General features: G+C 40.5%; 1 protein-coding gene across 1 annotated transcript; it reads right to left on the reverse strand.

Moving 5' to 3' along the window:
- Positions 1 to 42091: 42091 nt before the first annotated feature.
- On the reverse strand, positions 42092 to 111141 carry JPH2 (junctophilin 2). Its single transcript, XM_060689636.2, has 6 exons — positions 109775 to 111141; positions 100720 to 101503; positions 61333 to 61451; positions 50829 to 51688; positions 48529 to 48626; positions 42092 to 45853 (listed from the first exon to the last, which is right to left on the reverse strand). The coding sequence occupies exons 1-5, from the start codon at positions 110151 to 110153 to the stop codon at positions 48546 to 48548; spliced, it is 2223 nt and encodes a 740-aa protein (XP_060545619.2). The 5' UTR covers positions 110154 to 111141; the 3' UTR covers positions 42092 to 45853; positions 48529 to 48545.
- Positions 111142 to 115037: the final 3896 nt, after the last annotated feature.

The raw sequence follows: 115037 nt of genomic DNA on the forward strand, positions 1-115037 counted from the left end.
AAAGCTTTCACACTAATCAGTATCTATTATTTACAACAGAGTATTATAAAGTTTATTTACAATAACAATCTGTTTTACAGTCTTTTTTTTTTTAGTAGAATCCATCCTCTTCCATCCGCAAGTCCTACTTCTGTTCTTCAAGGGGTCCTTCCTTACCACGAAAAGTGATGGCGACTCTTTCTCCTAGAGAAACTCACCTAGTGAGACTTCTCATTTCTCTCCAGCTGATGCTGTTTTTGCTTGTGTTATGATTTGCAGGTGGAATCCTTTCACATGTTCCCAAGAAAGAACATAATTTGGCTTCCTTCTCATTGCTTGTGACATGGCTCCTGCTGCTTTCTTCTCCACCAGCAGTTTTCTAGTAGTGGATAAAGGCCATTGCCCTGACCTTCATTCTGTAAATAGCTTACAGTAGTGGCCAAAATTGTGGAAACATTTTGGGAAAAGTATATTTTCTAAAACTAGCTAATAACACCACTTTTTTTTGGAGTAGTACCATAAAATTATATATCAATGGAAAGATAATTTAATCAAGAATGTAATGCAATAACTTTTATGAAGGATTTTCTATTAGAATAGCAGTTACAGTATAAAGAAGAAAAGTGAAACACATAGAAAAAATGAGATATACAAAAATTATCACCATAGAAAAAATGAGATATACAAAAATTATCACCATAGAAAAAATGAGATATACAAAAATTATCAAGTCAGTTAATACTTAGTTGGGTAACCTTTAGCATGAATTATGGCCTTTCAAAGTCTTCCCATGGAATGAATCAAGTCTTTTAGTTCTGCAGCTGTTATAATGTGAAACCAAGATTGAATGATTGTTTCTAATAACTGGGTTTTATTGTTGGGTTGCTTCTGACTAACAAGTTTCTTTAGTCGGCTCCATAGATTTTTAATTGAGTTAAGGTTTGGGCTATTCCCAGCAGTGGAATATGATTATCTTGAAACTCCAAAAAAAAAAAAGTGGTGTTATTAGCCAATAAACCTCAAAAATACACTTTTCCCAAAAGGTTTCCACAATTTTGGCCACTTCTGTATATAGAGTAGCAATCTTGGCATGCTGGAGTAAGAGGTAGGCAGGCTGAGCAGTGTTTACTCCTTATTTTACTGATTTCAACTAATGTGAACCTTTACAAATCTGCATACTGGATCAGCGAAATGGGCTTCACCCATTCATCATATTTCATGGTTTGGGAGTCCAGAATATTCAGGAAATAAAGGTGGTACTTCAGCTTGATGCTTTACAATATGCCAGCTCCCCATTTCTTTCATGTAAAACAGCCAGATGGAGCTAAGGGAACAATCTGGAAGCACATTGACACTGTGGACACAATCTTGAGAATCCAAGTCTAGTTCTGAAGTTTTCTAGAGTTCTGTGGTGTGTATTGAGAAGCAAGGAAAATAAAAAAAAGCAATTGCCTGCAATTCTTTTTATATGTACAGCCATCTGGGATTTTGAGCTGATTTGCACATTTGTGCCCATTTATGGATAGTTCTTGCACTCTGTTGACAAGTTGAAGAAAAGAAAGAAAGTCACATGGAGAGGAAGTAAGTCTTTAAGCCAAGCTGCACTAAATTATAAGTCATTCAGCCCCCTCCCCCACAAAAGTAGAAATTCACTATGTAACAGAGCACCTAGAAAATATTAGATAGTCTTTGTTTTTAAGAACTCCACAGTAAGTAAGATTTGATCATTGATTTTTTAAAAATCTGCTACTCCAGATTTTTTAAAAAATCAATGGGAATTAAATCAGAGATGACTAAATCAACCAGATTTCAGTTGGGATACTCACAGAAAAATCAATTGTGTTTGTCTGCATCTGCTTATTATAAGAACTAATTTACTCCAACAACTAAGGCAGTAGACTAGAAACCAAGACACTGAGTTCTAGTCCTGCTTTAGGCTTGAAAGTCAACTGGGTGACTTTGAGCCAATCGTTGTCTTGCTACCCAACTTACTTTACAGGTTGTGGGGTTGTGTTTTGTGGAAAATGGGAGGAGGACGGAGTATTTGTTATGCTTGCTGTTTTGAATTATTTATAAAAAATAAAGATGGAATATAAATAAACGAGTCTTTTTGAAAAGGAGACTAATGGAGACTTCCAGTTATTTTGATTGACAATATCATACCTGGATATGCTGATTCAGCTGAAGGTGACTAGAAACCCTTTTCCTGTTTTGAGGCATTCTCGCACTTTCACGTTGAATAGTGTAAATATGGCTTCCATCTGGAAATTCTTACCTAACCATTGTGCATGTTTGAAATGTAATGTTCTGTATGATTTTTATTGGCTGAGCACCTATGTAATTTATATCACTAAGACAAACAAAATTACAGGTTGTGTGTTTTGCTCATGCTGATTCTTCTTTCTTGTTCTACAAGTTTTTTCCAGGATTTAAACCATTATTAAAATATTCTGGTTGTCAGTGTTAATAAGAGGGGATAATAGGAGCAAAATATTATCTAGAGGAACTGAATCTGATTTCTAGGCTGGGATGGGACTTTGTTACTACAGGAGATATAATGTGGAATAGGTTGAATTCTGGCTAAATGGATTATCAATTAAAGAAAGAAGGAAGGAAGGAAGGAAGGAAGGAAGGAAGGAAGGAAGGAAGGAAGGAAGGCAGAAAAGAGAGAGAGAGAGAGAAGAAAGAAAAAGAAAGAAGGAAGGAAAGAAGGAAGGAAGGAAGGAAAGAAAAAAAGAAAGAAGGAAGGAAAGAAAGAAAGAAAAGAAAGAAAGAAAGAAAGAGAAAGCAGGCTCCTGTTTTTTTTCTCAGCACTTAGAATAATAAATCAGAGAAGATAAATTGGGTTAGAAAAGTGCAGGGGCTGGTTGCTACCCTACAAGGCAGGTGCAGAGGGCCAAAAGGGCAGGGATAGGAGAGAAATAGGTAGGTGGGTGGAGTTGGCGCATCCCTTACCTTACTAAGGCTTGGGACTGGGAGGAACCAAGCCTGAAATAGCTTGGATTGGGGTTGGTCTTTGGCTAACTAATGTCAGGTGTGAAGAATCAGGACCACACATTAAGTTCCAGTTAAGAAGATTTATTGCTCATGCTTATACCCAAGAATCTACTCAACTAAGGATCAGCACTAAACTGGACCTAGATAACAGTCAACAGAATTCAAAGGGGTGGGACAGGGCTTGTGGCAATGTACTGACTCCAGACTGATTCCTCTCTTGACTCCTCCCCCAAACTCTGTCTCTTTCTTACATGACCAGAATAATTTGCTTAGGGAACGGAGATTGTTGGGACTGTAATTGCTAAGCAATGCAGTCACATGACTCCTTGCTTAGCAAGCAAAATTCATAAATCATGGACTACCTGTATAAATTCACAGAAATGAGGGTGAGAAGTCTTTCACTCAATTTCCCAGATTTTTTTAAAAATAAAAAACAAGATGCAATGGCAAAATAGTTGTTGCAGTTTTAGAAACCAAATAGCATTATGCAAGGAAATCCATGAAGGGGGGGGGCAGTGAAAAATGCCAAGATACTTGCCACAACCACAGAATGGAAGCCACTATCTTAACTTTTTAAAATTCCCCATCTTCTTAGCTGCAGATGTCTCTGACTTTACTGACTGCAAGGAAAAAGCTCGTATTAACTTTACTGCATTCATTACTGCTTTAATTTAAAGCCATGGGAATGCTAATTTCTGGAATAGTTTTATTTCCTTAGAGAAGCTGGAATAGACCAATTATATTCAAACATTATTTATGCATAGCTCTGTTAATGTGAACTGAACATCCACCTGATGGGATGCTAAATCCACTTTGAACATCAAATTTATAATAGGTATGCCATGGTCATGCTGGAAATCTGCCAAATAGATCTAAGGGTGATAAATGCACAACATTACTTTTTTGAGAAAAGATAAGGAAAAACAGCTATTTAAATGTAAATAGGCAAAGGGTACTAGAAGCTTGGAGCTAATACAATTTTAAATTTTGGAGATCCATACTCTGATGCTGGAAGCTAGTGACCATCCTTGGTTACAAAGATTTAAATATTTGGACAGCTGGTTTATTTGAGATACGGGGTGGTTTCAGAATAGTTAACATCAGCAGGAAAAAAAAAAGAAAAGATGTTGGCTCCAAACGCAACTTCCTAAAACCAATTTGTTCAGCTGCTATTAACAATATCAGCATAGGAGAGTTTCCAGTGTTTGCTTTTAATGAGCTTTTGAGAGCAACCTTCTTTTAAATGAAAGCATAAAATATAATTAAATGAATTAAACAAAATACCATTTGAAATAGCTAGAGCGCTTGATAATTAATTAATTATGTCTGTTATGATTCATTATTGCCTAGAGGACTTTTTAAAAAGTAAATAGTTGCTGTAATATTTAAAAAAAGCTGTTTTAAAGTTAATATTGATCTTTTTTTTGTTAATCTTAAAAATATTATTGAATATAAGTGCTCGGAAGAAGTGACTAATGTCATAATGTAAACACCAAGGGAAGGTCTTTGATGTCCAGTCATCTTAATATTCTTGAGGCTACAAAATTCTGTGTTCTGATTGGCTTTGGAGCAATGGTGAAATCTAAAATTTGTTACTACCGGTTCTGTGGGCGCGGTTCGGCGAAGAGGTTGTAAAAAAATGCTTTCAAAAGGCTCTGACGATCCCAGTTGAGTTACCTGATCGTCAGAGGCTTTTTTTCTTTTAAAAGCCTCTGACAATCAGGCAACTCAGCTTGGATCATCAGAGCCATTTAAAAGAAAAAAAACCTCTGCCGATCAGGCAACTCAGCTTGGATTGTTAGAAGCATTTAAAAGAAAAAAAAGCTTCTGCCGATCAGGCAACTCAGCTGGGATCATCAGCTGACGATCCCTTTGACGATCCCAGCTGAGCTGCATGATCATCAGAGGCCTTTTTTTTTTTACTTTTAAAAGCATTTTTTCGGCTGAAGAGGTTGTAGAAAAAATGCTTTTAAAAATTAAAAGAAAAAGCCTCTGATGATTGTGCGACTTAGCTGGGCATGGGAGGGGGGGCAGGGATTTTTGCTAGCGGTTCTCCGAACCACCCGCCTCCATCGCTACCAGATCGGGCGATCCAGTCCGAACCAGGAGCATTTCACCCCTGCTTTGGAGACTGATATGTAAAGTGAACAAGGGGAAAATGACAAAGCAGTCCTTCAGGATGTTTTCCTTGGAAGCAGTTTTTGCATAATGACATATTTTGTTTCCTTTCTTTTTTTGGAAATAATAAGCACATGATGGAGGCAACACAAAAATGCCAGCGCAGAAATAATCTTCGACACTGGCCAGGACAAGTGGATTGTCAGGGTTCCAACTGATGCCCTAATTAAATCATGAGTCTCGAGTCAAGCTTTAAAAGAAATCCAATTATTTATTAGGAGCTTTATGTCCGCACATTCCCAAATGAAGCCAGTTCTGAACCTACGTAATTTACGCTCCAATTATGACCCTGTTTCCCCCCTCCCCCCCAGGGTGTGTCATCAATCACATTAGCCAATGGAGCAATTTCAAGGGTTGTAGAGGTCACTCCCCTTGCTGCTGTAAGTAACCCTGGGATACAGCCTTGAGAGAGATAAGCATGGAATGTGCATCTGTTTTTGGCTGCTGTGCAGTTTCGCCAGTTTCCCATCTCCCCTGGCCTATGGCAACTCGAGAGCAGGCCAGGGATGTTTTGCGAGTTGACATGGATCAGTAAAGAATGATTGCTTCAAAGGAAGGTGGAGAGAAATGAAACAGAACTATGTAAATCACCAAGATGCCAATTGGCAGAGCAGAGCCCTTCTGCCCTACAGATGAATCTCTCTGATTTAGTTGACAGCTTCAACTTAGATGGAAGAAGATATTAATAAGAACCTTAGCAGGTTATTTTAGAGGTGATGCAGTATGATATAAGGTTAGAAGCTTTGTTGTAAAGCTAAGGTCTTTCATGGTAAGTCTCAGTACTTTGAAGTAGGTTCAGAAGGAAGATAAATGCGTTCTCATTAAAAAAAAACTAGCAGTTATTCTAAATTATTCAAATGGTTTTCAGAGAGATAGTACTACATAAGTCTTAAGGGAAGATTATCAAAACAGTGTCTCCAGATTCACCCCATCTTAATTTGAAATATAATGGAATTATGGAACCAGAATTGGTTAACATTTAACTGTCTCTGGAGTTATTTGGATTACCATATCTGGATTGCAAAAATCTGGATGACTTCTAGATGACATCATAGAAGTCTAATTCTGTCATTATCTAATGATTTGTTGGTTTCTTGATAGGAGAGGTATGATAGCTTCACATTAATTATCCATTCGATTCATACCTGCCACAACTGTATCACTTGAAGTGGTTAACAATACAACCTTATGATAAACAATTCAATAAAATGTTTATAGTACAAAATTAAAAATAGGTAAATAATAAAAATCAATGGCATTAATAGAAAAAAGTCATGCACAGAACAAAATTCAGTGCCATCAAATAATTTTCCACAGGTATTCTAGAACAATTCAAATTTAGAGAAAAGCAACAGCATGGAGTCCAATCTATTTTCTTAGGAAGTGTGTGTTCATAACATATGCTCACCCACTGAGAAGCAGAACCATGACTTCAGCCCGTTTTACTTTGCAAAAATGGGGAACCAGTAGGAATTTCTCCTAGGACGTATAAACCTGGCAGATCAATTCCTGTGGAAAAAGACAGTTTTGCAAATACCTCAGTGCCAAGCCATAGAGAACTTTCTAGTTTTCAGTTTTTCAGTGCTTTCAATTGTGTCTGTAAGATAATAGGAAATTACTATAGGATAATGACAAATCTAGACAGCTTACTAAAAAACAGAGACTTTACCCTGCCAACAAAAGTGCATATAGTCAAGGCTATGGTTTTCCCAGTTGCAATGTATGGCTGTGAAAGTTGGACCAGAAAGAAAGGCTGAGCGCCAAAGAATTGAGGCCTTTGAACTATGGTGCTGGAGAAGACTCCTGTGGGTCCCTTGGACTGCAAGGTGAACAAACAAATCAGTCCTAGAGGAGATCAATCCTGACTGCTCCTTAGAAGGTCAGATCCTGAAGATGAAACTGAAATACTTTGGCCACTTAATGAGAAGGAAGGACTCACTGGAGAAGAGCCTAATGCTGGGAATGATTGAGGGCAAAAGAAGAAGGGGACGGTAGAAAATGAGGTGGCTGAATGGAGTCACTGAAGCAGTAAGCGTGAGCTTAAGTGGACTCCAGAGGATGGTAGAAGACAGGAAGGCCTGGAGGAATGTTGTCCATGAAGTCGCAATGGGTTGGACACAACTTCGCAACTAACAACACAACATAGGATAATAGGAAATTACCATTTATTTGTTTGTTTGTTTATTTAATTAATAGGCTGCCCAACTTCTATATAATAGCAATAGCACTTATATACAGCTTCACAGTGCTTTACAGCCCCCTCTAAGTGGTTTACAGAGTCAGCATATTTTCCCCAACGATCTGGGCCCTCATTTTACCGACCTCAGAAGGATAGAAGGCTGAGTCAACCTTGAGCCTGGTGAGATTTGAACTGCAGATTGCAGGCAGCCGGCAGGCAGCAGAAGTAGCCTGCAGTACTGAACTCTAACCACTGCACCACCATGGGTCATAATTAATTCTTTAAAAACCTAACAAGGAGGCTCCAAATCATTCAAATAATCATATGAGCCGCTGTGGCAAATTGTTTAGAATGCAGTATTGTAGGCTAACCCTGCCCAAAGGAGAAGAGAAATCTGCTCCCTAAAAGTAGCTGATACCACCTCATGGACTCAAACGCAGGTCACCTCCCTGCAGATGATCTTATGGCTGGCTGATGTAACATACAGCTGCCTCTGGTCTATTTTCAACCATTGTCTCTAGAACACATGTAGGAGACATGAGCAATGACCTTCCTGGTTTTTGTACTAGTCTTACAGAACGGCTTCCCCCAAAGATGTGTATGGTCCAACAATATTGGCCTTCAAGAAAGTGGTGGTCTGTCTTTTGTGCCACTGGGGCTAGAATTCACCTTGGGATCAGCCTTCTGTTTGACCTTATGACTGAAGAGGGTGTTTTCTTTTTAAAAAATCTGGAGCCTCATCCTTTTCTTGTATTATTATTTTCTTCCTTTACATTGATTTTATTTGATACTTGTAGTATCTTTATATCCTTATTCACCATCCAGAGTTCCTCTAGTACAGGGGTGTCAAACTCGATTTCATTGAGGGTTGCATCAGGGTTGTGTTTGATCTCGGGGGGCTGGAGTGGGCATGGCCAGGGTGGGTGTGGCCAGCATGGTGTCACTTATGTTGGGGGCCCCTGTGGTGGCCTAAGTGCTCTGCCAGCAAAAGCAGGCTTCCGAGCTCCTTTTTTGGCCATGACGGCTTTCTGCAACCCTCTGCCAGAGAAAATGGAGCTGGGGGGGGGCACCTGTGGGCCTTGCAAGCTCTGTTTTGGGCTGTAACAGCCTCCTGCAACCCTCTGCCAGTGAAAATGGCACTTGGAGGGGGCACATGCTGGCCTCGCCAGCTAATTTTTGCTGGCAGAGGCATCGTGGGCCAGTCCTTTGCTATTTCCAGGGCGGCCCTGCAAGCCAGATCCAAACATCTCGCAGGCTGGATCTGGCTCCCGGGCCTTGAGTTTGACACCCCTGGTCTAGTAGATGGGCATCCATATAAATTTGATAGAGAAAGGAAAAGAGGGAAAGAGCTTTTAATGTCTGTCTCTCTCCAGTAAATTTGCAGGGATTTCTGACTTTAATCAAATTGCTTTTTTTCTACCTATAAAAATACTGATAATATAAGTGGGATTTTTCTTGGAAGAATAAATGCCTCTCAGCTATGCTACAAAATCCAGATCTCTGTGTCTATTCAGAACTGCTACAATGCACAACTCAATGACAGCAATTTCATTGTCTAAAGTTTAAGAACTATCTAAACATTAAATCCTCCCAATGCTTGATCTCATTGTATTATTGGATGTCAGGACTACACAGTGCAGTAAATATGTTCTTGATTTCAGTTTTGTATGCAGTAATCTTTTGTGACTTATAAACCATGGTTTATACATTAGCATTATGTACAAACTGGTCCACAATGATGTAACATAGTTCATTGATTAAAACCAACCATTGCTTGATGAGAGATACTATATATCAGTGATGGCAAACCTTTTCGGCACCAAGTGCCGAAAAGGTTGGGCAGAAACGTTGTGCGCGTGTACACACGCTCATCGGGGCGGCACTCCGGAAAAGCCCAAATTCTGGGTTCTAGCGTGCATGCGCATCTGATGATCAGCTGGCCGATGCGCATGCACATACCAGTTTTCGGCACTGACGCATGCATGAAGGACAGCTGATCGTCGCATGCACATGCATGCCAGAAACCCGGAACACAAACAGGCAAGGCCGTGCATGCCGGGTGACATGGCTTCATGTGCCACTTTGGGCACGCATGCCATTGGTTCGCCATCATGGTTATATATGAATCCAGCCATTGAATTGCCATTCATGAATCTCTTTACTACATATTTGCAGTTTTTCCTATATGCTTCATGGAGTATCTGTTGCAAAATAACAGATAAGATCAAGTGAATCTCTTCTGCTGTAACTCTTGTGAGAGCCACACTTATCCTCCTTTGAATGTGCATCCCTTCCCTCCAAACAAACGAAGTACCCCACAACAAATATCACTTATTTTATAGCTCATATAGCAATTAATTCTTAGTACTATATATCAAGTACAAGGCTGGCTCTTAGATCAGCATCCATCAGGGACTTCCGCATAGGAACACTCCTCTACTTTGTAGAGCTGCTGATACAGCTTTCTACACATCCCAGTCTGCTCACCCAGCAAAAATATAGATAGGGATTGTATTAGATTTAAAGATGGACTGCTCCGTTACAGGCCTCCTTCCTCCCGAAATATATAGAAGGCACTATGAACAAATACTTAATATTGTAAATTAGATTGCTAGGCCCAGGCATCTCACATCCAAGCAGTAGGTTTCAAGCATGTTCGAGTGTTCAGCTGCTATGACAAAAGGTCTTTACATAAGCATGTACACTACAGCATATATCAGTGGTGGGTAGTAAAACCAGTGGGAAGTTTCACCCACTGACCCTGACATGATCAGAACGCTTCTGCTTGGCCCCATTGGGAACCGGTAGTAAAGGTAAATAGAACCCACCCCTAGTATATATGCAGGTTAAGCACTTTCTAAGAGATTCCATCAGATCTGAAATGGAAACTATCGTCTCAATGGATATGCTAGAGAGAGCAAATCACCCTCTATACCTCCATTTAGATTGAGTTTCCTCACAGACTGCCTTTCTGCTGCACACCTGTCTCTTGCCAATCTCCTCTCCTCGATTAATAGGAAAAGAAAGATGAATCATCTGATCTGCTCATCACCAGCCCTCCCAACTCCTATTGAAAACACACTTCCAAAATCAATGGCCATCAATGCTCCTTTGTCATCTATTGAAGAGTCTCTGCTGTTAGTTTCACTCCTGAAAAAACAGCATGAAAATAGGCTAAGTCAAAACCAATTATGTGAAATTATCTTGATCAACCTCAAACTTATAACTTTGTTTACAAGCCTACAAAAGCCAATCTTTGTATATAATGCAAGTGACATCATGTCTTAGCCTAAAATAAAGAAAAAGTAGAAATGCTCAGAATGAAAGTGAAGAAAAACCTGGGTTAATCACTCAGTCAGGTATATACTGCACAAGGCCAACAAATGCAATACAAGGAAAAGGCAATTGTAAGGATACCCTCCATGGTTAGTGAACATAGCATTTCTGGCAAAGCCTTGATAGTACAGTGGTCTACGCACCCTGTTATTAACACAGATGCCTGCAATTTACTGCTGGTTCGAATCTTTCCAAGGCTCAAGGTTGACTCAGCCTTCCATCCTTTCTAAGGTAGGTGAAATGAGGACCCAGTTTGTGGGGGCAATAAGCTGACTTTGTATAAATATACAAAAGGATGAAGGCTATTGCTTAACGCATTGTAAGCCACCCTGAGTCTCCGGAGAAGGGCGGCATATAAATCAAATTTAAAAAAAAAAAAAAAAAAGCAATGATGGTGGAATTATATTATTTTTCTTAAGCTCCTCTCAAGTGGAGATGAATATAGAGAAGGAATGTCCAGTTTAAACAGGAACATGAAAGAGAAGAATATCTCAGTGATTGCAAAGATCAGAATAATAAAAGGAAAGGTCTTTCCAGTGGTAACTAAAAACAGTTGCTAAAGAGCAACAAAATAAAAACTGAACCAAACAATGAAAAAAAAAAGACTCTACAAAAACTTCTAAAGACCCAAACAAAACGTAATGAATTGCAATTCTAAACATCTGAAATATATATTTGACCTATAGATGTCACTGGTTTATAAAATATACATTATAATAACTATATTGTTATCAAATATATGATATTATTGGAAAATACAAAATCTATACCAAAGAACATACTGCGTTACCATTTGTGACCTTCCCAGCTGCCTTCTGACAAGCAAAGTCATTGGGGGAGGAGAGCCAGATTTGCTTAACAATTGCATGATTCACTTAACAGAATTCACTGCAGCAGTGATGGGTTTCACTTACCTTTGCTACTGGTCTACTCGTGTGGTTCACCACTTCTGCGCATCTGCAGAGCGTATTTGATGATGTCCGGGTGGATGGGCGGAGCCTCCCACCACCGCTACTACCGTTTCGCCTGAACCGGGGCGAACTGGTAGCAACCCACCACTGAACTGCAGTGATTTGTTTGTAAAGTCATAAAATCTGGTGTGACTCATGTAAGATCTACCTTGCTTAGCAATGGAAAGTCTGGTCTTGATTGTAGTCACAAGTCAAGGATGGAAACTAATCAAGCAGAAAACCAACCTAGAACTAAGGAGGAATTTCCTGACAGTTAGAACAATTAATCAGGGAATGACTTGCTTCACATAATTGCAGGTGCTCCAACTCTGTAGGTTTTTAAGAAGAAATTGAACAATTATTTGTCTGAAATGGCATCTGTCTGAAATGGATTTGTCAGGTTTCCTGCCTGAGCACGGGGTGGATTAGAAGATCTCCAAGACCCCTTCCAACTCTGTTATTCTGTTACTTGTATAGGGGTTTTGGGCTCAGAACCATTACTCCATGTTCAGCACCTGGTTATTGGATGATAAGATCTTTAATACCACTGGAAGCCACTAGAAGGTTCTTGTTATATTTCCACACCAAAGCAATATTTCTCGATTATTACAAGGCGTTCTCTTGTTCTCTCTCTCTCTCTCTCTCTCTCTCCCTCCCTCTCTTTTTCTGTCTCTGTCTCTCTCTGCCTCTGTTCACTGCTTGGATATGCTTTATTCATGCCCGATTCTTCCCCCCTCCCCCAATCTTTCCTCTAATCAAGTCAACTAGGTACCAAGATATAATACATGAGGACCAAGACAGCATATATTATAGTTAATTGAAAGATTCTAGTTTACCTGAGCAGGTGCTCAATTATTTCAGGCTTCATAGAAAAAATGAAATTGTTAATTAAACCTGCGAAGGTTGAACATGATTCCTTAATTTCTATAATAAACATCCTTGGATTTAGCAACTACTAAAACTGCAATAAGCATAAGTTTTGAGATTCAGAGATGTTGGAAAATTCCTGTGGGTAATTTCCAGTTTAGTTTGCATGGAGCATACTTCCTGTCAGCTCTTATGTTTAACATCAAAACAGTTAGCTGAGAAAATAGGATAAAGGGCAGGGAGAGAGAAAACCAGGAACAGGTAAGAATTTATTTGTTTCTCTCTCTAGCAAAAAGAGACAGAACTTTCCAGAACCTTTGGAAACAATATTGTGGATAATTAACATGAACAATCCCAAAGTAGGGGGCCTTCAGTTATTTCAGCTTTAAGCCTGGTACATATGCAGCAGAGGCTGAAAAAAGTATCAGAAACAAAGCTTCAGAAAAGAAGTCCCCAAAAAGAGCTTCAGAGGCTTTTTTTCTGAAGCTCTGTTTCGGAGGTTTTCAGAGGCAGGAAAAAAAAGTTTTTTTCTGAAATGAAGTTTCAGCAATTTCAGAGGCAGAAAAAAAAGCAAAAAAAAGCAAGACACAGAGCTCACAACCAAGGAACCTGTTGCTAAAATTCACCTCTGGGAACAGCTGATTGGGGATATTCCTGGAGGCAGATCCACCTGCCAATCAGCTTTTTTCTTATTTTCCTCCCCAAAAACTAAAATGCGTCTTATACTCCATTGCGTCTTATACTGCGAAAAATACGGTAGTATCAATCTTGGAAACTCTTAAGTTTCCTCTTTCCTCTTTCTGCTATGTATTCAAAATGGACAGTGATTAATATTTATTTGTTTGTTTGTTTGTCGATAAGTACAAGGAAACAAGTAACAGTAAAGACATAGACATGGACACATGAAAAAAAATTGGCACAAATAAAAGGATATAAATAAGCAAAACATAGCTATAAACATATAAAATGAGTACATGTAAATGGGGACAGTAGGACAGGGACGGTAGGCACGCTGGTGCGCTTATGTATGCCCCCTTAGGGACCTCTTAAGAAACGTGAAAGGGCCACGGTAGACAGTTTAAGATAAAAGGTATGGGGATTAGAGAGACTAACAACAGGATCAGGTAGAGTGTTCCAGACATTTACTACTCTATTGCAGAAGTCATATTTCCTACAATCAAGATTAGAGCGAATTACATTGAGTTTGAATCTATTGTGTTATTACGGTTGAAGTTAAAGTACTCACTAACAGGTAGGACATTATGGTAAATAATCTTGCCTACTAAGCTTAGGTTGGAACATAGACTGTGTAGTTCAAGGTTATCCAGGCCTAAAATTTCAAGCCTGGTGGTATAGGGAATTTTATATATATAGATGTATGTAGACACGTGTGTGTGTGCACATGCGCGCGCGCATATGTGTATGTGTATACATATGTAGATACATAGATAAGATAAGTTTAGAATAACAATTAGAAGAGATCTTGGGGTCTTCTAGTCCAACCCCTTGCTCAGACAGGAAACCCTATGCTGGTATATCAGACAAATGGTTGTCCAATCTCTTTTTAAAAAACTTCCAGTGTTGCAGCATCCACAACTTCTGGAGGCAAGTCGTTCCACTGATTAATTGTTCTAGGCTAGGGTATGCTTGCTTTTTTAAAAAAAATATTTAAGAAGATTTAAGAAATCATAGTTGAAAAAGATTAAGAGCACTTAGGAGAATCGAAATTTTGCACAAAGAACAAAATTCCAATATAAGATCTAGAAAAATAGTCCCTTGATGATTAGGATAATCATTATCATGGGATAGCGTTGCTTAGGAAAAAAATATACTTGGTGAGAATCAAATGCTAGACTAAAAAAACCAGAAGGATATCATAATACATAATACTGGTTTATTTATGTACTTATTTGGGCTTCCATGTCATTAATTATGATTGGCTCAAAGTGGCTTACAGAATGCAGAACATAGAGTTCAACATTTTGAATCACTAATGAACATCTAATGACTGCATCATTGCTAGATGTAAACTGAACTACCACAATCTCTGAAGAGGGAAGGCCTTTATATGGTCTTTTGAAAGTCCAATTTGGTGAGGGGGAGGGGCTGGATATCTGGGAGTAAGCTGTTCTATAGAAGTGGGTCATTACCCAACGAAAGGCTCACTTTCCGACTTCTGGAGGTGGTATTTTTTCAGGAAGAGGATCCTCAGCAACGTGATTCTTTTTGATTTAGGAATGGTGGATCTAGGACAGAGGTGTCAAACTCAAGGCCCACAGGCTGGATCTTAAATCTGGCCCATGGGGCCAGCCTGGAAATAGCAAATGACTGGTCCACTCTGACAGCCAAAATGGGGCATGGGGGGGTGCGCATGGCTCCCGCATGACCCATTTTCGGCATGGATGGCCTCCTGCAGCATTTTGCCAGCCAAAATGGGGTATGGGCCCTGTTTTGGCTGGCAAAGTGCTGCAGGACATAGTCCAGGCCGAAAACAGGCCATGCAGTGGTTGCACGTGGCCCCACCTGCCCCCCCCCCATTTTGACCAGCAGGGTGCTGCAGGAGGTGTCCGTCCCATATTTCCAGAGTCACTAGGCTTTCAAAGCTTCAACTATTCCCACCTTGCCACCTCTGGATCAGGACTTCTATGGCAACACCTGTTTTGGCCAGAGGAGATTGAAGCATAGGGATATTTTATTTTATTTTATTTTATTTTTGAACTGCTAGAATTGGGTGACATCCAAGTTGTATTAAAATAATAATGAAATAAAATAAAACTTCTGAAAATTGTATTGCTAGTTCCTATTGTCTTTTCAAAACTGTGACTGTGGATAAAATAAACCTGGAGGATTCCTTTGTTTGCATTTGAAGAAAGATATAGAGCAGGGGTCCCCAACCTTGGCAACTTTAAGACTTGCGGACTTCAAATCCCAGTTGAATTCTGGGAGTTGAAGTCCACAAGTCTTAAAGTTGCCAAGGTTGGAGACCTCTGATATAGAGCATTGTCAGGTGGACTACAGCAAAGTGCAACTCAGCAGACTTTTGAAGCTTTTCTAACCAACAGACTTGAAGAATTATTAAGACCAACAATGATTCCTGTCAGCTTGAGAAGCAATCAAGAGAGTACTGTAGCTGGAAATCTGTGTGCAAGCAAAATTCTGACCCCTTGTGGTTAAATATTTAAATGTTTATTTTTAGAAAATTACAAAATATTTTTTTAAAATATTCCATATTTGAATACAAAGTTTGAGAAAAAATAATTAAATTTAAAATGGATGATCAAAAATGTGCTTTAATAACAGTGCTAAATTTCACAACAATATTATAATGTTAATTCTAAAAATGCTGGAAGAGCTTCAGATAAAGGTATCTAATTTGCCCAAATACTGCTTTATTATAATGAAAACGGAGTTGCTTGGATTTGTAACAAAATAGGGTATTTTTTCTTCAAACAGCTGATTACTCCTCCCCCTCACCTCTAGTAGTGGCCAATGGTGAATTCAATAACTCTTTTCAGTCAAAATTGCACATAATGACTGTTATTAAGAGAACACTGTAATTCAAGCACACCTCTCAACGTTACATACAGTACCATCTTTTAGGGAATACAAGCATCATAAAAAAACCAAGCTGTATTTCTCTATAAAATATATGTTTTAAAAGCAGTCTCTGTAAAATATACTTCCAGCAAAATCTAAGGTGCACCTTCTCAGAGTTATCATAAAGTTTATGTTAAATGTATCACAATGAGCTTCTCCCTGGACAGATGAATAAACAAATTACAGAATGAAGAGATTAAGCAGTTTAGAATTGTGAAAGGTTATAGATAAGACCAACAAGGATCTTTTCCCCTTTTACTACATCTCTTTAATTAGTTCCAAGTGGCAATCACTGAGAAAAATAAATTGAATTTGGGAAAGAGACAACAAATGGAGATATGGTGTTGTGATAGTGAGCTCCACTCTCATTCCAGTCTGCCTCTACTATATTACCATAATTAATCAAAAGTTTGTTTGTTTGTGTGTGTGTTTAAATTGCAGTTTTTAGGTTGACAGAATTCCCAGAGTTTCTTAATCAGCAGACATTTCTTGGCATATTTATATTCCAACTTCAGCAATTGAGATAGCCAATCAGCTTTAATCAAGAACCTCTACTTCATAAATTATATTTAAAAAGTATGCTTTATGAAGCCAGTTTCTCTGTAGTAAAAATGTGCTGAAGGAAAAAAAAACCTGGGATTGGATATATAGACCTAGGCTGTGGCCTCAGAGAACTACTAAAGGCATCAAGAACAAACCCTAGAAGCCTTCAAAACTTGTGAGCAATTTGTTATTTTTTGATATTGATGGGAAAAGGAAAAACTATGTTTTTAATTTTTAATGATATGTAAATAAAATAAAACTATTTTTTCATATTCACCATTGTTTTTAGTTCTACCCATTATTTTCTAAATTATATTTACCAGCATGTTTGTGTGTCCCCATTATGGGCTATGATGAGAGCCAGCTTGGTGTCGCAGTTAGAGGCACCAGGCTAGACTTGAAGCCAACTGGGTAAATTTGGGTTGGTCACTCTCTCAGCTCTAGGAAGGAAGCAATGACAAATCCAAACTCTTGCCACCAAAAGTGCAGAGATCTCTCCGATTAGTTATCAGGAATCGATACCAAAATATCAATACCAAAAAGGTCACACCCAAAACAATCATTCACTCAATCTTAGGCTATAATAAGTGCCATCAGTTCCACTGGAGTTCTCTAAATCAGAGGTAGGCAACTATAGCCCTTTTATGACTTGTGGACTTCAATTCCCAGAATTCCTGAGCTAACATGGCTGGTTCAGGAATTCTGGGTGTTGAAGTCCACAAGTCATAAAAGGACCATAGTTGCCCACCCCTGCTCTAAATGGTTTAAGATACACTCCCGGTGATTGATATGATGCTAACAGAATCAATTTCCTTATGAAGTCAATTTCCTTATAAAGAGACAAAGAACAGGAATTTGGTGGGAAAATGCATAAGTCTTACATACTTAGAAGTATAAAAGAAGAGAGAAGGCCCAAAGAGGCAGCCATTCATACCTCAGTGTGCCAGCAATCTGGCTAGGATACTCAAGCTGGCCACCTAGTTCTACTCTAACTTCTATCTCTCAAACTTCACAATTTTCTACCCCATCTTAGTGCAATATAACATAACCACAATATAACATGAAACAACATTTTCCCGCCATTTTTCCATCCTCGGTTCCCCCATAGTACCTGCCCTTCAACCCCAATCACCAATCCACCAATTTCCTCCACTCCTTTCCCAACTCAGTGATCTGCTGCTATAATCTGGGATATTGATCAACCTCTGTTCCACCCCCCCTCCTCATATTCACTCTGCTCTTCCTCAGCATCCCTCAACTATAACTAATGTCTCTTACACCCATGAAAAAACTCGAACAGCTCAAGAACATTATGCCAGCCTGGTGCATTTTTTTAAAAGAAAATTTTCCCATTTTGCCAAATCTGTCCCAATCTGTTGTTTGAGTTTATTATAGTTGTTCTCTTTAAGTGTGCTACATCTTGCTGTCAAATATATCCCCAAATATTTAACCTTGTTTACGACCTGTATCTTTGATATTTCCGCCAATTCCTCTTTTTGTTTTATTAACATATTTTTTGTCAAGATCTTCATTTTATCTTTATTAATTTTCAAACCTGCTACTTTCCCAAATTCTCCTATTTTATCTATCAATACAATTATTGAGTCTAAAGGAACTTCAAGAATAAAAACCAGGTCATCTGCAAATGCTTGCAATTTATATTCTTCCTTTTGAATTTTCATTCCTTTTATCTCTTTTTCTTCTCTAATATTTCTATTTAGCACTTCTAGTGAAAAAACAGTACATGAATGAAGAATAACAATATAGCTATGCATATCATTTTAGAAATATCTATTTTAAAACAAAATCATGACATTTCATTACCTGCATCAAAATTGTGTCTCTGAAAGAGTACAGGTAGTCCTCAACTTACAACCACAATTGGAACCAGAATTTCCATTGCTAAGCAAGGTGTTTTTTAAGTGAGTTGCACCCTGTTGTAAATACATGCCAATTGCTAAGCATCCACATTTTGATCATATGACCATGGGGGGTGCTGCAACAGTCACAAATGCAAAGACCAGTCCGAAGTCATCTTTTTCAATGCCACTGTAACTTCAAATAGTCGCTAAATGAATGCATCTAAATCGAGAACTACCTGTAATATATGGCACAAATGAGTCTTTTGCAGCCCTGTGGCCACTTGTAATCTTCAAGTCTTTTAGATTTTTCATTCATTTCATTCATTTTATTAAATTTGTATACCGCTCTACTCCCGAAGGACTCAGGGCGGTGAACAGGCACGAAATAAAACACATAAATACGAAAGTTAAAACATGATTAAAACCTAATTAAATAATTTTTGCCCGAGACAATTTAAAACTCCCAATAATTTAAAACAAATTAAAATTTGAGTTTAAAAATTTAAAAGAAGGGGAAAAATTAGACCAGGCCGGCCTGCTGGAATAGGAGTGTCTTCAAAGCACAGCGGAAAGTGCGCAGATCCGGGATCCTCCGTATCTCCGGGGGGAGCTCGTTCCAGATAGTAGGTGCTCCCACAGAGAAGGTCCTCCCCCTAGGGGCCGCCAGTCGACATTGTTTGGCTGACGGCACCTGGAGGAGCCCCTCTCTATGAGAGCGTACCCGCCGGTGGGAGGCTGTTTGTGGTAGTAGGCGGTCCCGTAAGTAGCCAGGTCCTAAGCCATGGAGCGCTCTAAAGGTGGTAACCAAAACCTTGAAGCGCACCCGGAAGACCACCGGGAGCCAGTGCAGCTCGCGCAGGAGAGGTGTCACACAGGAGCGCCATGTTGCTCCCATAACCACCCACGCGGCTGCACTCTGCGCCAGTTGGAGCCTCCGGGTGCTCCTCAAGGGGAGCTCCATGTAGAGAGTGTTACAATAGTCCAGGCGGGAGGTAACGAGGGCATGAGTGACTGTGTGTAGGGAGTCCCGATCCAGAAAGGGACACAACTGGCGGATCAGGCGAACCTGATGAAAGATCCTCCCGGTCACGGCTGTCAAGTGCTCTTCTAAAGACAGCCGTGAGTCCAGGAGGACGCCCAAGTTGCGAGCCCTCTCCGTGGGGGCCAGCGATTCGCCCCTAATAGTCAGCGATGGCATCAACTGACTATATTGGGATGTCGGAAACCACAGCCACTCAGTCTTGGATGGGTTGAGCCTGAGCCTGTTCCTCCCCATCCAGATCCGCACGGCCTCCAGACACCGAGACATCACTTCAAGGGCATCGTTGGGGTGGTCCGGGGTGGAGATGTACAGCTGGGTGTCATCAGCGTACTGGTGGTACTTCACCCCGAAACCACGGATGATCTCACCCAGCGGCTTTACATAAATGTTGAACAAAAGGGGCGAGAGGACCGACCCTTGTGGCACCCCACATATGAGGGGCCTCGGGGTCGACCTCTGCCCCCCTGCCAACACAGACTGCAACTGGCCAAAGAGAAAGGAGGAGAACCACCGTAGTACAGTGCCTCCCACCCCTAACTCTTCCAACCGGTGCAGCATGATACCATGGTGGATGGTATCAAAAGCCGCTGAGAGGTCTAACAGGACCAGGACAGAGGAGCACCCCCTGTCCTGAGCCCTCCAGAGATCATCAACCAACGCGACCAATGCCGTTTCTGTGCTATACTCAGGTCTGAAACCCAACTGGAATGGATCCAGATACGTCGTCTCATCCAGGTGCTGGGGAAGCTGTTGCGCAACCACACTCTCGACAACCTTTGCCACAAAACGAAGGTTGGAGACCGGACAATAATTAACCAACATTGCCGGGTCCAGGGAAGGCTTCTTGAGGAGAGGCCTCACCACCGCCTCTTTCAAGGCAGCGGGGAAGACACCCTCACCCAGTGAAGCATTTATAATCCCTTGGAGCCAACCTCGCGTCACCTCCCGGGAAGCCAGCACTAACCAGGAAGGACACGGGTCCAATAAACAAGTGGTCACGTTCAGTCTGCCCAGAATCCTGTCCATGTCCTCAGGGGTCACAGGATCAAACTCATCCCAGATAACATTCTCAAGACCTGCCCCAGTCCCTCCCCCTGAGACTACCCAGTCGGAGTCCAGATCTTCCCGAATCTGAGTGATTTTGTCATACAGATACTGAACAAAATCCTCGGCTCTACCCTCCAAGGGGTCCTCCCACGCTTCCTGGTGGAGCAGGGAGCGGGTCACCCTAAACAGGGTGGCCGGGTGGTTATCTGATGATGCAATAAGAGCAGCAAAATAACTACATTTCACTGCTTTTATCGCCACTAGGTACTTCCTAATATGGGATCTTACCAGTGTCCGGTCCGATTCAGAAAGACTGGCCCTCCAACTACTCTCTAGGCGTCTTTTCTGGCACTTCAACTCCCTCAGCTCCTCAGTGAACCAAGGAGCCAAATGAGATCGGCACCGGGTCAGAGCCCGCAAAGGCACGACCCGATCCAGAGCTCCAGTGGCCGCCCTGTCCCAGGCGGCCACTAGGTCTCCAATCGAGGCATGTGCCAGAGCCTCAGGAAATGGCCCAAGCTCCATCTGGAACCTATCAGTTTCCATCAGGCACCTGGGGTGGAACCATCTGACCGGCTCCGCCTCCCTGCGGTGGGGTGCAGCGGTTCGAAGGTCGAGACAAAGGAGAGAGTGATCTGACCATGACAAGGGCTCGGTGACTATATCCCCTATCTCAAGATCATTCAGCCACTGTCCAGAGACAAAAACCAGATCCAGCGTGTTTCCCCCCATGTGGGTAGGGCCATGAATTAACTGGGTCAGGTCCATGGCTGTCATAGAAGCCATGAACTCCCAAGCCACCTCAGACGCCTCACCCACGGACAGCAGGTTGAAATCCCCCATGACCATAAGCCTGGGGGTATCAACTGCCACCGCGGCGATGACGTTGAGTAGCTCGGGCAGGGCTGTTGCCACGTGGAGCCAGGTACGTGATCAGCAAACCCATCTGAACCCCATGACCCCACTTCACGAGGAGGGACTCACAGCCAGCCGTCTGAGGAACAGTGGACTCCCTCGGTCTCAGATCTTCTTTAATAATAACCGCTACTCCCCTGCCCCTGCCCTGTAACCTCGGCCGATGGAATGTGAGGAAATCTGGTGGGCACATCTTGACGAGGGGGACCCCCCCTCCTGGCCCAACCAGGTCTCCGTAACACCCACCAGGTCTGCTCCCCCCTCACAAATAAGATCACAAATGAGGGGGGCTTTATTTACTACGGACCTGGCATTGCACAGCATCAGCCGAAGGGTCGGGTCCTGAGGGTCTGTGCAACCTGGGGAACGGGTGGAGCCTTGGGGGCCGGAGCATGTCACCGCTTGTAAACAGCGGGTACGTGCTCCCTTGACTCGATATGGCCCCCTGCTCCCGCCATACCTACCCCTCCCACTCACGGTAATGATATTCAGATTGGCCCTCAGATATATTTTTAACCATGATTTCTGAAAAATGATGGCATTGTTTCTCATTACTCAGAAGTAGAAATCCCAAGACAACTGTAGAGGAAGTCCTAAAATTGACCTCAGCTCCTTTGCGACTTTCAGATACCTAAAATTTTTTCATGTGGTCTTGACCAGATTGAAATACAATTATCTCTAAAAGGCATAAGAAAAGTCAAATGACAACAGATGCTACAATACCAAATATCAAGTATGGTGCTTGACTTTTGATTCAGTTCAATAAGACTGAAGGTGTAAGACCCTTTCTGCAAGGAAAGTGATAACAGATTCAGCTCTTTAAACGAACTACTGTAAGTAGCCCACAGGGATTATTACACTTCTCAGTCTCAGAAATAGAACAACTTCCAAGGACAGCTGCTCATAACATTATACTCCCCTTACCAGATGACTTTGCCTACATTCCAGCTTGCAGAAAGGACATGGCTCTTTTAGAGGAATTGATTTGTCAGCTCTAGACATTTGCTATGGGGCTTTACTTTATGCCTAAAACTTATTTGCATTTGTGCATGTCAGCTGAACAGGGCACAGTTATAACTGTAAATAGCAGCTAGGAAGAGCCTAGCTCTTTTAGTAACTGTTTTTATATTTATCTTTTTATCATTTGTAAGTCTCCCAGACTCAGTTCAGCAGTGAGATGGCTGGCATATACACTTAATAAATAAATAAAAATACACAAAGCCTTCTTCTACTTGCTCGTTCTTGTTCACCATTATAAAAACTGGGAAAAGCCAACAGGGAAAGCTGGAATGACACCGTGACTTTTTAAATATAAATTTATTTCAAAAATTTATAGAACATAAAGATAAAAACTAAGAAATAGTCAGAAAGAACAGACAGAAAGAATAATGAGAAAGATAAAAGCTCAGGTGTGCAGAAAACAAAAACTACAGAAAAAGCAAATGTATAAAAAGAAAGTGACTTCCAATTTCTTTTACAAAAATATGAATAAAGCTTAAAGTCAATCCTTTTCAGAGTTATAGCATAGTATCCATCTTTCAAACGTCAATCGTTTTTACCAATCATCAAATCCATATGTCATAATTTGGCCTTTGTCTATTTCTTGCAAAATGTCCACAAAAGGCTTCCATTTAGAATTACATTTTGCCAATGTCTTTTCTGTAATGAGAACCATTAATTTTGCCATCTCTACCAATTCCATCATTTTTAGTAACCACTCTTCTTCTGCCTTTATACAGCATGTATTAGAATCCTTCCCAATGTTGAGCATATAGGAATCTTGCTGTGACTACCAAATGTAAGATAAGATTAAAATTCCAAAAATTGAGTTTTATCCATCAACCCCAATAAGAAAATGTCTGGTCTAAATTATATTTTAAGTTTCAATATGTTTTGAATTAATGTATGGATTTAGTCCAATGTTGTTTAGCTATTTTGCAAGTCCACCAAAAATGATAGAATGTTCCTCTCTGCTTTTTACAATTCCAGTGAAGATTTGAAGTCCCTTTATGAATTTTCAACAATTTATTTGGTGAAAAGTATCATATGTAGAGTGACTCTGTAACTTCTGATCATTAGCATATTTTCTACGTGCCTTGAAATTCTGGCTTCTTTCACAGGAGAGCACCTGCTTCTTCTAATTTGCATGGATACCTATCACATGTGTTTCTTAAGAGCGCCTCTTCTATTCTGTCTTCCTGCCCTCCGGGATCAAATATTCTTTAAGACAGAATTTCTTAGTAAAACTATTAAGGGAAAAGGTTTTTCAGATGTCAGGATCAAGGGAGGTTCAATACAACAACAAATAGGATATGATGCAGTTCATCTGCATATATTCTCCCACGCTCGGTTCAACCTCACAAAAGTTCATTTTTCTCAAGTTGCTTTCCATCATCCAGGGAGTATAAAGGCTCCAGAGCTATTTTAAGTCATTACTAAAGCTGTTCCTATCTTCAAATGATAGGGAAGGGAGCAGAGCAGTGGTGAAATCCAATTTTTTTTTTTACTACCGGTTCTGTGGGAGTGGCTTGATGGGCATGGTGTGGCTTGGTGGGCATGGTGTGGCTTGGTGGGCATGGCAGGGAAAGGATACTGCAAAATCGCCATTCTCATCCCACTCCAGGGGAAGGATACTGCAAAATCCCCACTCCTAGGGGAAGGATATTGCAAAATCTCCATTCCCACCCCACTCTGGGGCCAGCCAGAGGTGGTATTTGCCAGTTCTCCGAACTACACAAAATTTCCACTACCAGTTCTCTGAACTGCTCAAAATTTCCGCTACCAGTTCTCCAGAACCTGCTGGATTTCACCCCTGGAGCAGAGGTGCTCTGATGGCCCTGGCATTTGATATATCTCTGCTGCCACAGATTCATCATCCAGCCTTCCATACATTGGTGGTTAAAACTCTAGAATGGAAAATTTTCAACCCTTCTGAACCAGAGAAGAGGTGTAAGTGCAGCAATCTTTTTACCTCTAATACAGTGTTTCTCAACCTCAGCAGTTTGAAGGTAGGTGGACTTCAACTCCCAGAATCTCCCAACCAGCAAGGCATGCTGTCTGAGGTATTCTTGGAAGTTGAAGTCCACCTACCTTCAAGCTGCTAAGGTTGAGAATTAGAGGTGGCTCTAATACATACAGGTTAGTAGACCTGATGACTTGAATGGAGTTGAGGTAGTAAATCTACATAGTGTATCCTTGCTTTCCCTGTGGGGAAAATTTGTGTGAAACTTCAGATACCTTTAATGGTCTAATCTCTGTTCCTTCTCATTCATTCTCTGTGACATAAGACACTCTTTGTCCTGTTTTAAGGACATGGAATCTGGGTGAGAAGAAGAGGCTAGAAATAGACTGCCCAGGGAGCCTCCCTCTCACAGGTGACCAGAACTCATTTCAAGCAGCAAAGGAGGAAAACTAGGTGGGATCTATGCTGTACTCTGTGACTGTGGGAGGAGAGAGATAACACTCAGGAGTCTTTAGAGTTGTAGTACAATTCTTTTCCCCTTTCCCTTTCTTTTACCTACTATCACTCACCATTATCCATACTGGCTAAGATTGCTGAGAATTGTCTGTTCAGTTCAGTTCAATACAATTCCATACTAGGACCAGTAGCGGGTTGCTACCGGTTCTCCCCGGTTTGGGAGAGCCAGTAGTGGAAATCTTCATAGGAGAGCAAACCGGTTTGTTCTGAATGTCATTTGGGCCCACCCACCCCGCTCCCGCGCTATACTACCTTTATTTCTTTTGTTTTTTGGTCAGCTGTAAGGCACGGCAGAGTGGATTGCCATGCCTCAGCTGTTTTTTTACTCAATGCGCTTATGCGAAGTGCAAGTTCGGCACACGTGCGAGCGAAGCGAGCATTTGCACGGCAATCACACGCAAAGCACGTGCGCGATGCGAACCGGTGGTAAAACTGATTAGAACCCACCACTGACTAGGACCATTTAGCCCTTTGACTGAGTAATTCAGGCTGATGGTTATTATTGTGTCACTCTGTTGAAGCAACTCCATGGAGCAAAGTGTACCCCTCATTCTACTTTTATAATGTATTGTGCAACTTATACATGGTAGTCTCTTCCACTGATTTAAAGTGCTAGTTTATCCTTAAGACTAGCTACAGTGACCATTTCCTTCATTATAAAGGATAATTCTGTATTTCAGAAAGCTGTCCTTTATTTCTTGGATTTGCTCTTGAATTTTCCTTTCTAAAATAGTTATAAACATAAGCAATTACTTTTTTTAAATCTTTATGAATCTATTTCAGATTTGTCCCTTCTTCACATCTATCCTTTATTTTTTCCAAGCAAATATCATCATTGTAAGCATAGCCCATTATATATGCACTTTCAGGGAAATTGTAAATATGCTTGTATGTCTATTTGTCACCCTCCTTTAGACCTGCAAGCACATAATCTACTGGATTGCTATACTTGAGGAATGGGTCTCATAGTTTTACCAATCCTTTTTCCACATAGTATTATTTATTGATTCATTTATATAATTTATAATAATATTTACTTATATGATTAAAAGGCTGCTTAACTCCAAATGACTATAGCCAGTTTACAATTAAAAAGTTAAAAAAAAATCTCATAAAACAAAAGTAATAACTTTAACCTTACAGAATAAATTGTATAGCAGTCTTTTCACAGTTATCTCTCAGTTAAAAGAACAGTCAGTCTCCCAAATAATTTCAAATTCACAGCCCTGAAGATGTCCCAACTCTGTTGTGGATCCTGTAATCAAAATGTCTTTGCCTCCAGCTGTAATAAGGTGTCCCAAACTGTTGCCCGCTCCCTTAAAGAAAATTGATAGAACCATTAGTTTTAAATTGTGGATCAAATGCTCTGTGCAGGTAGATCTCCCAATGTTCCCCCAGAATATGCAATCAACAACAAAGATGGATCAATGCTCTATGATTGCAACCATGGTGTCAACACTGAGGCTGACCTGGCTGTGGCCGTTTTCTTTTCTGTAGCTTTTTCTATAGGCATTTTTCTTCACATGGCTTCAGGCTTAACACAGCCCAGAGTTGAGGGGTGTGTGTGTAGAGATAACTGGAGTTTTGTAGCCAAAACAAAATAGTTCTCTTATGAGCCGAGAATGTTCTAACTGCTGGCTGGCCAGAGGAGGAGGAGAAAAGTAACCAGGCAACTAGCCAGTCTCCAGATTGGACAATGTGACTTATTGTTTGGGAAGGAACTTTCACTTTTTAATGAGGTGGAAACACAGGAACTCTAAGAGTTGGTTTTCCACCAGTCTGTGCCAAGATGATATCTCCAAATAAAACTGTCCTTTGAGGAATCAACCTGCCTCGGAGTTCTGTTTGCGATGGGTGTATTACTTGGAACGCTGACATATGGTTTATTTCAGAGGTGGTATTCAGCAGGTTCTGACCAGTTCTGGAGAACTGGTAGCGGAAATTTTGAGTAGTTCAGAGAACCGGTAAATACCACCTCTGACTGGCTCTGCCCCCATCTTTTCTCTGCCTCCTGAACCCCAGCTGATCGGGAGGAAATGGGGATTTTGCAGTAACCTTCCCCTGGAGTGGAGTGGGAATGGAGATTTTACAGTATCCTTCTCCTGCCATGCCCACCAAGCCACATCATGCCCACCAAGCCACACTCACAGAACCGGTAGTAAAAAATTTTGAATCCCACCACTGGTTTATTTGTATTTCAAAATAAAGTAATGCTGCTAAAAGTCTCCTGCACTAGATAGGAAAATGGGCCATCTTTCAGAATAAACAATAGTCGTAAAAATAATGACTATTGGGCTATCCAAGTGAGGTACCTAAGAGAAGAACTCCATACCCAAAAGAAATGTGCTGCAATTACACTAAAAGCTAAATTAATTTCATGGCTTCATTAAACAGAGGAAAAAATAAACTATGGTGGTGGAGAGAATAGATGAATATATATAGCTTAAAATTAATATATTCTGTAATGGAATGGAATACCAGAGTGGACTTACTGTTCTATTTGTCGTTCAGAAAAGTTAGTATTCCAACAAAACTTACCTCTTCCCTAAGCAGTTGCTATGATTGCTAGCTTTGCACAATTATGTTGGGTAATCAAAATCTTTGCATCTTTAATTTATCTCTACCTGGGGATTTTTGCCCTCTGGCTGGATGGCAGAACTCTTTGCTTTCCACAAAGGCTGATTCAGCATGATTATGAGAACTCTGAACAGTTATTCAATGAAAACAAGATGTGCTCAGCATCTGAAAAAGAATCCTGCATGTCTTGCAAACTAAATCCCAGTTCCTTTATGAGAGAATTTGCAATTTAACTTTTATGACCAGTATTATATTGAACCAATTTAAGATGGAGTAATACTATGAAAGATTGGCTGAGAAGGGAGGGAGGGAGGGAGGGAGGGAGGGAGGAAAGAAGGAAGGAAGGAAGGAAGGAAGGAAGGAAGGAAGGAAGGAAGGAAGGGCCTCGAAATAAAGAGAAATCTGTCAATTCTTTCCAGCTGGTCAATTGAGGTCAGCAATATCAGATATCAAGTAAGAAATGAAACACTATTCCTTGTCAACTAGTGATTAACTTCTTGGGAATATTTATGGTTTGTGTGTCCATAAGACAGATGAATAGATAGTGAAGTTTGTCAGTGATGGCATCTGCAGCCAAAGCTGGAGAAATATACTTTCAGAAATATACAATTAATAGTATCTCAATTATTACAATTCCCTAGTTAAATAGAGCTTTTTTTCTTTTGTGTTTTAAAATCTTGAACTCTCCTCTTTTTCCCTAAATTTCCCATTGTTTGCACCTACCTTTTTTGGTGAGGAAAAAGAAAAGAAATCTGCCTGCCTAATTTTCAAACGTTGCAGCAACAGCAAAGCAGTTTCAGTTTCATTTTTCAGGATAGCTAGGGGAAAAAAAATCTGCTTCAGGACTCTTTGCAAGGAAGCAGCAGAGCCCTGAGCAAAACAGCTGAGACAAATCAGCTGAGAGTCGGGAACCGATCTAATCAAGGGCTAATTAGCCTATGCTGAAGCTCCGCGGGCCAATAAAATTACAAAAAAACACCGAACCATTTGTTAAATTGCTGGCTCGCCTGCCCCTCGCCCACCATTATTTATTGGAAATAAATAGTGGTGCGGAGGGGCGGGGCAAGCCAGCAATTTAACAAGCGGTTGGGCTGCACCACTGGCTATAGGGCGGCCCTTTGAAGCCCCGCAGCAAGAATTTAAAGAGTTTTTTTTCCTCTAGCCATCAGCTGGGACTCCGGAGGCAGCAATAGATTGGGAGTGGGCGGGGTAAGCGAACGGCTGGTGATCCAACAGAGCAGAGAGTGAGGGTGAGTGAAGGCATGGGGGGGCGAGAGAGGGCTTTGGTGACCCCTGTGAAATGGCCGTTCGACCCCCAAAGGGGTCACGACCCCCAGGTTGAGAACCGCTGTTCTAACGTAAATCGATCAGCATGCAGTTCTGTTGATAGTGTCAACAACTGTGTCTACAATCGTTGGTCCATTAAAAAGAACATGTTTCTCCGAAGCATAATAACAATCTCCATTCTTAAATAGTTAGGATTGATCTACTACATCAAATCCCAGCCTGGTGGCGCAGCAGACTAAAGCACTGTTATTAACATCAAGCTGTCTGCAATTACTGTAAGTTCATATCTCACCAGGCTCAAGGTTGACTCAGCCTTCCATCCTTTCTAAGGTAGGTAAAATGAGAACCCAGATTGTGGGGGCAATAAGCTGACTTTGTATAAATATACAAAAGTATGAAGACTATTGCTTAATGCATTGTAAGCCACCCTGAGTCTCCGGAGAAGGGCGGCATATAAATCAATTTTTTTTAAAAAAAGCTTAATATTTGCAACAAAGAATGTTGGAATGCCAGTTTGAAGTATTCTGTCAAATCTACACCGTGTCCTGCCATTCTATTGTAAAGGGGGGAGGGGGGAGAATGGTTTGCTGGCATTTCTTCCATACTTTTGCTTTTTCTGTAACTGCTTGGGAATTAGAGAGGAGGTTGTCTTTGGAGATGGAGCACACTCCCTTCCAACCAGTTCCAGCCTGGTTTCAAGGCCATCGAGCCCTGAGAGGGAACCATTATCTGCCTAGCACTTCAGAGTTCCCAAAACAACCTTGCAGCATCACATTGGTTGCCGGTCAGGGGGTTTGGGTTTGGGGATGAAAGAATTGCTTTGTACTTTGTATGGGCTTTTTCAGATTTTGCCTGACTTTACTGCAATCACACTCTCAGTAAAAGTTCTTTTGATTCAGCTCAAAGGAGTAGAGTCTTGCTTTCCTGAGGGACCAGCTAGGGCAGGTCCTTCCATTGCAACTCTCTTTTAGAAGTCTTTCATCTACTCTTCCAGAAATATAGTTCTTGGAATTCATTGAGAAAGAGAGAAATAACCACTACACAACCAAATCTCAGGGAAGTTGAGGTTCACACATCTTAAACATAATTAAGGTTGAGAAACATTGGCATAAATAACTCCTGAGAATTTACCATTTACACACAGGATTAAGAACGTTTTCAGAACCTCAAAACACCAGCAGAATGGATGGTGATGATAAGTTTTGGTCTGATATGTGTGTGAAGAAGCTTAAATTCAAGGCATCTGTTTACTCATTAAAAGATTTCTTCCCAAACTCCGTTAATTTTTTTCATAATTTTTTAGATGATCTCAGTGGGAAATGATGATCTCTACTAACCACAGTTGCAGCCTAAGAGCTGAATGTTCCGTTTGCCCTTCCCTCCCCAGCAGAAACTGATAAATAAATGGAAAAATGGATGCTAAGGAAGCTTTTTAAAGTGTTGGCCCTAACAACTAGAAAACATCATCTGGGTTTCTGTTTAGGCACCCAAATATTTTGGACTAATGTTCTGGAAGGGAATGTGTGTGCGTGTGCGTGTGCGTGCGTGCGTGTGTGTGTGTGTGTGTGTGTGTGTGTGTGTGCGTGCGTATGTATGTATGTATGTATGTATGTATGTATGTATGTATGTATCTGGTGGCAGCTGTGCACAATTACACTCAAAGGGGGTGAAAAAAATTTGGCAGTCTGAATTGGGTTATTCATCATTGTTGTTGAAAAACCAACAACATCATTATAGTCGAAGTAGCAAATATTGAAAGAAAAATGAGTTGCCCAAACAGTAAACATCTTTCACAGTCATTCTATGGAAGTCATGGGAGGTAGGGGGGAGAAAATATTGACGGAACATTCACTTTCTACTACCCTGACTAAGAAGAGTAGAAAGTAGCAAAATATATGGGTTTCTTCCCTTTTTTATTTCATTTTTTTTCTTCCAACCAATTCCATTGTGAGTGAAATAACTTTTCTTCAGGACTGACTCACTCCTTATTGACTTTAAGGTAAAAGTTCCCCTGCACATGTGTGCTAATTGTTTCCAGCTCTAGGGGCGGTGGTCATTTCCGTTTCTAAGCCGAAGAGCCAGCACTGTACGAAGACATCTCCGTGGTTATGTGGCTGGCATGACTAAATGCCGAAGGTGCATGGAGCGCTGTTACCTTCCCACCGAAGTGGTCCCTATTTTTCTACTTGCATTTTTTATGTGCTTTTGAACTGCTAGATTGGCAGAAGCTGGGACAAGTAACAGGAGCTCACCCCATTACGTGGCACTAGGGATTCGAACAGCTGAACTGCCGACCTTCTAAGCAACAAGCTCAGCATCTTAGCCACTGAGCCACCACATCCCTTCGTATTGACTTTACTCACTCCTTATTGTAAGGGCATATTCCCCAATCTGTGCCAAGGTACCCCATTTTTACCTTTTTACTGATACTGGAACTTTGCTGGTAGTTCCAGTCCCAGCATCAACATATTCTGCTAGTGGTTATGAGAAGACCTCTCCCTGTCTAGCTTTATAAGGAGAAGCCTACAACATCTCAAGCTCCATAACTGCCTTCTGAAGTACCAAAGCATCATACCTTCGATATGGACATGAGATTTCAATCAATACAGTATTTGAGAATGTCACATGGCTTTCAAATCCTAGAATCTATAACTAACAATCATGTTTGCCTTTTATTTATTTATAATGAAAATGGTTTTTTTAAAAGAAGACTACTTCAAAGAGTGCTCTGATACAGTTCTTTACTATGCATGAAATTTCTATCTTTATCCCTTTGCAGTCCTCCTATTATATTTCCAAGACTTTCCTTAATTTATACAAAATAAATTATTCCTGCCTCATGTTTTTTTGCTCCTCAATCCCCTGCTGTGCTGTTGCCTTTTGGAGAACTGGAGATTAAAACTACAAAGCAAACCTTGCACACTCTCATAGATATGTTGCCCTAGCAACATTTTATAAAACAATATTCTTTCATATAGCTTCAACACCAGCGTGACACACTGGTTATGGAAATGCTAGATGAATCCTTCCCTCAATACTGTACCTTTTAGGAGACTACTCTATGATATGAAGTAAAAGCATAACACAAATAAGTGCACTTCATAACCAATTGTAGAAATCATTCAAGGTGTATGAGTTTTCAATGAATGCTTAAAAGAGTACATGAAAATTTAACTCAAGTTTTTTCATGCATTTTTATCAGAATCCACTATATTCTTTGAATCTTTTCACAGTAACACTGGACTAACTTCCATTATTATCTTTTATGTCCTATTTTGTTCATTTTTGTTATAATGCTGTACGATAGTATTACCAAGCTGCAAGATGTGAATAAATAAATATGTTTACCTCTGTATGAATTACAATCTCTGTTATAGCTATATTATTTCTCTTTTTCCGTCCTCCTGGATTTTCCTCTTTTTAAAATTGGCCTTTATTAAAGATGATCCTCTTCATTAAATTTAAGTTTCCCTTTGGGTCTGTATAATATTAAGAATATTTTTTTAAAAATCCTGATAGTTTATCTGATGTGCAGTTATTTGAATGGTGCAGTAATTGGAATACTACTAATTGGGGGTTAGAGATTTTACTTAAAATTAAAAGGCTCCTCCCCCCCCCCCATAATTTGGGGTGGGAAGGGCTTTTTAATGCAATTCAAGTATGGTATAGAGGGATATAGTACATTCCTTTGTTCCCTGTTTTTAATATTATTAAACAGTTGTGTTCCTTGTAATATAGCATGTTAAAGAATTGGGTCTCTTGCCAACTTAGTTAAGTTTTAAAAGATGGAGACTAAAACTAATTTTGTGCAAGATCTATATAGATTTATATTCATCAAGATAAACAGGTTTGATTTTTAAAAAGTAAGTGGGAATTTTACTTAAGTAAATTTACACAAGTGTGCAAGAGGTGTTGCTGTTTTAATTAGTAGTTTTTCTAAGCTGATGGTTGAAAAAGAAGTGTAACATACAGATTGCAGCTAGAATTTCTTTGGATGCCAAAAAAGCTTTTGATATGGATTCCTGGCAGTTTTTGAAATTATTTTAGGGTTCCTTATAGTTCTGTATTTTGGACTGATATAATTTATTCAATTCCTAAATCATGATTGGTTATTAATAGCATTTTGACCTATTTTCCCATGAAAAACTTATACTATGAAATAATCATATTTTATAAATAACTTAGAAATATGGTTTGGGAATAGCAATATTATTCTTACAATATTATTCATTTGGAACAACTCATATTTTAGGAATACATCTGGTTTCTTCTTGTCCTGTTATTGCAATGGTTCTGATTAACATCAACAAAAGTATTAACATGAGTCTGGATTGATATATATGATAAAATGTGCAAAACTGTTTAAATATGAACATCCCAGCCCAAGCTTGAAACAGCGTTCAAATTTGAATGGAATGTTTTGAAATGAAGATTATTCAAATTGGAAACAATTTGCACAGCTTCATGAGGGGCTTACATCCATTGTGGCATCTGTTTTTGAAACTGGGTGTATTATAACCATGTATAACTGTAAATAAAAAAATATAATGAAAAAGTCTAAATCTTATCTTCATGCATACAGTACACTAATGAGTTTGAATTTATTTATTTATAAAATTTATAGGCTGCCCATTTTACCTCAGATTAACACTCTGCAGTTTACAATCATAAAAAATAAAACTATATAAATTAAAAACATAAATACATTGATACAAAATCCAAAACACAATGGCCCAATTAAAAGACGGGGATGGTGGGAGCAGCATGAGGGGCAGAGGTGGGATCCATTGTTAATCGATCAACCACTCCACTGTGATAATCCCCCATTGGAACCCCAAGCTAATTAGCAGAGTCCAGGCCTTTAAAGTCTTGCAGAAGATCAGGAGGGTCAGAATCAGTGGTGGGTTGTCCCCGGTTCAGACCGGTTCAAAAGAACCGGTAGTAAAACCGACGGGAGGCTCTGCCCACCGACCCCGGCATCATCAGGACGCTTCTGCGCATGCACAGAAGTGTGCGCACAAGAGCGGAGCGTGGCCCCATTGCGAATTGGTAGTAAAGGTAAGTAGAACCCACCACTGGTCAGAAAACTAAGAACAGCTTATGCTGGGATATTCAACAGCAATTTTGATCAGAAGTATAGTGACTGTGAAAAATGAACACTGTTATTTTCCATAATTAAAGAATAAATAAAATAATTTCAATGCATAACTCAGTTTTCTACCCAGAGGCCAGTCACATTTACAGGCATACACTGAAATGCTTATTTTTTATCCTGATGCATATATTTCAAACATTGTTCATGCAATGCAACATTGCCTCAGAAATTTAAATATACATGTATGATATATGTAGTGGTGTAAGCTTAATATATGTGATTCAGTTTCATTAAAAAAATGCATTGCCGAAAACATGAACATTTCGCTAAAGCAATTTAAAAGGCCAAATCTGAAACTTCATCATAGCATTGAAATTCTACAACTTCAGATATCCCAAATCACCCATTATATGCTCTGTATTTTTTTAAAAAAAAATTTCACCTTTGGAGAAAATTCATTACATGATTATAACTTTTTACAACTGGCCATATTTTATAAATGAGGTTTAGAACAGCAGAAACAACCCATAAATAATAAACTAAATTATGCAACATTGAGACTGCCAAAGTTCATTTTGACTATCTATTAAACCACGGGTGTCAAACTTGATCATGTCACATGATGTATTGTGACTTTTTTGCCTTTGCGGAGCTGGGGTTGGTGTGGTATGTGAGTGATGCATCTGGCCCATGGGCTACCAGTCTGACACTCCTGTATTAGACCATGAATAATTGAATTCCAGGTAATTAATTCTATTACGTTCAACTTAAACCTGGAATAATTTCAATCAAATTAAGAGTTTTTCAAGTAATAGGCAACACTGGACCCATAGTGGGCATATGGGAACAGACAGACAATTTATTTCTAAGTATTGATCATAATAAAATTGGTGGCACAGTGGTTAGAATGCAGTACTGCAGGCTAACTCATTGTTCATGATGAACGTATCTTTTCTTTTTGGTACACTGAGAGCATATGCACCAAGACAAATTCCTTGTGTGTCCAATCACACTTGGCCAATAAAAAACTCTATTCTATTCTATTCTATTCTATTCTATTCTATTCTATTCTATTCTATTCTATTCTATTCTATTCTATTCTATTATCTCATTGTTCACTCACTCTGAGTGGCTTAAGGTTGAGTCAGCCTTTCATCTTTCTGAGTAGAGGTGGGATTCAGCTGGTTCTGTCTGGTTTGGGAAAACCGGCAGTGGTGGCTGCAGGAGGCTCTGCCCACTGCCCAGATGGAGCAAAGACCATGCACAGAAGGCCATGCGCATGCGCACAGGACCCACGTGTGCTCACATTTGCGAACTGGTAGGGAAGACAAGTGAATCCCACCTCTGCTTCCGAGGTCAGTAAAATGAGGACCCATATTGTTGGGGCAAAATGCTGACTCTATAAACCGTCTTGTGCTTTCCAGGATTTTTCTTTGATTTATTGAGTGCCGCAGGAGGCTCGAAAGCGGAGCCTAGGGCAGTGGTGATGGTCTCGATTGCCTTTTGCAACTCGAGATCGGTAGGTGTCTTTTTCTGAGTGATTGTGGTTTCTTCGTGGTCGCTTTCAGAGTCAGGCTCTTTGTAGTCGCTTTCTGAGTCCCCCTCGTCTGTTTCGGGGTTCGGGCATTTTCGCGCCAAGGGATTCAAATCCTGGCTTCCCATTGGCTGGTGCTCATCCCAAGATGGCCGCCAGGAAGGGGGCGCGAAAATGGATTCTGCCAGCTCAGGATCATCGGGTTGGGGTGGCTTACCCTTTTTTGCTGGCTTTTCTTTCTCGGTGGTCTTTGGGGCCTCGATCGCTGCTTCTTGTTGCTCAAAGAGGCTTTGAAGGTCCGCGATGAGGTTTTCTTTGTCGCTGCTTGCCTCCATCAGTTTCAGGATGGAGAGTTTGAATTTATTCATTTTCTGTGCTGTTTCTTCTTCCGGGGCGGTGATCTCCTTGGATGGCCCCTCTTCATCTGATTGTGAGTCCAGGCTGGAGTTCTGCTCGCTTCCAGCTTCTGTCTCCTCCATGGTTGTGGCTTTGGTTGCAAGTTTCTCAGCCATCTTCTTGGTAAGAGCTCTGGTCTGTGCTCTGTTTGCTTCTTCAGGGTAGGTGTTGGGTTCAGTCATTGTCTGGAGTTATGGGCAACCGACCTCTGCTACCATTTTGTTAAAAGCTGGATCTAGCCCAATAACTCAGAGACAGACTCCAATTCTTTTCTGTAGCTTTATTATAGATCTGATGGTACTGGAGGTCACTGACCTTGTACCTTTCTCTTTCAGGTATACATCTGGAATAATCTGTGGACCATGTGGTTGGACCTTTTGTACCCAGGAGGAGGGGCAAAGAGGTAAGGAGTGGTTACAGGGATTATGGGATATGTGGTCAGTTAACCCTTGCAGGTCCGGGTGATCAGGGAGATATAGTAGTTAGGCATTTATCATGACACAAACATACCTCAAAGATATCTCCAGGAGGAGGAGGTTTCTTCCTCCTCCTCCTAGAACCGCTGCTGCTCTTCTTCCTTTTCTTCCCGGCAGTAGACACCCAACCTCTGAAGATCCAGTATTTTCACCTCATCCAAAAGGCTGGCTGGGGGCAGAAGGATGGAAGGGGTGGTGAGGGCTTTGTGGGGACCCCCTGATGGGGGATGGCTTGAAGTAGACAAAGGGCTTGGCTTAGCATATGAGAGCCGGCGCTGGGCTCGACCTGCCAGCTGGAGGGGAGCTGCTGTGGGGGACTGATGGGGGGGGCACTTGGGGCTTGGAGTGCTTGAGGCTCGGAACACTTGGGGCTCAGAGCAGTAAACCGTGTCCAGGAAGCACTACAGCAGAGAGAAGCAGCCGGAGTCAACCCTGGCTTTGCTGTCCATTGCAGTCGCTAAATCGGCCCCCTGCAAACTCTCGTGTCTCGAGGAGCCCGGCCAAAATTTCCTGTGCCGCTTCAGCGAGCGTTCCTCGAGAGACAAGAGTTTGCAGGGGGCTGATCTAGTGTCTGCAATGGACAGCAAAGCCAGGGTTGACTCTGGCTGCTTCTCTCTGCTAACAAGTGGCCAAGCTAACTACCTGAAGGACCCCATCCTGTCTCTGGGAGTCAAAGCATGAAGCGCGAGTGGCACAGGAAACCTTTGCTGGGCTCCTCGAGAGAAATGCAATGATTTCTCTGTGGACTATCAAAAAATTTTCGCGGACCACCAGTGGTCCGTGGACCACCAGTTGGTGACCACTGGACTAGAAGACCTCCAAGTATGCTCTGTCCCATATTTGGGTAGACCAGGTTGCCCAGATAGACTGGTCTCAACAGAAAAAACACTTAATTTTAACACTTAAAAACACCCCTGATATAGCCAACAAAGCGAGGAGAGCCCATGGCTTAGAGGTTGATACCTAATATGCAAGAAGCCTGGGTTCGAATCCCAGAAGGGTATGGCTAGCTGATGAGAGCTAAATAGCTTAGATCTACCCTAGTCTCCCTTTATTTCTTTGTCGGTAAAATATAAATTCAACTCCAAGATCCCTTCCAACTCTGTTGTTCTGTTATTCTGTAGATATTTTAGGCACATATGTTTAACTTCTAAAATCGTAATTGCACAATCTAGTATTGGGCTGCAGCATCACCTGCTTTTTCTAAGCATTTTCCATTTCCACCCAAACCTAGTAACCTACCTTATATCCCTATTTCTGATAACCATTTTTGTTGGAATTCAGGTTTATAGGCACCAGCTTTGGACTGCTAGGGACAATAGCTGTAAGAATAGTTAGCAGGACTCCTTGCATGTCTATGTAAGATGCCTTCTATTGGGTAGAGAAATATTACGGTCTTCATCTCGTTTTTCCTCTTATTCATTTGTGTTATTTATTCAGACTATGACTATGTGACACAGGGAGCTCTGCTCACCCCTTCTTCATAATGGAGGAGAACACACTATGGGCTCTTGTCGTTAAAAGACTTACATAACACAAGTCACCCCATTAACATGCCATTTTTAAACAAAAGTTTATTGTTCTTTTATTTCATGCCACCTTTAACAATACTTTCTTATAAAACTTATACTTTTCACTTTAGCTTTCTCTCTCTGATTCTTTCTGCTGTGCAATCTTCTATCCAACTGTTTATCAAAAGGAAAATAGGTATCCCAAGGATGTATACAGTATTTTTTTTTTAATGCATTGTTATTAAGAAGAAAAATGGTATGCAAGCTGGAGGAAAACAAATCACTTTGTTAAACCTCAATATGTGCTTTTGAGATGCATGTCATAAAGAATTTCTTGTGTTGTAAATTATACTGACAAGGTCCAAAGTTTATTTTCAATAAAGCATCTAAGCCACATTACATAATCTCTGCATCCAATTCTTAACCAACTTAATGAAACTGTAGTTGCGATCTTGAGGTCTCTACACCTATCTTCCATTTTACAATATATCTCTAAAATCCTAAACTCAGTTAGCCCCAAAGGAAATTTTAACAGGGCTTGGACTAGAGTAAAGAGAATGTTTGTCCTAAGGTAAAGTTAAAGGTTCCCTCACACATGTGCTAGTCATTCCCGACTCTAGAGGAAGGTGCTCATCTCCATTTCAAAGCCGAAGAGCCAGCGCTGTCCAAAGACGTCTCCAGGCTCATGTGGCCAGCATGACTAAATGCCAAAGGCACAGAACGTTGTTACCTTCCCACCAAAGGTGGTCCCTATTTTTCTACTTGCATTTTTATGTGCTTTCAAACTGCTAGTTGGCAGAAGCTGGAACAAGTAACGGGAGCTCACCAAATTACATGACACTAGGGATTCGAACCGCTGAACTGCCAACCTTTTGACCACGTCCCTCGTTTGTCCTAAGAAGCAGAATTTAAATAATCAATTTTCATGCAAAGTGTGAAAAAAGGGATTTATAAAGAAAGAAAGGAGGTTCTACAGCCAACTGGATAATGTATGGGAAAAGAACACTTCATTACAGCTACAGAACAAGGTGCAGTTTGTAATGCATCTGGTTCTGAAATGGGGAAAAAATTGGGGTAGTTAATTTCTGGATTGGTTTTGTCCTTCTTCCCCCTGAGAAGAGAAAGAGTTCCAAAGCCAAGCATCCTGAGATGAAAGGTTCAAGCCAGCAGGAAGAAAGAATGATACATGTTACCATATGATCTGTCCCCGTCCACACACACACACAAACACAGCCAGCCGAGCGTTAAGGAAGCACTTGGAACACACCCAGGTCTTTATCTCCAACTTGGTAGCAATATACACACCATCTGCCAAGTGCTTTTATTTCCACAGAAAACAGAAAGATAATATACTCAGCGTACAAGAGTCCAACAGAAATTAATATTCCTCTCAGCAGTTTCGGACGAGGCTTTAGTGACTATCCAAGGTTTACTTTTGTTCGTCACAGGGATCACTGGCCACCACCCTCTATTATATAGTCTCTGGGGTGTGGTCCAGTGACTCAGTTCTAATCCCTAGCACGCCTCCTGAGCTGCTGCAATCGTTTATCACGCCTTCGGAGGCGTGCGTCCAGGAATGATGTCTCTCCTTCACTCTCATCCGAGACACCTGTCTCCCTGCTAATCTCCTCTCCCTCGGCCGACACCTGAGACAGTGCCAGAGGGGAGGGGCCTGGAGAGGGAGGCCTGGCTGACTCCTCTTCCTCATGCTCGGAGCTTTCTTCCTCCGATGGGACAGGCTCAGAGGGCGGGGCCACAACACCATAGCTTAGAGCAGTGTCCCCCAACTTTTGGGGCACCAGGGACCGGTTCTGTGGAGAGAGGTTTTTCCATGGACTGGGGAGGTGGTGGTTTTGCGTGCTGCTGGCATCCTGCGGATGAGGCCTCGCTTGTTTGCATTGACCAGTTGCTGGCATGCCGTGGACCAGTGACAGTCTGTGGATTGGGGATTGGGGACTCCTGGCTTAGAGGTCTTTATCAGGCAAAAACTGAATGTACACTTTTCTTGTTCTCTGAGATTTACCACAGTCAATATTATATATAGTTAATAATAGGGTAGGGCTTTTCCATAAAACAGGTTTTTAATTCAGGATTGGAGATGGAGTCAGTATCCATCCTGCTACTATCCTCTGATATCAGTGGTCTTACAGATTTCATTCTCAGAATTTGACTGATTGGATGCCATTCATCAATGTACTAGTTAAAACATTTCAGTAAATTAAGAGTTTAGAAGCGAAAATCCTCAGTTGTTGCTTCCTTTGTCTCCTTGCTGTCTTGAGCTTGTGACTTGCAACCTTCCCCCCTTTCCCCAGCATCTACATGAATTTTTTTTAATGGTTGGGAACTGTCTGACATCCTGTGTAGGCAGAAATTTCAAACTATGTGCATTTATATTTATATTGACTGTTTCCTAATATGATTTGATTGCTTATTTGTACCATATGACTATCATTAAGTGTTGTACCTTATGATTCTTGGCGAACGCATCTTTTCTTTTATATACAGAGAGCATATGCACCAAGACAAATTCCTTGTTTGTCCAATCACACTTGGCCAATAAAATTCTATTCTATTCATTTTTTTTATGGAAAAGAAAAAAAAATCAACAGGATTCCCCTTTAATGCTGACAGTAGGATCCCTACTGAAAAACTCCCTTGAAAACACTTCCGTTGTGATATTTTTTGGTAAAGATTGTGATGGCAGGAATCAAACGTCCTTTCTATTGTGATTTGATCAATGATTGGATTTGGGTTTCAGGATATGAGGAGTGCTGGAATGTAAATCAATTCCTTCTGCAAGTGAAGGCAAAAGCCCCCCCCCCCCTTTTTTTTTTTTTGGTCTAACAGAATTCACATAGTGAAAGTTGCAGTAGTAGCACTTGTGTTTTTTCCCCTACGAGCTACAACAGTAATTGGAACTGGTGGGTCAAAAAGTGACTCTTTTCATCATGGCTTTCTATTTCCAGCAGAGGGTTTCACAGCACAAATAATTAGAGAGCTAAGAAAAGTGAAAGCTGTTTGCAGAGCCATTCACCTTCTCACAGGAGTTATTTTATAAGCCACACCACATTCCTTGGCAACTGGTATTTCTGGACTGGAATTTTTCTAAGGAATTAAGTATGGAATCTTATCTTTGCTGTATCATCTCACAGCGATCAGACATGTCGGTAGATGTTCCTCCATTAGCTTTGAAATGTAATATGAAATGGCTACATTATACTCTTTCCAACGATTAAGCAGCCCAGAGTCATTTGCTACGAGATAGGTGGCAAATAAATTCAATAAATAAATAATCTTTGCAATAAATCTTCTTGGAAGTTACCGTCTCACCACTGCTGAGCTGCTTGTCAAGCTTGTTTAGCAAATATTGAAAAAAGGAATTGTGTAATTACTTATTTTAACACCCAATTTTCCTTCCAGTGTCATGATATATAATATAGCAGCTGTATTACATAGGTGTGCCATTGTTTACCCATTACTGCTGCATTCTGGACCATCTAAAGCTTCCAAATGCTCTTGAAAGACAGCCCCATATAGAGCACATTGCAATAGTCTACTATTGAGCTAAGGCATGACTGAACATAAGCAGTGCCTCCTAATCTAGGAATGGGTGCAATTGGTACATAAGATGCATTTGTTTAAAAGTTCTTCTGGTCATGATTTCTACCTGTTCTTCAGTCAGGAGTCAAGAATCCAGAAGACCCCAAATAGTATTGCAGTTTTATCTGGTGGAATACTAACCCATCCAGAACTGAAAGTGGAAAATATGCAGATTCAAGGGGCCTTAAGTCCTGTACCCAGTCAGTCTTGCTAAAGTTAAACCATAGCCTATTCTTTTGCATTTAGGTCCCCGAAAAATATTGGGAAAGGACCTTGATCCTATTGTTTGCTTGGCCTGAAATAGGGATGTTTAATTAAGTATCATCAGTATACTTCATCCCCTGCTGCAAGAAGACTTCTTAAGTCACAGTCTAGGTCAGCCATTTTTTATTATTAATTGTGTAACAATCTGACATACCCAACAATATCAAAACTTCTTGGGGATGATCCAAAAGATGTTTTAAAGACTGATATGGGTGAACTTTTAACACATACTTAATGCATGCCCCATTTAAAGCCCTTGTTGCTTAAAACAGTTTAGCTTTGGCTGGACTTTGTAGTTGAACATTTGATACACCGCTGGTTTGCTAAACATGTCAGATATGAAAATTTCCCATGCTTTCATCTAAAATAAACCAGAGCTGGTAATGTGAACAAAAGAACCTTTTATTATTGCACATAATCCAGAAGAACAGCAAATAAAAGGTCCCGGATAGCATTGCACAAATTGTCTTTTTTTTTTTTAATTTTTATTTTTAAAACGTGTGATTTCAAAAGGTATGTTTCTGGTGATGATACATCTGTCATTTTGAAAGCCCTGAACATTTTAAGAATATCAAACTATGTTTGAAGGCATGCAAATTGAGGTAAACCCGCTCCTGCTCACCCGAGGAAGCAAAGCTCCACAGGGCTTGTGCACACATTAGTCCCAATCCAGAAGCCCTTTGGGAGAGGTAAGAAGTAGGAGGCAGATCTCTTTCCTGTAGGACATTTCCATTCATCTTAAAAGAGGCCTCTTGTGCACGAATGGAAAAACTCACACCTGCAGGGACTTCCATACGAGGCTCTGGATTTTTTTTGTGTCATCTTGTTCAAGCTGGTATTTGGAACAAGGAATAAAGAAGATCCTTTGAACAATCTTAAAAGTCAAGGTTCTCAGGACTGTAGGAAGAACTGGCACTGTTTGAGAGCCAAAAGGCCATATATAATTCATTCCCCCTCTATTAAATTACTTACATTTATTTCTTTGGTGAAGGCTTGTCCTTTTAATGTAAACAAAGCAGCTGCTAGCGAATCAGGGGATACCAATGTATGCACAAGCACCAAGAAGCTCATTCTCTTTAAGGATATGTATATATAAACATACATGGCAAGGACAATCAAAAATGTTTTGCACTCCAAGTGAGAGCATTTCGCGCTGTAGTCATCAGCCATATTACACTTGAAAAGGACAAATTTCAAAATCAGTTTTGCAATTTGGCATGGAGATCCAGCTGTCTAAAGTAAAATAATTTAAAAAACAACAGCCTCTGGATGGATAGTCTGTGGACCTATATATGCCACAGATGGCAAATGTATTTACTTTATCCTTGTCATTACATTTGCAGAGAACAAAGCATAACGAAGAAAATAACCACACAGTACTTCTGCAAAAGAGAATTCAGAGGTGGATGGGAATAACCCTAACCTTTTTCAAAAAGACTCAATTTTGCACTTCGTGATAAATAAAGGACATTGACATCTTTCAAAGAAAATCACTTTCCTTGTTGTAAAGCTGCTGGCATACTAAAACTGTACACCTAGAAAGCCAGGAAAGAGGCTGTCAGGTTTCAAAAGCAAGTAACAGCCTGGTTATGTTTAAGGGAATATATTTAGATGAAAAGGAAATGTAACAATAAAAGCCTCAAACTGCCTATATTGCTATTATTTCATGTTTGAAGGACAAGATAATCTTGCACAATATTCTGAGCGGTGTTGCCATACCTCATTCGTTGTTAGAAATCTTGTTTTTTTCCTCCTTCAAAGCAGAGTATTTATTAAACAAGCTGTCAGGAACAGCACTCCTGTCTTCCAAGTTCATTTTCAGCAATTCATGTGTTGTAAGTCATCTGCTTTGAACCCATGGTTTACCTGCTGCACTTAAAATCCTGTCACCTTTTGGCACCTACAATTACAGTCTCTTATAGAGTAACCTATTAATTTTCCTCTCTATTTTACTTGTGCACATTTAACCCACAGCTGCAATTCCAAGGACTGTCACTATATATATAACAAATCATTGTCAGTTTTAAAGAAGGCACTTTTTAAAAATCTTTTTGGAAACAAAAATCCTTGTTCTCTCCCCCTCAAAGAAAGTTGGGAAAGAAAACATCCACACACTTTAAAGACAGATTCACATACTGAAATTTCAATGACAAGCTATGTGTGCATCTGAATAATACAGAAAAGAACAGAGTGTAAAATGGATCTTGCCACAGGTCTAATTTTAGGGTGGGAAGGGGATAAACAAAGCTAGCAACAAAAATACTCAAGGCACTGTATAGTTATTAAATGAGCACAGATTTCATCTATCAACATTTATAGCAAGTCACATTAAAATGCAGCCTATAGTTTAGTAAGCTAAAGAAGTTTCATGGTGTTTAATTGCTGCTAATCAGCATCGCAAAAAGAATTGCTTACAGTAAGACCAGATTTCAGCATCCTTGTGCTGAAATCCATAAAAGAAGATAGGATTTATTTTCATTTTTTTTAAAATTGTGACTTTACTTATATCCTAGAATGGGATCTGCTATTCAGGAAAAAAGCTTCTCTCATTTTAGAAGATAGACTTCTTAAATAGAATTAGGAGCAGGTGAAACCACCAATTTTTCCTAACACTGTATTCATTTTGGTTTGTATGGGGAAACTATATCCAGAATTAATTAGGGAACATGTTGCCAATTGGTTGTCAAGAAGATTGCTTGCCCATATTTCACTCTTGTCCCAGCTCTCCATCCACTCCCTTCTGGATCCTTGGCTTTGCTGGCTGATGCTCCATTTGTGCTGCTAGCTCTATGATGCGTGCTGTTTATTCTGGAAGCTTTGTGATACTTGTAGTTCGGAGAGTCTTCTTCTTTGGTTAATTTCTTTCAAGCTTTTGCTTTGAGAAGACATTAAATAGGACTAATCTCCAAAGAAAATAGCTCCAGTAAGTAAATACTCCAGTAAGTATGACTGACAAAAACAACCGTTTAGGCTTATTACACAATATAGACAAGTTGGTATACCAACTCCTCGGAGTCTCTCAACTGCTACTGACCCAGGACAAATGCTAAGGACATCTAAATGGAAACTTTTAGAAGCAAATAACAAGCTACTAGCCTGGCCCTCTCCCGCCACTGTCAGCTAGCCAAATTAAAGCAAAGCTGTGTAATCGATGAAGAAATATGGGGAACGACACACCAAAGAGATAAAGGAAGCTGCAAAAGCCCGCACATAGCCTGCTAGACATTTAGATATCTAAATTAGTTCCAACTGAGCCAGTTGATCATTATACGATGCTTTGTTCCACTTCTATATTAGCTACAAAAGTGGCTGACAAATTCTTCATATCCAAATCCTAAACTCAATTTGAGGTTGAAAAAGTTTGAGAAAGAAATTAATGTGTTGCTTTGCTAGTGGAGAGAAGCATCAAATTGGACAGTGGGGGAAAGGGAAAAATTGAATGCCCAAACACCTTGCCTCTCCTAATAGAGCTAAAAGAAAAAAAGAACAAAAAGCTACAGCTTCTAGAATGCAGAATATAGGATTGGGAGGGAGGGAAGTGTCCCTTACAAGACAGGAAGAAGTTTTAAACCCTAGTTTCTAAACTTTTTCCTATTAATTCTATCTTTTTTGACTAAGACCATATTAGTGATTTTAGCAAACTGTTTTTCAGGGACTTGGATAATTGCTCAAAATACAACAAGGGGCATGCATGACTGCCCCCCACCCCCAGCCACCTTCAGCACATTCTTGGAGTTAATCATGATTCAGAGCTGCAGCACAATTTAGAAATACGGGGATTGGAAGGTTTGTACCACTAAGTCTGATGCTTTCACAGTGAAATTCAAAGAAAAGACTCTTTAGTTTGTGTTTTCATTCCACAATTAAGATGAATCCTTGTTTCTTCAACAAGTGACAGTGTAGTTCATCAAAATTATCTTCAAAGCAACGCAGACTCAAAACAAAAGGAAGAATAAAAGAAGTTGTAAAATTTGAGATCTCTTCCTGCTATGGTTGGAGCAAAAGAGTTTGCCAGAAGCATTGCGTAATTGTTCATGACCACAGTACACTCACTGGGTGCTTCTATGCTTCTTCCTTTTAACATAGCTCTGAATGGTTGATGTTATCTCTGATCAGGATGGTTGTTTGGACCAGCATAAACTTCTGTGAAGATATAAAATTTAAAAAATTAGGAAGGTAACAGAATTCATAATTTTAAAAAAATGTTTAACATTTGCGATACTACCCTAGGGAAAGGTGAACTGGAGAAAGTTCCATAAATAAGATAGGCTTTCCATAAGAATTAAAAACTAATAGCCAATATTCGGGTTTATTACCTGTGTTTTTAAACAATCCCTATCCCTGGAAAATAAACAATATCATTCCTATTCCATTCCCCATGCTTGTCTTTTATTTCCCACATTCTTACTTATTTTTGCCTGGTTAATAATTTGATGGTATCAGCAGCCATCCTGTGGCAGAAAATAGAATAGATCATGCAAAAACAGAAGACTGTATCAGTCGTTACTCTGCAGTTTCAATAAAATGCAATGTTTGTATGACTCTCATACTAATCCACAGAATAAATTTGCCTGAATAACACACACTGAATAGGAATTGTTCGGGAGAAGCTCTCAGCAAGGGGGAATGACAATACCAATATGTGACTTGGCTTTGATTTTTTAAACCTTTCTCTCTTCTCTCATTCATTTTTATTTCTATTTAACCTATTTTTTTAAAAAACATGATGGCCTGAGGACAATTCCATCACGTTCAGTTAAGATAAAGGTTCCCCCGCACATGTGTGCTAGTCGTTTCCAGCTCTAGAGCCAGTGCATCTCCATTTCTAAGCCGAAGAGCCAGCACTGTCCGAAGACGTCTCCGTGGTCATGTGGCCAGCATGACTAAATGCCAAAGGTGCACGGAGCGCTGTTATCTTCCCACCAAAGTGGTCCCTATTTTTTATGTGCTTTCGAACTGCTAGGTTGGCAGAAGCTGGGACACGTAACAAGAGTTCACTCTGTTATGTGGCGCTAGGGATTCGAACCACTGAACTGCCAACCTTCGGATTGACCAGCTCAACGTCTTAGCCACTGAATATTGTTAAAAACAAACACCCCACATTTCCTGTCTGACTGAAGTCAAATGATACAAACTGTGGCCGACTTTTCTTTTTGACTTTTTCTATAAATTCTGGAATGCTGATTGTACTAGTCTCCACAGACAGACACAATGAGCATAGGAGTCAGGTACGCAGAGGAAGGATCAGTCAGTGATGGAGGCCAGGAGCACAAGGAGGTAGCCTGATGGATGAGTAGAAGTATAGAGAATTGAGGAGGTGATGAAGGGGAAAGATTAAAAAAAAAGAGGACATGCGAAACAAAAGTGAAAGAAGGAACAGAGAATAGAAAAGAAGAAAAATATGAAGGTGAAGGAGAATTTAAAAAGGAAAGTTATTAGGGGAGGACAGAAATGTAAAACAGTATAACGAATGATAGAGAGGTAATATTCAGAGAAGTTAAAATGGATGAACAGGACTCAAATGGAGTACCGTATTTTTTGGACTATAAGACGCACTGGAGTATAAGACGCACCAAGATTTCGAAGAGATAAAGAAGAAGAAAAAAGTTTTTGCCCTCCCTGGCCCCCAGGAGTACTCTGCAGGCCTCCCAAACCCCATGATTCCCGTTTTTGGGGAAAACGGGCCTGTTTTTTGCAAAAATGGGAGGCGTGGAGCGGGGTTTTGGGAGGCCAAAAATGGCTGTATTCAATATACAAGATGCACCAACATTTCCACCCTCTTTTAGGGGGGAAAAAGTGTGTCTTATACTCTGAAAAGTATGGTAATTAATAGACCTTGGAGAATCGAGTTGAGATAATTATTTCTCCTTTAATTTGCTGGTATGTTCTATTTTAACAACATATTTATTTTAATTTTTAATATTGTTGTTATGTATGGCTTTTTTATGCTTTAAAATTACTTATTGTGAAGCAACTAGAATTACTATGGCCTCTGATTTTTTGCCTCATACAAACAAATACTCTACATTTATAGAAAATGCATAAAACAGAGCTCTGTGCATTTAAGAATTATTCTAAGCCCCCAGCCATTGCTTTGACACATAATGAGATGATCCAGGTTTTGAGTTTAAAAAATGACTGGTGTCAGTGAATATGTGGATGACATTCTTATTGGAAACTATCCTCACTGAACTGAATGGAAGTTGAGGTGGAATAAACATGAAGATAATTGTACTGTATAGGCTAATAAATTCTTTTCTTTGCAATGCTTTTAATAACAATCAACATAACAATTAAAAATAAGCCACCCAGAATCGCTTGACAGTGAGATGGGTGGCATATAAATTTAATAAATAAGTAAACAAACAGATAAATAACAAAAAAATAAATTAAATAAGAAATGAGAGTTCTGCCCAGAATAAGTAACTAAATAGCAATGGTATTCATATATAAAAGACCGCATTAGCTATACCAGCCATAGGAAGGGAGGGCAATAAAAAATACTACACTTTAAATCACAGCAAGAGTTTTGTATTTATTTAAAACATTTAAAGAGCCACCCATCATATAAACAACCTTGGGCGGGTCTCAATAAATGTTGCCATTCTTCTTTATTTATTACACAAATTTAAGTCTCAATAAATGTTGCCATTCTTCTTTATTTATTACACAAATTTATATGACTGCTCAATTCATATGTGGTTATTCCGGGCAGTTTACAACACTAAAAATCCATGAAACTCCTAACCACCATTACCACTGCCATCCCAGTAATCCCCTAAAACCTCTAACCCCCACCCCACCCAAGGTACTCTTACCTTGTTTCAGTATCTCATCATGTCAGAAAATGTACAAATAAGATAGACAGGCCAATGTTCAATAAAATGACCATGCAGATGATTATTGTGTTAGGTCCCTAAGAGGGAAAAATTCAAGAACATTATATTAAATATCTATAATGGTTTAAAACAAAGACTTGGACTGAAGATATCCTCAAAATATGAAACAATCATAATTTAAAAAATAGATTAGCCATCTATATGCACAATGATTCTGCTGAATTATAACCCCCAAGCCTAGGAAGTATGTCCAGTTGTGACAGGTGCTGGGAGTTACAGTTCACCAACATTTAGAGCAACACCCATTGCAACACCCACCCCACATACAGTAGAATTATAAGAATAAGAACCTTGGGCGTACATAATACCCTTCCTCTATAGCTGCAAGGATTACTTTTAATTTCAATTTTATATTAACTGTAACTTTTAATGATAATTCAACCAGAGATTATGAAGATTTCTGCTTTTAACTAACTATTAAATTTACGAACTGCACACCATATTGTATGTTCATTTTTTTGCACATCTAAAATAAAAGTAGAAGCATTAGATCATGCAATTCTAGAATAAAGGGAAAGATGGGAAATTTCTCCAGAGATATAAGCCAGAGTATGAAGCAGGAAGAGAAGCAGTTTGGTATAATGATTGGCACCAAGCTAGAATCTGGGAGTCCTAAAGCCAACTGGAAGTCTGGGGACCAGTCCGTCTCTTTTAGCTCTATGGAGCAGGCAATGGCAAACCACTTCCAAAATTTTGGCAAAAAAACCCTGCAGGGACTTGCAAGTCCAGGGACTTGCCAGGAATCAAGATGGACTTGAAGGACACCCCTCTCTCCCCAAAAAAGGAATTAGGAAAGGATATCTCTAAAGAAGGAAATGGCAAATAACTTCCAAGAACACTCCATGGGCAGGTCTAAGAAACTGACTGGAATTTAATTTGACTCAAAGGAAATATTATACTGCTCCCAGCCACGCAGAAAAGAATAGCACATTTATTAGACTATTTTAAACTGCTACCTACCACTTCTAACTCCTCTCTGGTGGACTTGTTAATACATGTACTGAACCGGAACATATTTAATTTAGTCTAAGTAGCCTGGGGAGTGTTTTTCCCATGTTGCTTACCTGGCTTTTAGGGGGAAAATTTGGTGTAATCTATGCTTAAGTTATTGGAAGTAAGTTGCTACATAAACTTATTGCTATATAAACTTATGAACTTGATCAATACCTCCTAGCCCAAGTGCTCCTACATGATGGGATATAATTGGAAGAGGGAATATTATAAGCTGCTGAAGGATTATAAACTCCTGAACAGCAGGATTCAAATATAAAAAAAACATCGTCCTCCTCAGGGGTGGGTTATAAATTTTTTTACTACTGGTTCTGTGGGCGTGGCTTATTTTGTGGGTGTGGATTGGAGGTCATGTGACTAGGTGGGCGTGGCTAGCTGGTCAGAATTATTTCTGGAAGGTCCTCGCACTTATGACCAGTCCTTGCACTTACGACCTGACTCATTTGTTTGCTTTTAACACTGATCAGCTGTAGGACAGCCCTTTGAAGCCCAGCGGCAAGAGTTTAAACAGTTTTTTTCCCTCTAGTCATCAGCTGGGACTCAGGAGGCAGCAACAGATTGGGGGTGGGACCAAATAAAAGGTAAGAATAACGTGGGTGGCTGGGGGGGGAGGGCGGGGGGGGAGGAGAACCGGTTCGGTGACCTCATATCATCACCGCTACCGCTCGGCCGAACCAGACCGAACCGGGAGGAACCCACCACTGGTCCTCCTCTTCATTGACCTTGGCTCCTTGGAAACACCACAACTAAATCTGAACCTGCAAAGATTTTCATAGGTAAATTTTCCAGGAAATCATAAATATAGTACTTTGAATACTTTTTCCTAGAAATCAGATGTTGTGCAGGAATTTGTTGTGGTGCAAACTGTTGTTAAACCCCATTCTCAGTTGCACTAGTTTTATGAAACTCAAATCACACTGAAATATTGGACTTTCGAAACAATTTTTTTACCAAGATCAATTTATCGATTTACCAAGATCAACGTATCAATTTACCTAGGCAAGATGGGCAGCATACAGTTAATAAATAAATAAAGTGCAATTTTCCAAAGAAGTACAAAATGTTCATGCACTGATGTATTTTCACAGAAATATTAACAGCAAGTGGAAAATTTAGAAAATGGCTATCATATTATTATTGCTTCTCTCTTCCTAATCAAACTTGCTAAATGAACAACTATCCCTGCTATGAAGACAAAACCAATTTACCTCTTCTTTCTCTACCACCTCTTTTGTGGCTGCTTCTGGTGGAGAAACTTTTTTCACCACAGTCTTGGGCTCAGTTTTAGCTACCATCTTGGCTTCAGGCTTGGTTTCACTCAGGGCTTCTACTTTCTCTTCTACTTTAGGCTCAGGTGGATGTTGTTTGGGCTCAAGCTTAGATTCTGTCTTGATTATTTTTTTCTCTTTGTGACCTGGTTCGTGTTGGGTGACAGGTGTACTTTCCCTTTTTTCTAATTTGTGATCCACTGCTTTCACATCAGATTCTGGCTCTGGGGACCTTGACTTGGTAGGAAATGTGAAGTCTGAGAATGGCTCTTCTTCATTATCCATTGGGGGAGTAACTGGAGAGGTCCGAACAGCATAACTGTGATACCCCTCAAATAATTTAACTTCACCTTCTTTCTGTATCCTTTCAAGAGGTTTGATCTCCATCCTATCAGTAGCAATCTTCATATGGCTAGGACGGCTGGGGCTCTGAGAAGCCGGTCTGCTGTTACTTCCTGACTTCTCCACTGGTGCCAGTAGAGCACTAGAAGATGTGTTGGGCCTACTTCCTGTATAATTCCCATTCTTGGTATGATCTCCATTCCAGTTCCCAGGGCTGAGAAAACCATCTTTCTGAGAACTCTGCTTAGCACGCTTGGACTCAGGTGGTGTGCCAGATGGTGATGGAGTTGGAGCTGGACTCTCCTTAGGTTTCATAAACTCCTGTTCATCACCTTGGGGACTTTCTGGAGATGTTGCTAGAGATGTCTCTTCAACAGGGGGTGTTTCTTCTATATGCTCCACATTCTCCTCATTTTCCATGAGTTCCTGGAGTAGCCGCCTCTTCTGATATTCAGGGCCTAATAAGGAAAAGAAATTCTAAACGTTATCAAAAGATCATTTAATTTCTCTCTAGATCTATGCCACCTCTAGATCTATGAATGGGAAACCTCATCCCACCATGAAGTGGGTTACTTAAAGGAAGGCTGACTTGATCATTTTGTAATGCTGTGCCAAAGAGAAATGGGTAGATTAAGTCAACCTGCTGTCGTTCAATGAGACATTATTTAAATTATTTTTATATCATTAATTTCATATAACCTGCTGGACACCAACAAACAATATAAAAAAGCCATACAATCACAGGAAACAATGCCATCTCTAGAGAAAAAGCTTGGTATTGAAAATGACTTTTATATTTTACTTAGTATCGATCATGATCCAAGCTTCCTGTAACCCTGTCTAAACAAACAAACAAACATTTTCAATAATCTATGGAATAATCTCTTCTATGGAAGAGCTCAATCTTTATTGCTCTCAGCCCCAAACGTCCTCTCCCCCCCAGCAAAAGAAAACAAATTTTAAAACAAAAAGCCCATAGCACAGTAGGAGAGCACTGTGCTGGAGAGAGGGAAAAGACAAGTTTTTTAAAAAAGATGAAATCAATTAAAAAGTAAGACTCTGTTCTCTAATTTCTACTCAGCAAGCAATTGGTATGCCCAAATCTTACAATCAAGTCTCTATTAGATTTATTAATTGTTACAATGACTGCTTGGTAGTGGAGTGCTATCCTTTATCACAGGGATGTCAAACTCAAGGTGCGGGGGCTAGATCCAGCTTGTGGGGTGCTTAGATCTGGCCTGCGGGGCCGCCCTGGAAATAATGAAGGACCAGCCCGCCGTGCCTCTGCCAAGGAAAACGGAGCTTGCGAGGGCTGCGTGCAGCCCTCCGGAGCTCCGTTTTTTCTGGCAGAGGGTTGCAGGAGGCCGTCACAGCCGAAAACAGACCTCAGGAGCCTGTTTTCGCTGGCAGAGTGTTCGGGCCACCACAGGTGCCCCCCGACACAAGTGATATCATGCTGGCCATGCTCCCATACCCATGCCTCCGGCCTCCCTGAGGTCCAACACAACCCTGATGTGGCCCTCAATGAAATTGAGTTTGACACCCTTGCTTTATTAGAACCCTTTTCATTCCATTTCCTTGTAGCAAATACTAGAATAGTAGAAGCCTAACGCTGCGGCCATCTAGTGATCATCCAGAGTTTTCAGCCCAGATGTGGTAGCCCTACTAATAAATAATCTCTGCCTAGCTGTTTATCTGCACATAGAGATATATCGCTTTTATATCTTCTCAGGGATATAACTTCTATATAAAGATTGGATGGGAAAAAGAATCAGTAGAGATTTGTCCTTAATGTAAAGTGAGCTGTCAGATGGTTGCATTGCTTACTAATAAGATCACCCACCTGTGACATCAAGATCTCGTTGGAAGCACTGGAGAAGTTGACCTGACTTAGTTAAAGAAGGTGACTTCTGGGTTCAGGTTGCACTCTGTCTTCATCTCACTGCATTCTATAGTATCTGCCTGCACCATTGCCATGGGTTACATTATTATTTATAGGCGAGGCAAAATCAGCCTGGTTTTCTCCACTGCTCCTATGTCCTTCCTCCACAACTTTGAACATGCTTTTAATGTGAACCAAGTAATTAGTTTTAATCAGCAAGATACGATTTATGAGTATAGCTAAGATGGCAGGAAGTTTCTTGTCTTGTTGTTAAGCCAAGGTCAGAAAAATCTTCACACATAACTTTTAAATCAGTCTGCATTACAAATGTAAATTCTACACCAGTTCAATCATCTTTTGTGTGTGCATTTCTTCCAACATTCAGTCACCATTAAGTCACATTTATAACTGACAGAGTTAAAGTATCAGAGATTGAATAATAATTTTACATCTATTTTACAATTTACATCTAAATTGCTTTCAGTTTTATAAATTACAGTTGAATATGAATTATGATTCAGAAAAGCTTTCTATCCTAGTTCTCAATGACACAGATTATATAAAATCCCTGCATGAACTGGTATAAATAATAGAAAATGTAGCTTTTGTTTGGGTACAATATCTTCCCCTGAAATGCCACTTCAATTGCAACAGTATATATTTTATTTATGTCAATAAATAAGTACTATCAATTGAAAACTTTAGAACGGAATATTTGCATTTGGAGAACTTTATCTCATCTAAGTAAACCAAGATATAAACAATCCAATATATTAAAACTTAAAACAATGATTTAAATACACTATATAGTTATATTGGAACATTTAGACATAGCTAGATAAAACCCAAATATATGTTTAATAAATTACATTTTTATTTTTCAATTCATACGAAGAAAGAAGTAAAGTACCTACAACCTATTTCGTTGCCTTAACAAGTTGATATATGACTGCCTGAACATGGCCAAACCTGTAATTTTGCTTATTTGTATGAAGATAATTTATCTATCAATCTGGCCCATTGAAAATAGCAAACACTATTGTTATATTAATGTTGCACTATTATACCCCTTTTAAAAACTAAAACAAAAAAGAATGTAAGTCCAAAAAAATCAAAAGACAAAAAGATAAAAAATAATATATTAGAACTGCATCTCCCACCCCTCCCCAAAGTTTGCAGTAATGGCTAAAGCACCTACATTCCTATGTTCTTTCCCACTACTTGAAAAAAACCAGTGTTAATTATTATTCCCTGTCTACTATTAAGGGTAACACCCAGGGGTGAAATTCACTTACCTTCCCTACAGGTTCGCAAATGTCTGCGCGCCGCCCGCGAGCGCACACCATTATCTGCGCATGCGCAAAGCCTTCTGTGAATGCACAGAGGCTTAAAATGTCGCAAAAAAAGCAACATCATGAGGTCTGCGCGGGTAGGCAGAGTCTCCTGCAGCTGCCGCTACCAGTTCGCCCGAGCCAGATAGAACCAGCTGAATTTCACTGCTGGTAACACCTTTAGATTGTACTCCAATTAAAAATATGAAGGGAGGGAGGGAGGAAGAAAAGTTTCTTTCATGCAATGTTGTTCTACTATTTGCTAAATCTTTTCTACTTTTCTACTATTGTTTGAGAGAAAATGATATATTCTTCTTCTCCAATAGAAGAGCTGATAGGTTTTTTCCAAAAGGAATAATGACTAGACCCATGATGGCGAACCTATGGCACGCGTGCCAGAGGTGGCACGCAGCGCCCTCTCTGTGGGCACACGAGCTCTTGCCGCAATTCAGCTCCGCCACACATGCGAACCCGTCTCCCGCTGGCAAGCTGGACTTCGGGCCTCTGCTGTGCATGGGGGTGCGTGCGCATGCACAGGGGAAGGGTGCATGTGTGGGGGTGGGGCCCATGCACAAGGGCTGCATACGCATTGCATTTTGGGGGTTTGGATGCATGCACATACATTCGTACACATGCTTTGGGCACTCGTTCCAGAAAAGGTTAGCCATTACTGGACTAGACACTGTCATAAGTTTAAATTATTATTATTTATTTAAGTTTGTTATGGCTGCCTATTCAAGTAGAGTCTGGTAGTCTTACACAATCCAAAGTAGTAGATTTTTAACTGTAAAAACAGTTAAAAACATAAACAACCCAGACAAAAACCATAATGATAACAATAAACCCTGACAGGGGCCCATCAACACACCTAAACCAGAGCCAGGTTTAAGGATTTTATGGAGCCCAAGGAAAGTGGTTGCTATTCATACCATGTTTCCCTGAAAATAAGCCCTCCCCTGAAAATAAGCCCCCCCAAAAGCCCTCCCCCCAAAAATAAGCCCTCCCTGAAAATATTTAAACACAGAGCTGGAAATCAGGTAAGGCGGCAAGAGGAATCCCATCTTGCTCCACGCGCCCCAAAATAATAAGACTTCTCCGAAAATAAGGCCAACACTTATTTCAGGGTTCAAAAAAATATAAGACGGGGTCTTATTTTTGGGGAAACATGGTATCTCTGAGGAGATTTTGTTTGAGAGGGTGGGGACTGACTTCCTTGGTCACACAAATGGCAGCATTTAATAGAGGGGACCTGGAGCATATCCACTCTGCCAAAATGCACCAGGTAGGCAGAAGAACTTTATGATAGGCAAATGTTAACAAGGCTACTATTTTCTTATGTATGGTGGAAATATTCACACTACACAATGTCTACAGCAGCACAGCACTAGCATTCAAAATAGATTCTGTTAGCGAGCAGATATTGTTGCAGTCTGTTCTATATGTGTACATGTATAAAATATTAGGTATGTATAGTAACCATGGTAAGATGCTTCTGCTACTTTAATCAAGAAAATGAGTTTGAGAAATGATGAAGAATTTGCCTTCCGGATTTACTAGAAATGAAAACGGGTTGCCTTCATCAAGTAGTTTAATGAGTGTGCATCAGGATCCTGTGACAGCAATCACTGCTTATCATTCTGAAAAATTCTGCTGAAGCAAAAGGAGCATTTTCTGGAAGTCAAGATCTGTCTAGCTTAGCCTATATTGTGACAAGAAAGGTCATTGAGATTAATTGATGCAATTAGGGAAATCAGATTGTAGAAGTTCTCTGGAATATATCTGAGCCTGAATCCAGGAAATTGCATATCAGAACCTTCCCTTATGGAGCTGAATGATTCCCTATGCATATCAAGCTAACATCTAGGGAAAATTAAACATACAGCAGCCTTCTTTTTAATATGTCAGAGCGAAAATAGGCATAATAATGAAGATTCTAAAATGCAGGTCTGCCTCTGTCTTTGTGTAAAGTAAGCCAGTAGTGGGTTCCTTTTACCTTTGCTACAGGTTCGCAACCGGGAATGCACTTGTGTGTGCACTCGCTTTGCTTCTGTGCATGCACAGAATGTTCTGTGCATGCACAGAGCGTCCATGATGACGTCTGGGCGGGTGGGCGGAACCTCCTGCTGCCGCTACTACCGGTTTGCCCGAACCAGGGCGAACCGGTAGAAACCCACCACTGAAGTAAGCTGAGCTAAATATCATGCTTTAAAATGTCAGCAATGAAAAGATCATTGAAGTAGTTCCCCAAATATTTTCTTTATTTTTATTTTGCAATAGCACTTTCTGTAGCAACTATTCCTCCAATGCCTCACTGCCCCAAACCCAGTCTTTAAATTCTCCATGAAAAATGTTGGCTCTGCAGGCAACAATTCATTTTCTCCACCGTCTTCCTTGGAATAACACTATGTTTCAGTTTAACATTGAAATGAAAAGTGGTGGAAATTAAGTACCGCAAATTGGCAGATAGAAGCAGGTGAAAAGACAGCAGCTGTCGCCAGCATTAGTGAGTTTCTAAATAAGGTAGCTAGGACCAGACCTAAAAGCCCATGTCCAGAGACATAAGACAGCAGGGTACCCAAATCATTAGATGGCACAACATCAACTTCAGCTTCATCAGAACCTTCATACGAAATGTTCAGTGCACCTCTGAAGTTTTGTGGCTTCTTGATTACAATTTCCTATGCATTTTTTTATTCTTTTAACATGTAGGTCTTTTGCTTTCAGAAGAGATGTGAATCTGGATTTAAAGGAGACAATTTAACATCTGGCAAGCACTCAGGAAAGCATAGTCGGGCATTATGTGGGCAGATACTTCTGTAAGAAGTCAGGAGTCTGGTCTTTCCCGTAACCTAAGCCAAAATAGCCATGGGGACCAGTGCTCAGTCAGTGAAGAGGCAGAAGCTTAAAGAGGCTGATAAAAATTGGACAGAACCCAGTCATAATTAACATCGTACTGTAGATCAGGGATGTCAAACTCGATTTCATTGAGGGCTGCATCAGGTTTGTATTGGGGGGACATGGCCAGGGTGGGCGTGGTCAGCTCGACATCACTCGTGTTAGGGGCGCCTGTGGTGGCTCCAGTGCTCTGCCAGCAGAAACGGGCTCTCAATCTCCATTTTCGGCTGGGACAGTCTCCTGCAACCCTCTGCCAGCAAAAACAGAGCAGCCCTCCTGAATTCCATTTTCACTGGCAAAGGCACCACGGGCTGATCCTTTGCTGTTTCCAAGGTGGCCCTGCAGGCCACATCTAAGCATCCCATGGGCCAAATTTAGCCCACAGGCCTTCCGTTTGTTGTAGGTGAATCCTCATAGCAAATAGCAAATGCTGTTTTAAGGGAAGTCAGAAAACATTAACTTTAAACTGGAGCAGCTAAAGGCCAATGTAAATTATCCCTGATGCGGGCTGGGGATGGAACAAAGTCAGCATCATGAGGGCATGTCCTTCTAGAATGAACTATAATCCTCGACTTATGACTGCAATTGGGACCACAATTTCTGTTGCTAAGCAAGGCAGTTAAATGAGCTGCATCCAATTACACAACCATTTTTGGCACAGTTTTTAAGCTGCAGTTGTTAAGTGAATCATGAGCTTATTAAGCGGATCCAGCTTCCCCCATTGACTTTGTTTGATGGACATCAGCCAGGAAGGTCAAAAATTGTGATCACGTGACCCCAGGATGCTGCAAACATTCAGTCGCCAAGTGCCTGAATTTTGATCATGTGATCATGGAGCTGCTATGACAGTTGTAAGTTCAAGGATTGGTCAGAAGTCTTTTTTCAGTGTGTTGTAACTTCAAGCAGTCACTAAACAAGTTGAGGACTACCTGTAATTACATTCCAGAATTTGCTCTTGCAACTGATGGACACTAGATCCTTGTAATAAAAATTTATAGTTTGGTATCAATGGTTAGTAATCATGAAGGGTACTATTGGGTTACTCCAATATCAGGGGCAAGCAACTATGGATAAGTTCCCACCAGACTCATTCAACATGGTCAGTGACAACCTATGGGAGACGTACTCCAAAACACGAGAAGGATATTGGGTGGTTTGCTCTTATTCTGTTATATCTTTTGAAGAAAAAATATTTCTGAGGAGATATTGTTGGATTCAGGCAAGGAAGTAAAGGCAAGTAAGTAAATCTGGTTACTCAGTTGTGGGATCTAGAAGAACTAGAACATTACAAAATCTGTGCAATATGCTTAGCACAAGTTCTTGTGCACTTTTATTGGGAGTATGACCATTTGATGCTACAGCAACTAATTCCTAAATAAACTTGCACCATATCACGCAACAAATTTATGCATTCTGGAAAGTTTGATTTTCATACTGCTGGCTGTTTGTACTAAAGCGGGGCAGGAAGAAGAGACACCTGAGAGCTTTATTTTAGCCAGCTTGCTTGGCCTACAGGCACCTGTCAGTCATAAAAAGACCCATTCAGGGCTATTTATTTCTGGATTCAAGCAGACTGTTTGGAAGCTATTTTACCAGTTGCTCAGAGTTCTCAAAATAGCCTTCAGCAGACTAACCATCTGTGGTCTTTGCAATGAAGGCTGCAACATTTTCCAGCTCTGAATGAATGACAAAAATGCACACAAATCATAGCTTTCCCCTTTGATTAATCAATTAAAACAGAGTCCCCAACCTCTGGACCGCAGCCCACTAGTAGGTCATGACCTATTTGCAACTGGGCCACGGAAATGACAGGCAAGCGTCCCCACTTGCCCATGCAGCAGGCGAGCGTGTGCATGTGCACATCATTTGCATAAGTGTAGGTGTGCAAGCACACTGCTTGTGCAAATGGAGCTGCACACACGCATGCGCGCACTTGTTGGCCACTCACGCAGAACCATCCTCTCCACCATCCCCACCAGTCCACAAAGCTGGAAAGATTGGGGAATTCTGAATTAAAGCATAGACCCGTGATGGTGAACCTATGGCACGCATGCCAGAGGTGGCATGCAGCGGCCTCTCTGATGGCATGCAAGCCGTTGCCCCAGTTCAGCTCTACTGCGCATATGAGTGCGCCTCCTGTTGGCCAGCTGGTCTTCGGGTCTCTGCTGCACATGCGCGTGTGGGTGTGGCGTGTGCAGAGGCTGTGCATGCATGCATGCGGGGGGGGTAGGGGGGCACGCACATGCACAGGGATGTGGAGGGTGCACGCATGTGCAGGGGGTGGGGCACATGCAGGGGCGCATTGGCACAGGGATCATGCGTGTATTGCATTTGGGGGGGGGCGTTGTGCAGTGCCCTTTGGGCACTCGGTCCGGAAGAAGTTAGCCATCACTGACATAGACCATTCATTTGCTGATTAAATCCCAAAGGTTTCCTTATGTATGTGCACATACATACTGGTTGGACATGGAATATATATCAATTTGTAAATGCAATTCATACTGTATATTTAAAACTATTTCAGAGAAAAGGTTAAGCTAAAGCCTTAATGTTTGAAAATACAAAAACTAGAACAAGCAGGATATCGGAGTCAATATCTATTTTCTTTCACTGCAAAGTAAAGTTGCTGTGTTATTTTGTGGGTATTGTTTTTCTGATAAAACTGTGTGGTGGCAATTTTCTAATAAAAGATATGCTTCTTCTGTCTTACAAAAGACATTAGCCCTATTCATATAGAATAGTCACTCTCTGAGTTGGCAGGGAGTGTGCTCAGAGATCACTATCCGCTACTTGACTCCTCCTTTAGCACAGCAGATAAAATAGTAGATTAAGAGTACACGCTTGCTGTTGATTATTCAAAAGTAAACTTGGCTTTGTTCAGTAACCTTATTCCCAGACAAGTGCAAATGAGACTGCAGCTTCACAGACCATTGGCAATCAATTTTGGAAAGAATGCTAAGGTCCTGGATGAGCACAATACATGCTAGAAAAAAAATGAATGCAAATAAATAGCATGAATATTGAAAAATATAAATCTAATAAAATGGATCTAGACTAAAGCAACCAAAGATGTAAACACATTAGGAAATGGTCATCTATTTCAGTTTACTTATAGAAAAGAATCATGGAAACGAAACTACCCAAAATGAACTAACATTGCATGATAAAAATATAAGAAAATAGTAGCAAAATGTTGCTATGCCCTTTCCACCCCAATATTATGAGTAGCAAAATCTCCGGGGCTGTGGATATTTATCCAGGGTTTGATTGAATGAAAGTCTGAATGATTGAATAAAATTGTTTTTCACATGCACAAAATGAGCATTCAATAGGGGCTCACACCACTATTAAATTGATTTCTCTTTTTTCCATTAGACATTCTGTGTCTTCAAAACTCCAAGCTGTGACTTTTCTTCTGACTTAGTGATGCAGCTGGTTAATTTTAGACCTCATTTGGACATTACGTTTATTGCTTGGGAATACATGGATAATAATATATAAAGAAATAGATGTGTATAGTAATATAAATAAATATTACAATGGAGTTTGGACTGGACAATAAGGGAAAATAGGGAAAAATAGGGAAAAATCCTTCAAGCTGACAATATCGAGCACATTGAAGTCAAGAAGGTTAGCAGTGAATACATCATGAGTGTGAAAAAGATCTTAAAGTCCAAATTCAGTGGAGGAAATACCATCAAGGCAATTAACATCTGGGCAATTCCAGTCAGAAGATACACTGCTGAAATAATGGTCTGGACTCAAGCAGAACTAAAAGCCCTGGAATGGTAGACCAGAAAAATAATGACAATGACCCATGCTTTTTCTCAGAAGCTTCACTAAAGATTATAGAGATGGCTGCTTTTTGTAAAATCTTCACATTCCATATTGCCACATACGGCAAATGTTAACTTGTTTGTTGGTTTTACACAGCTCACCAACCAATGTGTAGATTAAAGTCAGTAATTAAAAACTAGGATGATTCATTTCTTACCTGGCTGATAGAAGTCTGGAGACAATTCTCTGGCCATCGACCTGGCTAACATGGATTCACTGTTAGCTGCTATAGCTGCTTGTTCTGCACCTTCTGACTTGGCTTTGGCATGGGCAGTCCTGTGAACAGAACACCATTGTAGTATTTAGTATAGAGAGATGCTATAGAATGTACCTACTATTCCTTCTGAAGTGGTCATTCTTACATCAACAGGGACTATTCCAGTGGTGAGTTGCTACCGGTTTGCCCCAGATCGGGTGAACCAGTAGCGGCAGCGATGGGAGGCTCCGCCCACCTGCCCGGATGTCTCTGCATAGAAGCATTGCGCGCATGCGTGAGCGCACACACATCCACGAGCGAACAGGTAGCAACGGGATTTGAAACTCACTACTGGACTAATCCATGGCTTCAAGAAATGCATGGATGGTCAATTACTTTTTCTAGATTGTCTCATTTATTAACTATAAATCTAAAATAATTGCTCCCAATACTTGTATTTTTTTTTATCTCCAAAGACCTTTGCTATATGCTGTCCATCTTTACCTATTCTTGAATCAAAAACAAACTATCCTCTTTTCTGTCAATATTCTATACATATTGGAGGATGTTATCTTTGTTTTCTTAATATTCACTTTCCAATTTTACTTTCCCAATGTACTCTTTTAAATCTTCTTTACTTTCAGATAACAAAATATGTTGTTTATATACCTGATTTTTTTAATCTTCAATTTTTATTCCAGCTGTTATTTTTTTCCTCTCCTGCCATTCTTACAATGACTGCTTTGCAAATAACTTTAATAAACAGAATAAGAATGACGGAATAAGAGAGTATGAAGGGACCTTGGAGGCCTTCTAGTCCAACCTCCTGCTCAGGTAAATAAGTAAACAAGGACATTTTATAAACTTACAAACAAGCAAACAATTAAGAGCAATCCATAGTTATCCTCACTACAAAGTATATCTCAAGAGTTATAAAATATATGAAACATAATGCAAGAAGAGTCTTAATAGAGCTGATAGTGGCCAAAAAAAATCTAGCATTGGGTCTGTACTGGCTAAATTGATGCACCTGAGAAGTTCACAAGTAGGATTTGAGGCAATGACCCTTGCACTCTGTTGCTTGAAGATCTATTCAAAACCATTATGGTTTTGACCTGGATATAATATTTAGCCACCACAGCAAAGAAAAAACAAGAAAGCCCAGTTGCCTCCTGAAAATGCACCTTTGGGACACAGCTAATTATCTTTTAAGGCCATCTGAATGGCTTTCATCACTTCTTGTGACAGTGAATTCCACAAGTCAACTTTACATTACATGATAAAGTAAGGTGACCAGATTTTAACATTGGTAAAGAGGGACATTGTGGGCGTGGCTTATTTTGTGGGCGTGGCTAGCTGGTCATGTGACTGGGTGGGCATGGCTAGCTGGTCATGTGACTGGGTGGGCGTGGCTAGCTGGTCATGTGACCGGGTGGCCATGGCTATGTGTATAGGGTAAGGTGAACAGATTTTAACATTGGTAAGAAGGACACCATTGTGGGCGTGACTTATTGTGTGGGTGTGGCTTGGAGGCCATGTGACTGGGTGGGCGTGGCTAGCTGGTCATGTGACCGGGTGGCCATGGCTATGTGTATAGGGACTACTCAGAGGGCTGAAAAGTCATTTCTGACAGGTCCTCGCACTTTTGACTGGTCCTCACACTTATGACCATCCTCACATTTATGCCCATGCAGTATTCTTAACAACCATGTCACTCATTTCACAACTGCTTCTCTTCACCATGGTGACAAGATAGGGCAAAAACGTAAAATGTGAGGACAGTCGTAAGTTCGAGGACTGGTCAAAAGTGTGAGGACCAGTCAAAAATAACTTTTTCAGCCCTCTGAGTAGTCCATATGCACAAAAGGACTAACCAGAGGGCTGAAAAAAGTCATTTCTGACAGGTCCTCGCACTTTTGACTGGTCCTCACACTTATGACCATCCTCACATTTATGCCCATGCAGCATTCTTAACAACCATGTCACTCATTTCACAACTGCTTCTCTTCACCATGATGACAAGATAGGGCAAAAATGTAAAATGTGAGGACAGTCATAAGTTCGAGGACTGGTCAAAAGTGTGAGGACCAGTCAAAAATAACTTTTTCAGCCCTCTGAGTAGTCCATATGCATTAAAGGATACAGCAATAGAGAGGGATGAAGGAATGGAAATTAGAGTAGGAGTGAGGGTAAGAGAGGGAGGAAGAGAGGAGGAGAAGGAGAAAGGAAGAGGAAGTAGGGAGGAGAAAAAGAGGGTGGGGGAAAGAGAAAGTAAGAAGGAAAGAAAAGAGAGTGGTGGTAGGTTTGAGGAGAAAGATTGCTGTACAATAAAAAAGATGAAAGGGAAGAAAGCCAACCCCAAGCAAATATAAAGATATTAAGAATGAATTGTTAAACTTTAAAGAATAAAAGAGAACAAATATGAATAAATAGCAATAATTAGAAACACACATACAAACATACAATGTATTTTCTTTGAACAGAATATTTGGCTGGTTCACAAATTTAAACAGCGTTTAGTCATTTCAATTAAATTTACAATTTCTATATTTCCTTTTTGCCATATTTATTCCTCATCTATTTTTTTAAAAAAACAATATTACCCTTCATCCTCATGAATCTTAATCAAATTCTAACCTTAATCAAATTCAATTTTTCCCTTCTATTCTATATTATACCCCTTCCCATTGTCATCTATTTTTATATCCATCCTCACATGGTTAATTATGTAATTATGTAATACAGTTGTTTAATACAAATTCAACATTTTAATATAAATCAATTAGTTATATAACTATCTTTTTTGTATATTAATCAATATGAACATGAATATTCCAATTATTTCCATGCAATCCAATTTCTTACAAATCAATTAATTATATTTACCAATAATAATAAACCAAATAATTTCCCCCATATATTCCTCCAAACCACAACTTAACCATTTCTGCTTTCAACACAATATACAATTATTAATAGTATCTCAATTATTACAATTCCCTAGTTAAATAGAGCTTTTTTTCTTTTGTGTTTTAAAATCTTGAACTCTCCTCTTTTGCCCAAAATTTCCCATTGTTTGCAGTTTTGTACCTACCTTTTTTGGTGAGGAAAAAGAAAAAGAAAAAGAAAGAAATCTCTCTCTGCCTCATTTTGTCAGGTTGCAGCTTTACTTTCGCTTTCGCCTTTGTTTTCAGCATAGGTAGGGGGAAAAAAATCTGCTCCAGGAACTTTTTGCAGCTTTTTGCAGCTAATTAACCTAGCGGAAGCTGTTAACAGGGGCTGTTTTTTCTACTCATTTTTTTTTAACACTGATCAGCTGTAGGTCGGCCCTTTGAAGCCCCGCGGCAAGAGTTTAAACAGTTTTTTTTCCCTCTAGCCATCAGCGGGGATTCAGGAGGCAGCCAGGACTCAAGAGGCAGAATGAAAAATCGGGACTTTTTTAAAACGCCGCGGGACGCGGGACAAATTGCTCAAAAGCGGGACTGTCCCACCAAAAGCGGGACGTCTGGTCACCTTATGATAAAGTAAAACCTTAAAAAACATTTCTATGCTTACACTCCAATTAAAGTTTTTTTTAAAAAAAAAATAATAATAACGTAAAATTGTATACCAATGGCACCCCATATCAAAAAGGCTCCTTGATAACCAGAATGATAAGTTTTTTTTTGTGAGGCACAAATGCCAACATGTAACATGCAGTGTTTTTGAACTGAAACAATTAGCTTTTTGGTTAACCCACTCAGAAATGCATAATATCCTTTGAAGGCAACCCTATGTGGAAATATTTCCAGCATCCTGGTGTCTTGTTCAAAGCACTCTGTCTCCTTAAGTATTTGGAGACAACTTAGCTGATGAGGTAGAAATTGGCAATTTTAAGCCTTGACAGTTCACAGAAGGCCTCCAAGAAGTTGTAAGTAGACAGAGCATCTCCTTTTTTGGAAGTGTATAATCAGTGTGATTAATTCTACTGTAGGCTGTGGGAGGCCTGGTGACATATTTATGTCTTTTTTGTGCTTAAAAAACTAGTGTTGGATGTAAAGTGCCCAGAATATGCAGCACAAGATTAAAAAAAAAATTCTTGTATTGCCTTTTATTTCTTCAAAGGAAAACAGTAGAATAGAGCACAGCATGGCAAAATCAGCTAGAGTTGTCACTATCCTAGAAACAACTGGGCAAAAGCATATAGAATTTTAAACTTCTAAATACAAGTTCCGGTAAATTCTGATTGCAGGCTAAGTATACTTAGGTGGTTAAGAGCCAGGAATGCAATTTTCTTTTTCTTTTTCTTATAGTATGCTTTTTTGCTGAGAATATAGGAAGCTCTTCAACCATTGCTCTGTTCAGATCCAGATCAGAATTGTCTTTACAGTTTATTTTGACAGTAGTTGTCTACCATATCACAATGTTTTTCCCAGCCCTCCTCAGAAATGCTAAGAACCAAATTTTTACATGCAGAGCTGCAGAGCTGCAGACCTGTTCCCATTTCAAAGGTAGACTGCTAATTGTACATTTCCAAATATGCAAGAAAAATACTCCATGCTACAACTTTACTGCAACTAATTTCTCAATATCATATACTGCCTTCATTAAAAATGATCCCAGTGAGAATGCTGTGCCATGACTGTATGAATTCTGGAACAAATCTGTAGAACTTCTCTATTCCTTTTACTCTCTTAAAGTAGCTATCATTATCATACTGGAATACAAAGTGGGTTGCGTAGCAATGAAATAAATTCATACTAGTTTGAAATGTCTTTGGACACCTAGATGGTACAGAGATACTGTGGATGAGGAAATCAATACATCTGGGTAAAAGTGTTTAGGACACACTAATCCATTTATAACAGGGGTATCAAATCCAAGGCCCGGGGGCCGAATCTGGACCGCAGGGTGCTTAGATCTGGCCTGTGGGGACGCCCTAGAAGCAGCAAAGGAGTGGCCCGCAGTGCCTCTGCCAGCAAAAACGGAGCTTCGGAGGGCCACTTGAGGCCCTCCCAAATTCCATTTTCACTGGCAGAGGGTTACAGGAGCCCGTCACAGCCGAAAACTGAGCTAAGGATCCCATTTTCACTGGCAGAGCGCTCGGGCCACCACAGGCACCCCCGACATGAGTGACATCGATCTGGCCACGCCCACCCTGGCCACACCCACCCCAGAAGTCAAACACAACCGTGATAGGCCCTTAATGAAATTGAGTTTGACACCCCTGATTTATAATATTCAGAGGTTGGGATCCTCAAATCTTATCTTAAAGGCTATTGCCTTTGGTATCTGGGAATGGCCTACTAGCTATGATTCTATAGGAGTGACATAGTGTCTTAGCTACTTATACTGGGGTTCTGTTCAGGCTATAGACTGAAATTCATTTGAGATAGGCCTCTTTGTAATGATGGTTCAAAAGCTTCAGTTGGTACAGAATACAGATGCTTATAATACAGGAGAATGCTTGCAGCTCAGGGTTGAAATGAAGGGTCCTTGTTGTTCTCTGAGCTTGCTTGTTTTTTTGCAGATGTTTCATTACCCAAACTAGGTAACATCATCAGTGCTAGTGAAGCTTAGACATTTATCACTGGATATTTGTTATTCATTTGGGAACCAGCCACAGAGGTTGTTAAAAAAAATGCTTTTAAAAGCCTCTGACAATCCCAGCCGAGTTGCCTGATCGGCAGAGGCTTTTTTTTCTTTTAAAAGCTTCTGACGATTCCAGCTAAGCCACGCGATCATCAGAGGCTTTTTTTTTTACTTTTAAAAGCATTTTTTCAGCCGAAGAGGTTGTAGAAAAAATGCTTAAAAAAAAAAAAAGCCTCTGATGATTGCACTGCTCAGCTGGGCACGGTGGGGGGGGGCAGGGATGTTTGCTACCGATTCTCCGAACCACCCGCCACCATCGCTACCGGATCAGGTGATCCGGTCCGAACTGGGAGCATTTCACCCCTGCCTATGACTATCAATAAGTGTTGTACCTTATGATTCTTGGTGAACGTATCTTTTCTTTTATGTACATTGAGAGCATATGCACCAAGACAAATTCCTTGTGTGTCCAATCACACTTGGCCAATAAAAAAAATTCTATTATCCAAGATCAAATGGCAAGCAAAGTAAGAGCAAACAGCAGGACAAGCTGTAGAAGTAGGTCTACAGCCAGATATATTACATTTAGAATGGGGAAAAAAGGACAATGGTGTTGGGAACAGGGACAGTTTAACCTCATATATTTGGGTGGACAGATGAGGGATATAGATACAGTTTTTGGACTTCCATACAATGCTGGTCTTCCCAGACATCTAGAATAGACTTTATTGGCAGAACACTTTCTCTTGAATGAAAGCAAAGGTGAGCTTCACCCATGATTTGTGTTAGATGAAATCAGTGTCTAACCAATACTAAAAGTAACATGCAGTATTCTACAGTCTAGTCTCTGAATAAATATAATCATGAGCTTCTGAATCTATTTCTGTTTTAGGGATCAAAATAGTCTTTTGAATATTATTTGGAGAATGTTATGCGTGGATTGAATATGTGGATCCCTGGATTTGAAATTGAGCTCTAATTAAATTCCAGCAAAATGAGGCAGCTATTTGTGCCCAAATCACATAGCTCCATGGTAGCTCAAACAATGGCTCTTGGCTAGGTGGCATTTTACCAGATCTGAGATTTTTTCCTGGATTTATGGCTCCTATTTGAATAGCTACGGGCAGGAAAAAGTTTGCCCCAATGCAAACATTTCTGAAACAGAATATTTTGGCAACAGTCACTAATTATCTTGCATTCAAATTACTGTAGTGTGCTTATTTGATGCTGTTTCTGAAGATTATTTGGAAAAGGAAATTGCTGCATCAGTATTGTTGGCATCACAGAACTATTTTAGCTCTGTCTTGTGGACATTTCATTTCTCCCCCCAAAGCTTAGAGCACAGTTCAAAGTGCTGAGAATCAGCTATAAAGTTCTCTATGGCCTTGGCTGTGTTTTTGGAATCATTTTCGTTGAGTAGAACCTGTCCATTATTAGATTTATTGATTTTTATCCTGTCTTGATTCATAAGCAACTCAAGGTGGCAAACATACTAATACAGTACTCCTCCTTATTTCTCCACTTCTACAATCTTGTGAAATGGGTTGCCCAGAGAGAGAGTGATTGGCCAAAGTCACCCTGACAGCTTTCATGCCTAAGGAGGGACTAGAACCCATAGTCTCTTGGTTTCCAGGCCAGCACCTTCTCCACTACACCAAACTAGATCACCTGAAAGTATCGCCCTGTGCTTTCAGTTCAGAAGAATGTGCCACTCCCTGACAGTTACTGTGTTTCCCAGAAAATAAGACCCTGTCTTATATTTTTTTGAACCCTGAAATAAGCACTTGGCCTTATTGCCATGCACTCAAAAGCCCAATTGGTCTTATTATCAGGGGATGTCTTATTTTGGGGAAAACAGGGTAAGAAGGTGGGAATTTGAAGGCAGCCTTTCTCAGTAGCCACTCCAACTCTATGGGACATCTTTCCCTGCTGATGATATCCTTTCCACCAGGCCTTTGGATTGTGAGGTTCCATCGCTGCTACGTTCAGCATCCAGCTTTTCCTTTTTTATATATGTATTATGAATTTAGTTTGGTTGTATATTTTAAAATAATTTTTGGTATTATTTTCAAGACTGAAAACTGGTCAGAGACTCTGAGGCAGCATATACATTTGTAAAACAAACAAAAATAAATAAAATGTCCTTACAATTAAAAATCTGATTTTTATTTTCCTGTAATTTAATGAAGAGACAGACATAGAATAGCGGACATTTTAAAGGATCCAAGTTTCACTGCAGAGAAGCTCTCAATTAATGCTAGATCGAATGTTCCAATTTAGGCAAGGCTTTATTTTTTGACATAATTAGATTAAACATGAATCAAGCTCTACAAGAAGTTTAATACTGTCAAATTCCACAGATCATTAAGTGAAGAAGAGACTGAATAATTAATTGCTTCTTTTCAGTGCCCAGAAATGAGAAATTATATTATGAGATAGATTGAGAAATTGAAAAACATCACAGGAAAAGGCCTTGGCAAATCACATACTTTCTTTTTTTTTCTCTTAAAAAACTACATAGACATGTTGATGAAGGCATTCAAATTAAGACTTTAGTTTTTTCACTCAATTTCAGGCACTTAGCAAGAAAGAAAATATTCTATAGAAATCTCAGCTCTAAAAGAGATAGGACCTGAAATTATTTGCTAAGAAGGCAAACTGAATGAATATATGGAATGGAAAGTTACAATAAACACATTTCATAGTATAAATATTATTTTCTTGTTCCTAAAAAGGGACGTTATTTTCATAATCAGGTGAGGGGAGTGAAAACAATGAAGAAGGCAAGGGAAATACCATACAGTGGCAATGAAGGAGCGGTATAACAGCCAATCAGGAAAGGATTTTAGGACAGGTGAAGCAGACTGTCAATATATTTATATGAAGGGAAGATGGTTCATGGTACATTATTTCTTATTATTTCTTAACTTCTTCAACAGGAACAGGGTTGCTTCCCCCATTCCTAGTACCCGCTTGGTCCTTATAACAGTCCTATGAAATTGATTAAGCTAAGACTGAAAGAGATCACACATTACACTAAACTACGATTTACTTGGTAGATAGGCAACAATAAACATTGTAAAACATAGCCAAAGGTGAGTTAGTCAACAAACCACAATTAAACAATCTATCTGTAATTATCAGTTGTCTTAATCAAATTATTTGTGTAAATATATGCTATCCAATTTTTAAATTTATGTGACAATCTCTGATTTGTACTGACTTGAATGCAGCATTATATTGATATGTGCTCTTTATACTTTCTCAATTCATTGTTTAGATTAGAATGTTAGCTCCATCCTCTGAGTCATGTTTTCTCTTTGGCTACATCTGGAGATCCCCATTCTTTTCTTTGACTCTGGCTGGTAAACCTTGTGGAAAGCAAAGTACATCTTTGTCAGCCTCCGCCTTTTTATTGCTTGCTTGCTCAGCTGCCATTGTAACAGGGGGAGCTGTTTGAATGTCTGGGAGCGGGGAAGTGAGCTGGTGGAGAAGAGGGCAGAAAGTTTTCCTCAGCGTTTTCTCTGAAGCTGGTTAGAGCGCTGATAACCACTCAAGGTCAACCGTCGGGGCATACCAGGAGGATAGCACCATCGGAAGCTGCACCCCACATGACCCCTGGGGGGGGATGTGGATTGGATAATCCTGACTGGATGATTGGGGGGAGGGTTTTAAGGATGCTTTCTATATGTGATTTTCGCGCCTATTGCCTCAGACCTTGCTTTTCTTTGGTTGCATTCAGTTCATACTCAGTAAAAGTACCAGTTTTAAAAATTGAATCCTGCAAACTGTGAACCAGTGTGTGATATTCTTTCACCTCATTTTTTAAATGCTGCATGGATACACAATGTTGGTTATTTTCTAACACTGAATTCATTTTGGCCTGTTTCTGAACCAATTTGCCATTTTTTTCCATGTCTGCTAAGGCCCTTTAACGCATCTCAGATCCAACCTCTAAGTTGGGATAATTTCTGCTTTTGGAGAGAAAGGAGATAAAACCAGATTAGCATACCCAGAATCATTTCCAAAATAACTATTGGATGGTGAAAGGTAAATTAGGCACTCTGAACTATTGATTTTATTAATTTAAGATGTCTGATTATAATAGTAAAATCTAATACAAGTTAAAGTTTGAAAATCCAACCCTTATGAGTTCTGATGCTTTGATTTGATTCAAACTCCAATTCAAGTTGAATTTTGCATGAGGTATAAAGGCCTAATATGAATCACCCATGAAAATAAAAGCTTTAAAAGCAACTATTACCTTTCCTAAAATGTAGGGAAATCTGACCCTGCATATAAAACTTCTATTAAGGCAATGGTAATTTATTAATGTCCACTAGGGGTTGTTTTGGATATTCAATTTATTTCCAGCTCATGAGCAAAGCAATCATTCTTAAATCCATTGCTAACACAATAAAAAAAATACAAGAATAGCCAGGCACTATTAGCATAGTTTGGTCTTTATCCAATTTGCACTGTAAATTCCTCACCGCATGGTTATTGTTTATAATTCTCTGGAACTGAACTCACTTCACCAATTATGCTATGACATCAGGTGTTTTCAAATTACACTTTGCCTCCCAGCAAGTTATATAGAAAACTAATTCATTGTATTCTTATGATGTCATCTCTTTATTCCTGGCCCTTGTTCAGGCATTTTTCTGTCTCTTGTTCACAGTCACAGATCAAGTCCGAGGACATTTCTACACACACTTGAATGCAGTCCCAGAATGCATCCTGGGTGGATGGGTGGGAGGGAGGGAGGAGAGACCTATATATTTCTAATATGAAACCATTTCATGTGTTATAATGTATGACATGTTTGGGGGAGGAAGGAAAGAAATCTTTGGGATATTCCAGTGCCCTTTTTCTTTATCATCCTGTCCTATCTTATATTCTAAGAATATAAAGTAACTGTGGACATGCCTTAGAATTTACAAGAAATTCTTCAAGAAAAAGCTTCTTCAGCAAGAAAGCAGTGGGCATATGTAGTATTCAACAGTATGTTCCTGGCTTTTGTAATTCAACGTTGCAGGCACCTTCTTTCTACACCTGTAGACCAGTGGTGGGTTGCCCCTGGTTTGCACCGGTTCTATAGAACCGGTAATAAAACCGGTGGGAGGCTCCGTCCACCGACCCCAATGTCACCAAAGTGCTTCTGTGCATGCAGCCCCATTGCGAACCTGTAGTAAAGGTAAGTAGAACCCACCCCTGCTGTAGACCAATGATCACTATGAGCAATTCATGTAAAGACAGGGGTAGAGCTTCCAGCCTCCAGAGGGCTCCAGAGCCCTCTGGAGACTGGAAATGGAAATGGGCCCACTTTCGGCCTTCCTGAACTTCCGGTAGTCCCGTTTTCACCCTCCCTGAGCCTTCGCGCGTGCCCTGCACTTACCTGCATCCAAAATGGGCTGGATGGGAACTCCTGGGAGGGGAGGGGAGGGGAGGGGTGGGCGGACCCAGCCAGGGTTGGGATTTGGGGTTCTCCAAACTGCACAGAATCTTAGCTAGAGGTTCTCCTGAAACCCTGCGAACCCCCAGTAACCCACCCCTGTGTAAAGATGGTTAGCAGACAGACTCTTCATTTTCATCTCTTTTCTTTGTCTAAACAGCTTCCTTTGTTATTTCTTTCTATATATATATAAAACATCTGATTTAAAATTAAACCAATGTTCTCAGACTTTTCATCCTTTTCTTTCTCTTTTTCCCCTGATTCTGCCCTGTGCATTTCAGATTCTTTTTATGGTTTACTCTCTTTCCATAATAGAGAAGATCACATTACTGGCTCTTAGCTATCCATAGACTGAAATAATTTAGGCTTTCCCATTACCTTTTTTCCTTAAATAAATCATATGTGTTTATTTTCTTTCAAGTAATCCCCAGCTTTAAGAATACATTCTTACAAAAAAAAATATTCTTAACTTCAGTGTTTCTCTTTCCACAAATTCTTTCAACTGTAGAAAACTATGTAACCTCATGCATTCTGCAACACATGAAATTTCTCTGTAATAAAAAAGTTGATGTGGAAAAACTATTTTAAAAAACTAAGTTTGAAAAGTACAATATTGAAAGGAATACTCTCTCTGTTCCACCAAGGGGATCACTTTCTGTTGGCTAGATATTATCAGAGATCTCTAAGCTCTATTGAGGTCAACTTTATCTTAGCCTTCATGATTACTTGGTGGATTTTTAAAATTGTGAAACATTATCTCTGGGCCCTAAATAGCTCTAGACTCACTTGCCGCCTTCCCTGAAGAATTCTTTCTCACAGAGCCAAACGGCCTGCAGCTGGCTCTCAAGACATCGCTCTACCTAAGGAAGCAAAATGCTAATCAAAAACACTTAGAAGTGTCATGCTAAATGCACTACAGAATGAGTGTCATGGCACATCATGGGATTTGTGTCAGAGTAAGTATTTCTTTGAAGGATTTTTCTCATGCAATTCCACAGAAAAAATGGGGAGAAGGGGGCACATGCCATGTAGGCAAAAGGTCCTACATTCAATTGCTAACATTATTGGTAAAGTGAAAATGACGCCTGCTTGAATTCTCAGAGAGTGGCTGTCACATAATGTATAATAGCAAGCTAATTGAGGTCTATTTAGTATAAGGCATCTCCTTATGTTCTTATCCATAGATTACTTGTAAGACTATCTAAGGCAGAAGCTAAGGTAGCTTCAATGGCTCACTGCCAGTTATTAAGAAATATATGACCTAAGTATTGCCATTCATTTTCCTGAAACCATCCTAATTATACTCAGTGAGTCTTTCCATGTCCTATGACCCAAATTCCTTATGTGGTACGAAAACATAAACCCCCTTCACTGGTGCCTAATCCCATTTTATCATTATGTGCATTAGATTTTGGTTTACATTTAATTTATCCTTAATAATTCCCTTGGGAGTTGGGTGGCATAGAAATGCGACAAAATAAATAAATAAATAAATAAATAAATAAATAAATAAATAAATAAATAAATAAATAAATAAATAAATAAATAATTCAATGTAACTATCAAATGTATCCATTTTTTGCTTAAATGTTCTCTAATTTATTGAATTATCTACCTGGATTACAGTGGTGAAATCCAGCCGGATCTATCCGGTTCACGGGATGCGGTAGGGCCGGCGGTGCCAGGCTCCGCCCACTCACCTGGACGTCATCACGTCCCATGCGCTGGCCCTCTGCACATGCGCAGAAGGCTCTATGGATGCTGATGCATAGAAGAGGCACGCACACTCACATTTCCGAGCCGGTAGAGAAGGTAAGTGCATTTTACCCCTGCTGGATTAGTTTAGCTTTCTGTATTCAAAGCACTGGCACTATGTACAATTCAATATTTAGATTTTTTAAAAATATTATTTTAGAACTACTTTAAGAAGCATTTGAGCCTATGATATCTACAATTTATGAATGCAATGCATGGATTTATTCAACCTGAACAGTATAACTAGCTTTACCTAACAAATCTTGGAGAACAATTTCAATTAGAACGAACAAAACTGAAATGCTGCTTTTTCTATAAAGACATCCACATACCAGAGTTTCATATCCTAACATGCATATGTTATTTCTCAGCTACTGAGACACAAGACAACAAATTAACATTTAAGAAAAAATATATCATAGCAATAATACTATTACATAATTTCAGCGCACAGATGGAAAATGACAAGACTGAATGCTAAAAATAACTACATCAGAGCATTTCTCTGTGGCATAATAGAGTTCTTCAGGCACGTAGCATTTGAGATGGGAAGACTTCAACAATGTAGTCTGAAATAAGAACATTGTCAAAGGAACTGGATCCATTCTTTGCTCAAAGTTTTTGACCGTTTTAAATGTTAACAAATATAACTTAACTTTCCAAACCCCTTTGCAAGTGGCAAACAGAGCAAAGCTAGGCAGTCAAATCTATTCAACCACTTTGCACTTGGGACATATAGACCATAAAAGCTATAAAGGTTTATGAGGATTGAGCTTAAAGAATTTAGTAAATGTGCCTCCCTAGTCTGGCTTTACTCAATAGATTAACATTTAAATCCCTGGAGAAAATAAATAGCTTAGAATTGTTCTAACTTTAGGCTTTTGCCTCAAAAGGCCAATTGGAGTTTGAAGAAACAAAAAAGATGCTTTTATGATTAGCAGCAAAAAGCGACTACTTTTTTTTTCACATCCACAACATTTCAAAAATAATAAATCTGGGATCAGGAGTTTGGATGCTCTTAACAGCATTCTGAGAGGTGGAAATAGCATGTGAATAGAGAAAAAATGAAAATCCAAATTAACCTATGTAATTATTTAATAAACTAACTTTATATAGATAAAAAGAATCCATCCAATTGTCTTTTCTGGTGTTGTGGCCCACCAACGGCCTGCGCGGATCGTGGCTGATTCCGACCAGGAGGAGGCTGGTGTGGGGTCATGCCAGCAGCCTGCGCAGCCGGCGCTCGTGTCAGACAGCGAGGAGGCTGAAGAGGTTGTGGTGCCAGAGGCAGAGACTCAGCCTGGGCCTTCAGAACCTCCAGAGGCTCCTTCAAGTGGAGAGAGTAAAGTGGAGGAGCCTCTCCTCAATGCTCGTATACAATGCTTAGTATAGCTTGAAGAAAAGCAATAGCAAAGAGATTGAAAACAGGTGTAGGAAGGTCTTTTTGTGTAAAAAAATTACTAAATTCAAGGGAAGCCTTTTTAGAATTACTGATGTACCAAAACATTTTTTCCAAATGAAAGAGTACTTGAACTCATTTTGTTTAATTTCAATGACTTCATGGTCAGCCAGAGACTCCATCAAATGTTTGATTTATTCTCCGTTTATTTATCCCATAAATGCTGTTGTGAGAATAGTTGCCAACTGGCAGCTCCCAATGTCCCAGTAACAAGTTGTTATCCCTCCTAGTGAGTCATACACAAATTCTGCTAGATAGGAAAGGAAAGGAAAGGATTTGGATAAGAAGGCAAGCCATGGTTAAGCTATCATAACTGAATAACTGTTTCTCAAATTTAAAGCAACCTTCAGTTTGATAATCTGAAAAAAACTTCGGAAGAAGGAGATCTGTAGATAAGAACCTAATTTTCCATATACTGAGATTGTAAAGTAACAATTCATTGTGGCTTTGGTATGGTTTCAGAAGTGATTTCCGGAGATATACTTTTGCCTCTAATTGTTGCATGGGATACAGCTTCAGAAATGATTTCTAAAATGACACCTTTACCTCTAATTGTTGCATAGGATAAAGCAGGTGGGTGTTTTAATATGGAGTTGCAAGGATAGCATCTTTCTGCTCTTCATTAAAGTTGCCATGTCTTATTTCTGGCTTCTGAGCAAGGCTGAAAAATTATGTGGCTGCTTTAAAAATCAACCCCTTAAGTTGCTAAACTTAAGATGTAAGAAATGGAAATAAAACCAGCAATTCCTGCTCTGTTTGTGTGTGGGATGGGGGGGGGAGGGGAGGGAGAAAACTAAAGAAATACTAGAGTTAAAATGATTTAGAAATCTAAGGCTAAAGGGAGCAAGTTTGCTGTAACACTGGGTATAATCTATGGTTAAGGCTTCCACTTATAGACATTTCTAGTATTGATAAAGTGACATACTAGATCTAGTTTAACATGTACTAGACTGAGGAAATGGCTTGTGGCTTCTGAAATGTAGTTAGAGAACAGACAGTTACTTAGACTTGGGGATGTTTGCTTGTACTTCTTGTCAGACAATGGTGAAAAAAGACCTAGATGTAGCATGATAGCTTTCTTCGTTCATTTTGAAAAAAAATATCCCACCCCTTTAAAAAAACTATTACAAAGCACTGGATTCTGAAGCTCAGGAGGCTAAAATGTAGCAAACTTCAAATCATTCATTCTCTCCTGAAACAGTTCCTAAACATATTTCCACTGAAAACACATCATAATACCCTTTTCTCCAACTTAATTAAGCTCTCCTACTGCTATATGAAAATTACCACCTACTTTATTCTATGGAACATTTAGAAATAAAAGTATTTTATCTTCCTCAACTTCTGTAATTGCAACCCCAAAACAGTTCACCAAGGAAGTTGGAGGTTGTGCGACCTAACTTGAACCAGACATGACTGAGATTCTTGGCTCAACTACCCAAAGATAAATATTATACAAATTTGCATTCACAAATCACAGTTTATTCATCATGGATGAGCAAAACAAAACAATGACAAATAGTAAGTGTTGAAAATACCTGGTAACTGTATTGTTATTTGTCATTTTTGTTAGGTTGTATAAACTAGGGACAGTTTAGAGATTCCAACAGATGAATGAAAGTGAAGACGCAGAAGGAAATAGCAAACTGGGTACATATCTTGGCCATAGGTACTGCCTATGCTGCCTCAAAACTACCAAAGCTGTTCTTTGTTGAGAAAACAACATTTACGTCCATTAAAAAAACACAACAGACTGGGAAAACAGGATCAAAATGTAAGCAGCTGCAGACTTCCGGCCAAGACACACCATATGGAACAAAGAAAGTGTGTACTAATTCTAGTAAAAAAAATAATAATCAAACTTGGCTATGGTATTGCGGAAGTCCTTTATTTTTCTTGGCATCTCTTGGCAGGGATGAGAAAGACACCTGTTGAAAACCCTGGTGTACCTCTATCAATAGCAGTACAAAACTTTACAAACAATTAAGTTGATTTGCTATAAATCAGCTTCCTTCCTAACACTTATTGTCACCAGCAGACCTTGACTTAAAAGAAGAGAGGGAGGGAGAGGGAGGGATGGAGGGAGAGAGAGGGAGAGGGAGAGGGAAAGGGAGAGGGAGAGAGAGAGGGAGAGAATGAATGGTATTGCACAGTGGTGGAATTCAGCCAGTTCTATCTGGTTCGGGCAAACCGGTAGCGGCAGTTGTGGGATGCTCTGTCTACCCGCCCAGATGTCATTGCATGCTCACATTTGCAAACCAGTAGCAAAGGTAAGTGAATACCACCCCTGGTACTGCATTCTAACCACTGCGCCACCACGGCAATAAACTCAAGAATAGTCCATGTTTACACATACAATAACTTACCTTACACTGAATTTATCTTATTTGGGGCTAGACTGTCCATATATTCTTTTTCCATCCTATAAAGTGGCATGTTGCATTCTTTAATGTTACTTCTTTAAACAATCAGAAGAAGCAATCAAATTTGGCTTTGCCTTTTATAAACACACTGCACTAGAGAAATAGTAAAGAAGCAGCATGAAAAGTTAAATAAATCTCAGTTATTTAGTATTTACAAATTAACCTTACTGTCATATTCCTGGTCATTTTGAATTGGCAGTAACAAAACCTATGCCACTGCACTGCTTGTATTATAAACAGCTTTAAAAATAACTAGAAAAGAAGAGTTACATAGATGAGCAAATGAAATAAAGATTCCTAATACAGATTTGAAGCCAGGCATATAGAAGTGATTATAATATATGCAAATAGTTATAAGTTTTATATACATTCTTGGATGTTTAACTTAAACATAATAGTTTCATTGACTTTCAGGAAGAGGATACAGCCTAAAAACTGTGGTCTACAAAATAAATATTCAAAAAATTAGGACCACCATCTTAAACATGTCCTTCTTTAAATTCTCTTTAGAAAAAGGGAAGTAATTATAAGAAATAATTATAATTGCATTTCTTCCAATTCCTATTATTTACAGGTCTCTTTAAATTTTATTTTATACCTCATAATAATAGGGATAATAATCCAATATTAAGTATTTATTTCTCATTTGGATTATTTTATGGACCCATTATGATAATAACTACAACTCTTAACCCAAAATTGCCGGTGAATAATGTTCTCTAACATTGTCTTGGTGCCTCAAATTATTGCATTGCAAACAGTTAACATGATGTGGCTGACAGGTTCAATCCAGCAGAAAGAGAAATTGTTTCGTTACATGTTCCAATCTGCCGGAATGGGAAGGAAAAGGCCTCTTGCTCAAGAAACATATCAAATAATTTTTAACAAAATGGCCACCAAGGTAGAGGAAGAAGATGGAGCTTAATAATTGGAAGAGCACTGGGGAAACATGATCTTTGATCCCCACTCTGTTCTGAAACAAACTTAGTACCTTGCCACAACCACTATTTCTCACCCTAATCTATCTCTGTAATAACACCTTTTTTTAGTTTAATACAAAAATATCCTGTACAGCATCAGAGCTGTTGACCTCAGGATGAGAGGCTTGAATAGACAAAATTCATCATCCTTCTTGCCCCCCCCCCAGTGGTGGATTGCCCCCGGTTCACATTGGTTCTATAGAACCAGTAGTAAAACTGGCGGGAGGCTCTGCCCATTGACCCTGACGTTATCAAAATGCTTCTGCGCTTGCGCAGAAGAGCGTGCACGGCCCCGCTGTGAACCGGTAGTAAAGGTAAATAGAACCCACCCCTGCCCCCCATGCATACCTCTCCAATATAGCACTTTGTACAGACCCACACAGCTGGTCAATCTTTTCATCATTCAACAACAGAACAACAAAGGAATAATCAACTTGCTGGGTAATTTTCTTATTTGCTAACTAAACCTATGACATCAGATATGGGATATTTTGACTGGCTGGGTGAACCAGCAGCAAGTGTCCCTAAAGAGGCTGGCTTTCACATATCTATCATAGTCTATTAAACAGAGGGATTATTGCTTAAGAAACATCCAGGAATGTTTCACAATATTGAAAAAAGAGCCCACTCATCTGACTCCAGCCATCCTTTTGCAAGGAAACAAATATGTACTAAAACCCAGGAATTTATGGAACTAGAATGACTGCACTGAGCTTATTTAAAATATCTATGTGGTTCTTGCCTTGCCCATCTTTTTTCATTCCCTATTGCACATACGCACATAATATTTTCCCTCATTTTTATTTCCTAAGAAGATGCAGAAAGTCAACACAGATTGACATTCACAGAAATTAGAAATTTCAATTAAGAGATTCAAGGATATAATCCCAAAACAGACATTGCCTTGGGCCAGAATTTTACTACTAAAGAATGAATAGCCAACTCAGCTGGAATATTTTTTCTTACTACTGGTTTTGCTCACAGTGAGGAGAAACAGTAAATTGTCAGCTTCAAGGAAAAATGAAATAAACAATAGAGACAAGGGGAGGGAAATGGACATTGACTTACCTGAATGTCCTTTTTCGGAACGCTGCGTATACACTCCAGCATTGGGAAAATCCTCTTATCTGACAGCAACTGAGAGAACTTTTTTTACTTATCTACCTACTCTGTGCTCTCTCCACGCCCCCTTTTGCACTCGAATCCCCAGTCTTGAACGAAGACACCACAGGTGAACCACAACAAAATTTATTAACACAAAAAAACAACCACAAGCCAACAGTCAAAAGGAGGGGAGGGAAATGGAGTGTATACGCAGCGTTCCGAAAAAGGACATTCAGGTAAGTCAATGTCCATTTTCCAGAACGCTGCTACTACACTCCAGCATTGGGACATACCCAAGCCTAACTTCCAGGGTCGGGCAAAACACTAGTCACCTCAGGGGACCCAGACACCACAGCTTGCAAAACTCGTCACCCAAAAGATGCCTCAGCCGAAGCGTAGGCATCAATCCGATAATGTCTTATGAAGGGCGACAAAGAAGTCCAAGTAGCCGCCCTACAGATGTCCAACACAGAAGCCTGGGTAGCCCAGGCGGCTGAAGTAGCCGCACTCCGTGTTGAATGAGGCAAAATGTTCCCAGGAACAGGACGACGCTGATTCTCATAAGCAGAAGCAATACAGGCCTTAATCCAATGACCAATCGTGGTCGACGACACTTTCTGACCCATGGATGCAGGATGGAACGAAACAAAGAGGGCTTCCGTCTTCCGAAACGTCGCCTTCCGTCGTATGTAACGTCGCAACGCCCTACGCACATCCAGGGTGTACCAAAGAACCTCACGGTGATGTCTCGGTGATGGACAGAAATCCGGAAGCACCAATTCCTGCGCCCGGTGAAACCACGAATTAACTTTGGGCATAAAGGCAGGATTCATCCTCAGAACCACAGTATTAGCATGAAAAATGCACAAGTCTTTCCTGACTGATAAAGCAGCGAGCTCAGAAATGCGTCTAGCCGACGTGATCGCCAGGAGAAATGCAACCTTGAACGACAAAAACTTGAGCGAGGTGGAACCCAGCGGCTCAAACGGAGACAATGTGAGAGCCTGTAAAACTAGAGATAAATCCCAAGAGGGATAACGATGAACCGTAGGCGGTCTCAGGTTCGTAGCTCCATGAAGGAACTCCTTCACCCACGGATGATGAGCCAAAGAAGTGTACGGCGGACAGGATAACACAGTGGCCAGGGCCGCCACCTGACATCTGAGAGTGGCAGGAGACAAACCCCGTTCCAAACCCGCCTGTAGAAAAATGAGGACATCCTGAATCGTCGCAGACGTAGGATCCACATGAGCAGTCGCACACCAACGGCAAAAGGCTCTCCACGAAGCCTCGTAGATCCTCGTCGTGGATGGTCGACGGGCCGACTGAATCGTACCAATCACTGTATCCGGCAAACGGCCCTTCTTCAAGAGAACGCGCTCAAATGCCAGACGGCCAACTGCAGCCACTGGGGCTCGGGATGACGAATGGCCCCCTGACACAGCACGATCCGATGAGGAGGAATCACCCACGGGTCTGTCACCGAAAACTCCACAAGATCCGCGAACCACGGCCTGCGGGGCCAATGTGGAGCCACCAGTAATATCTCCGCTCTCTCCGCTATCATCTTGCGAACCACTTGCTGAATCAGTGTGACGGGAGGGAAAGCGTATAACAGACCCGCTGGCCAACGACACCGCAGAGCGTTTGTGTCTTCCGCCGCTGGAGTCGGATATCGAGTGATAAACCGGGGAAGCTGGGCGTTGGTCGGACTGGCGAACAGGTCTACCAGAGGTCGTCCGAAGCGAAGAGAGATCTCCTGAAATAGACTGGGAAGCAGCTGCCATTTGGCCTGGTCTATCACTTCCCTGCTGAGCCAATCCGCCCGTGTGTTGGCTTTCCCGGAAATGTGGTCTGCGAGGATGGACTCCAGATTTCTCTCCGCCCAGTTGAACAGACGGGACGACTCGAGCATCAACGTCTGTGACTTCGTCCCCCCTTCCCGGTTTATGTGCGCTTTGGCAGATGTATTGTCCGTGAGAATCAGGACGTGATGACCCTGAACCAGCGCCCGGAAATGCAGAAGGGTGAGACGAATGGCTCGAAGTTCTAACAGGTTGATGCTCTGTGCACGTTCCTCTGGAGACCATTGTCCTTGGCCCACCTGGGCGGCCAGGTGAGCTCCCCAGCCATGGAGACTGGCATCGGTGGTGATCACGACCCGGTCTAGTTCCAGGAAACTGCAACCCTGCAGGATGGCCGGTGACCTCCACCAACTCAGTGACAGTCTGACTTGCGGAGTCACGAACACTGACCTTGCGGAGTTGGAACTGCCTGTTCTCTGGAACGGAAGAAGCAGCCATTGCAGTGGACGAGAATGTCTGCGTGCCCACGGAACAATGCGGAAGCACGAGACCATCTTCCCCAACAATCGTGATAGTGTCAAAAGAGGAGCCTTCCTCCGGGTCAGCACCTGTCCCACAAGCGACTTGATGTTTTTCGCCCTCTCTGAAGACAGGAAAACCTGACCCTTCTCGGAGTCTATCAGGGTCCCGAGGTGTAGAATAGAGGTCGTGGGGACGAGCTGGCTCTTGTCCAAGTTGATGGAGAATCCGTGCTCTCGGAATGCCGAGAGCACCCTGTCCCTGTCTTGCGTTGCTTGTGCCCTGGATGAGGACAGGATTAAAATGTCGTCCAGGTAACATAACACCCTCACCGGAACAGTACTGAGAGACGCGGCCACGACCGCCACCAGCTTGGTGAAAGTCCTGGGAGCCGAGGAAAGACCGAACGGCATCGCACAGTACTGGTAATGTCTGCCCGCATACTCGAATCGCAGAAACTGTCGATGCGAAGGAAGCACTGGAACATGCAGGTATGCCTCTCGCAAATCCACCGACTGCATCAGATCCCCTTGGCGAATAGAAGCCAGAATGGACCGAAGAGAATGCATCTTGAAACGACGGTAACGTACCGCCCTGTTCAACTCCTTGAGGTTGAGAATGCCTCTGACCCCGCCGGAACTTTTGGGAACCAAAAACAGTCTCGAATAGAAGCCGGTCCCCAGTTGGTCCAACGGAACCGGTTCTATCGCGTTGATCTCCAGCAGGTGTGCTATCTCCTCCACCATCAGGCTGCGAGAATCTGTGGACAGGGGAACCGGGCACCGGATGAACCGTCGTGGGGGCCGATCCGTGAATTCGATTGCGAGGCCCTCCGAAATTGTGCGACGCACCCACTCGTCCGGAGTGGACCGGGCCCACTGATGACGAAAGGCCCGGAGACATCCCCCCACCGGCCCCGGAGTCGGTGAGTCATTTGCCCCTTCTGAAGGGTCTGGACGTGGACCCACGATAGGGGCGCTTGGAGGAAGACTGTGATCTGCCACGCTCTCTAAAACGCTGTCTGTCGGAAAAGCGGTCTGGGGCTTGGAACGACTGCCGGTAAGTTGAGGGGCCTCCCTGCCCCGCGTAGGGACGAAATGGCTGACGTTGTGTGTAAGGAGCGTAACGCCTGTCTTGTCTGCGAAAGGACGAGGGCATAATTTTGCGTTTGTCTTTGTCCTCCACAAGGACCGGCTCCAATGCCGCGCCAAACAGGCTCGGGGCTTTATACGGGGCCGCCGCCAACTTCCATTTGGTTTTCACATCGGCCTTCCACGGCCGTAGCCAGAAAAGGCGTCGCGACGTGACAGATGTCGCCAACGCCCGCGATGCAAACTTGACAGAGTTCAACGAAGCATCTGCCGAATATTCTGTGGCTGCAATAATCTTGTTAATGTCGTGACGCAAGCGGGTATCCTCGGGAGGGAGCCGTTCACGAAGTTGGCGCAACCAGATTAAAGAGGCCCTATTGAAGAATGAAGTAGCCGTGGCAGTTCTAACAGTCCAAGCCACGGCTAGATGAGACCTACGAAAGGCCAATTCAGTGCGCCTGTCCTCCGATTTGAGACCCTCCAGCGGATCAGACGAAACCATCGAATGAGAAGTAAGAGACGCCACTGGTGCATCCACTGTGGGCAAGTCCAACATGGCCTCAAGTTCGGGCGCCGCACAGAACAGTTTCTTATCTAAATTGCTTGGTGCCGTGGACGACCCAGGCTGGGCCCAAGGCGCTTGCAGAACATCTGCGAACAATTGAGGGCACGGAATAAAGTCCTTCTCTTGCTTGACTTGTTTAAATAAGGCATCATGAGGACCGGTCTCAGAAGGGGTCGTCGGGGGTTGGGCTCCCACCGAACCCAAATTAGTAGTCAAGCGAGCCTTGTGAAGAAGGGACTTAAATAGTGCGGGCCGAAACAAGCCCGTGAAGGCTGGAGTGTCAGGTACCAGACCTTCATCCTCAGAGAATTCGAGGTCGTCAGGGCCCTCCTCGTCATGGCACGAGCCCTCAGATGAAACCGACTCACGAGGCGAGGGGGAGCGAGCCCTGCGGGAGCTAGAGGAGGCCAACGTGCTTGAAGAAGTCCGCGCCACCGATGTCTGGGCTGCTGACTGCGCTCCAGCCGTCATAATAGAAGCCAACGCCGTAGACAACATCGTCTGGAAGTCGAACTGAGACGGAGGCGGAGGATTGTCCACCGCTCGGAGACCCGCTGCTGTAGGCGTGAAAGTGGCCGAGGGTTGGCGCCGAGGGGGCGGAAAGGTTTCCAAACCCGCTGAGGAAACATCGGGCATTGACTGGGACACGCCCTTCTGCCAAGCCAAGGAACCGGATTGGACCCCTCTCCGCTCCGAAACGTCAGGAACAGGAACAGACTGTTGGGCGGATCCCGCATCACCACAGAATAAAGAAGCTGACGCCTGCTTGGCCTTCTCCCATTGTTTTTCCAACGCCTTATGACGTCTGAGAGCGTCCTTATCAGCGGCAGAGGAGGACTTAGAGTGGCGGGACTTGTGACCGCCAGACGCAGAGCGTTTGCCCGATTGTTTCTTGCGGGACTTAGATCTGACAGGGCTGACCTCCTGATCGCTATCAGAGGAGAACGAACAGTCCGCCATGGTGGGAAAGCCCCAAGTTGAATAGTAATTATTAATAAATTGATTGACAGATTGATTTGCAATAATAAATAGTGATGAATCAAAATTGAATGATTGATTAATAGATATTTGATTGCTTGGTTAATTGATTGCTTGATTGGATGAATGCTTGTTTGATTAATTAATAGGTTGATTGAATGACTGGCTGCTTTGATTACTTGATTAATTAATAGATATCAGCTTGCTTGATTAATTATTTGAATGATTGGAGGAAAGCTTGCTTAATTGAATTATTGATTGATAAATTGATAGTCTGGGTACCACTCTGGGCAATGCACTATGCCCAACAAGCAGTGCTGGCACTCCTGCCACGCTAAGTACCAAGGCACCCCTGACACTGCCCAGGTGTGTGGGAAAGCCTTGCACCAAAGGCTGTAAAGGGGTGAGCGATAAACTGTCAACGCTCCCCCCCCTTTTTTTCCTCCTCTGAGTCAATGCCCAGACCGGGACAGAGACTCAGCCAGCCAGATCTCCGACTAAAGGCTGCGGCCCTCAATTAGGGTCCGCGCTGCCACGAGGAGATTCCAAAATGGCGGCCGCCCTAATGGCTCAAAATGGCGGCCGCAAGTTGGTGGCGTAGTTGTGAAATGGCGGCTCGCCCAAGCTTCGACGGATGGCGGCGCGCTTTCCCCCTGGCGCCACTCACACGCGGACGCCAAACAGGGACGGAGAACGGAGCGGCTTTGGTACGGCGGGAGGGTAGCGAGCCCCGACAGCCACGCCACACACACCCCTGCAGCGATCACTCACAGCTGAAGCCTCGAGGCCGAAGACGCCGCTAGACACCGCGCCGCCCGCAGAAGCCTGACGGGACGGCCGCTGGAAGAATTACGCCACCAAATACAGCGAGCCGGTAACCGCTCCTGAAAATACCTCCATTCCGGCTCGCTGGTCCACACGGGAGTCGGGGAGCGATCCACTCAGCCCCGACCTCCCCCGCAATAGAATAGGCTTACCGGATCCGCCCCGCAGGGACAGAAGCCGGCAGCAGCAGGCGCAGAAGCGCAAAAGTCGGCACGACCCAGTTCCCTGGGCACGAAAACCGACGAGCAGCTGATTGACTCACAGGAAATCAGATACGGACTAAACTTAACCGAAAAGGAGAGAAATAGAAAAAAGAAAAAAGGGGGCTAATCAAAAATAACCAAAAGGCCTAACGCAACACTGAGCACAGAGAAAATCCTCCCAGTGTGTCAGCAACTGAGAGAAAGACTGGGGATTCGAGTGCAAAAGGGGGCGTGGAGAGAGCACAGAGTAGGTAGATAAGTAAAAAAAGTTCTCTCAGTTGCTGTCAGATAAGAGGATTTTCCCAATGCTGGAGTGTAGTAGCAGCGTTCTGGAAAAAGAATCCAGCACCTAGCATTTCTCTCTCATTTGCCCAATTCACAAAACAGAAGTATAGACTTGAGTCCCTGAACAAAGTGATCACTGTTGCCTAAAATGAGACGTTCCCATTTTTTATACCTACATTTTATCTGGTTTTTATAGAATTTATAATTTATTCATACAACAGTTCTGTCTCACTATTCCCAGAGGAGAAGAATGTCCAATCACAATCGCAAACACAAACTATTCCTAAACAAAGCAAAAATAGGCAAATCTAATGAGGTTTCTATGGACACCTAGAGACTCTCACTATCTTCATCAGAAAACAGCAGCAGTGCTGTGTCTGTCAGGCACAAGCAACCAGAGCCTGTCACAAATAGCTGAAAGAAACAACTTTACTGACTTCTACAAAATTACAAAAATTTCCCCAGACTGCTTTTCTTACCCTGGGAGTGACCAGATATGGCTATGGAGCTTGGGGGAAGTCAAGCTTAAGGACTCTAAGATAGGTCCTCACTTGACCCCTCCTTCCAATCTAGTTGGCAGTTTCCCCACTGTGCCATACCAGAAATGCTGCCCTTTGGGGGAGCATGTTTGTGACATCAAAATGCATAGAAAAAAAGGGTAGTTTTTGTGCCACAACGCTACAAAACTGCTTGCAGCACTCCAACTTTCCTTGGTCCCCTGCTACCATGAATGCCAGTAGTGACATTCTTCTTCTTCTTGTGCCATATCCATCATCGGACATTGGCATGTTAGCAATCCTATTTTTGTCAACAGCCTTATGAAAAAGTGCTGCTGAGTTTTGTCCAAACCAGTCCCTTAGGTTTTGAAGCCATGATGTTTTTCTTCTTCCTGGACCTCGTTTGCCTTCAAACTTTCCCTGGAGGATTAAGTGAAGTATGTCGTATTTTTCTGGGTGTCGCATCACATGTCCAAAATATTCTAACTTCCGCTTTTTAATGGCTTTCATGATTTCACTTTGCTTTCCCAGGTGGCTTATCACCTCCTCATTTGTGACTTTGTTAACCCAGCTTATATGTAACTTATATGTCTGTAAATCCACATTTCAAATGCTTCTAGTTTCTTTAAGTGGTTTTCTGTCAGAGACCAACTCTCTACTCCGTAGAACAGGATAGAAAAGATGTAACATCTGACAAGCCTGATTTTCAGTCTTAGGCTTATGTCGTGACTGCAGAAGACTTTTTTCATTTTGAAGAATGCTGTTCGAGCTTTCTCTATCCTTGCCTTTACTTCACTGATCATGTCCCAGCTTTCATGTAAATTAAAACCAAGGTATGTGATCCTTTCAACTTTTTCTAGTGGCATTCCTTCCAAATTTATCAGTGGTAAATTAATAGGTTGTTTGCTGACGACCATGATATTGGTTTTTGAGGTGTTAAGCTTCAAGCCATATTTTTCAGATATTTCTGAGACTATTGATGAGGAGCTGAAGTAGTGACATAGTAGTCTTCAAAGGCTGGATGATTGTCAGAATAATCTAGTGCAGGGGTGTGAAACTCACAGCCCACAGGCCGAATGCATCACACATAGGCCACACCCACTCCAACTTTTCCCCAAGGGGGAAAAGTTGCAAAACGTCATATGACAGCAACGTGACACAGCGAGTTTGACACCCATGATCTAGTGCACCCTGATCTGTTGGTTGGACTGGATGACTTCTAAACTCTCCAAATGTATGATTTTAAGTAGAGTATTTTTGTATTGTTACTTTAATTTTTTTCTTCACACATTTTCATAACCATAGCTTTGAAAGATTTGTGCTTGGAATTAAATATTTCCAATAAGACTGCCATAAAAACTGGAAATGTATCTATGCCCACCTACTTGGCAGCTACTCTTTTTAGTGAGAATGTAACTGACTCATGCTACAGCGAACAGGACATCACTAACACTGGGGAGACACCAAAGAGCACATAAAGTAAAACCAAGGCTATTTATTGGCTGCAAGTTAACTACTCTGGTATAATTAAATGTGAATATGTTGCTTTAAACAGAACCAATTCTTTTTTCAGACCAGCCCATTCGCCCCTATTTTGAGAATGACTTGAAGGACTTTTAGCAGCAAGGGGGGATTCTCAACCAGCTAAGATCTGTTTCACTGGAGACCTGGGGAAATTATCCCAGGATAAGGGCTGGCATTCAAAGGATGTGCTCTGCCACTAAAGTATGGCTCATTCCTTCCAATAAAAATACATGTACTATTTAAAACCAATGAGTTTTGTTTCATTTTTCCAGCAGACAGCTGTTCAATGCATGTTAAGAGGAGTTTGGCTCATGCCAATGTTAATGTGCTAGTACGATACAGTGCAAATTGTGAGACTGTTCTTCCATGGGAATCTTCCATCCATATTGTTTTGAATCTGAGGACTTATCTTAGAACAGCATTTTTCAACCTCAACAACTTTTAAGATGTGTGGATAACTCCCATAGCCAACTTTCCAAAGCCAACTGGGAATTCTGGGAATTGTCCACGCATCTTAAAGTTGCCAAGGTTGAGAAACACTCCTTAGAACCTGCCATTATCTGAGTTATAACAGGTAGTAAATACAGGAACTCTGTACCATTTCTCTACTTTCCTGAGAAATCTTTCCGGGATCTTGGTGGAACTGTATCCATTCTACAAATAGAGTCATGCACAATTTCTTTTTCAAGAAGTATTGTGTTAGGACATGTTGGATCCTGATTTATCACGCATACATCTGTGAGACAGAGAATTAACATCCTCTGTTTGTCAAAGAAAACCAGAGATAACCTATCTTTCCAGCCTGTAAAAGGCTCTTTTCAGTGATGGCTTCATTTTGTATTGTAAAAATATTATATTGTAAAAGTCATCAACCCTTTTTTATATGACCGTTTCCTCATGCTTTCCTGGAAGCTTTGGCAGCTTCCAGATGGATTGGGATCACAGAATTCCACAGAATTGTGGTACAAGGGTACCGTGAATGAGAAACTTTGCATATAGTCACCAGATTAAAATCTGATTTTAAAGGACTTTAGCTATCCTCTCCATGAATTGATCTGGACTGCCATTTGCGCTGCTTGCTGAAATCTTTATTCTTTGGATCCATTGTATTTATTTTATTGCTGTCAGATGTCTTGCTTGGAAAAAAAGACTAAGGTAATTATTTTAACATAAAGACTGAGGAGCTAACTTGCTACAATTGTTTTTCAAAAATTACAACTCATATGCTGCATCCTAAAACAGTTCCAATTGACTTTGGGAGTCCCATCCTCTCTGCATATTAAAGCTATGTAAACTCAGTTTACTCTTCTTCAAACTGATATAACTGGCAATGCAGCAGCTACAAATGTGTGAAATCTCCAAATATCGACCTTACTTTCTATGTGTCACTGGTGTTACACATTACAAAGAAAATCAGGATATTTTTCACACTTAATAACCTGAATGTTTCAAAAATCCTCTCTTGACATCTTCTCTCCATCATTTATCATTTCTCCATTTTTTTATTCTTAAATTGCCAAAACCTGTATAATCTTTGTTGTAAATAAGTCTGGTACTGGAACTTTTGGATTGGAGTTCATCTGCTCCATGTGCTGGGCTGTTGGTAGTTTGACCCAACATCCTGGCAGTGAAGCATTCTTAGGAGTGGCCCCATGTTCCCCTTAGGTCAATAGGCTTTCCTGAGAAGCCCAACTGTAAAATATGGCTTCCAGGTCTGACAGAAAGACTATATCAGACTTCCAGTCTGACCTAAGACTTTGCCAAAGCCTCAAGCATTTCTAATCTTAAATGAGTCTATTTCCTTTGGCTTCTGACATCTTGGCTCAACTTCTGATTTCTAACACTGCACTGATAGCTGTGTACAGCTTTGCCTTGACATTGTGAAAAAAATGAAAGAAGCAACAGCAACATAAAGAGAGAAATACATGATGTTGACTGAAGAGATTGAGAGCTACAACAAACGACACATACTTCAGATTTGAAATTAATTTTAGAAATGCGTCAGTGTCAAGTTAACCTAAAACTAAGATGAAGTGGAAGGGACAGAACAGAACGGATTGCTGGAAAAATAATAAAATGGCAATTTACTCATCCTTAAAACTCCGTGGGGAACTGAAGAATGAAACCACGTGGGCCACTCACCCACACTAAAGCAGGCAGGCTGCACCTGTTCCTCCCAACCACATATATTCTTTTGTAGGGACCAGCATGGGCTGAAGCAATCTATACACACCTGCCTACACCAAGAGTCTCATGAATGAGTCTACTAAGTCATCAAAAGCTTAATGAACATTCCATGAGTGTCGTACCACCCCTGGCACAGATTAAAAACCCAGAGCAGACATAGCTTTAGAAGTTTTCCTTTGTTGCCTAATTTCTCTCCTAACTAAAATAACCTCTTTGAAACTACATATCCAAGATGAAAGGAACTGATGAATGTAAGAGTGATGGGACATTCCCACCCACAAATCACTTCCCGCTGAGCCTCCTTGGCCATTTTGAAATTAGAACATTTGCAGTTATAGCTTTGAGAACTTCAGATCATTTCATATCTCAACACTTAAGGAGCACATGTTTACTTGGCAACCATATGGAAATAGTTTGCTTTGGAATGTTCTTCTGGAATGTCTTTAATTTCCCAACCTAACTTGCTATCCTGTGCTTACTTATTCCCATCCAACACTGCCCAAGTCCAAATTTACTTACTATTTTCAGGTTCAATTAAATCACCTAGGTGCAAACATGAACAGATAGCCCTCTACTTACCACCATTAATTTAGTGACTGTTCGAAGGTTACAACAGCACTGAAAAAAAGTGACTTATGACCATTTTTCACACTTAAGACCATTGCAGCATCCCTATAGTCGCGTCATCAAAATTTGGATACTTGAGAACTGGTTCATATTTATAACAGTTGCAGCGCCCCTGGGTCATGTGATCACCTTTTAAGAACTTCTGACAAGCAAAGTCAATGAGGAAGCCAGATTTATTTAACGACCATGTTACTAACTTAACAACTGCAGTAATTCACTTAACAACTGTGCCAAGAAAAGTTGTAAAATAGAGGAAAAACTCACTCAACAACTATCTCACTTAGCATCATAAATTTTGGGCTCTATTGTGGTCATAAGTTGAAGACTGCCTGTGATTGTGATTTTACCTTTCATATTGTCCAAAATGCCTCTCCTTGAGAGTTTTGTAACAGTTGTCAGTGATAGATTAGGGTCACAGTTTGAAGAACGATTTAATACACCTCACTCAAATCAATTGCTTTAAGGTTCAATAAAGAACACAGTTAACTACCGTGTTTCCTTGAAAATAAGACTCTGTCATATTTTTTGGACCCTGAAATAAGCGCTTGGCCTTATTTTCGGTAAGGTTTTATTATTTTGGGGTGTGTGGAGCAAGATGGGGCTCCTCTTGCCGTCTTATCTGATTTCCAGCTCTGCGTTTAAATATTTTTGGGGAGGGCTTATTTTCAGGGGGAGGCTTATTTTAGTGCATGCGTTCAAAAGCCCAATTGGGCTTATTAACAGGGGATGTCTTATTTTCGGGGCAACAGGGTATCATTTGCTTAACTTACTGGGACTGCAACATTAAGCAAAAAGAAGAGGGTCAGGCAACTGTGTAAACAATGTTATACTGGGTAGAAAAAGTCTATTTTTAATTTTTCAGCCCAAATCTTTCAAATAAAAATAAATTTGCTTTCGGTAATGAGGATTGGAAACATCCTTTTCCAAGAAAAATAAACATAAACCTGCTGCCTCGGGCCATAAGCTCTTGCTTCACATTTTAGTTTTAGCATAGCACAGACTCAGTCTATACATAATATGCCATTCCATTCATAATAGCATAGCGTTAAAATCCACCAACATACATTCCTGTTTTACTGGATAAGAACATTGGCTCTCAGTCGCTGCATTCTTCTCTCCCTCTGATAAACCAATGCCATGCTTTCCCTTATTTAGTCAGAGACATCTCTGCTGACTGCGGGCTTTCAATGCGTCATTTACACCATGCTCTACCCGTGTCTCCCGAGGAGACTCCCATTGCTGTCCATGTCAAGGCGATGTGAAATGCTGAGCACACTGGAGATATAAGTTGACAGTGCTTTAGGGGTGTGATTGGCCAGAAGTGCCCAGGAAAGTGATACCAAGGCTCCAATTCAAGTCTTAGCAGCTTCGTTATTTTAAGGGGGAGCTTGGTGTGCTCCGTGACACACAGAACACAAATAAAACAGAAAAGTCACTTTAGAAGCAGGACAGTAAAAGAGGCAAAAAGAAAGCAAATGAACTATGGAAAGCTAAGGTTTCATTTTTTTTTCTTCTTCCATTGAGTTCTGTTTTGATTCTCAGAGAATGCCTGGACAAGTCCTTGAAGTTTTCTTGGCAAGACTTTGCAGAAGTGGTTTGCCATTGCCTGCTTCCTAGGGCTGGGAGAACATGACTAGCTCAAGATCACCCAGTAGCTTCGTGCCTAAGGTGGGATCAGAACTCAGTCTCCGGGTTTCTAACCTGATGCCTTAACTGCACACCAAATCGAATCCCTTAAGGGTTTAATAATTCTGTTTCTTTCCTGAGGAACAGAAAGCAATGGGTGAGCTTGGCTCACTGTAAAATGGCTTGTGGTTCCAAATGAAAGAATTCTGACTGCTTTTGTTTTTAATTTCCTTAATGGTTGTTTTTTTTTAATGGAAAGGTAAAAGACCGAATGGGATCATATGGAAGGCTATAGAGGTAATCCTCAACATGCAACAATTAACTTAGCGACCATTCAAAATTACAACAGCAATGAAAAAAGTGACTTATGGCCAATCCTTGCGCTTAATAACCATTGCAGCATTCCCATAGTCATTTAATCAAAATTAGGATAATTGGCCACCAGCATGTATTTATGATGATTGCAATCATGCAATCACCATTTGCGACCTTCCCAGTCAGCACCTGACAAGCAAAGTCAATGGGGGAAGCTGGATTTGCTTAATGACTATGTGATTCGTTTAACAACCGCAGCGATTTGCTTAACGATCACGGAAAAAATATAAAATTTGGCATGACTCACAAAACAAATACACTGCTTAGCAACAAAAGTTCTGATCCTAACTGTAGTCATAAGTCTAGAACTACCTGTGCTGCCCAGTAAATGTCAATAAAAGTCTTGTTCTGGAAAACAATTGTGCTCTTGTAAAATCCGTATAATGTTATGCAGGCAAAAAAACCTACTGCTAAAGAAAAGAAGAAGAAATAGGAGCTTCCTTCTCCCCTTCAATAGGGCAGAGCCTTCCATTTTTAAACAGAGAGTTCCAAACTATTGTATGGTCCTTCACATGTCCTCTGAGAAACTAGGCAAACTGCATGCTAAATCTGTTATATTTGTGAAGAGTTTTTTAAAAAGAGAAATAAGTAAAACAATTTTTAAAGCAGCCTTAACTGAGTAAATGTCCTCCAAATCTGTTCATGTATGCATGCCTTTGGGTCAGTGTTGACTCCTAGCAACTGCCAGGACAAGTCTCTGCAGTTTTCTTGGCAAGACTTCAGAAATGGTTTGCTATTGCCTGTTTCCTAGGGGTAAAAGAAAATGACTGGCCCAAGGTTACCCATCTGGTATTGTGCCTCAGGTAGGACTATTACTCATGGTGTCCCAGTTTCTAGTCTGATGCCTTAACTACTACATCAAACTTGATTCTCCAAGTTTGTTATACAGTACTAAAATTTTTAACATCAACCAACATGGCAGCTGTAGTTAAACCCATCTGGAAGATGTATGATAAAAGAAACATTCTTATTGTTATAATTGCTTTTGGATTATGCAAATATATGCCACAAGTGACCTCACTTCATAAGAAGTATCAATTCTTGTAACTATGAAAAAAAACTGCCCAAAGGAGAGCAGCAGTGGTGGGATTCAGCCGGTTCGGGCCGGTTTGGGTGGCTGGCTGGCCCTGCCACTCCCCACCCCACCCCACCCCTTCCAGGAGTCCCCACGTGCCCCATTTTGGCTCCCAGGTAAGTGCAGGGAGGCCTACTAGGCCCAAAACAGGGCCCAGAGAATGCTTGGCCTGTTTTTGCTCCCAGGAGGCTGCAGGGAGGCCTATTAGGCCCAAAACAGAGCGTGGGGGGGTGGCGCTCCCCCCGTGGCCCGTTTTTGCCCCTGGGGAGTGCAGGAGGCAGAGTGCTGCCTGTCACACTCCCTGGCCATGCCCACAATAGCCACGCCCACCCAGCTGGTCATTAGGGCAGAGAACCGGTTGTTAAATTATTTGAATCCCACCACTGGCTCAAAGCAGCAATGTTTAATAAGAATACATACTAAAGCTAATACTGAAAAGAAGTTTTTTAAACATATAGCGATGCATTTTAGTTGCTGAGAATTTTCTTATCTTTTTCATCAACATCTTGCCATAGATGCATATCTTTTAAAAATATTTAAGTGATTCAGTACAGTACTAATTATAGTACTGAGAGCTAGCTTGGTTAAGTTGTTAAACTAGAAACTGAGAAACTATGAGTTCTAGTCTCTCTTAGGGTTGACGACTGGGTGACTTTGAGCCATTCACACTCTCTCAGACCAACCCACCTCTCAAGGTAGTTACAGTAGGAAAAATATGAGGTGGGTTACGAGTTGTTGAGTTCTACAGCATAAAGATAAGATATAAATATAATAGTTGAATCCAAAATGCCTTCAGCGGGTAGGTTTTTTAAAAAAATTATTATTATTCCATAAAACAGTTGATGAATTAAGAAAACAAAAGGTAGAGGCTTTCATCACTGGCCTTTATAGGGAAGGTAAAAAATCTGCAAGGTGGCAACCATAATGAACAACCCAATCCTTACCTTTTTTATATATCCCTGCCATCTTGAAGATTTTGACCTGCACTCTTGATGCCAATGCTTTTGACTACATTTATAGGACATATACCTGGTATTAAGACTCAGAACCAATCAAGGGCCAATTTAGTTTAGTTTCTATCCACAGAGAGAGTAACTAAACCAGTCTAGGAAGCCCTCCAGCTGCCTAACACTTGTTTATTTACTTACAAACACAATAATTAAAAGTAAAATTTAATATAGCTCTAATATCTATATTTTTTCTAATTCCACTTTAAACCAATCTAAATTGGTAGCTTCTGAGTAAAATATTAAGTTGTGTTAAATGAAAAATAAGATTTGTTAATGATTTGTATTAATTTGTGACCGGATCAAGGCTTCGTTTTGGAAAAGATGTGTTTTATGTTTATGTTTTTAAAAAAAACAAAACCTTTTTTCAAAAAAAAATAAAAATAAATTGGTAGCTTCTCTCCCAATGTGCTAAATAACCATAGTTCATTCCTGGAACCTTCTAGGAATGGATTACATAGTTTTTGCACATCATAGGCTTTCATTATATCTAGCTTTAATGAATTCTAAATGCTGAATGAATCAGAAATCCCAGCTCTGTTAGATTAATGCATGTTCTGATATTACCAAACAAAAGTTGTGCCACGTTATTCATTATTTTACACAGCTGTAATTTTCTTTCTCTAATTGATGTTTATTTTTATGTACACTGAGAGCGTATGCACCAAGACAAATTCCTTGTGTGTCCAATCATACTTGGCCAATAAAAATTCTATTCTATTCTATTCTATTCTATTCTATTCTATTCTATTCTATTCTATTCTATTCTATTCTATTCTATTCTATTCTAACATTGTTCCACAGCTTTATCATTCTGCTTCTTTTCTCAACTTCGTCCGTTCTAAACATCCCTCTTCTGGCACAGTGATCAGAACCATCTACAATATTCCAACAGAGGTTGAATCATGCATTTACATTATACTGGCAGCTTTATTTTCAATCTCTTTCCTCATGATCACCAACATAAAGGAATGTATCTTTTCCACCAGAAATATATACAAACATTTTCATTGAACATTAAAACTACAACTCATCCGCAGCAGCAGCACTTCAGATTCCAATCATTAGTGAATTTTCCATTTTCTACTTTTTTACATTGAATGGCTTTTTCTATCCCTATTCTCAATTTCCCAAGCTTGGAAAGTAGACTTTTGATGCGTCCTCACCAGTTCTTTCTCTTTTAAACACTCTAAATGATTTGGTATCGTCAGCAACCGTGATAGCTACACTGCTCACTCTTAACCATGTATGAAGAAAATGAAGACCTGATCTCATGGAGTATCTCTGCAAAGCCTCAAACAGCTGCATTTGTGCAAGACCTATGGAGGAAGAAAATGGCTCTATGTATCTCCTTTCTTTTGCTCAAAAGTTTCCTTAATAGGAAATTATGTCCAACCCGTGCTAACAGAGAGAAGCATTCCAATCCCTGATGTAAACCATTCAGAGTTTCCCCTTTGATTTGAAGTGTAAATAGTGCCTTTTATAAAAAGAGCTTTTTATAAATGGCCCAGTGCCACTCCAACATCATTAGTCATAACCTTGTAGCTGCTCTTCTTGTTTTGTTCTTTCCACAAATGTGATCAAAACGGTTTTTTAAACTCAGCCCACTTTACATTACAATGTTGTTTCAATATAGATCTATACTGAGGCAATATAGAACAGGCACTGGTGGCTCAATTTTAAGGACAAAAAAACAGATGGCGTAAACATCTCTTCAAATGGGTCTTGTGACTAATTTTTCTGCTTGTAAATCTAGGTTTGTTTTGTTTGATCAATACAGAAAAACTGTCCATCATGTTTTGTTTAAAATAAACTACACAGGTCAGTGCTGTAGGTATGTTACTATGGGGTAAGGGTGTAGAGTGCTATGCATGAATCTCTTTTAAGCTGCTAGGCCAGAAAACCCAACATGTCTATGGTTCCAATGAACTGTTGCACCAATCTGACCAAACTCTTTCAAGGGCTTGTTTTCTGCAGTTTTAACAAAAGGAACATTTGGAACATTGCTACCATGTTTCCCCGAAAATAAGACCCTGTCTTATATTTTTTTGAACCCCGAAATAAGCGCTTGGACTTATTTTGGGGGAGGTCTTATTATTTTGGGGCTCCTCTTGCAGACTTACCTGCAAGAGGAGTGCTCCTCTTGCAGTCTTACCTGATTTCCAGCTCTGCGTTTAAATATTTTTGGGGAGGGCTTATTTGGGGGGGGAGGCTTATTTTAACACATGCTCTCAAAAGCCCAATTGGGCTTATTATCAGGGGATGTCTTATTTTCGGGGAAACAGGGTAGCTAATCAACATAGGATTTGCCATCAATGTTGCAACCCCAGAAGCTCGCACTTAGACACGTAATGCCAAACTGTAAGATCTCTCTGCAAATACATTGATTCTTGTACTAATTAAACCATCCATGTATTGTATTGCATTCAATTCAGGAATGGATTAGAAAGAATTCTATTATGGATTTTTCTGAGAACAAATTTGGAAGCCCTATCCTTAGCAGATCCATGGTGAAATTAATACTAGTAGAAATGAAATTGCTATTTTAATGTCTTAGTTGGTTTTTAATGGGGGGGGGTTTGTATTTATTACCTCGTCTCTTTTTTTTAGTATACATTGTCCATGTTGAGCAGCCATATAACTGTTCAATTAAAAGACATATGTTCTTCCGCAGGAAAACATATAGGATACGCATAGAGATTATACTTGCTTTATAATGCAAACTACAAGTCTTTTCTATTTTTCTTTAACCTTTAAGATGTTTTGTGTATTTAAAACTATGCCAGCCCTATGCACACTGTAGGGATCTTCCCTACCCATGTTGGATCAGCGATGTCACCATTCAATACAATATTCTCATGGTTATTCCAAGAACTCTGGGGGAGGCAGGGATGGTTGCATGGAAGCAAATTAAGCTCTTTATGGTTAAACATACAAGAGATATCCTCACATCATCATGCAGTTTTTAAAAATGTAAATATGATCCCATAACATCTTTATCCAATTTAGGGGAAAATTCTGAAGATCTGTTTTAAAAAAACCATGGAAAATTATATCAAAGCAAAATTCTGCTCTCAAAGGTGAACAGATAAAAAAAGCAGACCCACACCAGTATATCCAGGCCTAACTTTAAAGCAGTTAACAGTGCTAAATATAACACTAGTATTTAATGAGGGGTAAGTGTCTACCTAACAAAAATGCTAAATGTATTTCATGTGTGTTCAAATTTATTTTGAGAATGCTATCCATGAATACTGGTTCAAAATGAAATTGTTCATCTCCATATCTTTATGAAAGATCAATGGGGTGATATTTCATTTTTAAAATGGTTATATGAATATTTAATAGAATAAAAGAATTGGAAGGGATCTTAGAGGTCTTCTAGTCCAACTCACTGCTCAGGAAGGAAATCCTGTACCATTTCAGATAATAGTTGTCCCAATCTCTTCTTAAAAACTTGCCATGTTGAAACATCTGCAACTTCTGGAGGCAAATCATTCAACTGATTAATTAGTGTAACTATTAGAAAATGTCTTAGTTCTAGGTTGCTTCTCTCCTTGATTCACTGCTTCTTGTCCTGCTTAATTTTAATTTAATTTAATTTAATGTTTTAATTTAATGACAATACGTTGTAGTTGTTTATTCTTTAATATCTCAACATTCATTTTTTTTTCTGTGCAGTGTTGATTCTGCTTTCTTTTGCATATTATGTACTGTACCCCACTCTTCTGCCGAGTCATGCATACAACATCCACCCTAATTTCAATTTAAGACAAAGCAGGAAGTATTAAAATATAGCTCACAATGATATTAATAGTATTAAATTACTTGAATTTACAGTAATTTCACATAAAATGGAAAGCAATTTTAATTTGGTTTTGTCATAATACCCCTATCTTCCTTCTGTATTCTGTCCTCCTACAGCATGTAAGTCCTAATTAAATTCCAAGCATATCTGGCCTGTGATCATAATAGGTTATACTCATTGATCCAAAGGAGCTGACTACTTTTAAATTGAGCAGTGCTGCCACTGCATTCTGTTCTAATTGCAGTAAGGTAATTATTTGAGCCTATAGAGAAGTGAACATTAAAATGGTTAAGCCCTCACAAAGTCTCCCTTGACCTAAACCTTGGCACAGCTTGCATATGGTTTTGTTATACCCCTCTAAGGATAATTCACATGCATGTTTCTATTCCATCCTTGTCTAGTTTTTGAAATGTAAATTCCCCTTAAAAGGCATGTGAACTACTGGCTTAAAAGGCCTTGGACACTTTTGATTTTTAACATCGTGATGACTTAATAGCAACCATCCACATTCCTCTGAAATCTTGCAAGCAGGGTCTAAAAACTCTTCTTTATAGTTTTCTGAACTGCTGATCCCTCCCTATAAATGCTGTTAGAACATAAAACCTAAGATTCAATTTCTGACATATCCTATTACTGTAAAGGATTGCAATAACCACTAAAAAGGCTTCGTTAACCAGTGAAGCAGAAAACAACTAATAGCTCCAGAAAAAAAATATGTCCAGTTCAAAGTTCAAGTTATATGAACTAGTGTAAAAACAAAACGACTTCTCTCAAATTGAAAAAATAAACTCAATTGAACTTCTCTAAAAACTTTCATTTTTATTTTATTAGATTTAGAGACCACCTGACTCCAAAATGATTCTGGAAGGCTCACAATTTAAAACAGGCAGCATTATCGTGGTGCACACAATGAAGCTATGCAAAGGGCTTATTGGCCACAGCTGTCACTTACTCTTTGAGTAAAAGCTGTGAATTCAAGATGAGCCCAGACAGTGCACAAATGTTGAATGGGGAACTACAATCCCATCCACGATTCAAGACAGAAAATCCCCAGATCAGGAGGACTGTAATAACCATAGCCACTCAGTCTTGCTTGAATTAAGTCAAAGGTGATTTCTCTCCATCCAGATCTGTCCATGCTGGCTGGGAAATCCAGGAGCTGAAGTCTACATATGCTAAAATTGCCAAATTGAGAAATGATATTAAACTGATGCTGTGATTATAATTGCATACCTGTTTAGTTCAAAATTTTATTTGAAACAAATCTGCTAAGATCTTTGTTTAAAACATTGGAAAAATGCTGCTAGGAAGAGGGGACAATAAAGAGTCAAGATTTGCCTTGGCAAAAAAAGCTAAATAATTTGAAATATGGGTTTGTTTTCCCCAAAAGCCCTGTTCCCCTATATTAAATACATCTTGACCTGGATGTAGACCTGAATATATTTTTTGAAGATCTCTAAGTTGAAGCCACTACAAATGGAAGTTCAGTTTAATGAGTATTTTAGGTTTGATCAACAATTGCAAATAGAATTCAGTTACAAAAGGGTGCTGGATGGTGTTTCTACTTGATAGCCACCCAAAAATTCCAAGATCATGATCCTTACCTAGAAGCTGCAATCTCAGATTTCTGTCTGCCGATCGCTGCTGCTCTCTGAGCACCTTCTATGCTCCGGTCCACTTTCTGCCTTATCTTTGCACTTTTTAGAGGTATTACCCGTTTCTTCATGCCTTTGATCAATACGTTCATGCGGTATTTTCCTTCTTCCTTCTTCCCATCAGGCAACGTGGTACAACCATATCCATGCCGCACGTTATCCAGCCACTCGCCTTCATACTTCAGGCCACTTGATCTCTCACTTATGCCAAACCCTGAACGTTTGTCATTCTTCCACTCTCCCATATAGGATTCTGTGGTGGTGGCATCAATATCAGCATCAAAAGGTGGGAAGTCCTCTCCTTCTACTCCTTCTCCCAGACTGGCAGTGGAGGTAGCATCACTACCTGTAGAGCTCATCCCACTCTCACTCTTAAGGAAACTGAGTCGACTCCTTTGGCTGGACAAAGAGGTCTTAGAGTCAGTTTTCTTGAGTTTCCCAAACAAGGAGCTCCTCCTGAAGAGTCCCCCCTTCTTTAACTTCCCAGCATCAGCATCTGCATACAAGCTGAGAGCAAAGCCACCCCGAGTTATGGTAGGGGACATGGGAACATGTTCCTGGTTTGCTGATGGCAAATCGTGTTGTAGCAGCGTGCCATTGCTGTGCTCACTCCGTAGGGACGTAAGGGAGGTTCTTAGAGGGTTGCGGACCACAGCTGCAATACCATATGGGACACTTTGACGAACTCCATAACCGTGGCGCATGCCATTGGTGAACTGGCCTTGATAGGTACCTGGAATCAAAAGTAAGAACTAAGTCAAATACATCAAATTTCTCTGGAAGGCATATGAAAGCATAGCTATCCAGGCAGTCACAGCGTCTTCCCTATCTTCTCATATAAATGGTTCCTTATTGCAGGAAAACTGTACCTTCTTCCCAGTCAGAGAGCTGTAACTTCTTCCCAGTTGGCAAATACAATTTTTCCATCCCTTTGAGATGCTTCTGCTGAGAGTGATATCCATTAATGGAATACATAAAACACATTACTAATGAGGGCAAGGTTTGCAGATCTGGCAAATAGGTGGTGATTGTTCTAATCCTTTGCTTTAAAAAAAAAATCAGCATAAAGAGTTTGATTTCTTATTAAGCAATGATCTAACTAGATCTTCAGTATTAAACAATACTCCTATTCAAATTGACTTACTATCTGACATGGCAAATATGGGTTATGGGGAAAATAGTGTGTATTGACAATTTCTTTTCATAGGTGTACATTCAAGCATGTACGCTAGGACTAAAATAGAGGTGGTCAACTTAGATCATTTGTTTCTAAAGCGCAGGAAAAAAGGGAATTCATCTTGAAATAGGAACTTCATCTCAAAATAAAAATATGTTATCACATACACACAATTTTACTTGCTCTTTATTTGCAATATTACATGGAAGAGTAGAGGAAAGTTGAAGGTCTTTTCATTTCATTCGTTGGTCTCTGAATTCAAATAATGAATTTTACTAACTTTCATTACACAGGAACAAAGTGGAATACAAATAAATAAATTCTAAAGTTTATTTCTGATGTCACAAAGAAAAAAGTGCTGGCTCCAATAGAATGCCCACTTATTGTTTCTGTGTATTGTTTACTTTTGGCTTTAATAACTTAATAACTTTTAGATGAGCGGACTTCAACTCCCAGGATTCCCAACTGAGACATTCTTCTGGAAATTAATTCCACTCATTTTAAAGCTGCAAAGGTTAAAAAAAAATACCGCATTAGACAATTCCCTCGCTGCTATGCCCCTTCTACCTTTCTCTTCCAGGAAAATGACTGCCCACTTTCCTATAGGAGAGAGGTTTACTTAATACTTATACTTATATTTATAATTAAAGTGTGTGTTTATGTGTGTGTTTGAATATGGTGTTTGGGTATGTGTGTTTGTCAGTATGGATATATATATAGAGGGGGGGGAGGGAGGGGGGAGAGAGAGAGAGAGAGAGACTCATATACATTACATTGAAATAATAGAAACAAACATCAAACATCAAAAGACACATATAGACACAAAAACAGCTTTAAAAGTTCCTTCTTTGAATCTCATTCCATTGTAATAGTTTCTGTACCTTCTTTTACTAGCACTGATGAAATAGGATATTAGTTAAGATTTCAGTGTAGTAGAGAGAAGGTTGCTAGTACAAAACTTGACAGATTTTTAAAAGATTACTGTTTTTATTTTACATTTATTATTTTACTTTCCTTGTGTAGCTAGTTTTGAATTTAAAAAAAATAAGTTCAGGGGGAAATAAGCTGCTCAAAAACCTATAATTAAAAATATTCTACTGACTTTAAATGTTCTCTTAAGTTAAGGTTCATAACCACTTTATTATTTCAGCAATGCAGGAAAAAGGAGATACAGAATTGGAAGCATTAGCTCAGCTGAATGAGCCACTCTTCTTCTGCAAAGCAGTCAATAAATAGCTGAATCCCACCAAGTGAAGTGCTCTGGCTCAAATGAACAGGAGGCCCACAAGCAAACAAAATACAAACAATAGTATTTTGGAAGTGGAACAAAGAAACATGCTCCGATATTAATTTGAAGGTGAATGGGGAATTAATTAATGAACACCACCACCGTCCATTTCTGCCCGCCAGAAACAGTTGCTTTTCTATTATAATGACAAGGCAACCCAGCAGTGTAGATAAGGTCTAAGAGTCTAGTCCTAGATACAGTAAGCAAAGTCATTCAAATTCTATATAAAAAATAGCTGGTTCAGAGAATCTGCAAAACTTGTTGAAGTATAAAACATCTATTAAACAGCTATTGAGGTAAACTAAATTTCACCTCAATATTTGCAAAAGTTTTACATATTTGTCTAGGGCAAAGTTGGCTTGCATTTCTGTCTGTCTGTCCTATCTTTCTACCTACCTACCTACCTATACCTACCTACCTATGTACCTATCATCCATCCATCTATCCCTCCATCTATCCATCCATCCATCCATCCATCCATCCATCCATCATCCTGGATGACAGTACTCCATGCTTTAGCATTCTTTTGTTGTATATATTCTCAATTGAAAGCTATTTAAATGTAACAAAAACCTTCTTTTCCATAGAAAATTTGAACTTTTCACAGAAAAAGGTTGGTCCCTTTCCCACCAATTAGCACAAACATTAATTTTCCTCACTTCAGAGATTCTATCTTGCTTCATTGTCCACCTTTTGTTGACATGGTTACCTCAGCAACGAACAACACTACTTCCTCACCCCCCCGAAACTTTTCTCCTATCCCTCACACACTGTTTCAAATTCCATTCCAAAATTAGTAAGCTATCCTCCCCTACTCTCCATTCAGCTTGGGTATCTTGGAATGAAATATGCTAAAGAAATACAAATATTTATTCCCAGTAAAGAGACATTAGCTCCCCCAAGGATTTGCATTCTCATAGGCAAAGGGCCAAGAACAAATGAAGAATTTTTATGGACTCTGACCTCCATAGCTCACCAATGAGGTCTATCATATCAACAAAGGACAATAATCCTTAATGATCTAAAAAAAAAAAAAAAGGAACACAAGGAAAAAATACGCAAAATACAGTGGACAAGACTCTGGAATGAATTATACAATAGGGTGTAAACAAGTGAGCATCTTATAGACAAGACTATTGACTTGACAATTTCTTCCTTATTAATTTTCACTGCCTTCCATTAGGCTGTATTATTAAGATAAGTCCCAGAAGACGCTTCACATAAAAATATCCTTACAAGATTGTTCCCTTTCTCTCAAGTATATGTAAATTTAACATTTAAGCTAAATTGCTAATCAATGCTATAATTCTTGTAAAAAGGTTAATATACAAAAAAAATCACAAGAATAAGGCAAGGAAGTTAGGTATAAATTAATTACTGCATTTGGTCAATTAAAAAATGGAAATATTGAAATGTCAGGATTCTTTAAAAAAGGAAATAGAATTAGGAAGCAATTCTGCAGAATGTATGGTATTATAAAGGTGAATTTAATATTACTATAGAGTGTAAGAAAGGAGGAAAGTCAGCTTCTGAAGCACAGAAAAGGATTCGCTTCAAGGTGCTGGTACTCTCCTATAAAGCCCTTCATGGCATGGGCCCGGGGTATTTGCAGGATCACCTCCTACCGGCCTCCCACTGCCCAGTGCGCTCACATAGGGCTGCCCTCCTCTGGGTCCCCTCGGCCAGTGTCGGCTGGCGGTCCCCAGGATGAGGGCATTCTCTGTGGTCGCACTGACCCTCTGGAATGGGTTGCCCACCAAGCTCCGGACGGCCCCCGACCTCCCGCGCTGACCTAAAGACATGGCTCTTTCAGCAACTTCCCTGATCTGCTGTGGATTTTAACTTGGGGATTTGGGGATTTTAATTGGTTTTTAATATTATTTAATATTTATCTATTGTTGGGTTGTTTTATTGTTGTGAGCCGCCCCGAGTCCTACGGGAGAAGGGCGGCATATAAATCTGACAAATAAATAAATAAATAAATCTGACAAATAAATAAATAAATAAATAATTCTTTTCCTATCTCCTCCCACTAAATAGGACTTAAATAGTAGCTTCAAAGGTTGCATTCCAGGCTGTATCTCTGAATTTTAATTTATACATTATACATTAATAGTTTGTTTAAAGTATCTATTTTTTTCTCGTTCACTCGGTCTCTCCCTCTCTCTCTGTATGTATATATGTGTGTAGATAGATAGATAGATAGATAGATAGATAGATAGATAGATAGATAGATAGATAGATAGATAGTTCTGGCTTCATGCTTAATTGAAGGATTTTAACCAACAGAAACAGATCAGTGACAACAACCAAGATGATAAAAGGGCCTGGAAAGAAAAAAAAATACAAGAAACATGGGGAGATTTGGGGTATGTTTAAGTGAAAACTGTGGGAAGACTTGATATCTCTCCAAGTATCCAAATAGCTGTCGTAGCACAGAATTGTTCAAAGGTGTTTCAGAAAACTGATTAAGAAATAATGGGTTTAAGTTACAAACAGATTTTGGATGGACAATGGCATCAGGAAAAAATGCTAATGGTAAGAGCTATTTACAATGGAACAGATTGATTTAGAAGGTGACACTTTTCTTTGCTAGATGTGTTTAAACAGAGGCTGGATCAGTGGTGAAATCCAATTTTTTTTACTACCGGTTCTGTGGGTGTGGCTTGGTGGGCATGGCAGGGGAAGGATACTGCAAAATCTCCATTCCCACCCCACCCCAGGGGAAGGATACTGCAAAATCCCCATTCCCTCCCCACTCCTAGGGGAAGAATATTGCAAAATCTCCATTCCCACCCCACTCTGGGGCCAGCCAGAGGTGGTATTTGCTGGTTCTCTGAACTACTCAAAATTTCTGTATCGGTTCTCCGAACTGTTTAAAATTTCCACTACGTGTTCTCTAGAACCTGTCAGAAACTGCTGGATTTTACCCCTGGGCTGGATGGACATCTATCAGAGTAAGAATAAGAGATTTCTGCACTAAACAGGAAGTTGGACTAGATGTTTTCCAAAATCACTTCCAATCTTTAATTCTATGATTATATATGCAGGCCCTCATAGAGGGGAACAAAAATTTGTATGGCTGCCCAACTCACTCTCAGTGGTTCCAAGTGACTTGCAAAGTTAAAAACTCAATATAAAGACAATAAAGAAGCAATAAGCCCCCCTCCCCTGCTGACAACTATCTGATAAGCCATTTGATAGCATCCTACTCAGTTGTCCCCAAAACCAGGACTTCGGGCCCACTGGCAAAACCAGGTCTTCAGGGCCTTGTGAAAGGGTGTCAAAAGTGGGGCCAATCTTATGCATGTAGTATCTGGATTTGAATGGAGATTCTATGGTCCATTTTATACTATTGGACTATAGTTCTCATTATTCCTAATCCTATTCTAGCATCTGAAGTTAGGGGATGCTAAACTCTTTAGATCCGTGATGGTGAACCTATGCCACACGTGCCACAGGTGGCACGCGTAGCCATATCAGTGGGCACACGAGCTCAGCTCCAGCGCGCATGTGCGTGCCAGCCAGCTGATTTTCGGGCCTTCTGGGCCCATCAGAAGTAGGGAAACAGGTTGTTTCCTGCATCCGGAGGGCTTCAGAGGTTGGTGGGGAAGGCCCGTTTTTCTCTCACCTGGCTCCAGAGCCTTTCTAGGAGTCTGGGGAGGGCAAAAATGGCCTTCCCTACCCCACCGGAGGTCCTCCGGAGGCTGAAAACAGCCTGTTTGCCAACTTCCAGTCCCACCACAGGCCATTTCTGGCGTCTGGAGTGCCTCGGGGGGGGGGGGGGAGGCCCTTTTCGCCCTTTTCAGAGAGGAGCCAGGTGAGAGAGAAAAACAGGCCTACTGGGCCATCGCATGCTAGGAACGGGGGGGGAGGGTTGTGAATAGAATTATGGATATGGGCATGCACACACGCGACCCCCCCCCCTCCTGGCATGCAATGGCAAAAAGGTTAGCCATCACTGCTTTAGACACTTCATTCCATAGCTTTTTTCATCTATTGTCTTACTAACAGAACTAATAATGAGCTCCTATAAAACCTTTCTGCTGAATCCATACCAGATTTTAACACTACTTGAGGCAACAATCTTTGACTGGGTTTAGGAATTCCACTTTGGCATGTTTCTGTCTATTATGATTTATTGAATAAACCACAACTGTCTTTGTCTACAAAATAAGCTAAGCCAAATCCAAACAAACATGATTATGCTAAACTGTAATGTAGTTTCCTTGGGTTAATTCAAATTCTTGTGGACCTACTGTTGATTTGTTAATGGTTGAATGTAAACCCAGCCATTGCGGAAACTGCCTTACAATGCCATGTAAAGACCTCTAGAAGAAATATTTCCATCTCAAAGGAAGATTTTGACATTTGTGCAACTAAAATTTTAATTGTACAATGGGCTAACATTCATAAATTGATACCTTTTTTTCCCCAAAGGTAGTCTATTAGTTTATTTCATGACGAATTATGAATTAAAAAATAAGGAATTGCCCTTCGGATTCTCCTTGGAAAGGAACAGAAAAAGAAAAGATTTGTAGCTGTAGAATATAAAATAAAATGACAGAAAATGCAACTGAAGCACTCAGGTGTGAAGACAAGCACATTCGTCATCAGATTTAGATAATTTTTTTCTAACGCATATAGCATATGAATTTTCTTGCTCTTGCTAATGACAATTTGGAATATCCTGCAGATTGGAAGCAGCTGTGCAGGTAAATTCATCTTCTGCTTTCTGGTTGGCACAGCAGGGACATAACTTACTAATGCAATCTTCATCACAAATAACTCATGCCTTGAAAATGTCTAATGTGAGTCAAGATGTATTGATATAATTTAATACTAGACAGCTATTGTGAATGTCAGTAATATTGTAAGAAATGTCTCAAGTTTTTTTTTTCAGTTACTAATAATGAAGTCCTACATGTATTCCGTATACGGTAATTCAATCTCATGAAATTCAGTAGCACTTATTAAATTTCATACAGATGAGTATGTATAAGATTACAATGTATTTATTACAGCTATCATTTGAACATTTTGTTCAGATAAGCACAAAACTTTTTCATATTTCACTTAGAAATCTATTTCTCTTGTTATTTTCAGTGGAAAGTCATCATAAACTGCTCACCCCAGTGATATATAAGTCAAACAGGCCTAGAGAGTTTCAGATAAACTTACATGGCAAAAATGCACCAATAAGTACATTTTGACACCTGCTGGTGAACATTTTTTTTCAGATGTATCTAATGGCTGTGCATTTATCCAAGCAGCGCCTCACTTTCTCATTGCTTGTCTGGTTTTGGTTTTTGGTTTTGCACCTCAACTCTCAACCACAGGATTATTTGATGGACACAACTAAGCACTCATTATTTTGTTAAACACAAAAAACTAGCTAGTTGGACTGTCCATAATCCATCAGTCTATATACAGAATACCTTAAAATGCAAATAAATGTGTAAACATATTGTTTAATGATTTTTTTTCAGCTGTTCTAAACTAAACAATTTTCTTCCTTACCAAGAACCAGTTTGTCTGCATGTTATTCACAATTACTCTCAAAACTGTTTCCGTGCGTAAATACTTCTGATGGTACCCTGCTTTATGAACCATGACTCTGGTGGTGACACAACAATATCCTTAACAATGACCAGATTATGAAATATACATAATTGCTTGAAGTTTGCCTTGAACTTTCCAGAAAAGTAGTGCAAATATCTGACGTTTCCTAATGAGCCAGTTATATAATGGCATGATTTCTAGTCACAAATTGTTTAACCACAATATTGGGTTGATACAATATTCCAAACAAGTCACATCATGGCACATCAAAGATTGTCTTGCACCAGTGTAATTTTTGCAACTGGTTATGCACAGAAACATACTTGGTACACTGGGTTTTATTAAGTTGTCCTCAAGATTTCTGATTCTGTGGCAAGCATCTCCTTGTTCACCACCTCTGCTGGATAAGAGCCGATACCTACTTCTAGATACTTTGTGAGTTATATGGTGGATGCTCAACCAATCAGCAAAGATTGATCCATACCATGAAATGAATGCTTATCCTATGAGCTTCGAGATGACACATCCTGCACTGCAAAGAAGGGTAATCAGTGATAGAGTTGTATCAGGAGTCAAATTGTAATTGGGCAGCGGACACCAGATAATTAAGCAATACAATGCATGTAAGATGCAGATACACAGATTTATTCAGAAATGGTGATGGAAAGCCAGGTATGTGTGTGGGGGACATGTATATGACATATATATAAAATGCAAAGTTTGCACATTCACACATTCATTTATATACAGAGGGAGAACTATGTACATGTTCAGCTGCAATTTAATAAATAAGACACACATCTAGAGAGATTAAATATTACATTCTACTCCAAGGCCTTCATGTCACCTCTTTTCAGGAATAAGAACTGAATTATTTCCCTTTAAGATTGCAGCTTTGGGATTTAGCCCACATAGCACATTGTCCATGCCCCATCTGGGAAGGAACTGGCAGCCAACCACCTCTTAGCCAGTCTTACCTCCATCAGCATAGGTCTCTGTACCATATCCATCTTGCAGCCCATTATTCCAGGTACCTTCATACTTTGCTCCATTGCTGACATTCTGCCTTATACCGTATCTTCCCTTGAAACCATGGGTCCATTCACCTTTGTAAAGCCATCGTCCTTTGGTTTCAATCCCTAAGCCATGTCGCTTTCCTTGAGACCAGTAGCCCTCATAGGTATTGCCACTGGGCCATGTGTATACCCCCACCACTTCAAAACCATAGTTCCAAGACCCAGAGTATTCGCCCTGACCTTTGGGGCCAGTACAGATGCCATGCCCGTGGGCTTTGCCACCTTCCCAGCCCCCACAGTAGGCTCCTCCATCATCGAAGTCAAACCTTCCACCACTCATGATACACGACCAAAGTCAGAAAGCCAGAGATTTCCACTCTTCTCTTTTGCTCCTCTTTTCCTTCCTCTTCTCTTCTTCTCTCTTGCCTATTTAGCCAGATTATGGCTCCATTAATGGACCTATCATCGCCCGATTCAAGTGCTGCATAGCCAAGTTCAGCTGATTCCAAGAGCCCAAGGAAAGGAAATTGCTGTGGGATCGAAGTCCCTGTTGATGGAGGCAGGATGGGGCCAGGGAAAGTTGCCCAGCTTGGTTCTACAACAGAACCACTACCCAAGAAGGCATGAAGATGTTTATTAAGAGATACAAACTACTACCTGGTCTTGGAAAGAATAGGATTGAAGTTCCCCCTTAGGCTGTGCAGTTCTAAACTTTACATCCTCCATCAGAGGCGGGGCAAGGATTGTTAATTTTGCAGTTGCATTGGCCTTTATATCATCCTTGCAGTTTCCTCAAAAATCCCCCCGCGATCCATTTCTTTAAGAGTCCATGCAGATCTGCAGGAGCGCGCTCTCTTTAATCTTCTTGCCCGGGTGTGTGTACCTATCCGACGGCTTGCTCCTTCGTTGCTTCCCTTGGTTCCTATGCCCTCCACGAGGTCCCGGCCCCGAACGATGCCAACGTTTTTACTGCCCCGTCGGCTCTGCACGGCTCCGAATCTCCTCCGGAGTCTCTTCCTATTTTTCGCCTCCCCCTCCTCCTCCGCCAAGGAAAAGGTCAAAGCTGCCCTAACAAGGCCATCGGCTCCCTAGAGCTGCTCCTAAAATAGACCCCCCTCGCCCAGCCCCCTTTCTAGGACCCTTTTACGGAGGAGAGAGGAACCACCCCTTCGGGGCCGGAATAAAAATTAATAATCCTCGAGGAGGAGGAGGAGAGGGACCGAGGAAGCAAGTGTGTACTTTTAAAAATAGCAGCCTGGGAACGACGGGGCGGGGGAGGCGGAGGAGGGGGTCGCGATTCTGCCCCGGCTGTTTGCGCCGAAGTTTTTCCAGTAGGGCTGAGCCAGAAACGGCTTCTCCTAAGCCCGAGGGTGGGGACAAGGAGGGCATGAATGGATCCCTGAACGGAGAGGTTTAGGAGGCAGGACTGGAAGGGGCACAACCACCCGTGAATCCGGGTTTTGCGAATTTGGCTGAGCATTTTTTTTTTGGGATGGGCTGGGAAGGCAACGGGCTCTCTTCGGAAAATTCGGACGTCGGTGGAGTCCGAACACAGGCTTTACTTCGAACTTGCCCTGGGAAATTGTGACTGTATTCCTTGCTCTTCCCCCGTTGCCCATTAAAGACGATCCTTCGGTCGGTTTTCGCCGTTGGAGGAAGTCGGCTTCCCTTGGCGAGCGCTACGGCCACAAGGCGCGCTTCCTCCCCGCTGACCTTTTTTGTGCTGAGGGGAGCCCGGCCAGGTGCAAATCGGCAAATGGCTTTGAAAAGCCACCGCCAGTCCTTTTTTTTTCTTTGCCTTCAGCCGCAGATTCTGCTCGGTTTAGCAACTGTACGTGATTAATTCGCCGTGAGGGAATGAGCGTTTATTATGCGTTGGTTACTCAGAAGAGCTCAGAAAATAACACTCTGCTCCTTGCTGTCACACGGAAGATCTCTTCCTCTGCCATTACAGCTGCAATCGCAGGCATGCTTTAATCAGGATTCAAATGTTGAATTAGGATTAGCGGGGGAACCTAAGGCTCAGGGGTGACTTTGGGTCAGTCAATTTCTCTCAGTCCAACATTTCCTTGAAGAGTGACTACAGAGCAGTGTTTTTCAACCCTGGGTACTTGAAGATGTGTGGGCTTCAGCTCCCAGAATTCCCCAGGCAATTGAAGGCCATAGAAGGTCTCCAGTTTGAGAAACACTGGTGTAACAGTCACAGCAGCTGCGAAGTGACTGAATCTGAATCCACACAACAAATTATGATCAAGAGACGAGTCTTTTTACTAATAATTCAGCCAAGACACTTTGAGGTTAAAATGCTGAGCTCTCTCTTCTGACCCTAAATAACTGGTTTATGAGACAGCCTAATACATGGGGTCTAGAAATGACCTGGTTAAGTTTGTTGTGTGAACAGTCCCCTAGAAAGCTTTGTGCAACAATCATTTTTCTCATCAAAAGATTTTGTTCAGTACAAATACATGGTTTTCCCATTTGAATAGGGGGGAATTAAACTTAATTTATATGACCGTAGGTGAAATAAGTACACAAAGAAATACTCCAATTGTAATTCTTTAGAAACAAAACAATTATAAATAACAAAATTGTAAAAAAATTCTTTAGAAAGTTTTTTAAAAAAAACAATTATGGCAAGAATACTAAACTCTTTGGAACAGAGGGCAGATTTGAATTTTAAAAGCATCAAAGTTGTAATCACAAGATGAATGTTAGAAAATTTCTAATGGATAGCGCCAGTCTAAAAATACTTTCACAGTAAGACAGTGTTTCCCAAACTTTTGACATGTGTACCCCTTCTATAATTTTCGTAATGCTGAGTACCCCTCATAAAAAACATGCTTTAATAAAAATCAAAATATTTTTATTTTTTATTTTTTTGGTACATACACAAAATATGTGTATGTTTAGTAGTTCCAGATTTCAACCAGCGATCCATAATCTGTTAGGGATAAAAATTGTATTTTATAAAAATAATCAAAATCAGTGGAACTTACTAAAGCACGATAACAGGCGCCCGGAACTAACTATTAAAGAAGTAAGTTGTCTCTGTAACGAAGTGCAGTATATTCATGCCGTGTCACGCCTCACAAGACTGTCTAACCGTAGATTACACTGCAATTCTCCGGCGTTTAAACAGCTCCGCGGCTCAACGTCAACTGTTAATGTTCCCGCAGTTTAAAAATGGCCGAACCCGAGCTGCGCGAAGGATGCGCAGAAGTTCCCGCCATAATGAGTTGCGATACGATGTACGATGGCCCCAGTTCCTGTGTAAAAACTGTGATACGCGCCTATTTCTTTCCTTGTTCTGTGGGCGCAGCTAAGCACGGTGCAGTGGATAGTCCCACGTGATCCCCACCAAACTCCGGTGCAACGCGTACCCCCACCAAACTCTTCCCGTACTCTTGGGGGTACGCGTACCACACTTTGGGAAACACTGCAGTAAGACAAATGGGTAACACTAAAGGAGAATAATTTGTTCAATGTCTTATATGGGAGAAACAAGTCTGAGTTCCCAAGCACAAAAATCACTATTTTTAAATCATAATGATCTTCTGCTTAGCTTTAGTATTTCACACATGGCACATATTGCCAATTTGGAATATAGATCAATTTCAGTCTTCACTTAGAAATACTTCAAGTGGAAAGTTAGCTAAAGCTGGTATTTGATCAATTTATATTAAGGGGTTTCATTATAAGCACCAATGCGATTTGCCATATTTACTCTGTGTTAGTTATATTTCTTTTAACTGTAAAGCTAACCTTCACTAGTAAGCATATCTTTATAATTGCAGAATCCAAATGAGAAACTTCTATTTCTATTGCAATAGTACAAATTTGTTAAAGAAAACTAATAGGTAATCTTAATTTATCTAATAACCAAAAGATTGCTTTTTTCACTTAAAAAAAGCAATTTTTTCAGTGGCTGAAATCAATTTCTGAAATACTCAGCCAGAGAACTCCCTCCATATAACGCAAGCTGAAAGTATGCTTATTTCCTGAGAATGTACAGGAAACAGGTGGTCTTATACAAGACCAGAGGAAAATGTGGAGATGTTACTTCTAACACTTTATATAGCCATTTCCAACAGTTAGTGCCACGAATTCCACGTTAGTTTCTATGCTGTAATTGCTTGCACAGTGCAAAGTACACAGTACAGAAAATGCTCAAAGAACTTCATATACTATATTTGCAATAAATTGCCATCCACAAATCTTGTTTGTCCAAGTTGTGAAAGAAAATAATTTCAAACACCTCCAGTCACCTGTTGCCAGTTATTTGCAATTGTTTTTTTTACAACCCTAACTAGCGTGTTGAAGCTGCATAAAAAGCAGCTCAATAATGTTCATATAACAGAGAAGCAATAAACCATGGCTGACTCAGTAAAGTTGCAAATAAATGCTTATCTCAAGAGCAGCATCTTCCAAGGGAGTTATTAGATCCTCACTTAGTTAGCAGTGTAAAACACAGGGAGTTCTGGGCCAGAAAACGAGATGTCAAAACAAAGTAATATCTGCCTTCCCCATGATTTACAATTCCTAGAATCTCTAGCTAGTATTCTGACTGTAAATTCCGTGGCTTTTATTCCCAAATTATCTGGACAACACTAAACTGAATTATGAGAAAACATCATCCAAACATTAGCCATTGCCACATTAGGGGTAAGAAATTGAGTAGATTACAGATAGTTTTCAACTTACAACTGTTTGTTTAGTGACTATTTGAAGTTACAATGGCACTGAAAAAAGTGACGACTGTTTTTCACCTGTTTTTCAGCATCCACATGGTCACATGATCAAAACTTAGACACTTGGTAACTGGTTCAAATTTATGATGGTTGCACATCATGGTCATGTAATAAAAATTCAAACTCTTGGCAACTGGCTCATATTTATGCTAGTTGCATGTGATCACCATTTGTGACTTGAGAAGCAAAGTCAATGAGAAAGCCAGATTAACTTAACCATGGTACTAATTTAACAACTGCAGTGATTCACTTTACAAATGTGGCAAGAAAGGTTGTAAAATGGGACAAAACTCACTTAACAAATGTATCGCTTAGCAATATAAATGTTGGATTCAAGTGTGATCATAAATCGAGGACTACCTGTACTTATGTGACATAATGCTTTTAAGGTTGGCTTCCACAAGGATGGTTATATCAAGGGAGAACTGAATTCTTTCACCCTTGAATTAATTTGATTTTAAGTTATAGACATATTT

This window comes from Pantherophis guttatus, chromosome 3, assembly GCF_059756535.1.
Source record: "Pantherophis guttatus breed Tessera chromosome 3, ASM5975653v1, whole genome shotgun sequence".
Classification (NCBI taxonomy): Eukaryota; Metazoa; Chordata; class Lepidosauria; order Squamata; family Colubridae; genus Pantherophis; species Pantherophis guttatus.

Bases quoted from the DNA above. Each gene is read 5' to 3' on its own strand.
- JPH2 (XM_060689636.2), bottom strand. From the start codon at position 110,153: ATGAGTGGTGGAAGGTTTGACTTCGATGATGGAGGAGCCTACTGTGGG. The intron at 101,504-109,774 runs GTAAGACTGGCT...TTTTGATTCCAG, and splicing joins AGAGACCTATGCTGATGGAG to GTACCTATCAAGGCCAGTTC. The intron at 61,452-100,719 runs GTAAGGATCATG...TTCTGTTCACAG, and splicing joins TCTGAGATTGCAGCTTCTAG to GACTGCCCATGCCAAAGCCA.